This window comes from Fringilla coelebs (assembly GCF_963513975.1).
Source record: "Fringilla coelebs genome assembly, chromosome: 5".
Taxonomy (NCBI): Eukaryota; Metazoa; Chordata; class Aves; order Passeriformes; family Fringillidae; genus Fringilla; species Fringilla coelebs.
The window spans coordinates 54,528,403-54,650,298 of NC_140033.1; the positions used below are offsets into that span (position 1 = coordinate 54,528,403).

The following is a 121,896-nucleotide window of genomic DNA, read 5'->3' on the forward strand; positions in this document are numbered from 1 at the left end:
TGCCTCAAAACTATGCTGTTGTGTTTGACTCCAAAGTTTTCTCCTTCCCAGTTGATTTTTCTCCTTCCACAGTGTAATTGTGGTGCAACTGTGCCCATAAAATACAGTTACAATAGGTTTTCCTCATACTTCAATAAATTTTTAACTCTCTATACCAGTATCCATCTTCCATATCTGCTTTGAGTAGCAGGTGGTTGTCTTGTGGGGTTAGAAAAAATATAAAACTTGATGACTGATTGATGCATTCAAGAATGGCAGGACTGGTCACAAACCTGGATGCTTACAATATAATTTCTAAAGCCATCTTTTGGCCGTGCCTTTGTCTAAGCCCAGGTCCATGTTTTATTGTGTCCAAAGGTAAGAAGCAATTTTACCATGGGCTATTCTCTGTAAACAAATACAAGGTTTTGATTCCAGTTTTGAATGGCTTGCGTTTACCTTTGTAGCAGACTCAGTTTTCAGTACTGTTCTGCAGTGCTGTATAAAATTGGGACTGGCTGGACTGACAGTTTCTTTTTTTGGTTTGTTTGTTTGCTTGTTTTTTGTTTTAGACTCCTGAAAGAAGACATAAACCTAATTGTTTGAAGGAAAGAAAGGTTCCCTGATTTAATGTAAAGAAGGGGGATTTATTTTGCTGTAGTTGGTTCAAAAAGTCCTTTTCTTATTTTGAGGCTGCTGAATATAATTACACTATTGTGTTACAACCCTCTCTAGAATATTCCTTCAGAAACCACCTTGATATTGTGGATGAAATTATGGAAATGTTAAGTGACTGCAATTTTGTACAGTGGGATAGATAAACAACAAGAAAAAGGTTCTTACAAAGCTGTGCAGTTGTATTGTTTCAAGAAATGTAAAGCAAGAATAAGTCTTATGTTGATATTGAGCCAATCACTCCTTTTTCTGAGGAAAATCTGAAAAATGGAGATGCTGTGTGGAAAAAGTACCAGGCCTTTCAGGAGTGTAGTTCCTACCCTACACCTTTAGTAAATGCTGAAAGAGAGATTCTTTATTTACTCACAAAATATGTGGGTATTAATAGAGCAGAGCAGTGTTCTGACAGGTTCTTTGGAATGGGTGTACTGTGGAGTTAATGGCTGAGATGGTTACAGGCAGTTTTGATAGTAGCCAGAGGTGGCACCATGTAATGATTCATCGGCACAATAAGGAATGGTCTGAGTCATTATTTTAGGTGTGATAAGGTGTTCAGCAGTGATAGCTCAGAGGAGAGTTACAGCTGACTGGAGCTGGTGCTGTGCTCTAGCTGAGACAGTGTGCCCAAAACGACAGCATGACACTGTGCTGTCTCTTTGTCTTCAGTGGGTTCTTGTTCCCTGAACATAAGTAGCAGTAACTTGGAGAAGGTTGCACCTGTAGCAAGCAACATTGCTTTGGCCAAACACACGACACTCATTGGAAATATATTTTTCTGTCACTGCTATTATTTACACATGAAATAATGTTTTTTTGTCCACTTTTTCTGTTTTGAGGTGTAATGTGAATAGCTGTGCTCCCATTGCCGTATCACTCTGTGATGTGAAGTCATTCACCGTTTGTCAAAATCTGGCTGTGTGGGGTTGCAGCATCTAAGATGCCTTCTTCATCTCTTCAGGTGCTGGTGCTTTGAGCAGGGCTCTGGCCTGCAGGCAAGTGTATGTGCCGGGGTTCCGCACTGGAGAGTGCTGTCATGCTCTCTTAGGTACCATCCATCCTCTGGTGTGGTCAGAAGCTAAGTGGTCATTGTCTCTGGTGAGTGACTGCCAAACCCAGGGGCTCTGCCCACTCTGGCTGGGACCAGTAAACACAGGGGTGGGTTTGTGTGTCTTGTCAGGTGGGCACCTGGCTGCTCAGCCTAGAGCAGCATCTTGTGTTCAGCTGGGCTTCTGCGGAGAGGCAAAAGCAGTTTGGAGGTGGGATGAAGAACATGAGTGAGTTTTGCCTGTCCTTTTCTGCCTTTGTGGCAATCAGCAAGATCAGCTGCTGGTTTTCTGGAGTTAGGAAAGGAAAGAAAAGTAAAGGAGTCACTTCTTCTGCCAGTACCCTGTGAAGCTTCTGGGATGGTGGAAACAAGGACTGCCACAAATCCTTTCAAAACCAACTGCTTTTACCACCTGTCTCTGCTTATTGACTAACATGTGTTCTTGTTGGGCATTAGTTTTAAAAATCTTTCTCTGTAAGGACAGAAATGAATAGGTTTCTGCTCCAGTCCCATGCTTGAACTGTGGGTATATAATGGAGGAGTTTCAGAAGTGCTCTGTTGTGAGGGAGAGTGTGGGGGGGAGAGAGAGAAAAGGAGTTGCCTCCCTGACCTAAAGCACTTTCTCATGTAGTACGTGCTCACAGAGCTCTTTTATTTTTGGTGTCGGTTGGTCTGAAATTCATGGCATGACTCTGTTTAAACTTTATTTTAAGTACAATTTTGAGGGTGAAATTTTGTTACAGAAGGAGCCCTTAGCAAAACTATTGCGTTTACTGATATCAGCTTATTCATTGCTTCTAGCCTTAAGTCAAGGAGAACGTCGCAGTCCAGGACTGCTTCTAGATTGCCTTTGGCTATTGAATTAAATATCATTGCTGTAAAGGACTCAACTCCTTTGTTGGACAAAAAATTTTTGAAGAGGCTAGGGCTATTGCTTCCCATGCTATTAGTAAGACACTCAAACTCATATGAAATGTATTCACATTCCTAAATTGAATGTGACAGAATTACAGCCTTAGTTAACCCTCAGCTCCTATAACTGCATCCTTGCTGCTCTACTTACCACCCTGCAGACTGCAAAGAAACAACCTGCTTGCTTTTGTGATAAAAGATCTGTTTATGCAGCCTCGGAGCTCTGATAGCCATGCAGTGTGTGCAATAGAATCTTCTTTATTCCTGTGAGTGCAGCTGGAACTTCTCAGCCGAGCTCTTTACATCCCCTGTGATCCTTTCTCCAGTAATGTACATTATTGCTTTGATGTGGTTCTGCTTCTACTTCCCTGTGGAGCCCTGTTGCAGAAAGAAGTGGAATGCCAGGTCAAGATGTTAACAGACGTTGAATGACACTGGTTTCTACCAGTGACTCCTTTTGAGTCCTCATTGCTGATATCTTCATTAGACGCTCCAGAGCAATATATTCCTCGTATGTAACAAAATGTCAGTGATCCCCTCTGCATTTCTTTGTGCCTTTCTTTGCATCTGAAATAAAATTGAGGACACTTGCAGAGAGGAGAGGGCGAGGAGCCCAGGGGGTATCAGGGTGTTTATGCCATGCTCTGTTGTGTGTAGCAAAATAATCATCAAATCATGCACCTAGATGCAGTACTCAAAGCTGCCAGCTCAGTGGAAAAGCTTTGTGGTTCTGCAGATAACCAGTAACATTTGCCATAACAGTGTCTAGCTATGGTTTTAATTTTCCTTTATTCTTATATTTATGTTCATTGGCTACTGCCTTGGCCTCTGCATCCTCAAAGCAGCCAGTGGGTTTCTGCTGTACTTGAATTTAAGGTTTCAGGGTACCATAAACAGCGCAGTGATTTGATAGGAAATGCTGGATCCTTGATTCATTTCTCAGTTAATATTTTTTCATTTCCCCTGTTTCCTAGTCTCTGTGTCCTTTCCCAGGCATTTTGGTTTGTTCTTTCACCTAGTTCTGCTGCCACTTCAGTAAGCTGAGAGAGCTCAGGCTGTGACCACAAAGCCTCATTTCCTGCCGAGGTGTATCCCTTCACTTGTTTTGGCCTATTTCTGACCCCTCATTCCTCTGTAGTGTCAGGCAGACTGTTAGCTGTGTATTAATCTCTTTGACTAAGAGTAGAATTGAACTCATCTCGACCATGTTGTAAAGCTCTCTGTATTCACACTAAAATCGGTGCTTTACAGGGCACCTGTCTCAAATCGGCATTCTGCTGTTTGCTACAGGGTCCAAATCAGCTGATTTGTGGTGAAGTATCAGTTCCTGGTACTGGAATGTTCCATAAATGTGGCCTCAGGTGTTTTGGCCCAGCATTTTTTTCTGCTGGATGTTTGTATTGGCCCATATACAGCTCAGATTGTGTTTCTGCCATTGGGACCACTGAATATTCCATCAAGGGGAAAGCCTGTTGCTTTGGCTGGCTGAGGGTTTTTCAAGATCTGACTTTTCAAGGCATTGCTTACAGCTGATAAACTTGTCCACAAAGGGTTCCCAGCATGCAGATTGAGGAGAAGGTGGAACTGTGTGCTTCCAAGATGATGTGATGACACCCCACCCATATTTTAAAGATGAGATCTCTGGACTCTGCCGACACAGGAATACCGTTGAACCAACCACCTATGCAAAACTAAATTGTAATCTGACAGCAAATCAATCACAGCCTGCAGAGGCATTAGTTCCTCATACTGTTCCACCTGGACAGGGCATATGTGTATTAATTCTCAGTTTCCTCTTGGAAACTTTTGCCTGTCAGTGCTACATTTACAGCAGCATGGATTTTCAAGTAATGACTATTTGTGTTTTAACAGTCACCCCTCTGTTGGTGAATCATCAACAGGCTGAAGTTGCATTAATACTGAATACATTTGTCACATTTCTGGACGGCCAGAATTCCCCCAGCCCAGGATGCATGTACGCAGGAGGACAGGTTGCTTTGCTCTTGACATTCAATATGATTTTAAACTTCTAGTCTTAAAGGTTATAGGTTGGCACATTTAGCTGTTGGTATTTAACGTTAAAAATCAGCTAAGCACGTTGAAAAAAAGCAAAAATGTACACAATGCCAGAGATTCCATTGCTGACCACAGATTGCATCCTTGAAGATGGGGAAGTTCTTGCCTTCTGAAGTGACATAATCTGCATTTATCAAAACCCAACTTCTTTGCATGTCACTAACACTTAATTTCCCTGGCAGCCTAGGTAAGTCTCGTTCTGGGAGATGAAGTAAGGTGATCTGGAGCCCTTCATAGGAACTTGTTTCTGATCTGAGGTTCATGTGTTCGAAATGTTAAAACAGTCACAATGCTGTAAGTCTTTCATTAAATGACAGGTGATTTCAAAGAGAGTAGTTCTCTTAGTTTCTACATACACCTACACTGAGTGTGACTAATGTGACTGTGAGCCTTAAATAAAAAGTGGAATTCTAGAACTAGGTCTCATAGCATTCCTAGATGCAGAGCAGGAAACTTGTACTTTCTCTCCTGGGTAAGAAGAGTTAGCTAAATTTATTACATCTGATTAGAATTAATTAAGACAGTAGGATTTGGTTTTGTGAAATGCATGCAAGTCCTCATATGGATTTTTACTCTAAACATATAGTTTTCAGTGTGTTGACTATATTATCACTCTAGAGTAGCATTGGCAGCATTTGGTGCTCTTCTCCATGCAGCTCTGTAAAAATATCACCCAGTACTACTGACTCATTTATAAAATAAAATGGGCACTTCCTTGCTGTTATTTTTTCTTCTTTTTTCTGTCTTTTTGACTTCAAAAATCCTACCTGCTATATGCAACCTTATGTCCTTTCCATGTAAAGTATAGTGCCCAATATACTGTCAGAGATACTTTTTCTCTAAAGTGCTTATAATTGAGAGCTGCAGCTTCTTTTAAATCATTTACAGATTTTCACTGGAGTGTCCCGTAAGTAGTTTTATTCTGTTTTATTCTGTAAAGTGTTTTATTCTGTACAGTGCTGTGCAAAAATCTTAGCAAACAAGAAAGTTCCACTTGCACTAATAGAGGTATTGCATCTGTTTGATAATTGCTTTAAAAGTTCAGGATTTTGTTGCCTTAGCTTTTTAAAATGCCATATTTTTCATACTTTATGGAAATTTACCTTCATTCTCTTAAAGAGCAAATTCTGATCTGAGTGCATTGTTAGGGTAAAATATATAAATTTTCTCTTTTTGCTGTTCTCCTATTCATAAGTTGTAATCTTACAACTGTAGAACTCTTTGTGGGTGTTTTTTTGTTTGTCTGCTTGGGATTTTTGTTGTTTTGGCTTTTTGTTGTTTTGTTTTGGTTTTGGGGTTTTTTTTAGGTTTTTTTTTCTGAGTGTTTCTTCGTTGATTAAATAATTTCTTTAATGCAAATAAATATCTGGTGTATTGTTAGCAGAGGAACATGTCTTCTGATGTTTTAGCATAAGCATGAAAGTTCTACTAATATTTCGCCACCAGGACTGTGTACTACAAAAACAAGATATGCTGGGCCACAGGTAGTGTGGTCTCTATTCTCTTGAGAATGTTTTCTGCCAGAAAACATTGATTTTAGTGATCCTATTAATACTTAGTGTTTACTCACACACTCATTGGAGATGTGCGTTTTCTTTGCAAGAGTGTGGCATTAGTACTGGAAAGCAAAGAGAACATAGCAAAGCCCACAAGTGACAATAACTGGTACAAAGTATGTGAAAATTAGGTAAACATGGTAGATTTGAAATCAGATACAGAGGTCTGCTAGCATGACGTAGGCTGAATGAAGAGGAGCAAGGAAGTGTTTTGCATTTGTTTCCCACTTCACTGTTACAAAGAACATGAGATTAACTCTGCTTTGCCCTGTGAGGCACATCTGCAGTGCTGTGTCCAGCTCCGGGCTCCTCAGCACAGCAGGGACATGGAGCTCCTGGAGCGGGTTCAGTGGAGGCTGCAGAGATGATTCAGGGCCTGGAGCATCTCTGGCAGGGAAAGGCTGAGGGAGCTGGGGCTGTCCAGCCTGGAGAGGAGCCCCAGCTGAGAGGGGCCCTCAGCCCTGGGTGTCCCTGTCTGCAGGGAGGGCTCTGAGCAGGGCCCAGGCTCTGCTCCAGGGGCCCGGCAATGGCAGCAGAGGAACGGGCAGGGACTGAGCCCAGGAGGTTCCACCTGGGCAGGAGGCAGAACTTCTGTCCTGGGCAGTGACCGAGCCCTGAACAGATTGTCCAGAGAGGGTGTGGAGTCTCCTCACTGGGGATATTCCAGACCCCTCCTGTGCCCCGTGCCCTGGGATGGCCCTGCTGGAGCAGGGAGGTGGGACCAGCAGCCCCACTGTGGTCCCTTCCAGCCTGAGCCATCTTGGTTTCTGTAGCAGAGTGTATGTGTTGTCTAAACACATGGAATAGGGAGTAGTGTTCAAAAACTGCATACAGTGAAAACAGTTTCCCTTCTTTTGTTCTGAGTACTGAGAATTGGCACCTGCACAGAGGGCTTTGTCTGAAGACCTCTGGAAATGCTGCCGTTAGACAGTATTTGGGTCCTCCTGTTCTCAACTCAGAAACAAGTAGTGACGACTCTGCAGCGGATTGCAGGTGCTTGGTAAAGGCAAGGGAAAGGGTAGCAATCTTGCACTGAGCATTCAGGAAGTCAGCCTGGCAGATCTGTCAAGGCAGCAGTGAGATTCTTTAATGTCAGTGAAGGGGATGCTCACTGGGTCTCACCCCTGGAGTAACGACATCCTAGCAGAATCCATGTGGAATCTAGTAATTTTAGTCCTGTTAAGTAAGTTTAACATCATGTGTCAGAAAGGTGAGTTACTCTTTTTCTTCATTCCTTCAGTTACTTTGAAGGGAAGTAACTGGGTTGAGTTTTCTTTGTGCTGTGGTTATTTCTTGGCTCTCTGTTCTTCTCCCTCAGTATTTTGAGGCTAGTGTTCTGAATATTTGGGTTCTCTTCTCTTTAATGTCACCGGCTAGTTGTGAGAAGCACTTTTTGGTAGATAGCTGCTCATGGAGCTTGAGGGCAGAGCCCTCTCCAGTTTTATAAGGGTGGGGTGGGGATAAATGCTGTGTCCTCAGAGCCCAAGCAATGTGGGTTTGAGTGCATGGGCAAGAGGTGGCCTGTTTTGCAATTTGTCCCACCAGGCAAGAGTCATGATACGTTCGTGTTCCAAACACAGTTTTGTACAAAAGCAAAGCTTGCCTAGGAGAACTTAAATGAGCAGCGCAGCACAGGAAAAAGAATATTTTACTACTCAGAACTATTTTTAAAAGGTGGCTAAGTTCAGATCTGTCAGGCTGGATGGGATTTAGGCTAGGATGCTGAAAGACATAGATGTTGCAATTGCAATTCTGCAGTTGCAATTCTCCATGAAAATATATCAGAAAGGTTCCTGAAAACTAGGGAAAGGCTTTATTTATTACACCCATCTTTTTAAGGAGAGAAAGAAGGGTAGTTCAGGGCTAGTCAGCCTTCTGCAATCCCTAGAAATGTTATATATCATGTCTCCAGGGAATTTGCTTTCAAATGTGAGAAGAATGAGAAGATAATCAAGAATAGTTGACCCAATGTACCAGGGGCAATAAATATTTGATGAACCTGAATGCCTTTTGTGAGTAAATGACCAAATATGTAGATGTGGGCATATTGGTGGGTAAATTCTTTGCTGTGAGGGTGGTGAGTCACTGGCACAGGTTGCCCAGAGAAGTTGTGAATCCAGGGATTCCAATCCGGGGATGGAACTTTTAGCACCCTGGTCTAGTGGAAGGTGTCTTTGCCCATGGTAGGAGGGATGGAACTGGCTAGTCTTTCCAACCCAAACCATCCTGTTACTTTCTTGACTCCAGTTTTTATTATCATCTCTCACTGAGGAAGTATATAGATTGTTAGATTAATTGAAAATTGCATGGGTATTACAGTTCTAAGTGTAGTCTTCCGTGGCTTAGTGTCTCACTGGAGACAAATAACAAGTGGCCTGTGAGGGATTGGGCCAGTTATGTCACCTCTGTTAATTACTTAGATAGTGGGATGGAATGCAGAGAAAAGTTATCACATTAAATTGGCATGAGAGAGAGTTCGGTGCATGAAGTGGTAGAAATGCAATTCAGCTGGGTCTTAGGAAGCCTGAGATTTGGTTAACAGCTCTTGAAATTCAGTGAGAATAAACATGAATTTCTATGCCTGTACAGATCAACTCCTTGCAGCAATGTAGCCTGGAAGGCAGCTGGCTGAAGAGAACATTTGTGGGAATGCTATGGGATGTGATGATTGCTGCCTAGTTGGAAATGAGCTAGTGGTGCATTTTAATTGCAAATAAGGCAGACCGCATGGTGGTCTCCATGGCCAGCAGATCTGGAGAAGTAATTGTCCTTCTCAGCATTGCTGAGTCCTCTGGTTCTTCAGTCAGTTCCAATGTTCCTCAAATGCAAAGTATGATGTTTAGAAAAGGGAGAGAGGATTACCAAGGTGATTCTGAGCCATGGGGACCATAAGTAAATGAGGAGAGATTAGGGTCCTTGGGCTGTTTCATTTTGCCCAAAAGAAAAGGCCATCTTATAGAAGCCTATAGCTTCTTAAAGACAAGTTCTAATGACTATGGAAATGAATTCTTGTTTGTGGCAGATAGTTAAAACAAGGAACAACTGTCACAAATTGCAGCTCAGGCTGGCCATTAGGAGAAGTTCAGACTTCAGACTGGTCATTAGGAAAACATTTTTCACCACTGAGTAGCACAAGAGTTTTAACATGCCACCCAGAGAGGTGGTGGAGTCTTTCCTTGGGTGTTTTTGAGACTCAGCTGGACCAATGTGTGGCAGAACTCCTCTAGTACTGATGAGAGTCCTTCCCCAAGCAGAGAATCGAACTGCTGATCTGCAAGGAATTGCACCAGTGTTTTTTGTGTTTTTCTGTGATTCTGCCCACGACATCAGGGATGAGCAATGTAGAGGAAGAATTTTGTACAGCTGTGACATTCCTGTGTCCATGAGGGTAAGTCTGAAATGGTGGACAGTGTAAGTCCTTCTATAAAGATTTCCTCCTTACTGTCATCTTGAAATGTATCCAGGTACTAGGAGTCCTTAACTCTGTGTGAGATGTGGGTTTATATTGCCTAGCCATTTTCAAATTTTCTGCTCTTTTGACACGTCTTGGGAATAAACGCCACAATGTTCACAGGACCATTGGAAACCAGGTAATTTGTATTTCATCATAATTATTTAATTTGAATTATTTATTGAGCATTATGTGTACTGTAGTCATTGCATCTCTCTTTGTAGGTGTTCTAGAAACTAGAAATATACAGAAATCTGTTTTTGAAACTTAATTTGTCAAAAGTAAGAGAGAAAGAGATGTGAGAAAATCATCTGTCAGAATCATAATAGATCTGTTTTCACAGATCGGTGTTGATGATTGTTTTCAATTGAGTTGATCCTTGTTTTAAATCTGACTGTGATTGATTGCGAATGCTGCAAGATATAATTGAAGAGGCCCTGTCAGGAAAGGTGAAAAAGTAGTCAGCTAAAAGCCAGGATAATTGGAAGTATGATTTTATCAGTAATCCAGAACAGAATGGGGTCAACCTTTGACAAGCTAGAAAGAAACACCCAAAGTCCTGGTTCCCCAAACCCATTGCCAGAAACCTGTGGGTGGGAATTCCCTCCCTTGAGGCTGGCAAGGAAAAGGTGTTGCAATGGTATGTTGGTCATCCTTCGTGTTTTATCTGGCTCTCAGATAAACACTGATTCCAGCATCAGGCATAGGAACATGCAAATGTGCCTGTATTCGCTTCAGGGGTGATTCCAGTTCCCAACCAGTTTTATTTCTTTCACTTACTGCCTGAGCCAAGAAACCCTGCAGACCTAAGTCAAGCCAGTTTAAGGAGGATCAGATCTCGTTTAGGCTGCTTGGGATTATGTAGAGAACAGGGGGAAAGCACCCAGCCAACCCCTAAATATTTTGTTTTCTGAATCAACTTCTGAGAAGTTGGCTTAGGAAAACCTGGATTTAAATTCTTGACTTTAATTGGCATATACTGAATGAAAGTACTAAACTGAACAAAATCTTACTTGATGTGTGGTCATCATTTCCTTATTCAGGATATTTCTGTGAAATACTTGCCCAGACTATGTCTATGTGATGAAAACTGGTGTTACTCTTGATTTACTGCACTCTTCTGCGCTAAAGGGCTTTGCTATAAAAACAATGTAATGTAAAAATGATGCTCCGAGTAGAGGTGGATTTTCTTCTTATGGTTGGTATTGCTATAACAACATTTCCCTCTCTCCTTCCAAGCCATGACTGTGATTACAAAAGTTGCCATTGATCTTACATGTAGTAAATTATAGCTGTATTTAGCAATGAACTGCTAATGTCAAATGAAATAAATAATTGCTTTTCCTATTCATCCCCTACCAAGCCTCAATTTTCATTTCAACAGAATAATTTTATTTTTAAGAATTCAGATTTTCAGTGAATTGTTTTGGATGTGAACACAGTTTTTCAGTTTCTAGATTTAATACATTTTTTGTAGCTTCATTTAAGCATCAGTGTTCACTGTATCTGTTTTACTGGAAAGGTTCTTGTTAGGAATGTCTCTGCCTCTGCTGGATATATTGGGGGGTTAATTATGACCTAGTGTGAATTCCAGAAGAGGTATACAAAAAAAAGGGAAATTATTTACATGTGGAATATCTTGAAAATAGATTTAAAAGAGAAAATGTTCTGGCAGACATTTATTGTGTAAGTTAAATGATTCATGTATTAGTAATATGTGCGTGTTCATTTTTGTTTTCAGTCCAGAAGCAGGAGCAGCAGTCAGAAGTAAGGGTATGCTCAAAGGGTATCTGAGAAGACAGGATGGGAAGGTCAGTACCTGTCTTCTTGAGTATCCTTCCTGAAAGTGAACTGTGTGACTGCAGCCAGCAAATCTCATTGTTAGACTACATGCATAAACCCACAAGCACATAGGAATTAGAATATACAAAACTGATTCTGGTTAAACCCCATAGGTTATGCAAGAGCATTTATGAAATGAACATAAGAACTACAGAGTGACAGTAGCTAAGGTAAGAGTGCAATCAATCAAGTGTAATCACATTTTACTCAAGAAGCTGAGGGGTCATTGTTAAGAAAACAAAAGCATAAATCAGTTTTAGTTTCTTGGATATGATCTGCTCTTTCTTCTCTGAGCAGCCCAGCTGGGAATTCTGAGCTGAGTTTGCAGTCACATAGCTTTGAAATAAATTGTAGTGTTACCTGGATTTCTTGGTTCTGTTTGTCATGTAGTAAGTAGCTTGTAAATTTTAAATTCCGCTTTGTGCTTAGACTTTAGACTGGATTTTATTTGCAAGATTCAAGGCTCTTGAGGTGTGATATAAATACAGTTTACTGAAGGGCCTTTGTTTCCATAGAATAGGTGGGAAGTGGTTTTGGGCCCCTTGTACCAAAGTCATGGTGTTAACATGATCCCACCATTTCTGTTTATTTTTCATGGAGTTCTAAGAGCGGACTAGTCTCTACCTCAGATTGTAACTTAGTTGCCCCTCTCCTGAAATTGCCCCTGAAGAAGAGCCCTGCTAATACCTCTCTTAGGGTGCTTAGTGCCCTAAATCGAAAGGAATGAAGATGTTGTTATGCCATAAAAACGTGTAGGGTAGAGGTAAAATCACTTGTGTCACTGGAGAGGAGGAATGAAGCATGGCTTAAGCTTTATCGTCGGGGAGCGTCGCATTGCACAGATGATTTTTTGAACCCAAGCATGTTTAAAACAAAGCTGGTTGATGTATGACTAGTATCATTGCTATGAGGCCACCCAAGAGTTATTGGAAACACACCAGTGCCTCTAAATCTTGTAGTTAAGCTGGTTACGAGCTACTTAACCCAAGAGTCAGCAGCTTGAACTTCATACATATGACAATCTGTTCTGATTTTGGAATGCTGTTCCTAATGGAAATTTTATATGAGAACTAGCGTGAGATTACAAAGTAATCTTGCCACATGGCATTTGTGGCAAAACTTTTTATATGTGAATGTGGGTCCAAATGCTGTGAGCCACTTCTGACACAGGCCTGTTGAGTCTTATGCTTCAGTTCATTGGCTTCTCTTCTTTAATATTCTGTCTTTGTGGATGATTCCTCTCTGGTTCCAGGCTACTGTTGATGGTGAATTGGTAGAGTTGGAGAGGCAGGGTTATGTGGGACTGTGCTGCAAGCCAGGTTTTGCCTCCCAGCCAAACCTACCTGTAACACGTTGGGTAGGGAATGCTTACTTTCTTCATGACCTGAAAGCTTAACATGTGCCCTCAAAACCTTGATCTATCACTTCTTTCCACAATGCTAGTGCAGAGTTTGTCTTTCATGTTTGTGCTGGAATAACTTGGATGGTGTAGTTTAATATTTTGATGTTGTTTTTAGATGATTATTATTATTATGATTGATTTATTCTGCAATGGAATTCCAGCAGAATGAGTGATGTACATTGGTTATGGTCACTGAAGACTTTTGGTTTAGTTTTTTCATGGTTAAAAAAGGTGTTTAAATAAACTAGAATAGCAGAGAACTTGGTAACTAGCAGAAATCTTGTTTTTGTGCTTCAATGTGGAATAACTTAGGGGAACAAAAGTGTCAAGGTTTGTTCTGATTTTGTACTAGGCAATGCATTATTTGTAGCCTTAGTATCATGACTACAGCAACTTTCTTTTTAAGGCCTTAGCTGGTACTTCAGAAGGTAGGTTCTATATGTAAGTTTTGCTCTGCTTGCCACACTTCTTTGTCATGAATTCTGACCTTGTCAAGTGGTTTGTTTTCATAACTGCTAAGCAACAGCAAAAACCCAAACCACAAGGCAGTACCAGAGCAGCAGTCTGCATTTCTGTGGCCTCTTGCCATGGGATGGAGTCAGTCTGCATGCTGAAAGTTCTACGAACTGCAGAAACACAGTTTGGCCAAGTTTGAAGGCAAAGCTTTCTTTGGTTTTCTGTGTTATACTGTCTTAGTAAATCTCCTAATTGTGAAGGCATTCAGCATGTTTTTAGGAGCCAGAATAATTCAAAGGCTCAGTAAAGGAGTGTACTCTCCTACATGGTAGTTACTTGGGTAGATCTAATGTCTCAAAACTGCCTTGTGTATACTCCAAATGCCAGAGGGTATTAGTTCCTGTCTGCTGCACACTGAAAGGGAAATGCATTATCATGCTGAATGTAAGTTTATTTAATAACTCAAGTAAGTGGTTTTCATTCAGGTATGAGGCTTGTCAACTGTATTTGTTTAGGATTTTTTTACAGTTGTTGAAAATGCTTCATTTTCTTGCTAAAAAGTGTTATGAAATGCAGTGTAAATACAACTGTGAAGGACTGTCACTTTTTTTTCTAAATTTGCCCACTGTAAATTTAGTTTTGTTCAATGAAGCCTATAAACTGAGCAGATGAGTTGGGAGTGGGTAACCTTGGAACCATTTCTCTGTGCCTGACTCATAGACACTTTGATTTAGCTTCAGGGATGATTCTCCCTAGATTCTGTTATCCTCAAATGGCACTAGTTTTTCCTGAATAGCCAAGCTTGGCTATTCAGGAAACACAAATCATGTCCTCAAGAACCATGAGAAGGCACTGAATAAGAAAATAACAGGACAAATGAGGAAATCTGTTTGCATTCCTGAGCTTTAGTCTTCTCACTGCAGTAATTGAGGCTAGAAGAGCAAAAATCACATGTAATCAGATGGTCCAGGAGCTGGCTGTTCAAAAATATTACTGCAAGTATTGTTCTGGTATTGCTCAGAACGGTAGTACTGTAATATGGGCATAGTCTGTAAAAGATTTTAGTATAGCTAAAACAAATATATGACGTGTTGGATGATGTCTGCTGGTTCTTCTAGATTCAGCTTTCTCCATACATAAGCTGTCAATTCAATTTGCTTATGAGCAGGGCAGTGTTTCTCACTTTTAATTAGTTGAAGGAGGAAGGCACTAAAATCACATGGGGTTTACTTATTGCAAAAATTGTTGAGCTATGGGTACAAAACTTGCCAGAAAATGTAACTGTTTTAATTTTCTCTGTTTAATCTTTAATCTTGGTTCTTCTTGATGCAAAGTATAATCACAGCTCACACAAAAAGATCGTGACAAGGTCTGGCTGAACTCTGTAGTTTTCAATTTGATCTTTCTGGTTTGCTTGGTTGAGGAACATTTAAGCACCTTGTTTTCTTTGGGCACAGTGTGCTTTGTGTCCATGGTTGTCTGCTCAAAGCTTTTACTAGAATACGAAATTTTGGTGATATGCAGTCAAGTGCTCTTTTGCTCCCTAGACTTCAGGTGCTTGTATTTTAGAAGCGAAAAGGGGTTACAAAAGAACCAACTGGTTCATGCATGAGCAAGAATTTTAATTTATCAGTCATCTTACAACACCTTGTTTCCCTTAGTTTTAATTTTGAGCTTCTCTTTTGATATTGCTGAAGATGGAAATGGAAATAAAACAAGCTTTTCCCCAGCCTCATATGGCAATAATCTGTAAACTTCAGATTTTAGTAGTATATCTCCAAACACCTTTTAGCAAATTTGGTCTGGGTAGTTGCCATTTCAAACCCGATTAACTTTATGTGGCTTTATGTGTGGGACTGTGGGCATTGTGCAGTTTTATTATCTAATAAACACCATTTAGCTGCTGGTGATTTAATCTTATTTAATGTTAGAGCTCCTGGAATTATGTATCAATGCAGTCATACAGTGAACTTTAGCTTAAGATCTAGCAGTCCTATGCATAAGCATCTCCTAGGGGGTTTATTTTGTTGATTTTTGTTCTCTTGAGTAGGGAATGTTTATTGTCTCTGTTGCAAGGACTTCCACATCTAATATGTAGCATTTTGATTTACAAAACAATTCATTTGCATTTTAATTTTCATTAAAAGTATCATAGAGTGTAATGGTTTTTAGTTGCAAATTTGGGCGTGTAGTGCTGTGATCTTTCTTTTGATTATTTGCCACAGGCCAAGTGGAACATCTTCGTTTTGCTGTCTTACAAGTTTCCTCTAAGTGAAAGCATATGGGTGTTCATCAGCAGGAAGGGAAAGGAAATGTGGCATGCGTAACAACAATAACAGTCCAGTGAGTGTCCTTCTCATGCAGACTTGTGCAGGTACTTACAGTCTGCATCTGATAGTGAAGTGCAAAGATCTGAAGTTCACTTAAGGTGAATTATCATAAGAGTTAAAGACAGTGTTTTATTTTATTTCTTAATATTTTGCATTTAAGCATCTTGGGCTTTTGAATATTTTGTGTCATCTGTGATTCATATTCATCTAAAGTCCTATTATCTAAACAGGTACAGATAGTCCTAAATCTCTTTGAAGTGGTAACATTTTAGAATATTATCATTTGTGTCAAGTTGAAAAAAGTACTTCAGATGCTGTCCTGACCAGGAGGATTTTATGAACTCATGACTTAAGGAAGTCAGCCTGTTTTATTCTTTACTGTGTTATGGCATGCATAATGTTCTTGTAATTCTCTTACGAGCTCGTTCATTATAAAACTCTTTAACAGTGATTTTTCAGATGAGGCCAATAAAATCCATTTCTAATTTATGAAATGTAGTCAGGCAAGCAGAGTATATTCCAAAAATTAGTTTTATAAAATTTCTCTGTAATTGTTTTCAAGAGCTTTCCTGACAACAGACTGATTTCTGTAATGTTTTTTAAATAACCAGTTTATACTTATAGAAGGCTTAAAAAAATATGCTCTAGCATGAATTCTAGATATAAGAAATTCAGATTTACTGTTTCTTTTAAAATAAATGAATTCAGAAAATTGTACTTGAAGTGAAAAGCCATCCTGACAGTTAAGGAGCATTTACAGCAGCTGTGTATAACATCACCTGTCTTACAGATTATTGCAGTCTGTCCAGAAATAATTAAAGGACATGCACTCCTAGGAGAAAGAAGGTATGGCCAAGCTAGCTAAGGGATGCTGCAGTTTTGGTGAAACAGCTGTGGGAATTCAGTACGAGTCAGAACATAGACCACTGAGGGCTTTATCCCCATATGAATTGCCTTATTTCTTCATCTTCTACTTGTGTGAGCTTTTATTAGTGCTGAGCTTACAACTTCATGATGCACTTGGAAGACTCCAAAGCCTTCACCAGCTTTCCTGAGAGAAGCTTGCTCCTGTTCACCCTTTTGCTTCTGAGGGGATCTTCTAGTGGAAACAGAGTTATTTAACCTGATGACGAGATTTTTCTGGTTTGGTTTTACTCTAAGAAATGGTATGTTGTTATGTAGCTATGGCCTACAGCATGCTTGAATTACTTTACCAGACTTGATTTGGTAGTTGGAGATTTGAAAGACTTCTCAAAAAAACATTCACTTAGATAACATATAAATGCATAATTTCTTTTCCTCTAATTGTGGTCAACAGTGTGCTTAAATAAAACCACAAAACAAAACTTGTGTTTCACACCAGGAGGGGTGATACACGTTGTACCCTAAAGTACAGAAAACAGTGTTATTAATTACAAAATTACGTATCTTGGGGAATCCCTGGTGAACCATTGAATCTCCTCTCTTGATTTGTGCCTGCATTAAGTGTTCTCAATTGTCCTTGCTAATATACAATTAAATCTAGTTTTGGATGTGGTCAGCTTCTTGATCGCTTATAGGGTTTTTTCCCCCTTGCTAAGCAGTACATTAAAGTAAAACCTCTTTTATCCCAGTCATGCTAAATGTGCTTCAGTGTGATCTGAGTCAAATACCTGACAGCCAAGAGGAATTTCTGCTTTATGCTTGTAGAGCTGCTAAACTTCAGGTGCCGCAGACCACGTAGGGGAATGGTGTTAAAAGAAGCCAGCTTACAATGAGCATTTCCCTCCAAGGCAAAAGTTCTCACTGTGAGAAGACACCTTCCAGTTGTGCCCTAAAAATCTTGCCAGAGCACAAGTGGCTCTTCTCCTAAGCCACTGCAGATCTTTGCACCTATTTCTGGATACTGCTCTGAGATGAGAAGAATTAGGTGGGTTGAGAGCATCAGTTGTGCTCCTGTTGGTAGCATCCTCTGTGTCTGGGTGCTAGAAGCTAAGCCTCCACCCAAAGTGGTTGGCAGGAAGCAGAGCAGCTTGTGAGGAGCTGCCTATGCCAAGAAGTGATTCTTTTGAGGTTTGGCTGGGGATGCAGCTCCTGGAGGGCAGTACTACTGACATGATGAATCTCAAACTGCTATTCAAAGCTGAACAGCTGATAAAAATGAGGGCACTGCAAAATCCATGTGCTTAACTCTCAAAGCGTTTTTTGAGAAGATAAGGAAACAGACACTGAAGATGCCACTTCCACTAAGCTGTATGTCTGTAACTTTTAGAATTAAAGCTTCACTAGACTGTAAAAGGCCCACAAGACCTAATAAATATGCATTTGAAAATTGGAAAGGGCAGCACCATCTCCATAATTTCTAACTGGCTTTTGAGCCGAGCACTCCCGGTATAATTTCTTTGATTCATGATAACAGCTAAAACCTATTGTCATTATGGAACATAGTCATCTCCTAACAGGCTTACTTTCAGACTACTCCAAAGTTTTATTAAGCTGCTGTTCAAAATTCATTTCATAAGTCAGGCTCAGAATAGAGATGGAAAAGTTAGGAATTTGTATTTTGTAAATTCTGAGTGGAACTGTGCAGAAGGAAAAATTTCTTAAGAAAGTCAGTTTTCAGGCTGGCTTGAGAATTTATTAACTTGGTTTGTCATGCTGTCTTTCTGACTGTTTCTGAATTTATGAACATTGGACAATTTTTTTGTCATGCATTTCATTTGACCAAGACCTGCTCCCCCTAAGTGCCAGGAAGAATCAAAACAACCACCTTGTCACTGTTATTCAAAATTGTGCCTTTGAAACTGTTTTGACACTTGGCCAGACACTCAAGCACTGTCTTTTACAACTTCAGCCAGTCAATTTACATATATGGCAGAAGGGGATGTGATAATCAGATCTTGTTGGAAAAATTCCAATAAAACAACTTTTGCAAGTGTTGTGCTCTGTCACATTTCTGCCTGCCTCCAAAGGATCTGCATTTCCCGAACACTGGTGCTCTATGGGCAGCACCTGGCCCAGGACAATAAGGTGTTTGTCATGGAGAGGGAAAGGGATAAAAACTCTGGAAGCCTCAGCTCATGGGAGGCTGTGACCTCAGCCCTCAAGGCTCTCTGGAGCAGAGAGCTGTGAGGGTCATTCCTGATGATCTTTGGCCTGTGCATTAAAGATATTTGTGGGTTTCTCATGGGAAGGGCATGGTGTCAAAAGCTGAAATTAAAGGTTTTGGCATAATTTAAGATTTTTTTGCTGTTATTGATTGTTTTTCAAATATTTAAAAGGATTGTGGGGGTTGTTTTACTCCTGGAGCTGTGTTAGTCTTCCTGGAAGGACACTGCAGCCAAGGGCTGCTGGGTGTTTCTTGCATCTTGCTGTGAATATGAAATAGCATCTTTGAATGCTGATAAAAATAGTAATTACAAATAATTAAGGAAGTCTTTAGGAATTACTGACTATCCACCAACAGGAGCACAGTAGTGCTGCAAACTTGAATAGCGAATATGGGGTCCCCAACACAGGAATGATATGGACCTGTTAGTGCAAGTCCAGAGGAGGGACCATAGTGACCAGAAGGATGGCGCAGCTCTGCTGTGAGGAAAGGCTGAGGGAGTTGGGATTGTTCAGCCTGGAGAAGGCTTTGAGGTGACCTCATTGGGGCCTTCCAGTGCCTGAAGAGAGCCTGTAGGAGAGATGGACAGAGACTCTTGCCAAGGGCCTGGAGTGACAGGACAATGGCTTCGCGCTGGCAGAGAGCAGGTTTAGATTGGATATCAGGAAGAAAATCTTCCCTGTGAGCGTGCTGAGGCCCTGGCGCAGGTTGCCCAGAGAAACTGTGGCTGCCCCATCCCTGGAAGTGTCCAAGGCCAGGCTGGATGGGGCTCTGAGGACCTGGGCTAGTGAAAGGGGCTAGTCCCTGCCCATGGCAGGGGATTGAATGAGATGGGCTTTAAGGTCTCTTCCAACCCAAACCATTCTGTGAGTTTATGACCATACGTATGTGCCTTACATATAAGATCAGGACCTCTTTCCTGATTTGTCTAACATCTGTAAGATGATGGAAAGTGGGATTTTTTTACATCCCGGCCAGGGCACTAACCTTTTTTTAACTCTAAAGGTATTTGGCTCAGTTGAACAGTTTTTAAAATTAATGATCTTTGGAATTAGTGATAAATGTACCTCTTAACCACAGTACAATCACGACTCTCTGTTCAAGCTGACTTACTACTTTTGTCTTCTTTCATGCATACTGCTTTGTCTCTCTTTTTTAAAATCCGGATTAAACTTTAATTGTCCCATTATCTTCCCACATGTTCTGCCCTCTAGCAGATCTCAGGGATGGAAATGTACTTGCTGCAAAGTCAAAGGTGAATAAACTAGAAAAAGTGTATACACCTTTTTTCATTTTGTTTTGTTCAGTATTTTTTGTATGTCATATATTTCTTGAAACACTTTATTTATTTACTAAGGGATTTTCTTGTTTGTGCTGATAAGCATAAGGAAAGATGAGGAAGAATGCCTTCTTTTACCATCTTTTGAAGAATTTTCACCACAGAAAGGAAAAAAAAAGAAGGAATATTTTTTCTTTTTTTTCTTCTTTTTTTTTTTTTAACCCAGCATTATGTGGTAATAACTGCCTTGACTTCTAGCAGACATGGTATTTTACCTTTCTGGTGGAAAACAATAGTTCTTAATGTGTATGCAACATCCCAACATGACAGGCTCAAAGAGAAGTACACCCCTTCTGACAATAGGAACACCACAGGAACTTCATCTTGGGTCTCAGTGGTACCAATACATTACGGCTGTTGTGACCTCTCTCTCAGCCTAAAAATATGACTATGTTTATATTTAGTGGTAGCTATTTGTTTGGCTTTCTGGGAGTTTTTCTTTCGTCTTGAACTCTGTTTGATTTTATATCTTTCTTTAAGCTGTGTATCTACCAATATAGAAAAATTAAGAGTATTTTCTTTTTTTATTTATTGATAAATGCCGACATGAAAACTTCAAGGGGTGAGGCTAGGTTTAGATAAAGTATGTAGGAGTGGTAACCTGAGAGCAGTCTTGAATTATAGCATCAAACCTAAGGGCAAAGACGTGGAAAATTCAGATAAGTACCAAGACTTGTCATCTACTCAATTTACTGACTGTTTTATGTGTTTCATGCTGCCGCAAGCTAGGATGGCATGAAAAACAGGAGAAGGTACCAGCATCTGTAAAATCTTCAGGCTGGGCCCTGATGTTATGCTCCCTGCCTTCCAGTCTCAGGAAGGCAGGTGTGGTGCACAGTATGAACCCCTTCCTTTCCCAAGCAGTAAATTGGTAGAATTGGCATGAGCAGTGTTTCTGAACCTTTTCTGATTTGTGGAAATTACAGTATCTTTCTGGACATTACAATATATTACCTGTATTACAGTATATCTCTCTCTGTCTCTTCAACCTGCAGATTTTGACAGTGATTTATAGACCCCCACAGGAGTCTCTGTGGCCATAATCAGGGACCTGGATCAATGGCAGGAAACCAGAAGAGAGATGTCTGGAAAGAATAGTGTTTGTTGCCTGCTAATTTGATAGTGTCAGGCTGAGAACAACTTCATTGTAAACTATGCATAGAGTGATTTCTAGCAGAGAAAACTGAGCAGCTACTCCTTTCCTGGCTCTTCTTGCTTCAAAGCCACTGATTTTGCAGGTCAAATGCTACTAACTGGAGTTTTATTGTCATTCCCGTGTGGTATGCGCACCTAACAAATCTGTGAGTTGGAGATGGTAAGAATTTAACTGTTTCCATCACCTGTCCACGTGCAGGAAGGGAAAAGGAGTGAGGGTGTTTTAAACTTCAGTGGTAACCTAAGTTCCTTTTCCACAGGAGCTGATAAGATGGAAGCTGCAAAGCAGCCAGACAGGGATAGCTGGAGGCATTTGCTCAATGCTGTTTAAAGATGTTTCACAGAAACACCATGGAAGAGTAGGAATATTAGTTAGAAGTTTTTAACAAGTCGTAAATCTTTCTTAAAATAACTCTTAATGTGGCTTCCTGGAAGCATTTCAAGGTATCTGAGAAATAGAAGGAATTCTGCTGTGGTTGGCTTTTTATGTAATGCCTCATTTTCCATAAATGAGATCTACAGAAAGTTTTTCCTTTGCCTCCCCCTCCACTCCAATATCCTAAAATAAACAGAAGATGGTATGTTATAGATTGCTAGCTTATGCCTCTTTTTAAATTTTTAATAGCAAATATTGAAACGGATTTTTCATTTCCATGCATGTTTTCCTACCAGCAAAGGAAGATTATAAATACATGCATGATATTTAGAGATATGCCTTTTTTTTTTTCCCCCAGGTAGCTTATTATAGAAGTTCATGTGATGCTGTGTCACACTGGGTGTGTCACATAGGTAGACATAATTAATTACAAAACTGCTATACATAAATTATTGTTCCTGCCGTAATGTTTTAAGTAGAACTAATTGGAATATATTTTCTTGCAGATATGCATATATGCATACTTTCACTGTCAAAACTTCCTTCCAGGTCCTGCTTTTTAAACAGTTGGGCTTTTTTTGGTCAAGAACTATTTCATTGCTTTATGTTGATGCAGACTTAAATAATGAGTTCTGGGCTTATGGCTGCAATTTAGTGATGTGAATTGGAAACCAGGGTTTTCTGTAGCTTTCTCAACCAAGAAGGTAAACTTTCTGAAATAGATTGATAGATTTGAACGAAAACCACTGTTTCTCTGATAAAAACCAGGTTTTTGTTGTTTTCTGCCAGCCATGATGTGACCTCCTTGTTTTTTAGATTTGTATGGGTTCTTAGACTGAAACCTGCATCTTTTCACTCCTGGAAGGGATAGTTTCACTCCTATAAATGTACCTATAAAGAAATTGCAGTCTTAAATCACACAAAGGAAATAAGCTGGTTCACAGTTACTTCCATTTGTTAGGCACTGAAGCCCAAATGCCTACAGAATACCAAACTGTAGGAATACCAGGGGGAACTTCTTAAATCACTGAAAAAATTAGTAGCACAAGGTTGGAGCTGTACGTTCTGTTTCTTCTAAGAAAGACCTACAAGTTAAATGTCCTCATTTAGAAGCAGCACATTTATGTTTAATGAGCACTGTGCACTTAGTTGACATTTTTCCTGTTGTTTTCTCTGTCCTTTTTTCTTAAAACATCAGTAGATATGTGTTAGTATAAAAACCTCTGCCTGCCGACTCTTTTTCTTCTTCCTCTCCAATCTGATCAATCTAGTAGTAAGACTGTAATTAAAAATTAAGTTTGTTGGAGCTGTAGGGTGGGAAGTGTTTTGCATCTTGTATCAGATACCTGTAATATATTCTTCCACCCTTTTATTCCCTCTTGAGGTCAGGCAACAGCAATCACAAAGTGATAAACACTTTATCTCGTCATCCTCTGCCATTCCATAAGAATCATTGGTTGCTACACATGGTTTTAACACTCTTGCTTTATCAGCTGCTGTCATCACAGCCATTGTATTGGCATCAAAGTGGTAATATGCAGCTTTGATGTACTGGTTGCTTACATTTTCCATGCCACAGTGCCTTCCTTTTGCCAAGTGAATTCTGCAGTACAGAGGCCTGCTAGAGTAGGTGAGGGTAATAGCTGTTCCTTGAGGCAAGAACCCCAAGGCAGCTCTTGAATGGGAACTACAGTCCTTGTGTGATGCAGGGGTTTGTTATCCTTTTTTCATTTTTCCATGAAAAGAAAAGGTGATCTAGATATAGCTGTCAGAAAGAAACTGCTCATCCTTGCACACCAGCAAGACAATGATGTCTTCACTGGGCAGTGCGCTATAAACTACATAAAAAAGCCCACCTTGGGATTGCTTGGAAAAAAAATTGCCTTTCTGTCTATCCACATCCTGTGGGTGCAGCAGCACACACCCATGATAAGGCAAAGTTCCTAACATAATTTGGCACACCTGTGAAACACTGGAGGATGTAATAAAGATTGCAAGATATGGACAGACCAAACAAGTTACATGAACTCCAGGTGAGCTCTGGAGTACTCTGTGTGCCTCTCTGGAGCTTTTGAGGGCAGTGTCACAATCATTCCCTTGCTCATCTAATGTGGAGGGTTCAGCCAGGTTTGTGTCAAAGGTGTGATGGCATGGAGAAGCAATGCAGCCAGGGAACCTGCTTGCAGCAGCCCCTTCTTACTGCAGCCTCCTGGGGAAATGCTGCTCTTGTTACCAAATACAGGTTGTGGAATCCTGTAATGCTAAGTGAGGAGAACACTGTTGGGAGAACTGTTGTATTATTCTGAGTGTCTCTAGCCAGCCATCTGCTTTGCTCAGCAGATGCTTCCCAGATACTGGATATGGAATCAAAGAATCAGAGAATGGTTTTGGTTGGAAAAGACCTTAAAGATCATCTCTTGTTCCAATCTCCTGCCACGGGCAGGGACGCCTTCCACTAGGCCAGATTCTCCAAGCCCCACCACCCTGGCCTTGAACGTTTCCAGGGATGGGGCAGCCTCACCTTCTCTTTCAGGGCCTCATCACCCTCACAGGAAAGAATTTTTTCTCACTGTCTAATCTAAACCTATTTTCTGTCATTTTGAAGCCATTACCCCTTGTCCTGTCACTCCAGGCCCTTGTCAGTAGTCTCTCTCCATCTTTCCTGCCATCTCCTTAAGGTACCAGAAGGCTCCACTGAGGTCATCTCAAAGTCTTCTCTTCTCCAGGCTGAACAATCCCAATTCTCCTAGCCTTTTCTTGTAGGAAGCTAAAAGAATTTGAAGAATATAACAATTGGGAGCAGACAGTTCATCTTTCAGTAGCCCTGTCAGTGAAAGATACATGAAAAATGAGTTTATCCTGTGGTGTGTGTGCAGTCATGGGCTGCAGTGTAAAAGGCAAAATCAGTATCTCTAGATTGGTCCCTGTAACACTTCACCTTGTTCCAGTGGAGGGGAGTCTTGTCCTTCTTTTTTCGGGTTGTTTATGTCCAGCAGGAAATGTCACTGAGGCTGTGTTAATGATACTTAAGAAAAATATTCTTGGAATCAAGAGCATTTTTAAAATTAATTTTAAAATTGTTGCATCTTTGGAGTCTCTGCAGTCTTAAGCTAGCGTTGAAGGCACATATGTAATATAAGCTTGTTATTCCAATAAGCTAAAATAGCACAAGCAAGCAGTTGTATAGTTTCTAAATTTTCCATTGTTTAACAAAATGTTTCATTAACGCAGGAGATGCAGAAAGGGAGAGACTTGTTCTTGATAGCATTTTGTAAAGATTACAGATAATAGTGCATTTATTAAGCGTCCTCCACCTTGCTACACCGCAACACATGCACTGGCACGTTAGAAAAGCCTGGAGATAAACGAGGAGGCTGCATTCCTTTGTGGATTGGGAGAGAGAAGCTAGAACCCAAGCAGTTAGTTCACATTTTGTTTTTTCACACCCATCTGGCAAGGAAGGGAGGAGCACATTGCAACTCAGATGTGGATGGCTGGAAACATTTCTATCCCTCATTCTGGGCCAGCTTCCCCAGTTCTGCTCCTGAATTTTGTCTGCAGTGCAGGTGGGGGCTGGGCAGAACAAAAAGAAGCTCCTTCTATAAATTCTCTTTTTCTTTCCTGAGCAAGGACTAGTTGCTTTTCTACAGTATTTTGAAACATGAAAGAAAACAGATCATCTCTGAGCAGATTACACAGATGAAGGTGCAGTTGAGTTTTTGGATAAAGATTATTTGCCATTAGAATTCAGTGCTGTCTGAAAAATCAGAGAGGAAAAATTACTGGCCTGTGAATTTGAGGAGGAAAACTGTTCCAGTTAAACTGTCTAGGTTGTCAGCCCACCTCTCCCCAAGTGATAAACCAAAGTGGTGATACTTAAAGCAAAGCTGTTTCACTTTCTAAATTTTGAAATAAAAAGTTATGGTTCTCTATCCTTTTGAAAGTCTGCTCATCATCCTGAAGTACTAAACCTATGACATGTATCTGTTCATTTTACAGTGGCAACTTGTCTGTCTTGGATTTGCAAGTGAGATTGTGACTAAGATTTTCTCTGCTTTGCCTCTCAATTTCTGCTCGAGCAGCAGATATCAAGTCTTGTGGGAGCATTACGTGTTGGGCTGTCTTTCTTCCACACCAGGACAATACTGTGGCTGCTCTAGTAAATACATCACCCAGGTTTTGCATTAAATCAAAACTGTAGACCTGATTCTTCCCAGAAGGTAATAAGGAGCATCAGTTCTAGTCTTTGGTCAATCCTGGAAAAATTCTCCTCACCTTAGGAGAACTTCCTGTATTGCCAGCCAGCTGCTTTTGAAACAGTCCTAAGCCTCAGGGCTGGAAACACGTTTGTCAGCCAGCTGGAAATTGGAGCATATGTCTCACTTCCTGCACCTCAGTGATGTTTCATTACAGAGTGCATCACAGATGCCTTTCTGCTCCTACACCCTCTTTTTCTTGCAAAGGTTCATCTTCCTCTCACTTTTGCTTGGGATTCCTCCTGTTCTCTTGTCAGGAGAGCACTGGTTCCTGTTAAAGAAATCAAACTAGGAAGAAGCTCCTAGGTCAGTTTTGGTGAAGTATCAGTTTGCAGTGGGTACAAAGCACTTCAGTCTGTGTAGCAAAATCAGATTATATCCATCTAGATTAGGCACAGTAGCTGCCCAACTTGATTCCAGGTGGATCAAGTTGCAGACAACTCAGGATGAGTGCTGACCTGTAATGACAAGCTTTATTGCCTCTTGCCACCGTGCCATTGATAAGACAGTAGACATTATCTTAGGCTTAACATACTAACTTCTCACACTGCTGCCAACTGGAATGCAGCCTTTAGCATAGGAAAATTCCTCCTAAATGTATATTCCAGAAATGAAACAAGCCTTTTATCTTGCATTTTGTTATGAGAAAACCACCAAAATTCTAATAGATTTATCTAAAAATATCATAGGCTTTGAGAAAGGAAATGACATGTTTTTCAAAACCCTTTATGTACCAGCACTGAGTAAAACTCAGTTGTTTGGCAGTTTCTAATAATATTAATGCTATGGATTTGATCTTTTCTTCTGGTTGCATTTCCCCTAACCAAGCTGCATTTGTTCTCCTTGGGAGAATCTTAGGTTGCTGTCTCATTGCCATAGTACCCATGTGGAAGGACTTCTAGTAGGCAGAATTTACTCCTATAGTCACACACTCTTCCTCATCAGAACATTGATTCAAACTAAGTTGTGACAAAGCAAAAAGAAGTTTTGTGTTATTTAAGCTTTCTCTGAATTGCTGACAAAATATGTTCTGACAGTGGAAAGAGGAGGGAACATTCCCCCCCCCTCCCCTTATTGTCTTGACAAGTTCCTGACAGAAGCTGACAAGTTTTGGGGTGGTTTTGTTGTGTGTATTAATGGTTTTTTAAAGTTGTCTTTACAGAACTCTACTCTTTGGTGTTGCTGGTGAATAGGGGAAGCTGACAATCAACAGGTAGGCCCAGGAAATGGCCGAGGCATAAATTCTCATTTGAACCTTTCATACTGTAACAGCTTCATCTAGTCAAAATATGGTTGACTAATTAAAAATTTAAAAGTCTTCCTAGTGAGGAAGAGGAATTGTCTCCATGTTGCAAAGACCCATTTCCCTGAATGTAAAATGGTCAAAATAGGAAGTACTGCCCACAGCTCTAAGTCTTCTGCAGCCCTAAATGTTGCACATACTTGTATTTGTGTTCTCTCTCTTAAATCACATGTTTGCTTGCCACCTGGGGTTCTTCTTTGCGCAGATCCAAAATGCCTGCCCCAGCATTCAAATCCACTGCTCTGCTTGGCTTGGGGCAAGCAGCAGGATGAGTTTGCTCCAAGCCTGTTGCTTTGGCTGGTGCTGTCTTTCCCTTGTGCGAAGAGATTGCTGTTAGATAGAGGTGTTAAAAAAAAAAGAGCTAAGAGGTCAGGTAAGGGCACGTCTGTGAAGTACCTCAGTCTGGCAGCACAGCGGCATGGTGTGAGCTGAGAGCTTCAAAGGGACATCCAGAGTGTCAGCTGGCACGTGAGTTAAAGGAGCAGTGTTAATTCATTGAGGAGCAGTGCTGTCTGGAGGGGATTTTAGCACTCCTGGTGTTGGAAGCAGATTGATCACAGCTAGACGAGGTCATCCCTACAGTCCTCTGCTGCTTCAGGGTGATTTCAGGATGTTCTCCCCTTGGCTGGTAATTTGGATGCTACAGATGAACAGGTTTGGTAAACACATCTCTATCTGTTCTGCTTTGGTGAGTGTATCATGTCTTTAGAGTACTGACAATATTGGAATTGCCTTCGGGCATTTTTGTTTTGTTGTGGAAAGAAGAGACTTTTTGGGGGTTGGTTTGTTCTTTTCTTACACTGGTGTTTTGGTTTTTTATTAGTAAAAACAAAGGATCTCGTTATAGTGTGTGACAGAAAAGCATTGTGTGAAGAGTGCTGTTAAGAATGGTAGTTGCAGAATCATGTGTGCTTGTTGCATTTTATTGTTTTGAAAGCAAACATGCCCCTCCTCTCTAGCTGCAATCTGCTGATTCAGTTGAAGAAGCAAGGTCAGCTTTCATCTCTCTTTTTTCCTTTCTTCCTGTAATCTAGAAATATTTTAGAATATTCATTGTTAACTGCCAGAGAGCTTTGTGCTTTCCTTCTTAGTTCTGCAGTTATGCAGGACTCCTGGATGCTTCCTGCTACTTCTGCTCCATACCCCACCACATTTTGAGCTGAAACAGGTAAAAAAGGCCTAATAGTTGGGAGAGAAGGAGGAAGGTTACAGGTATGCAGTCAGAGGAGGCAGGGCTGCCAGCAGCAAGGGGACAGATGAATTCATTTGTGTGAATTGTATTTGTGTGAAAGATTTTAAAACTGGCCAGTGACACAATGGTCAACACGATGGTCACTCCCATGCAGTGACTTGGGACATGCCTTACCCTGCTCTGGGAGGGATCGCAGAGATTCATGGTAGAGAGTGGCAGTAATTCAGTCACTTTTGGTGACATCAGATTTCTGAAGAGTGCAGCTGGTGCTCGGCAAAACAAGTGCATCCTCTGACAGGAACAGTCAAAGATGTGTGTGGAGGGAAGGCCCCTGGACTAAGGGGGGAGATGAGGATGTTACCTCATTCTCTTGATGAAGAGAAGGGGGTAACACCTTCCATGACACATAAGATGTCTTGGGCAACAAAGATTTCAAGTCGTCTCCCAATTAGATAACTGTTGTAATTGAAAATAGGCAAATCCGCGCCTTTTTTTTCCAGGCTGTTGTGATAAAATGAGGAGGTGTCTCTGATGGTGACAGGATGGTCAGGTTGCTTGGAGTTAGGGCCTGGGCCCTCGCTTCTGTTGGAAAGAGCAGTCCTCTGCCTATGTCTGCATCAGAGCCAGGATTTTTTGGGTTTTGTGTCTTTTACCATCTGTGACTGGGAAAGAAAGCATTGCTAACATTTGCAGTTGCAGTTGAGAATTGTCCACGAGTGGCTGTACAAGAAGAACTACTTTCCCTCATGAGCTTCCTCGTCATTTGCAGCTTTCGTGGCAGGTGGTGAATGGCGGCGTAGCTGTTAGGGCAGCGAGACAGATGAGCAGATTTAGAAAGCTGCCCTGCCTGAACAGATGCTCCTTTGCACAAACAAGTTTGGAAAGCTCCTCTGAATGGAGAGCACATCAGATCACCGTTTTAATAGCTCTGACTTTTATGTCAGGGAAATCAATATCTTTTGAGAATGGAAAACTTCATAAAGTTACTTTTACTGTTCTAATTTAATCAATAAGAAATACAAAAAGCACCCAGCTATGAAATAATTAGAAGTGATAGGCAAGTCATAGTCTTTTATCCTAATTCTATCCCTTTCTAGACACAGCAAGAAGATTATTTTAATGAAGTAATGAGTATTTTACTTTGTAGTGATGTTTGGAGTAGAAAAATTCAATGAAAGATTGAGAATATATCCCCAGATGACATTGACATGGTAAATATTGCACCGTTATGAAACAAGTAAATTTTTTAACTTTCCAATATTTGAAGTATTTCTTTAAAAGCTGACTTTTTTTGTATGTCTGAAAGTAGTTGTAAAAGCAATACCTCACTGACTTAAACATGCTGCTGCCACCCAAACCTTTGCAGAGTTCTGACTCGTGCTCTCATTCCGAGTCCCATGAATGTGTGTGTGTGGGTGTAACCTCTGCTCATGTCAGTGTGTATTGCTGTCTTCAAATGTGCTTGCTAAACACCTGGCCTATGGAGGAGCTCCTTTGTTTTCTTAGGAATTAGAATAGAACTTTGTAATTTCTCTTACTGCCTTTGGTAGATTGGAAGCTTGAGAACAGAGGAGTAAGGTCCAATGTGTTTACTTAAGGATTAAATATTTCTGTTGTAGCAGGATTTTCAAAGAGCTCTCTACTTAACTGTTCCCATAATAAAACCATAAATGAACCGTGCCTTAAAGCAAAAATGTTCCCATAACAGTGCCAAAAGATTAAAACCAGTATTTTTAGTATTATATACTTGGTGACACAGAAAAAGCCTGGTTTCTCAGTGCTAGTGAAGACAGCCTGAGGCTTGTACAGGTTCTGCCAGTGGTTATCCAGCAAATTCTGTTTCTAACTAGATGCCTTTCTGATTTGTGAATTAGAAGAACTGTAAATCTAGACTTGGATTAGTTGGACTGATAGAATCAGAAGTGCTCCTAGACCTGCCTATAGCTTAGCTCTGGGAGGAGTTTAGTGCCTCCAGATCAGCTTCACTGGCAGTAAATGTCAGACTTTTAAAATCTAATTAATCTAGTTTCCAGGTGAATGCTATTAACCACTTACTTTCTGTCTGTTATGTGTCTCCCCAGCGTGTGTCCTGAGTTCCTCACCCTTCCATGCCTCCTGCCCCCTCCCTGTACTTAATGCAGTATCAGTGCTTAATTCTGCACAGCAAGCTTCCCTTCCCAACACTCAGCCAGATTCATCCCATCGTCTCTCGCTGGAGAGGCAGCCTGAGAACACATTTGATACTGTGTGAGGAATTTGAAGGAAACATCATTCTGATTTCAGTGTGCTTTAATATTTTTTTTAAGATATACAGACTTATTTTGCCACTCTTAAGTTAGATCTGTGTGTGTACAAGCTCTCTGTGTGAGTACCAAGAGCCTCTTGTGGTAGGAAGAGCTGCAGGTAAGGCTTTTTTAAGATGGCTTGAAGCGTAATTCTGTCTGTGGCACATTAACCAGAATAGGTGAGGAAATCCTGTTTCAGATGATAATGAAGTGTAGGTTGCACTTTCACAGTGATTTCTGTTGTTACCTGTCTAAACTAACTGGGGTTTTGGGGAAAGAATGGACAAACCAGTTCACACAGTGTGCAGCTGCACTGGCAATTTTGGCTCTTTCAGTTTTGGATTTGGAAGAAGGAAGTTATGTTAGTCTCAGCCTCTACAGCTACAGAATTGTCATAACTAATAGTGGAAAGTCATGAGTCATGCTATTACCCTGTTGTGTTTTCCTGCCTCCAGAGTGATCTAACATGCTTAGAAGCTGGGTTCTTAGTGATATCCTTTGAGGTTATTAACTTTGTAGGACCGGCTCTTTAACTGGTTATACTGGTACAGTTAGAAAATCAGTATTTCAAGTGCACAGAAAACAGCTTTTCTTTTCTGAAGACTCCTCAGAGGTCAGTGCCTTTACTTGTCCCAGCTTAACCCACGAGCTGCTTTTAGTCCTCAGCAAGCTCTGGCTGAACTCATAGTCACCCTCTCCTTTTCTCTCCTCTTGCCACGTGACCTTCTGCACACTGTTCACAGCTCCCTGGAGGACACAGCTGGTGTGTTAAACTGCTCCATTAACAATGCCTTGTCCTCTGCTTCTCACTTCAGGTTTGTTCCTCCTTCAGTTTTCTCTGGAATCCTCCCTTAGAACCTTAGAATTGTAGATTATCCAGAGTTGGAAGGAACTCACAAGGACCATCCAGTCCAACTCCTGGCCCTGCACAGACACCCCAACAATCCCACCCTGTGCCTGAGAGTGTTGTCCAAATGCTCCTGGAGCTCTGGCAGCCTTGTGGCCATGACCATTCCCTGAGGAGCCTGTTCAGTGCCTGACACCCTCTGGGGGAAGAAACTTTTCCTGATATCCAGCCTAAACCTCCCTGCCACAGCTCCAGACAGCAGGATGCAGTCTGATTTTGTCAATTGCCATAACAACTTCACTCAGCAATTTCTCAGCATCTTCAGCAACTCCAACAGCTGCTTTCAGTTTCTTTATTTGAGCCACTAAGAACAAGGTTTTTCTCATAACTGGGCAACAACTAAAGTTGTTTTGCATATGGTTTGTTAGAAGTTTCTTGCTTTACAGTGTTCCTATTATGTTAGAGGGAATGCACCCAAACCCAGGTGCATCCATATTCCAGCCTGAATTACTAGGCACTGAATGAACACTATAGAAGAATGAAATCCACCAGAGCAGATCTTTCCTGCTCCTTTTTTCCCCATGTGTTTTCTGTCTCCTTTGATCAAATTTCTTACTCTTTTTTTAGATTAAGAAATCTAAATTAAATACAGCACTATTTCTCCACCTTACCATGATGCAGTGAGCTGGAAACTGTGATGTATGGCTTGGATTAGAAAAGAATGATATGCGGGAGAAGTTAGTAAAAATCATAAAGCTTTTTTGGATTTGACTTTGTGAAAGGTTGTCCAGAAGCAATGCAATGACTAGAAATTAAGTTCAGTTGTTGTTTGGTCTAGTCTACCAGAGGCCATTCTTGAACCAAAAGCCCTATAATGAAGTTAAATTATTATTGCAGTGCATATTGGAATAAATACTACCAGCTGTCCTGAACCTTTAACAGTTCTGAAAGTAGATGGACATACCTTCCCTTATTCATTAACTGTCCTTTTATGTGAGAAAGTTAGAGGGTGAAAGTCAAAAGCTGCAGGGTTATATGAAATAACTCACTGAGCAGCAAAGATGCATTTCATACATTTTAAAGTAAATTAATTCAAATCTTCCATAGCTATTCAGGCAGTTATATTATGGTACCATTTCTCTGCAGTCTTCTACGAGAATCTAAGAATTCTAAGTTTTAGCCATGCAGGTTTCCCACTTTACAGGGCCTTTAAATATTATGTCTTTTCTGGTTTGACTTAATGAAGAATGGTAGAAAAGGCCAGGTCAGGTGGATGACCCAGGAAGCAGCATTCCATTGAAAGTCCTTTACAGCTGCCTCTGAGAATGCTCTAGGGAAGCAGCAGATCCTCTATATTTCTTTAAAAAATGAATTTCAGATCTAAGGGAAAAAGCACTCAAGGGAGAAGGAAAGAGATCTGCAGAAAAGGAGAAAAAGAGCAGCACAAGCATCATGGAAAGACAGAGAGTGATGAAGACAAGTATTAAATATTTCACAAAACAAAGACTAAATTTATTTATATTTTGGTGGTGAGGAAAATATTTTTCCTTAAAGAACTTCACCAGACATCCTCTCAAAAAACAACTTCCTGACCAATATCTTTTTGCTTTTATTTTGTTCACACACCAGAACATCTTCGATTAAACATTTTCTTTTATTTATATGATATCTGAAGCACTCATTCATCTCTAATAATTTCTCTGCTCTAGGTGCTGATTTCTTTCTTACTTTTTTTACTCTTTTCACTTTTTGGCCCTTTTTGGGGCTAGTATCAGTAACAGTGAAGTAGTATTATGTAGTCACTCTGCTCCTGCATCTGAGTCCTCAAAGTTAAGGGCCAAATACTTCTTGCTCCTCATATTTTCAGTGGGCAGAAAGAGGGGCATCCAACAAGGAGAGTCAGAGTCTCTTTCTGGTTTTTTTGCTTTTTTTTTTTTTAATTTGGGCTGTCCACATTACTGACCTGGAGTGACAGCAGCAGCCAGCAGGAAGAGCACTTGGCTGTGCATGGAACAGGGCCACTGTTCATCCCAGCTTCCCACAGAACGCTTCATGGAAATATCACTGGAGTAGTAAGATTATGTTTGGGGTTTTCATTCTGATAAAAGAATACTTCAGAAAGGTGTAAAAATCTGCTCCCAGGGTAAAAGGAGTAAAATAAGCCAGCTCACAGGCTGTGGCTTCCAGAAAGCAGAGACAAAGCCTTTTTTTGTGAATCAGTCTCCCTGCTTGGACACTCCCTGGTTTTAGTAATTCAGTAGCTATTTGGAGGCTTTCCCAATGTGGGAAAGATAAAAATATTTGGTTTTGGTTGTCATTAAGCAGACAGCATTTCCTCAATGAAAAGGAATTGTTTCCTGGGGAGCAGGTTGAGGCAGGAAACTTGAGACATCTCAGGAAAGCCTTTCTGGCCAAAATAATTATTGGGTTCCGTGGTAATCTATTGTTCAAAACCAGAAATTTTAATGCTCAGAATCCAGGTGTTTGATTAGTGCACACACACCAAAAAAAAAAACCATAGAGAAGTTGCATAACTCTGTGAAACTCAGTGGTTTTGTAAGTATTTTTATTTCTTTCTGTATAGAGGTCTTTATTTAGCTTGGAAAAATTAGCTACATGGAAAAATTATCTGTTTATGTCTGTCGATAATGTCTAAGTTGTTTTTGCCTAAGCTACAGGATTGTTTGTATTGAGTTTTATTTTTTTTCTCATCTTCATTGCTGCTAATGAAGGCTGTATTTGGAGATACTTGCCAGAGGCCAGCATACTGTTTACAGCTAGTAAAACGGATTGCCAGCTCTGGAACTTTCTTTCTCCTTGCCCATCCTGAAGATGGTCTTGACATATGCCTTTTATTGTCCTTGGGTCTGCTCTCAGTCTCCATGGCATTCCCAAAATACCAGATTGTTTACTTCCAATGACATAAACAAATTCATTCAGGTCCCTTGGATGCTTCACAACCAGTGCAATATTCCTGTACCAGGGTAACACTTTTCTCCATCAGATTCCTCTATGAGACACAGACACCTGAGCAGTCTAGAGTGCAGACTTACAAATTTATATTTTCTACACAGATGTAGCAGAAATTAAGATAATTTCCTCTACTGAAGTTACAGTTTCTATCCAAATACCTGTGAATGGACATCAGGATTTAGGTAATTTAGCAGCAAAAAAAGAACCAACTGATGGAACCCTGGTTTTCTGACATCCCATGCATCAGTGTTTGGCATTTTTGCAAATAATGACTTTTTCTCTTCTAAGTGGGCAAAACCAGCTGTTACTTCATCAGATTTTTTCAAAGGTTTAATTATACTGGAGTATAGGATGTGATTTGCCACAGTGCATAAACAAAGGGAAGGAGAAGGCAAAATGGAGAAAAAACAAAATAGTGATAATTAGAAAAAGACCTATTGAAGTATTTTCACATACTGTATAATAATACACTATTTTGTATTTTAAATATAGAGATTTCCATGTAGTTGTTCCAAAGCAGCTTGAACAATGGAGAGACTCATTTGACCTTCAAGTTGCAGGAAACCTGAAGTGGTTTTTTAAAAGCTTGTGAAGGTTTGGTTGGTTGGTTGTTTTTCTTTTTACTTCCAAGGTGAAGACTTCTACCTTAATCTCTTTGTGGTTCTGACTACTTTTCCTTCTGTGATTGTGCAGTGCCCAGAAGAGTGCAGTGCCTGGAGCATGTCGTGCCCTAAGATTCTCCAGTCTGTGTAACTGGTGATGTCCCACTCTGACAGAATGGGACAGAGCAGTCTAAGACAATTTTACTTTCTACACAGGCAGTCCCAAGAAATTAAAGATTCACAGAAGGTAATAAAATGAAGTCCACCTTTGTGGCATGATGGTGAGGAGCAGAGAGGGCTGAGAAAAGAGCAGATGTTGCTCTGTGGTGAACAATCAGGAGAGGCCCCTAAGCTGCTGAAATATGAAATGGAGATGAACCCAGTATAGTTTCATCTGTTTAGGCAAAGGCATTGTGATGCTTCCCTGTGAGGGAGTACTGTAATTCTGTGCCTCATCTCGCTCTGATAAAGTCAGCAAATGTGTGAGAGTTTTTAAAGAACAGCTTAAACAAAAAGATTTGACTGGGAAAGATAAATGAGAAACAGTTTAATGGTAGAAGACATAGCAAACTCTGATTGAGAAGAAATGAGGAGGAGGAATAACCAGAGCAGATTTAAAACCTGGTGTTTCCTTCCCTCAAGGAATTCTCCCTAACTTCAGCATTTATCTTTATGTTGGATAAGAATTTAAAAAAAAATTCTAATTTCTCTGCTGGAGTGGAGGGTTATGACAAATCTTGTTTTTCAAAAGGATGGTGTGGGGGTTTTTTTAAGGACCAGTTTTGACATTTTGTCTTCCCCCGCCACTTTGAATGAGTCCTGGGAATGGCAATTCAGAGATCTCTACATTGATCACTGTTGAGCTGGGGTCACTGACCAAGCGTTTTGCCCTCATGAGTGATACTGATGCACCTCCTGCTCTGCATCTTGAGGACACTGGCAGAGTGGAGGAACAGCACATGCCAGGATTTTGCATGAGGATGTCTCGATTGGGAGGTACAGCCTGTCAAGAGGCACAGCTGATAGTGATAATGGATTGTAGGTTGTGACAAAGGGGGAATGTTGTCATGTCGTGTAAGAAAAGGAGGAAGGTGGTGTGTGCTCTCAAAGGGAAACTATGACACGTGCTGTTCTGGGTAGAAAAGGGAAAGTAAAATATGTTGTTTCTGGAAGCCTGTTGAGATGATGAGTAGGTTCTATAATGAGAGAGAAAAGCGGGACATTCATGCAACCCTTTATAAAGTTCATGTTTAATTCATCTTTACCATGAAGATCTGCAGATCAGCAGGTGTTGCTTCATCCATTGGCTGTACAATAGCCATCAGCTATTATTCTGCAACAAATACTTCTGTTAAAGGGGTATTTATTCATGTGAAATAGGATTTAATTGGGATGCTCTTTATGTAATTTTTCAGGGAGAAAAGGCCTCCATAGGAGCTCACACAAATTTCTCTCTTCATTGAAAATCTCTAAAACATCTGCCCTAGTAGTCACAGTAATGGGGGGGAAACCTCCAATTAGTTCATTTGAGGTGTCATGCTACAAAAATAATCAAACTATTACTTGATTAGTTTTTAGCCTGTGGGCTAAAGTGACTCCAACAAGGGAAATGCAAGTTTTCAGTGGGTAGGGAATAATGAAGTGCAGGAAGCTCAGGGTTGGTCCCTCAATCCACAGCTGTGTTTGGGTGGTCCAGCATTCCAGCAGATCTCAGAAGCCTCCTTGGAAACAAGGGCCCTTTGCTGGGTCTCAGAGTGAGTAGGTTCCCTGCACTGATGCCAGCAGAGAAGAGACACAGGGTAGAGAAGATCTTTCTTTTCAAGGGGTTTCATGCCCTTCACTTCCACCTGTCCTGGGACTCAAAGGAGGCTGGTTTCGGTAGGAGGTGAAAAGCTGCTCAGTCTTTTTGCTTAGGATTTTGGTTTAAGGTCCTTACAGTAACAGTAGCAAGCTCTTCTTGTATATCTTGACTGTGTCAATATTGTCCTTTGTTAGTGGGAGGGCAAGTTGCATGAGTAAAACATCCTTTTTTCTACTTGGACTTTACAAGGCTTTTCAAGAAAATATGTTGGATACAGCTTAGATAAGTATATTCTCTATGGGGGGGAGAAAGGAATTTTTATTTTTATCCTGGGTTTTTTCTGCTTTCTTGCTGAAGTGAATGATTTTGCTCTAAGATAGAGCACAGGGAAGACTTACAGCCTGAGATCTGTTTGCTCTGATATGTGGAGAAGAACATGAAAGCATCATATTAGGCTATTTCAGTGAAAGCAGAGATAAAATAAACGCTGGAGTAAAGGGGCTGTTTTCCCTAGGCATTAAGAAAGGAGTGTCAAATTGTCTTGAAGATTATTTTGTGTGCACAGTAATTCTGCTCTCACAAGCTGAAACCTGAGCTATGCTGGAGTTGTTCTGTGATAAAGGGACTTTCAATTCAGCTGAAATTGAAAAATGCTAAACCTATTGTGGAAAGAGCCGGGTACGTCTTCTAGAAAGAGCTGTCAAACAAAAAGTTCACCTGGCCTGTAGTGTGAACTTGTCTGTAGATGTTGCAATTCTTTTTGTGTGTTTTGTGGTGCATCATGACTATATGGTGTGCCGTGATTGCATGTGTCCTTAGAGTGTTTTATTTCCTAATAAGTAATGGCTTTTACTGCAGACCTCCCAGTACCTCCCTTACAGCAAACAGAAAGGAGAGGCTAGCTGATCCTCACACTATGCAATAAATGTTTCCATGTTACCTGAGAGTTTTGCTGACTTTCTGGACTAAAGTAACTGCTTGCAGATAAAGTTTGGTGACAGCTGATTTTTTCAGGTGAGTCATGTTCCTAAATACTTGTCCTGTAAGTCATACTAGACCTCCTCTTCAATGTTGGGCTGGGATTTTCCCTTTTAAGTGAACCTTGGTCTTCACTTCTCCACTACCAGCTGTGACCCTCTCATAGAAGGGGTGGATTTAGGCTAATGATAGCTATCAGGGATTTCTTTATTGCTTCTTGGTTTGTGGCCATAGAGGATGTGTTCCTACCATGTTTCCCAGTTCAGAAGATGAAACTGCAGGTTGGACTTAAAGGTCTTTTCCATACTAAACAAAGTTACAATTCTATAAATAAGGGGAAGAATTTGAAGGAGTATTAGAGTATTGGCAAAACATCCACAAGGAGATGGAGAGATAGTCTGAAATTGTTTGAGGCATCATGCAAATCCTGGGGAAAGTTACTGTAACTATTATAATTGTCAAATAGTAACACTGGAGTACTTGCTGAAAAAAGGTGTAAGAAATGTTCCTGCTGGAAGGCCAGTGTTTCACTGTGGGAAAGCTTTGGTAGTGATACAGGACCTTTCCTGTCCCTGCCACTCATCCCACTGCTGCTTCACAACACCCTCAGCAGTGCTGACACAGTTCTTTCCCAAGCTGCATCATAAACCAGTCCAGTGTATTTGTTTAATTCTCAACATGATCCCACAAGATTTCTTCCTGCACATGTAAAGGGACGAGAAAAACATGGGCTGAATTGCTAAAGGTAAGAATTTCTAGAAAACCTTAAAGCTACTGCCAAACCTCTGTGTTTAAGTGTTATGGACTTGGTTCTGTTGGTTTTGGAAAGAAGGAGCGTTTGTTGTGGGTGGGGAGGAGGTCCAGGATTTGGTGGGGACGGGTGAGCGGACCAGGTTAAAGGGTGATTGGGCGGAGGCATCGTCCAATCATTCGATGCCCTGGGGAAACGATTGGCCCAGGATGAACCCTGTTAAGGGCCAATCAGGGCCGCGAAATTCCGCCAATCGGCGCAAGGATCCAAATCTCACCAATCCTGGGCCAAGGTATTGTTATAAAGGGAGGGGTTTCCGGTTGGGCGGGGTTCATTTCTGTTCTGTGGGAGGGGTATCGGCCGTGCGGGAAAGAACCCAGCGTGTTTCATTACACATTGATATTTTTGAGCTGTTGTGAAGGGGGGGGTCCAAGCTTATCTTGGACCCTCCATTCCGTCTGGTTTGTTTTTTAATTAAGCAAGAGCCTTTTTCATTTTCTTTCTGAAATCTGGCCTTGTTCATTTATAACATAAGCATAGTGCATTTTGGGTTTCATGAAAGAGAGCAGCAGAGGATTGGGATGAGTTTCCCCTGTGAATACACTGCATTGATTGTCTTAGGCTTGTTGTGAGACTTGAAGAATATTGAAAATAAGGCTTATAAATGTACCCATTTAATAAATTAATTGGCTCAGGCTCTGTCTTGGAGTTAAACTACAGGTAGTCTAAATCTGGAAGAATCAACTTGCTATAAGAAAATTATTTCTGTAGTGTAAAGATGATCTAAGAATTTCATTGTCACCTGTGGGCATCGCTGCTTGGTATCATGCTTAGAGCTGCTTTTATGGAGTGTTTGGCACCTGGCAAGCCTGATGTCCCACAGCCAGCTGGGAAGCCTGGCAGTGCAGAGGTGTCTATCACTCTTCCTTGAGTTCATTATTTGACTTCTAGATCATAGGTAATAGTTTTCATCTTCTGTCACTGTTTCTAAGATTATCTACTTGTTCTGTGAAATACTTACATTAAGTTCTTTCTGTCCTGCTAAATGCTGTGACTTTCTAACCTTGATTTGAATGCTGAAGTTTACTCAAGGGCTTGAAAATCTACAAAAATGGCTAACTTTAAATTGTAGGAAATGGATCATCCAGACTCCTTAGACTCAATCTCTTTATATTCTTTGAAGTTGGGGTACACAGGATCACTCTATTGCATTTATTTTTCAGCCCCTCAGTTTATATGTCTTGACAGCAACCATTTTATCCTGTGTTTCTAGGAGATGGCAGCTAGATCAAATAATTCCTGAGTAAGTATCATCTAAAGATTTTTTTTTCCCCCAGCACAAATCACCTACCATCTTCTTCCTGTATCTATGCTTAAACTTCCTTATGTCAAAAGGCTCACACTGCATTCCCAGACATTATTTCTTTCCCTTCTGGTCATTAAGGGCTGTCTTGCAGGATATCTCTGCCATTCAGTTGTTAAAAGCCAGGTTTCTTGGTGTGCATTCAGTAGCAAAAGCTACGATGGATGTGGTGGCAACCTCCCAAAACCTACACTGGCCTCCAGTGCAAATTAAGGCCACCTTGGTGCATTGTTTACTGTGGCTTCAAACACCTTTCAGATAAAACAGGCATATTTGGGTTCTACTGTTTCTGACTGACACCTTTTTTCTCTTCTCATCCTGTTGGAAAAGGTCAAGAAAGAGAACTGGCGACAATTTTAACAGAGGATCTCTGTAGGCTGTGAGTACTTAGCCAGGAAAAATCAAATAGGCTGAGTTTCAGGCTGTGTTGTACTGGCCGAGGGGGGCGGGGAGTGGGGAGAGGGAGGGAAGTAATGTTGTTTCTAAAAAAGCATTTTGTGCTGCAGAGATTTCAAGAACTAAAATTTTGGGCAGAGTAAAACACCTCTCCTGCTTTGTTTTTTCTTTGCTCTCATGACAACAGAGAAGTTGTTTTATGCTATTAAACTGTAGAAAAAATATTGTTGCTGCTACCATGTACTAACACCTACTACTTTCCTAAGAGGTGTAGTTGAGTGAGAGCTCTCATCTGTGTGCAGATTTTAGTTAATGTCTGTATTGCACCACTAATCCTGCCTTAAGGACTACTCTGTCAAAGTCATTGTATGTTTTGGCTATTAATAAAACTTTTTTCTTTCTTGTGACAAGCCTAGTGGGGTTACATGCTACTTTTTACGTCTTTGCCCAACTGAGCTGTGTATTTTGGCAGCAACTTTCCAGCGTGGCAATCTGTGTGTACCTCATGTCAGTCTTTCCTAATAGGACTATTATCTGGACCTAAGATTAGCAGGAAGAAACCCAAGATGAGGGATAGCCAACAAATGTCACAAGGCTTGGAGAATGCGGACAATAATTCAGTTGGTGACACCAGCACAAGCCTTTTGGCTGCTCTTCAGAGGAGCAGGGATTTATGGAAGTTAAAGTTGCTTCACCAAGTCACTTAATGTTTATTTTCACAGCATTTCTAGGATTTGAGCTGAGGACAGACTGATACTGTGATTGCAGAGGTCCAGGGAGTTAAGAGACCTTGCTTAAGATGCAGATCTTTTGTATTTTGTTTGGCACAAATTAGTTAAGAGAGGGAGATGTGGCTTCTCTGAATATCAAAGTTTAAAATACACAGATGAGAGAGGTTTAAGATAGAATGTATCTGCTTTGCACATCGTGATGGAGCTAGTGCTTCAGAACTAGTACCATTTGCTTGATATTTCTAGCTTTAGACTGTGGGCTTTGTCTCCAATATCAGGAGATCATTCAAAAGTTAAAGAGAGTGTCATTTCTTGGGGAAAAAAAATACTTAAAAAAATTGAGTAGTAAGTTATTTTTTCTCAAATGATATGGATAAATTGTTGCCTTTAGATGGGTCCTAAATACCTTCACTTTAACACATAGCAATTTTCTGTTCCTGCAAGAATAGAAAAGGCTTAAAAAAGAGAATAATCAGGAGGCATATTTGTTTTGGTACCTCTCTGTGGTCCATGAAGCTATGCTAATATACCAACTTTGTGTGGTCCTGTGAGTTTTCAGGGCATTCACATACTAGTCCCTCCAGAGGCACTACCACCAGACAGGCTGCAGGGATTGACATTGGATTGTTCCATGGGATTGGGCTTCCCGAGGCCTCTGAAGTCAGCACACATACCTCATTTTCAAGTTCAGAATTATCTCAAAATTTAAACTGAGTTGACTTTACTAGGCCCATGTGCGATTCTCTAGAAATAAGAAGGATTTCTTTATTTTATTTATCCTTTATTTTATAGGTCAGGCTAGGATAAGATTGAAGGGTGGGGGAGCCAGCAGCAAACTTTGTGGATATTTTTCTTTATCAGATAATTAGGATATTGTTAAATATATTAAAAAGTAATTTAAAAACTTTATTCTCTAGAAGAACATGGAAATTTTGAATACAGAGCTTCTTAAGGATGAGAAGGAAGTTTGTGATTAAGACAAACCTGTACACTAACTTGAATCTGATTACAACAGGATTATTCAAGTACTTTAAACTTAATTCAGACTTTTTTCAGATGTTTAGAACCAAATCATTGTTGAATTTCTTCTTTTGATTCCCTGCTTGAATTTCAGTGCACAGGGAATGTATTAGATGACACTGGTACAGTCTGACCATCCTTTTCTGATGCTGCACTTATGTTTTATTCAGTGCTGGTTTTTTTTGAACTTCTGTAAATGTGCCTTGTCATCTCTCATCAGATTGTCTTCTAAATATTGGAGCAGAGGGGAAGAAAAGAATTGGTCTCTTTATGTGCAAAAGGAGGAAAAGTTTGTACTGTGCCAGGCAAGAGGCATTTTCTGCTGACATTTTATTGTCTCTTCTTTCTGGAGAAGTGTGTTTCAAAGGCTCCCAGTGCTGCAGAGGTCTCTGCTGCCTCATTATTCAGAGCTGCTGATGTGAAGAGGAAAAGTTCCTTAATGCAGCTTTCACTAATTCCAGGGAATTCTCTTTAGTTTCTTCTTCCTGCACTTTTCCCTTTATCTGAAGAGTAAATGTTTGTGTTTCTTGGAGAACTTAGGGCAGAAAAATCTGCAGACTGTGCTGCCTGTTTTCCACAGAAACCGAGGAGATTTTAGAGGTATGTTTTCCTTGCAGTTTGTGAGAAAATCTTATTTGGAAGGATGTAATTTTGATCTTCTAGTTTGACTTCTTCCACCTATAGTTATCATTTCCCTCCTGAATCCACAGTTTTGTCTTTTTTGCTCGAGTGGGAGGAGTAACTGCATGGCAAAAAAAAAAAAAACTTGAGGCAAACCAGAACCCACCAAAAGTCAAAACAACAGCAATAAAATAGTTCTTAAAATTAATATATGTGGTTGATAATGATGAAATTGTAATACTGTAACAACAACTTTGATGAAATCAATGTATCTTACAGTATATATGGTCTTTCTTGCCGTTATGCTCTTTGGCTTGTGAAATGGATGTTGATTCTGATCCCTGTTGTAATGTGACCTAAACAATCTCAAGGAATTAAACACAACTCTCCAAAACACTAGGAAGATGTTTGGTTATTGTGAGCAGGTGAGGAGCAAGGGGTGGAGCTACCTGTGTTGCTGCTGAGTGGCTGATTATAAGGGGTCTCTGGGGAGCGTGGCGAACAGGAGCAGGCAAACAGGAGTGTGGTGAGTCTCTGAGCGAGTACAAGGCAGTTTGCGCGGCAGTTCGCGCAGGCAGGGCAAACAGGCAGGGTTGCCAACTTTCTTGCTAGTGAGGAGTCCTCTGTGTTGTTTGAGGTTTTCTGCTGCCTGGTTGTGTTTGAGGCAGCTGTTTGTAATGGTTTCTACACGGTCAAAAACTGTGGTTGGTATAAGTGTAAGTGGGCGAGTTGAGCCCTCCAAAAAGGATGTGTCTGTACAGACCCATCCGTGCCCGGAGTGTTTGAGCTTATCGGTGGCTTCAGGGAGTGTTGTGGAGGAGACCTGCCTGCGGTGTGAACAGGTGAATGACCTCCTTTCACTGGTGGCTGAGCTTAGGGAGGAAGTTGATAGGTTAAGGAGTATCAGGGAAAGTGAAAGGGAAATAGACTGGGGGAGTTCAGCCCTTCCATCTTTAAGGGAGGCCTCTGACCGAGAGACTGAAGACTTATATGCCTCCCACTCTCAGGCAATAGAAGGGCACCTGGTGGATGAAGAGGAGTGGAAATTGGTCCCCATTCGGGGAGATAATAACAAAAACTCCTCCCCACCCCCATCATCCAGCCAGGTACCACTACAGAATAGGTATGAGGTCCTGGAACTAGAGACCCAACTTGATGATTTAGAAGAAAACTGTCTGCCTAGTGAGCCCCCCCCAATTATGATTCATCTGTAAGATGGATCACTACCTCTAACATCAAGAAGAAAAGACGGGTAATGGTAGTAGGTGATTCCCTACTGAAGGGAACTGAGGGCCCCATTTGTCGGCCAGACCCATCCCACAGGGAGGTCTGTTGCCTCCCTGGGGCCCGGGTACAAAATATCACTGAGAGACTTCCTGGGCTGATTCAGCCCTCTGATTATTGCCCACTGCTGATACTCCAGGCTGGCAGTGATGAGATTGAAAAGAGGAGTGTCAAGGCAATTAGAAAGGACTTTAGGGTACTGGGTCAGGTAATTGAAAGGGCAGGAGCTCAGGTAGTGTTCTGCTCAGTCCCTTTGGTGGTGAAGGAAAATGATGAAAGAAACAGGAGAATCCGCATCTTCAACAAATGGCTTAAGGGTTGGTGTCACTGGCAAAATTTTGGATTCTTTGATCATGGGGAAACCTTTACAGCACCTGCTCTGCTGGAACCAGATGGGGTACATCTCTCTGTTAAGGGCAAAAGGTTTTTAGCTCATGAACTGGCAGACCTCATTGAGAGGGCTTTAAACTAGGTTTGAAGGGGGAAGGGGATGCAGCTGGGCTCTCTGGAAGCAGGCCCAAGGGTTGCAAGGCTAAGTTAGGGGTGAAGTCAGTAGCCCAGCTGAGGTGCATGTACACCAATGCACGCAGCTTGGGCAACAAACAAGAAGAGCTGGAGGCCATGGTGCAACTGCAGAGCTATGATTTAGTTGCCATCACGGAAACATGGTGGGATGACTCACATGGCTGGAGCGCTGTATTGGATGGCTACAAGCTGTTCCGAAGAGACAGGAAAGGAAGAAGAGGTGGAGGGGTGGCCCTTTATATTAAGCAGACTTTTGATGCCATAGAAATTGAAACTAAGGAAGATGGAGTTGAATGCCTATGGGTAAGAATTAAGGGGAAGGCCAACAAGGCTGACACCCTACTGGGAGTCTGTTATCGTCCACCCAACCAGGAAGAAGAAGTAGACGAATTATTCTATAAGCAGCTAGGTAATGTTTCAGGATCATCAGCCCTTGTTCTTGTGGGTGACTTCAACCTACCAGACATCTGTTGGGAACTTAATACAGCAGTAAAGAGGCAGTCCAGAAAATTCTTAGAGTGTATGGAGAACAACTTTTTGTCGCAACTGGTGGGTGAACCCACCAGGGGAGGGACTATGTTAGACCTGCTGTTTGCAAATAGAGATGGGCTGGTGGGAGATGTGGTGGTTGGAGGTCGCTTGGGGCAGAGTGATCATGAAATCATAGAGTTCTCAATATTTGGTAAAGTCAGGAGGAGCACCAGTAAGACACTTGCATTGGACTTCCGAAGGGCAGACTTTGGCCTGTTTAGGAGACTTATTCAGAGTGTCCCTTGGGAGGCAGCCCTTAAAAACAAAGGAGTTCAGGAAGGATGGGCATGCCTCAAAACAGAGATCTTGAGGGCATAGGAACAGACTGTCCCTGTGTGCCGAAAGACAAGCCAACGGGGCAAACGTCCAGCCTGGCTGGGCAAAGAGGCTTTGGAGGAACTCAGAAATAAAAAGAGGATGTATCAGCTTTGGAAGAAGGGACAGGTCTCTAAGGAAGTATTCAAGAGTGCTGCTAGAGCATGCAGGAAAAAAATTAGGGAGGCCAAAGCTCAGTTTGAACTTAGAATGGCGACTTCTGTAAAGGACAATAAAAAATGTTTTTACAAATACATTAATGGTAGAAGGAAGGGTAAGACCAGCCTTAGTTCTTTATTGGATAAGGGAGGGAACTTAGTATCTACAGATGAGGAGAAGGCAGAAGTGCTTAATGCCTACTTTGCCTCAGTTTTTAGTGGGAAGATGACTTGCCTTCAAGATACTTGTCTGTCTGGGTTGATTGATGGTGTCAGGGAGCAGAATGGTCCCCCAATTATCCAAGAGGAGACAGTCAAAGAACTATTGAAATGCTTGGATGTTCATAAATCTATGGGACCTGACGGGATCCACCCCAGGGTAATGAGAGAGCTGGCAGATGAGCTTGCAAAGCCACTCTCCATCATGTACCAACAGTCCTGGCTCCCTGGTGAGGTTCCGGATGACTGGAAGCTGGCCCACGTGACACCCATTCACAAAAAGGGTGCAAAGGAGGATCCTGGTAGTTATAGACCAGTCAGCCTGACCTCAGTACCTGGCAAGATAATGGAACAGTTTATATTAAGTGCCATCATGCAGAATTTACAGGATGGCCAGGGTATCAGACCCAGTCAACATGGGTTTAGGAGGGGTAGGTCATGTTTAACCAACCTGGTCACCTTTTATGACCAAGTAACCCGCCTAGTAGATGCAGGGAAGGCTGTAGATGTTGTTTATTTGGATTTCAGCAAGGCCTTTGACACTGTCTCCCACAGCATACTCCTAGATAAGCTGGCAGCCCGTGACTTAGATAGGAACACTCTGTGCTGGGTTAGGAACTGGCTGGATGGCCGGGCCCAGAGAGTGGTGGTGGATGGTGCTACATCCAGATGGCGGCCAGTCACCAGTGGTGTCCCTCAAGGGTCTGTGCTGGGACCAGTTCTGTTTAATATTTTTATTGATGATATGGACGAGGGTTTAGAATCTTTCATTAGCAAATTTACAGACGACACTAAGCTGGGAGCATGTGTCGAACTGTTAGAGGGACGGAGGGCTTTGCAGAGGGACTTGGAACGGTTGGATGGATGGGCAGAATCTAATGGGATGAAGTTCAATAAGTCCAAGTGCCGAGTCCTGCACTTTGGCCACAATAACCCCCTGCAACGTTATAGGCTGGGGACGGTGTGGCTGGACAGTGCTCAGGTGGAAAGGGACCTGGGGGTGCTAGTTGACAGTCGGCTGAACATGAGCCAACAGTGTGCCCAGGTGGCCAAGAAGGCCAATGGCATCCTGGCCAGTATCAGGAATAGTGTGGCCAGGAGGGGCAGGGAGGTCATTCTTCCCCTGTACTCGGCACTGGTGAGGCCACACCTTGAGTATTGTGTCCAATTCTGGGCCCCTCAGTTTAGGAGGGACATTTTGATGCTTGAGCGTGTCCAAAGGAGAGCAACAAGGCTGGTGAGGGGCTTGGAACACAAGCCGTATGAAGAGCGACTGAGAGAGCTGGGATTGTTTAGCCTGGAGAAAAGGAGACTCAGAGGTGACCTTATCACTCTCTTCAACTTCCTGAAGGGTGGCTGTGGTGAGCTGGGGGTCAGTCTCTTTCTCCGGGCAACAACAGAGAGAACAAGAGGACACAGTCTCAAGCTGTGCCAAGGGAGATACCGGCTAGAATTAAGGAGGAAGTTTTTCACAGAAAGAGTGATCAAATACTGGAATCATCTGCCCAGGGAGGTGGTGGAGTCACCATCCCTGGATGTGTTCAAAAAAAGACTGGATGTGGCACTTAGTGCCATGACCTAGTTGAACTGTTAGAACATGGGTTGGACTCGATGATCTTAAAGGTCCCTTCCAACCTAGAAATTCTGTGATTCTGTGATTCTGTGGTTGGCACTGTATCATTAATTCATTACCAGCCCCTTAAATGGCTGTGTTTCTGATAATGGGAGTAATAAAATACATGTTTACATTGTTTGTCTGGGGTATTTCAGAGATCATTAATTAAGGTGTATAAAACAAGGATTGCACAAATACAGTACTGCATTTAAAAAAGCATTTTTAGCAGCAGGAGGGAGGGATAAACATTGCTGTGTTACTGGTGAAAGATTTTATGAAAATGTCCTCAGTAGAATGAATTCTGTATACTCCTAGCTGAGTTTCAAATAAGGGAAGAGCTGATGGTTAGAAAAAGAAATTTTAATCCATTTAGAATTGCAAATAACACCATGGTTTCTGTGTTTTGTTGATATCTTCTTTAAAATCTGTCAAAAAATTTTTAAAATCTGTCATAAAGTATTGTGGCAGTGGCTGTCAGATGCCAAGAAATGAGAGGCTTTGGGTCCATTTCCTAGTGAACTATGTCCTGCTTGACCAAAGCCTGCTTTGATCAGCACCCGTGCTAGCAGACTGTGTTGCTGGCTATCCACAGCAGGCCAGTTGGCAAATTCCCTGAGAAAGGTGAATTTTCCAAAGCATGTGAAGAGACTCTTATAGGTGGTTTTTCATTTTTTTCATCTATTGGTTTCAGTGTTCAGGAAATTGTTTTCTGGAAGAGCTCATTTTCCACTTCATCCATGTTGCAGATTGCCAGGATATCTCCCAGGAGTGGTTTGGCTTTGTGTGTTTAGAGATCTCAGAACTACCTGAAGTTTGAAGCTGGTGTGGGTAATTCTGGGTGTAGCACGGTGAGGAGATCTCTTGGATTGACACTCCTACTTCCCTGTGAGGTGCCTCCTGGTAGAAGCTGAATGGAAAGTTCTTCCCAAACACCCTGACTCAGATACTAATCACAGAGTCCTACAAACTCTCCTCTTTGCTCGTCTCTTTGTTTTCTTTTTTTTTTTTCTTTTAAAGGTACATTTCAGAATCGCAGCATCCAAGACATCTTCACCCTGTCCATGCTCAGGGGGTTTCCTTCAGTTTTCCACTTTGATCAAACAGTTCTTTACTCTGGAAATCCTAGCAGTTAGCTTGGAGTTTTCCCTTAATAGCTGGCTTGCTTTCATATGGCCGCTGAAGGTCTGGCTTAGTTGGGATGCTTCTGTATTACCTGTCAGAGTTTCCAGAGAAGGCCTGCATGCTGTGCTTGAGAGCCCAATGAAAAACAAAACTTGCAAACTCTTAGGATAATGTTTGCTGTTGAAAGGCGCTGAGATGAAGCCAATAGTTTTGCTGGACATGTCATCTCTTAAGCTTTCATTCCCTGGCCCTGAGCTATCCCACATCCTCAGGAGGAGCAGCAGGGATCATCTGTGCATGGAACTCCATGGTTCTCTTGCTAGAAGCACTAGATCAAGGATTAAAGAGGTTGGGAGCGCATCCAGACAGGGGCAGTCAGACAAAGCAGTGGGAAAAGTCTACCCAGAGTGGTGAGGTTTAATGGGAGGTAGAAATATGCAAAATCTGGGATGTGCCTTGTATCTTACTGGCTCATATCTTAAGAACTTGTACACTTTCTAATTCTTCTACATTATACATATGAAGTCTAATTTTTTTGCTGCTGCCTTTTTCCTACTCTCTCTCCAGAAGCCCACAAGCCCTATACTGGTATCTCCATTGCCCCTTCCCAACACTCCAACTCTGGATCCTTGTAGGAGGAAGCAGCTTCCTAGATTCTCCTCGCTGTGATTTCTTGCTTTTCCAAAGGGGGAACAAGGTGTTTGTCAGTCCATCATATCTGCACAGTGAGAGTCATTACAAAGCAACAACAAGGCTGGACCTGCCTCAGGTCTGTTAGTGGAGCTGCCCTAGTCTGAGCTTTGTGCTGCCTCGTTATTCCAGTGCCAGGGGACTCCAACAGCAGATCTGTCAGTGTGTTGTGGTTCTGATCCAGTAGTGCCAGAAGTGTCTTCAACAAAACAGGGGATCCAGGGAATTACTGGAGAGCTGGTCACAGGTGCTGATTTCCCAGCTTGCTGTAGAAAAAGTCAGCTAGCAGTGTGCAATAACCAGTGTAATATTCCCTGTGGACTTCCTGGAATTAAATAGGCTATGGTCACGCTTCTTCCCCGCTCCTGAAGGGTTCAGTCCTGCTCTGGACAGAACAACTTTGCCACCGGGTGCCATCAAATGTTCAAAGCCTGAAAGATAGAGAAATGTGGAGAAAACAAAGCAAACTAACAAACAAACAAAAGCTTTTTGTTTGTATTTAGCCTAAGGTTGAAGTCAATGATGAGGGAAAAGGCAAAGCTGTGCTCTTTCCATTGATAATATTCTCTTTCAGGTCAATTAAAAAAACCCCAACATGCCGGTATCTTAAAATCTTTGGGTTTGAAAGTATATGTCTATATATATGCTTTGCTATGAAATTAATTGTATAGATTCTCACATTCATTTGGTCATCCTTGTATGACTCTTCTGATGGGAAATATTTCAAGCATTTTTGTCTTTCAGCTCCAAGACAAGAGTAGGTTTCTAGACTGTACTTCTTAATGAAACCCCAATATAAAACTACTCAGACTGCTGTGCTTGGCTTCCTAGTGGAAAGAAAAACAATTACAGTTACTTAGTTAAGTTTAAATCTGTGTCTGAACACAGCAAGTAATTTTTTCCATTCTGTTAGATCTGAGATCCAAGATGTGAAATGTCATTTTAGCTTGCTGTTACAGGACTTCTTAGTGGAGTCACCTGTCAGCAGCTGTCTTGCTTTCTTTCAGCTGATATTATTCAGCCAATTATTAATTATTTTACATTTGTCTTGAAGCTTAATACAAACAAAAATACACATTTATAGTGATAGATCTGCACCAGAATACAAAGCAACTTGCTTTTTCTGTTTACATCTTCCACTGGACATAGCTGTGGGAACAAATTGTAAAAGTAGAAAGGTTATGTCTTAGATAATTGTTTGGTTTTAAATGCATGATCAGTAGGAGGGTCATCATTTTGACTGCATTCCTGTACATTTTCCTCAGTTTCTTCTTTTGTTGGTTTCTGCAGGGGTTTTTTTTATGTTTTCTTATGAAAGCACAGAAATTCAGTTTCAATTGATTTCATTAAGACTTCGGAGCGTTGTGTTTGGATATTTACCTGACAGGAGTGCTGGATGGAGTGAGAGTAGAAAAAGTCTTAGGAAGGCAGTCTCTCTATCATTCCATGGCATAAATTACTAGATTACTTACTAGATAATGATCAGTGATATTGGTTTATTTGTATCAATATTGCTGGTGACTCTAAATCTTGCGTGAAGACCATTCTTCTTTATGTCATGACAGTGCCTTTGTGAAGAATGTGGTTGCTGTAATCACACAAGTATTTGCACTGCTGCTGTCAATCACCACTGCATTTCCATTTGTTACAGAAATGTAGGCAGTTTTTAGGCCCCCAGTCCTTTTTGGGGCCATTATGGGATAGTTTTCCATGAGTGCTGGAATGTGGAAATTGCTGGGAAGGTAGCAATCCTGCAGCTACTGTCCTTCAGAGCAGCTGTGCTAGTTGGACTTTTCCAAAAGTGGGGCTTGACAAAATACAACAAAACACCTCAGCCACTGGCTACCCTCAAATTGTATGTGAGTATTCTTAAATTGGCTCAGCCACAGAATCATTTAGGTTGAAAAAGACCTTAAAGATCACGGGAGAGAGAGACTGGAGGGTGTTGGTGGCTGCAGAGCTCAATGTGTCTCTGCAGTGTGTGAGTGGGCAGTGATCCCACCCCTGTGCTGGGCTGAGCCCCCAGTGTGGGCAGTAGGGGAAGGGGGGATTCTGCCCCTCTGCCCTGCTCAGGTGAGACCCGCCCCCTGCAGAGCTGCCTCCAGCCCCGGGCCCAGCAAAGGACTGCTGTAGCCAGTGCAGAACAGCCACCAAGATGATCAGAGGGATGGAGCAGCTCTGCTGTGAGGAAAGGCTGAGAGAATTGGGATTCTTCAGCCTGGAGAAGAGAAGGTTCTGGAGTGACCTTAAAGGTGCTTTTCAGTACATCAAGAGGGCCTATAAGAAGCCTGGAGGGTGACATTTCATATGGGTAAATAGTGACAAGGGGAAATGGCCTTAGGTTGACAGAGAGAGAGTAGGTTTAGATGGGATATTAGCAAGGAGCCCTTTGAGGGTGGTTGAGGTCCTGGCACAGGTTGGCCAGAGAAACTGTGGCTGCCACATCCCTGGAAGTGTCCAGGGCCAGGTTGCACGGGGCTCTGAGCAACCTGCGATAATGGAAGGTGTCCCTGCCCATGGCAGAAGGTTGGAATGACATGGTCTGTAAGGTCTCTTCCAACCCAAGCCATTCTGTGATTCTATGCTTCTAACACTGCCAAGTCCACCGCTTAACTATGTCCCCAAGTGCCCCATCTACACATCTTTAAATACATCCAGGGTTGGTGACTCCACCACTTCCCCAGGAAATTATTCCAGTGCTTGATAATCATTTCAGAGAAAAAAAGTCCCAAATGTCATAAATGCTGGTGCTGTTATTTTTGATGGGGGGCAAGGACGAGTAGAGGAAAAGGACAGAAAATCTTTGTTAATATGTTAGCTGCTGGATGCTCATAGGAAGTTATCAACTGAGATGTCTGAAATAAAATTAATTTGCCAGACAAGCCTGTTATCACACAGAGTTAATTCCTGACCTCACTGAGACCTCCCTTGTGCAGTGCTGGAGTGCAGAGTGATTGGTGTGCAGTGGGTATGGCAGGGGTTTAGATTTAGGGTTTTGGGACAGGACTGCTGATTGTAGAGATCCTAGAAGAAATAGCAAGAGGAAAACAGCTGTGAAGTGTGAATTGAGGAAATGATAAGATAAAGGATTGCCTGCAGAAAAGCTCTGATGTAGGATGTCTGCCTTTCATTATGCTGAGGCAAAGCAAAAACCCCCTTCTAGTTCTGATTTATGCTTTTACCCTGTAACCTGCTCAATGGCTTTGCGACAACTAGCTTTAAAAAAAAAAAGGGAGGAGAGTGGATACATATGCTGGACTATGTGATGCAGAAAGGAACCTGCAGAAGCTGCACCTTTGAAGTCTCTGGTAGCTGCTGTTCTTACCAGGTGGATAATTAAATAGGGTTGAGGCAGAATACATTAATATTTGGGCTACTGAAAAATATTTGTTCTTTAAAATCATACGTGACACATGCAGGTATGTCCTCAACATCATTGCCTCATCTCAGGTCTAAAATGTTTGGAGGCTTGTTTTCCTTAATTTTGGAGAAAAAACATAGTGAGACTGAGTGAGACTAAACAGGTTTCACTAAAAAATCAAGAGACTCCTCCTGCATTGTGTTCCATCAGTGGCCCTTCTCTTCTTTTTTTCTTTCTTCATGGTGGTCAAACACTTTGTACCACTTGGGAGGGTTAGAACATCTGTGAAGCTGTGTAGGTAATGCTTAAGCTGGAAGTTTCAGCTTTTGCCCGTATCTGTCCTGGAGGCAGGTCTTTTGCCCAGCAGCCACAATTCCCAGAAGTTTCCATGTCTGTCTGCCTGTCATGTAGCATTCAGCAGTTTGCAGGATCCGGCTGTGCATGCTGCTTGTTGTCTCCAGCTCTTAATTACGCTGTCACACTTCCGTGTCTCTTTAGATTTAACTGCTACAAACTACAATGGATTGCGAAACTGGTGTGGTTTTTCAAGGCATGAAGGGTTTCTGGGAGAAATGAGTTTTTCCTTGCATGTTGCTACTTGGGCATGCTGTTATGGATTTGAATTGCTACTGTTGGCAAACAAAAAATGATTTGAAATGTATTAGCTGGAAAAAAGTGATTTAACCTTCAGGCTTCTAACAACAACATTTATATTTGGTGTAAATTGCTTGAAGCAAAATCTCTTTTGCAAAGAGGATTATCATCAGGAGTTCAGTCTGGATGTAAATGTGCCCATCTTTGAATCGCAGGGTTTTATTTCTTTATACTGCGTTAGCTTCTATGGTGCCTGTACAAAGGGTGGATTATGACCTTCCTTTTAATTCTGTAGATAAATGAGAGGAGTTTAATCTTTGTTGTTGGTGTTAGGTGATGTTAAATAACTGTAGAAGTTAAACAAACCGTAAGGAACTTTTAATTTTTCTGTAGAATGGCCATTTTATCATCCTCTTTGCTTCATTTTCTGTCACCAGTAAAATCTCCCTGGCTTCATAGGCTACACAAATCTTTCTGTGCCTAAAGACCTTTGGAAATTCATTATGTAACGTCTTATGCCTCCTTGCTGCTACTTTCTGCTTGTGTCAGCAGTGCTGTTGTCACAAATGGTGTGCAGTGTTGAAATGCAGCCATTTTCTGCTCTGATTCACTGTTGCTTCATACTGAAAATGCAGGAAATATTTTAAATCCAAAGACTCAAATCTAAGTTAATTCATGTTAATCCTTGTTGAAACATTGGTCATTGCACTGGAACTTCTCTGGTTGTGAGTTTGGCCCAGAAAATGAAATCAAAGGAGCAGAGTGACCTTTTCCTGCTGTTACTGAGGAGCCAGGACTTAAGTCAGTACAATGAAAAACAAGTTACTATTTCAGCTATTTCTAGCATGCATGGTGTGTATTTATTTTCTGATGATTAAACAACCAATAAATGCTTTCAGGCAAAAAGCACGTATTGGAAATAATTGCTTTTATAATATATTATAATTACATGCCTACTTTGGAGAGTCTCTGTAATACATCCTGTGACAAAATGTAGAAGAGAAAATAATTTTATGAAGATGTATTATTCAGGCATCCCCAGTGTTCACTCCATTTAAAACTCATAAAATAATTAATAGACTGAAGAAGTAAATTGATGAGACCGAAATAGTCTGTGACCACTTTATATTGTTTTTTCTGACCTCAGCTATACAAGTTCCCTGACGCAACAGGAATTTTTCTTTCTCTGCATATTCCAGGTTGATTATAACTCTTCTAGAATCCTGATTAAAGAAAACTCTCTTATGTACGATTGGATATTTTCACCCAAGATGAAAAATTTATTTTCAGAAGGTAGCAAAAAAATATTTTGTCTTAAAGGACTCTTGCTGTCTGTAGTTTTTTTCCAAAACCTATTGCTTGTCATTAAGTGTACTTTTGGTTGAAGCTGGTTCATTACATTGAATATGATGTCTGAAAGACATGTTTGAAGAAGCTGATCCTCTTCTTTATGGAAATTACATCCCTGCATAAAATTGTGCAAGAAAAAGCTCATCAAAACTAGTCTAAGTACAAGGAGATGTCAGACAGACCATTTTTGAATCTGGATGTACATTTATAGGCATATGGTCCTTTGCTCTTGCACAAAGCTAATTTTTTTTTTTTCATTTTATGCAGTTGAGTTGAAAAGACAAATATCTCAACATATAAACTTCTGAAATGGCTGCTGTCCTGTTTGAACAGGGCAGTGATCCAAACCGTACTGAAATATTCACCTCTTCCAGTCCATCTGGATTGCTCATCCTCCCATTTGCTGCCCCTCCTTGATCCCCTACAGCTGTGGGGCTGCCGTGGGCAGTGGCAGCATTCATTGAGGTTCAGGTCCACATTCCCCTTCCCACCCCTCTGGCTCTGGTAGCAGCTGACTCTGCATCACACCATTGCAATCTGGATGCAGATTTGGCATCACCAAAATGCATGAAAGATAAGGGCATAGAATAGTTGTTCTGTTAAATATCAGCTCATTGTGCCTGTTCTTGGTGGGGGAAGTTCTCCTGTGCTATTCAGCTGATGATACAAGGGTTGTCTTTTGCAGGAGGGAAGTATTAGGTTGGTAGGATTAGGATTCCCACCTTTCCCTTTGCTTGTCCTTTGGCACAAGATCGTGGCTTTGTCTGTAACACAGCACTGTGGCTTATCCTTCTGTTTGATCCGGAGGAGACTGTGAGAAGTAGCAGTACCCTCAGAACAGCTTGTGCACTTCTGTCTGCAGAGGTGCTTATTGGGATTCCTGGCTCAGTGGGATTCCTGGCTTGTGGGTTTTTCATGCTCTGGCTGGAGATGAGTCAGCATCAGAGAGATTTGTGCTGCTGCAAAGATGCTATGCTCAGTAATTCAGGTGGCATCAGAGATTATTTTCCTGCTCCAATTAGTGCCTAAAGCATCTGAGTTGCCTGTATATACTCACCTGAACTAGACTTCAGGAAGCTTTTGCATGGGCTTTTCTCCACAATTTAGTGTCTTTCTCCCCTCCAGTCAGATTTGGAAGAGCCAGGAACATCAGCCTATGAAATACTTTTTCTCCTTCTTTACCTCACTAAGGGTTGCCTCTCTGCAACTTCTGACCGTAGTTGGAGTAGTTCTACCAGGCACTTAGTGCCTTGTAATTTAATTGACTGGAAAATAGTCAGTACTCAGTATTGGCTGTTTATTCCTTAAGATGAAAGGCCCAGTACAACCTTCTGCAGGAAACAATTTGAGTGTAAAAAGCCAAAAAGGCATGCATGTAGTTCTCCCGGGTTTGAAGTAGACCTCCAAAGGGTCAGGTTAGCAGGCATTATTTGGGTCACACCCTTTGACCTCAGAAATCCTCTGGTTCCTTAAAATCTTCATACTTCAGTAGTTTTTTTACAAAGGCCAAGCAAAATCAATAAAAACAGAAAAAAATCAATCACCCTCTTAAAAATATAAAAAAATCCCAAATAGTTGTGCAAAATAAAAAATTCAAGATTAAGTTGAAAGGAAAATAGTTTAGCAATCCTGAATGTAAACTGGAATCTGCCTATGAACCTGGAATGTAATAAAAGCCTCTTAAAATTTGCTTGACCAGTGGAGATTCAGGGATCTGTCTGAACATAACAAATTGCAGCATTCTGGCTTTTGTGTCATGATCTCAAAACATGAATTTGTTTGTGTGCATTAAACGAATCCACATTTTTTCTTTCCTGATAATTAACAATGGCATCAGATAGGTGCAAGTTTTTTATAATTTCTTCTGAAGCTTATTTAGGAAATAGAAAAATAAATGTACTGCAAAGAGACATGAATCTGCTCCCATAACAGGCAAACACTATCTCATCTCATCTCATCTCATCTCATCTCATCTCATCTCATCTCATCTCATCTCATCTCATCTCATCTCATCTCATCTCATCTCATCTCATCTCATCTCATCTCATTCTTCGTGGCTTTTTATTGTGGATGAGGCTGAGTAACTGGTTCCAACTCTGAAATTTGCCCTACTAACTCTAGGCTGCCTAGCTTGGACTGCTTTATTATGGAAAATAGAAAGGATGGGATTTTTCTTCCCTTTTCTTTTAACCCTAGAAGGATAAGCCAGTAATCAATAGTAACAGCAGATTGCCTTGAAAGTTTGTTTTTTCAGTGGCTATGTTTGGTACTTCCAGTTTCATCATACAAGAATGGCTTGGGAGATGAAATTTTTGGGTTTTTTTGGACTCAGACATTCAAAATGGTCTCAGACTAGATGGAGAAGAACCGTCAGTTATGTGCATGTAGTCCTTGTCAGAAATGCTTAGTGAAACGTGGCTGCATGGTTAATTATAGGGACACTTCAAAAGTTGTCTGATTTATTTACTTTACTATTCTAGCAGGCATTGAACATCTGGCCACAACAAATGAAGCCCTTTTTAGATAACTGAAGCAGGGAACCCAAATGAAACAACATAATAAATTGATGTCCACACATGGAAGTCTTTCACAATACTTTGTGCAGTAGTCTACTCTCAGAATCTCTGCTGGACAGAGTGACCCCAAGATACGCACAAGTCTCTTTTCCCAGCCTGGCACTCAAAGGAGTCAGAGCTCTTCAGTTCTCAGTCTCAAGGTTGTTTATTGTATCTTATCTGTAAAAGTTTTTCTCCTGTTCAGCCGAGGTCCACTCAGCAAGATAGTCCAAGGCACTCTGCCTGCCTCCAGGGTGGTGTTATCTTTTTATACTAAAAACGACAATATTTGCAATTACTTTCCAATACCTAACATCTATGTTAGACAGTGAGCTTCTACTCTAAACCAATCTAAAAGTGCCAACATTACCCAGAAGATGGAGGCTAGGAAGAAGAAGGAGAAAGGCTGGGCACGTCCAGATTCCTCCATCTTGCCCCCTGAACCCCCGTTCTAAAAACCTCAAAATCTACTTTTCCACCCCGTGATAAATTCACTATCATTCTACTTAAGCTGTTGTGGCTTCATATAAAGGTTGGTAGTTGTTTTTTCCAAAAGCTAAATCAAAGGCACAGGGGTCTTGGGCTCTGTGCCAAGGTCTCTGAGGCCCCTGGGCAAGGTCTTGAGCCCTCCAGGGCAGCTAGAGGAATTTCCTACGTTCCCACAGTCTACAGCTCTTAAGGCAAAGGAGCAGTACTTAGTGATGCAGGTTGGAAATACCCTCTACTTCTGAAGTGTGCGAAGGAGAGTAACTCCTCTGGTAATATCCAAGTTTGTGGTGTTAAGTACTCTATAATTGTACCATTGTTTGTGCAGATATGATCTTCTGGCTACGAATTCAGTTAGTAGCTGGATGTGGTCCTTATATTTTATCTTTTTGTTTCCTGTTTACTGGGATTGGTATGGCCTCTGAGTGACTAAGGACTTCTCTCCTTCGTTTTTCGGCATTGCAGAGCGCGTGTCATGCCAAGTTTCTGAGATCTTTTGCCTTCATCTGACTAAACTACAACCTTCCTCTGGCCCTACACACTTTTCACATGCTCCCATGGTCTGCAAGTTCCTGTCTTCCAATATGAGTCAGTTTTTCTGAACCGGAGCGAGACATGACATTTTGTTATAAATAAGTGAATTATCCAATAGTTTTAACCTGTTGATTTAACTTCCCAAGTGGCCAGCTCTTTAATAAGAACAGGTTTTTAATAGGTCTAGATGAGCCTTCTGTATTCATCTAAGTGAAAATCTTGATGACATTTGAAAGTAGGCTAATAATCAAATTCACTGAGCCAGAATACCCGCAGCTATTAGTTTGTAAAATAATGTCCCTGAGAGGTTATTCTGCTTGACCCACTTTCTAAACTGGGTTCTACACCTGATGATTTGTCATGGATAAAGAAATTTGGGGATTTTCATTTGTTTGATGCTGAGTGCTGTGGTCCCGGGCAGCACTGGGAAAGAAAAATAATATTTTGTTAGGCTTTACTCCGTAGTTTGTGTCTCTGGAGTTTCTACTGGAGGAATTTTTCTGGGATACTTGAAGATCATTGTTCTGGTTCTTGAATACGTGATTGGCAGGATTCTACTATTCTTGTTTCTTTTTGTTTCAAATTCAGTAGGCTTTTTTCAAAGCATTTACTGGTATTTTTCATGAGCCTTTTCCTTGCAGTGTGTGTTTTGTGCTTGTTGTGGTCTGCCCCACTTCAAAGATGGTTGTTTTGCCTCTGTTAGGCTAAGAGGGGAAGAAGGGCTTTTCTAAGAGGATTCAGTCCAGCTTTGTTTGCATTTAATCAACTTAAGAGTTTGAATCAGGATGGCTGGGAACATTCAGGCCTGAAACCATTGCATCCAATTAAAATTTTTAACTGGGACACATCATGTGGGAGCCTGGTCCATGTCAGTGGATCTCCAGAGGGAAGCCTATCGTGTCTACACTCCTTAGAGTGAACTGGGATGAATTCTGGCCATAACAGCTCATGAAGGGTTGTGACCTGTGCGTGGTGTTGCAGTTGTGGAGAGCAGTGTTACTGCACTGTCTTCCATGAAGAAGAGCTTTCTTCATTGTGTTATTCCAAGCCAGGGCAACAGGAAAAGACTGAGCATGTTGATGAGTGATGGCTGACAAGGAATGCTGTAGGCACAATGGAATTGAAGTAGAAAACACAGCAGTGTTTGTGAGGAAATTTCTTTCTCCTTTGTCTTATAGGAACAGCTGCATATCTTCATGGCTGCCACTTCACAGTAGCAGATAAACACTGTTCAGCCCTGCAGTGAGCATCTCCTGCTGGGAGCCTTGGACAGCACGAGCTGTGTTTGACCTCTGTGTGCAGCTATGGTGTCACATAGAGGATAAGGCTGAGCTTGATTTTTTTTAAACTTCTTAGATTTTTGTAGTTTATTTTCGCAATAAAGCCTCTTTTTAAAAAATCATTTTTAAAATTGCCACTGACTGAACTAATTTGAATTTACCTAGGTGACTAAAAAGGTAATCCCAAAAGCCTATAAATCTTTATTTCTGCATTTTCTCAGGTACCTGCTGCAAGAAGGGACAAAACAAGAAAGCACCATGTCTTCAGTCTCAGCTTATTACAATGGGAAGACTGTACTTATCACAGGAGCTACAGGTTTCATGGGCAAAGTACTGGTGGAAAAACTTCTGCGCTCCAGCCCTGAAGTGAAAGCAGTTTATATTCTTGTCAGGCCAAAGGCTGGACAGTCAATGCAAGAGAGAGTGGCCAACATGTTGAAATGTAAGGTAAGTTCATATGCTTTATTCTGGAATCTAATCTGAAATCCATTTAGCTGGGTGAAGCAAAGGGCTTCTGTTTTACTCAGTTCATGAGGAGCAAAATGCTGACTTCTGCTGTAACAGTTGTGTATTTTTCCTGTGTTTAAAACAGACAGCCAAAAGAATTGTACATGAACAAATCTGTATATGTCCGATTTTGATGGCTGCCACAGCATTTTACACTGTAATGATGTAATCTTTTTACTTCCCATTTTGCATGACCTATACCTGTGTGTCTTGATCCTGTTTAGTTTGCCATCCCAGTGAAAAAATCTGTAGTGACAAGAAGGGTGTCAAAACCCTTTGCTGTATTTAATGTAAACATTTGTAAGGAGACACTGACTTGGCCTGAGGCTCTCAAGATTCTCAAGATCCTCTGGATCTTAAGCCAGTGGTGAGGTTGTGAACTTGCTCAGACTCCTCCAGCTATGATAAATGCCAGAGTTCAAGCTCATGCCTAATGCTAGTGTGAATTTGTACATAGCTGATGTGAAATGAGAGGAAGGGACAGATCTGGCCCTAGCAGGCAAGGAATTACTAGGAATTAACCTGAGAAATGTCAACATATCTTTATGGAGTATTGGTCTAAATGTTTGAACAAGACTTGACTGGAAGAATCCTTCTCCTTCTGCAGAAGTTAGAAGTAAAATAGGTGACTTTGAGACAAGTAGGTCTGGCAGAAAACATGTTTTTTCCTTTTAGTGTTTTGAGGCATTAAGCTAGGAAAATCTTACGTATGTCCAAGAACAGAGTTAGTTTGGTTTTGGTGTGTTTTTAACAGAGGGTAGATTGTTTTCATATTCAGGAAAATTTGTGAGTAATATAAAAGGAAACAGTCACATTAGTTGCTTTTTGCAAGTCTGTCATGGAATAATTTAGGTTGGAAAAGATCCTCAAGGTCTTTGAGTCCAACCCTTAACCTCACACTGCCAAATCCACCCCCAGCTTTCATCACAGTGGATGGTGTGAAAAAATCCCAAGTGTGGTGTGGTTTTGCCTTTTGTGTTTTAAAACACTTGAGGAAATTATAAAGTAGGTATTTATCAAGACTTCTGTAAGGGCTGTTTGCATTTTATGTATAAATGCTGCTGGCTTATCTTTTCAGTTGGGCAGCACAACTCGGAGGTATTATTAGCTCTAGGTGGGGTTCCCTAGTAGCTGTTTTATTGTGGCAGCTGTATTAGATGTACCCATTTTTCTTCCTAGCATGTTTCAGCAGTTTTAGTTTTGCCAACAGCAAACAGGACATGATAACCTCTGCTTGAACCTTTGGCAGCCTGCTCCAATGAGTTTCAAATGAAGAAAAGGAGAATGCAGAGCTCTAAGTTAGGCTGCTGCCGCCTTGGAAAGAAAAAAACTTCCACAAGTCATCCAGGTCCTCTTAGGAAGAAGCTGTCTTTCTGATGCTGATCATTTTAAAATTACTTTTTAATTACATTTAAAAAATCCTTGCCTAAGGCAGAAACCCTACTCCTCAAAGGTGTTTGTCATGTACAAATGTTGACACCCTTGGAGATTTTTCTTTTTCTAAAAATGAAACTGTTAATTCCACTAGATGTTAATGGCCAACAAAGAGGGCAGGAAATATTTTTCGTAACATTTTTGCAGGTCTTTTCATGTTGATCACAATCTAGAGACTGCCCTTTCATTTACTGTTCTGGTTTCCATGCTCCAGTTTGGGAAATCCCTGAGGTAGATAACAAATAAAAATGCAGCAAAACTTTGTTCCAAATCTTCAGACAACATTCTCATTTGAAATTTCTGTTCACGGTCTCTGATAAGATATATTGGAGTGAGTACAGGAAGCTTCAGAATAAAGTGCTTTCTCTTATTTATGTGTGCTATTTACATGTACCTTTATAATTTGTAAACTCTAGTGAATAATTACTCCTTTTCCTCACAAACTACTGATTTAATGCAGAATAGTATTTGTGTCAGGGTTTAGGAGAACATACTTTATTTCTTCTTTTATATCCTACCCTGTGTAATCTTCTCTACTGTCCCATGAAACATTCCTTTTGCAAGTAACTCCTTCTTTTACATTTAGCTTTGACTTAGTATTGGCCTCTGGATTTTCCTGTTTGCACATCCAGAAAGTAAGCATTCCAGGAACCAAACGAACAGAGAAATACAGGTTGCCAACTTCTAAATATTCTAAGCAAAGAGATAAAAATAGGTATTTGGGATGAAGTAAGATCAGAGTGAAGCAGATGGTTAAAATTAGTTGCATAATGTTTAGGTTCTTCAGGAAATGTTCTCTGGGGACTCCTGATTTTTGGTAGTACTTAGAAATATTTTGAAAGAACTTGCCTAGAATTTTGATCCCTTTTCATATAGCTCTGTGAAATTTGTGTGGCTTTTATCATTATATCTACCGTGTTTTGAACACTGAGGTGTCACATTTGTGTCCTGTCTTCTTCACAGTGTACATGTGAATCTGCTGGAAGATGACTCCTGTTAAATAGAAGAGAAGCTGTGGGTTACAAAAGGGTGATACAGTGTAATCGGGCAAAATCACTTAATTTGTGCTTTTCAGCAGTTGGTTACTTAGAATTTTTCAACTTCTGAATCCAACATGGAAAGTAAAATACAGAATATAGTTTGGGCATCAGAATTCTTTGACTGCATTCTGTAGCTGAATAGGCATTGAAATTTAATATAAGGCTGCTTTCCTGAGTAAAATTACTTTTACATGCAGGTGCATTAGTTCATTAATAGTCAATGTATAATGATCAGATACTCAATTATCTCAGCATCAAATCCAAAACAAGCATGGTGACCTTGCCTGTTTATGAAAGGAGATGTTCTATTTTCCAGCAGCAAGTCCCTAAGGGAATCAAGCTACTACCCTGTGCTTAATGAAATGCCACGTCTGCCTTGCATAGAGCACATCTGTTCCACAAAAAGCCCTGGAATTTAGAATGGGATTTTAGTATGGCCTGCTGCCTGGATGTGGCCAGAGATGTGGATCATCAGGCAAAGGTTGACAAGGCTGTATAATTGTTAGTTGATGGGAGAGATGTCTTTATCAGAGGTAGGGAATTGCTTCAAGGAGCATTTTTTGCTGTCTGATCCCTCTGCGCACAGAAATAGGCAGGAATGCTTGAAGGGGTTGTCTTGGATTCCCTGGAGAGCAGTTACTGGGCTAATGCTGAGTCACTGATTGTAGCTTTCCTGTTGTCCCTGGGAGAGCAGAACATTTTCCATGCCCTGCATGCAATGAACCAAGGGTGCTTGCTGCTGCCAGGCTGTTTCTCAGATATGTTTGTTCAGTATTCCTAATTAGAAAGATCAGACAAAGTGGGGAGTGGAAAAGGCTCTTCTTAATGTCTCTGATAATTCAGAGAGAAAATGGGGAGGCTGTGGATGAGGCTGCTGAAAATGGGGAATTGGGTGTGACTGTAAAATGCTGCTGCTTTTTCCTATTGTCCAACCACAGTGAACCCTTCTAGTTAAAGTGGATGCTACAGACAGACCTTCTCTTCCCTGCAATGCTTTGTCTGGAGCTGCACATTGAGATGGGCAATGCTGTCAGACACCTTTGTGTCTTCAGTATTTCCTTGTGAAATGTGCTGTGTTTATCAGTAAATATCCAGCAAGATCCTGTAAATTTCAGTAGATCCTTCCAGATTTATCTTTCCCTATCTCCTATGACTTTGCCCCCTCACTCATCACCATAAGCAGTAAAGGCTCTCCATGCCAAACCGGTGCAGTATCACTCCATCTGGAACAGCATTCCTGAAATCTGCTGTGACCACTGTAGAGAGGCTTGTACTTGGATCAGGGTTAATGAAGTTTTTAGGCTGATGGAACACGGTGTTGTTAGGTCATAGGCTGGACTCAGTGATCTCAGAAATCTTTTCCAACCTAACTGATTCTCTGATTCTGTATGTGTCCTATCCCTTGAAGTGTTCAAGGCCAGGACTGAAATAATATTTTTTTTATCTTTGAGTGTTTGAAGAACAAATGAGTTATAGAATCATAGAGTCATATAGAATCAGTTATCTCAGCAAAAAAACTCTTATGATCAGTCCAGCTGTTAACCCAGAACTGCCAAGTCCACTGCTAAACAATGTTTTTAAGCATCACATCCTCACATCTTTTAAATACCTCCAGGAATGGTGACTCAACCACTCCCAGCCTGTTTCAATGTTTGATAACCCTTTGGTGAAATTTTTTTTCCTGATATCCAGTCTAACCCTTCCCTGACACAACTCGAGACCGTTGCCTTTCATTCTTATCTTATTCATCACTTATTACCTAGGAGAAGAGACTGGCCACTACTTTGTTAAAACCTCCTTTCAGGTAGTTGTAGAGAGTCATGAGGTACCCCCTGAGCCTTCTTTTTCCCAGGCTAAACAGCCCCAGCTCTCTAAGCCACTCCTCCTAAGACTTGTGCTCTAAACCCTCCCCAAAGGCATCTCCGACTGCAAGAAGCTGTCCCCTTTATATTGCATAGCTTCTCCTTGCACTCCCGCATGACTCTCTCCCTGAAACATCAGTCTCTGATCACTTAGAGATGCAGTTCTGGGGTGTTATCAGCATGGTTCCTGCTGATCTGGCCCCTTAAAAGCAGAACTTGCAGTACTGGAAGCTCTAGGAAGGATTATGACCTTATGGTGTCGTACATTGTCTTTTATTAAAAGAAACAATGCTGCTGAAACCCAGGCAAGCCTTGGGGATGCCATTTGTCTCCAGGTCACAAGCTCTGACAGATGGTACAGAATTCAAACCTGTTTTATTGCTGTCAAGGAGAGGTCACAGTGTAATGCTCCATCTTTGCAAACTGTCTTCAGTCCTTCTGCTCTTGCAGGTATTCACAGTAGTAAAGTCAATTCTTTTAAAATAGTCTGCAGTTCTCAGTTTCCTCCAGTTGTGCAAAGGTACACAGTAAATCACCAATTAAGAATTTTTAAATGACATAAGATTCTAAATGAAAAACAGTATGATATAAAACTGTAGAAATGAGGTAGATTCCTCTGAAATTAGTAATTCATTGAAAGCAAAAATGCTTCTCAATTGATTTCAAGTGTGTTCATCATTCTGTGAAGAAAAATGTTTTGGTGTCAAAACCTGACACATCGATTCCCCTGGAAAGGGAAACCCAGCATCAATCAGGGTAGTCCAACATCAACCAGGGGCCACCTGCCTGGCAGCAGCCGCCAGCTCAGCAGTGTCTTGATCCTTGCAAGGTGTGTGTACAGAAAATGTGCCTTTTATGAAGGGTAAAGCAAGATAATTTTGTACAGCTCAGCTTTCTCTGTGCCTGCTTGCTCAGCTGCAACGGCAAGGGGGTTAATGGTTTCTGTCTTCATGTCATTCTGCACACGTACCCACCACCTACAGAGCAATCTGTACAAGCTGCCCCTCACTTTTATCTTTACTTGGTTTCATGCAGCTTTTTTGTGGCCTGAACTGGCATCATAATAAATCAGTCAGATTTCAGAAGGGGTTTTTTGTTTTTCTGGGTTTTTTTCCCCTTAAAATCACTTTGTGATTTCAAGTAGATGGTGATCTAAACAGCAACACCTCCAGAAGAGGGCACAGAGCCTCAAATAGAAGCATTCCAGAAAAATCCCTATAGCCAACTGTAGGCTGACACGTGTGCTGCTCATGCAATAAAGTTTAAAAAATGCTGAAAACAAAGGAGAATTTTCTCAGTTTCACATAACATGTCTGACAAGAGACATGCTCGTGTTTAAATATTAATATTCAGTTATTCTGCTAAATCTGCAAAGATATGGTGGTTAATAGTATGCTGCTGTCTGACAATTCTTATGGTCAGAGACCTCATTTTGTCCAAGGAATGTTACGGACAAGCTTTTAGGCAGCCAGCACAAAAGCACTGTGCTCTGCAGCCCAATTAACGCATACACATTTATATAGACACAAATGCACACATATGCATAAAGGCACTGTCTTTCAAGCTAGCTATTTTTGTTTTATTTAGTGGTGGGTATCCCAAGGGAATTGTGTGTTAGTGAAGATTCTGCAGTGAAGATTCCCCCAGCTCATAAATGACAAAATAAAAGTTCAGCCCTTGAAGCAAATGAGCATGCAGTACCTTGAGAATGATGCAATTAAAAAAAAAATCAACAATAAGATTTTCTCTTGCCAGTAACAGCGTAGAGGTTATGGTTAAGCTGCATTTGCTGCCATCTGTAAAATGAAATGCATTTTAGGTGCTCCATAAGCAGTGATATTTTGAGACACTTAGAGCCTGTAGCTTCACAATATTTTTTCTTCAATGTACAAGGGTGTCATACAGAAGAAAGAAGGACTCTCATAAGGAAGTTAGCAAACTAAGATTGCAGTTGAGTCACAGCTTGAAACGATTTTCGTAACATTGCTTGAATTTGCATTTCTGCCTGCGTACTTTCTGGTTTGCAGCCAAGGCCCAGTTCCTAGAATCAGTGGAATTTCTCTTGGTAACTTCATTTATCTTTGGTTGAGTATCTCCTGAAACGTAGATTTCAAAGAGGTGATGGGCCCACATAAGTAGTTTACAAGCTGTCCTTTTAATTCTGTGGCATTCAGGTGATTTTCTTTTTGTTCTGGATAATTACATGTATGAGTTTTATTTCCCTGCCAGTATCTCAGCTTCAGATTATAGCAACTTAAACACAGGGAAAAGTTTTGGTACTGAGATGAAAATGCAGTTCATCACTCTTCTAAATCTGGGAAACCAATACTGTTTGATTCTAGCCTTGGAGCATAAGCAAGCTAGACAGTTTCTTGGTGTGCAAGCTACTAAACCCAAGACATAATTGTTTTATTAGTAGTGCTGACCATCTGCCTTTATTGGTACTGCTCTTATCCACCTCTTTTCCCATGTGATTGCATCTGAACTCAGCCTTGTGTGTCAAGTTGGAGATGGAAGTAGTATGCTAATGTTCAAATTTTTTTCATATGACTGAAGGGAAGCTTTAGATTCTCTAATGCACAAAATTTACTTTTATGCCAATTGGAGATCTCCCCTTCTGGAAAGTTTCATCTTTACAGGTGTCCCTGCCAGGAGAAAACTTCTAGCATTACCACCATTGCTGCCCACATATCCTAAAGGAAAAAGTCAAGGAAGTGGGAGAGTGTGCTGAGAGGGATGGAGGAGTTCAGCTTGGCATTTTCAAAGAGGAAGGGAAAAGAGCAAAGAGCATTGAAGAGAAAAGCTCTCCTTTGCAGGCTTGAGAGTTTTACATCAGCAGCAGAAATAAGAGCTGTTTCCCAGCAGCTTTTGCTGGCAGCAAGGCCATGGAGCAACATCATTAGAGAGGTCCTGTTGGGCATCCTTTGTAAGCTGCTGATTTCTCCTGCATCCTGGTTTTGCTCAGGCACAGAGGAGAGCTGAGCTTTTTGGCAGCTACACAGCATGCCTTGTGTTCACAGTTTTGCCAAGTGACCCGTTCACCAGCAAGGCCTTCAGCAAACATGTTTTTAAACAGTTTGTCATTTTGCTGGAGCCTGGGACTTGACTCTTGATGTGTGCAAGTTGACACAATTTCTTTTCGGACTGTTGCACTTCGGAACCACTGTGGACACCAGTGGATCTGCTTGTGTACCACGGCTCATCTGTGGGTGTGGGTTCTCTGCTTGGAATACGACCTGAATGAGGGCATGTGATCTCAGACACCCTCTGAGGGCTTGAAAATCATAGCTAAGAACACAGGCTCATCATCTTCTGCAGTGGGTTGGCAGTGGAGCCATCAGTCAGCACCCAAAGAGCAGAATTGGCTCTTTGGTCATTCAAAACAATGTAAAGTTAACTCAAATTAACTTAAATTTTATCCTTTGTGTCTGATTTTATTCCATTCTATCCTCAGCTGCTTCTTCCATTGTTTTTTTAAAGAAAGCTATTCTGTTTTCCTAAATTGTACTTTGGCCTTCCTTGCCAGTATTTTTTTCTTCTGTAGCAGCAGATTGTGACTGAATAATGAAACCTAGGACCAGTTTTGTCAGAAGACTCTATGTAGTGCGTTGAGTGAGACGCCCTGCAAAGAAATAAATTTTGTTGTCAACAAAACACAGCAGTTTAAGAACAAATCCTAAAGATAGTGGGGCAGAATCTTTAAACTTCTGTTTTTACTTCCCTTTCAAAACCTGATCCCTACCTAGTGCGCTGATAAACAAGTTGTTGAAATACTGGGGAAAAGTGGAGGGAGTACTCTGATCCTTTGGGCCTCTGAGAGAGCTCCTGCTTGTGACACAGGGTTGCATCTTGATACTCACAATCCAGAGCTTTTGATGTTCTGGATGTCCCACAATTGATCCTAAAATCCATCTTCCAGAGGATCACACAGCTTAAAAGTTGTCTGGAGGTCACCTTTGACTGCCGTTTACTGACAAATCCAACCTGCTGTTTTTATTACATTTACCAGAGCCATAAGACCTGCCAAGTATATTAGGGAGTTTGTTTCAAAAAACTGTGAGGTTCTGACTTGTGTCATTGCATACATAAAGCAAAATGTCTGAATTGTGCCAAGGAACCCAAGCCTGAAAATGGGCTTTGGTAATTTTCTGGAGGTTTGTATTAGGCCTTTTGTTTTCTTTTAAGGGAGCTGGGTGTGAGAGTGTTATTAGTGTTGTAAATTAATTTTGCTTCTTGAAATGAAACAGCTCTTCCATTAAATAGTTAAATGTGAATGATGGTGTGACTGTGAACAGCACAAACTGACTGCAGCCAGACTCCCAGAATGACCTAGTCTGACTCTGCAAAGGGGAACCCTATTAATTCTGGGAATAGGGATGATTTACTGCTGCACTCTGGACTGTGGTGGTGGTTGTCCAGAGCCTGCTGTTCTGGCCTGAGTTGTGTTTGATTTTGAGTTGGTGAAGGGAAAGGGTTGCTAGTCTAGCTAAATATTTTTAAAATCGAGGCATGCTTTATTCACTCTGTTGAAAATTATCACTAGACAGGTTTTTGACCCTATATATGTTCAGTTACTATAAGCTTTCACTTATTTTCTTTGAAGAAGGTCAGTGTGGCTTCAGTGGTGCATCAGTCTTGTGCTTATCCTAAATTCAAGGGGATTGTGTTGAAGTGGGTGCCACTGAAGAGTTAACAGAAACTTGCTTTGTGTTATTACAATCTGAATTGGGTAAGTTTTGCCAAGTCTTGTGGCTTATTATTTATATGATTTAGATGAGAGAGAAAACTTAGAGTGATCTCCTCATACATGAAGCTTTGGGATAGTCAGTGTCTGATTGCATGAAGATTTAAAAGCAGGGACTGTGCGTGGGATGTCTGGATGGGATTTCTGGGCACTGATGCAGTAGAAGTAGCAAATATGAATAACAAAAACAAGCCCTGACTGTGGCTTGTTTAAAAACCAAACAAACCTTTGATACTAACTAACTCTGTGTGTACTTTCGATCTCCATTCTTTTGTGTCTTCTTCTCTTCTTTCTTGTATATTCTGCCAGTTGTCTCCTTGTGTTGCCATCTCATCCTAAAAGTGGGATTTTACAGCTTAGTTTAGGAACAAGGGTCTCTTATTTTGGTTGTGTATCTGCCAAACACTAAAATGTGTTTTCAAGCCTTCGATCTACTGCTGAGCTCAGCAAAACAGGAGCCTGGATCTGGCTCCAAGCTGGGCATTACTGGGATTACAGTTGTGTATAATACTATGAGTACTTCATCTGTATAATAAAATGTTTACAATGAACAGTCAGTACCTTCCTAGTTGGGAGGGGGAAAAAATGCCTCCCATATGTTTTTTTGGCAAAGAAGATATGGGTAAGGACAAGCAAAATGGACTTTTTTCTTGAATTACCTTGACTGCTTTGGTAGAGCTCTAACCCCAGGGCCCTGAAAAGAGGGGAAAGAAATCCCCAAACCCCAAAATACTCTTCCAAAGTAACATTTTACTTTTTTAACTTCTTCAGTTTTTTAGTTTTATAATTGCAGAACTAGAGCTCTAAACTAGAGCTCTAAATTACAGTAAAAATTTCTAGTCAGTGGCCAGTTTTTTCCACGACATTGAAAATTTCCCCTTTGGATGAAGCAAGAATAAGTTATTTAGATACTCTTTTTTTTAGTGAATGCATCTTGAAAAGTTAGGCTGTCCAAAGAGCTCTGTACTTGTCTGAACTTTATATTAAGGTTTTATTTATTAAAGATGTATCCAAATCTGCTAAGACACACACACACTGTAAGTATGGGTAATTACACCTCCACTCAAAAGTTTCATTATACTTTCTGTAACAGCTCTCAGTCTGACCTCTTTAAACCTTTTTTAGAAGTACCTCACTCATAATTCAAGATGTTCAGGTATAAAGCAGGCTGTGAGAATGCAACAATAGGGATGCAGGAGGGTAAGAAAAGGGCTTATCATTCTTCAAGTGATAAGCTCATGTTTCAGAAGACCAAGTGAATACAACTGTGCGGCTTCTAGCATTGTATGCGTGCCCACACCCAAGGAATTAAGCACCTGAAGTATCCACCCACAGATAATTTCAGCACTGGGAAGGGCATTTCCGTACAAAGCGTGACAAAATTCTCAATGGTGGAGAAGGGAAAAACATTTTAATTGGTAGATTTCTGCTGGGGAAGGTTGCTTGCAGGAAGGCAATAACCTGTTCAGAAAGCTGATGTGCTCCTTAATGTACTGTATCCATGCCTAGAGGTACGCTGTCTCCCTGATGGTTGACTCCCCATTGGATGTGGGTAGTTCCCAAGCTGCTGCCCTTGCTTTGATCTCCAGGAAGCTGACTTGACGAGAACTCTGTGTGTGGGCAGCAAATTTCTTTGCCATGGGGGTAAAGAGAGCATGAATAACTATGTATTCCATTAATTTCAGAAGTCTTCAGGATTTCTACATTCTAGAGAACACTAATGGCTGAAAAAAGGGACAAATGCTTCACCTTTTGTCAGAAGGGGTAAGAGGGTCAATTCAGGCAGCTGCAGACCAGGCAGCTTCACTCCTGTCCCTGAAAAAGGAAATCATGGTGTGAATTTTCTTCAGACCTTTCTGGGTACATGAAGGAAAAGGAAGTGACTTGAAGGTCAGCATGGATTTGGAAAAGAGGTGACCTAATTGCAGCCTTCCAGTATCTGAAGGCAGCCTGCAAGAAAGATGGAGGGACTCTATTACAAGGACCTGGAGTGACAGGACAAGGGAGAATGGTTTCAAACTGAAATAGAACAGATTTAGATTGGATATTGGAAAGAAGTTCTTCCCTTTTAGGGTAGTGAGGCCCTGGCACAGGAAGTTCAGAGAAGCTATGGCTGCCCCTGGATCCCTGATCTTTAAAGTCACTTCCAACCTAAACCCTTCCATGATTTTATGATTTACCCTTGGTACACTTAGCTGGACCAGTCGGTCCTGGGATGAAATGACTGAATCTGTGGATGAAGGGAAAGCCATGGGCATCATATACCTGGTTAATGGCAAAGCTTTCAGCATTGTCTCCATCAGATTGCCAGCATGTAGATAAGGATGTTACAGTCAAGGTGGGGAAAAGAAACCCAACTGAACATTCAGACTGCAAGGGTTTAATGGTTCATGCTTTGCCTGGAGGTCACTTATAAGCAGAATTCCCTAAGAATTTGTCTGGGAATTTACCCTGTCTAGTACCTTAAAAAAGGAAAAAAAAATCTCCAGGTTGTAGTGCATCCTCTATGCCACAGGCTCTGCTGGTAACTGGCAGTGCTGTCAGAAGTCATATCTAACTTAGGAAGCTAGAGAAGGGAAACAGGATCTGGATCTCTGAGCTCCTGAGTGCTGGTAGCTTTCCTAGTCTTTTTATACATCCTTTGGCTTTTACTGTTCTGCCTCTGTTGGGCTGTGTTCATTACAAGGAAGTTTCTGTGTTCCAGAGGTCACTCCCTAAACAAACCTTAGTGAGATAAGTTTCTTCCAGCTGCTTCAGCATGTCCTGGCGGGGTGTTTTAAGTCACAGGAATTACTGCACTTGGAGATAGTGAAGCAAATGAGTGGCTGACAGCAAAGGGATTAAAACAGAGGCAGTGCCTTTAACAGCACTTAATATTCATGTTCTCAGTCCCTAGTCTTCGTGGGGGATTTCAACCACCCAGGGAGCAGGTTAGGAAGGACATAGCCCTTCCAGTGCCTAAAGGAGGCCCATGAGAAAGCTGAAGAAGCACTTGAGAATATATGAGATACATCAAAACTTCATATTCTTCCTTCAGGACAACTGTTTAAATATCTAGATTAATCAGTTACCCCTTCTGTTAAATAAATGAAAATTGTTTTCCCTCTTTTAAAGGGGAATAAACCAGATGTGCAGCTTACAGATACAGTGTGTCAGAAACTCATACAAAATTTGCAGTGAGTTCCCATTTCAACAAATGTGTTTTAAATAAAATACCTACTTAGGCATTTTCCTGGAGCAAGGTTTATTTCACCTGTATCAGCAGAAAGCAAGCAAGGAGCTTCTGTGAGTCCTGATTTTTTTTAATCCAAAGACCTGTAAGATCAGGGTTCATCTTCCCTAGCTAGAATACTGAGCTGTGAAATCTATTCCCATGCTGTGGGTAGAAGTTCTAACACAGCCACATTGCGCTGCCAGAGATGTGTTTGAGAGCTCATTCATGTGACTGCTTGTTCAAATATGCTCTTGTTGGCTGGTTTCTCTACCAAACTTCATGCCCAAGGTGCAACTCAGCTTTCCAGGTACACTGTCCGAGTTACCCAAGCTTTTAAGAACGTGGAGGCGGGGCTTGTAACTTCTTCTTATAAAATGTCATTATCACTTGACTACTTCCCATATCACAGTCTCTCCATATATGTGGTATTGGGAAAGTGATGCATCTTTTTGAGAGGTAAGGCCTAAACCCATGGCATGCCTTCTCTGAGACACCCAATGTGAAAATAGGTTTGCTATTTTACAGGTGTCAAGGTAGTAGAAAAGCTGAGATAGGTTTGGGGTTTTTTGTTTGGTTGGTTTGTTCAGGGCATTTTGTTTGGCTGGTTTGTTTTAGTGGGTATGGGTTTGTTTGTTTGGAGTTTTGTGTGGTTTTATTTTCCAGAAAGGGCAGAGAAGAATAAATAAATATACACTAAACTATTAATGTCATAATAAGTGTGGTGAAACATAGAAATAGCCTGCAGAGAAAACCTGTATTGTAGGTAAGAATTTGGAGCAGGAGATATAACATCACTGGCAGTTATGCAGAAAGATAAGCAAGGAAAATACAGGCTTGCTCAAAGGACTGAGAGATAAGACTCTCTTCTTCTTCTCCATCCTTTTTGATTCATCCATCTCCTTCATGTTGTCAATGTACGGATTCCTCAAGGATGGGATTTTCTCTGCATGGGGCTCTTGCTTTGTCCAATGAAGAAAGGACAATCGGGTTCTGATTTCTGTCTTTCCACCAATTTAAAGTTTTAATCCTTATCATTTCATATCAATTAGCAAAATATATTAATTAATTACCATCATTTTTTATATCTGTGTAGAATAAATAGAATATTTTAATCACTTCATAAACACCTGCCAAAATATTGCTTTAGCATCTCTTCCTAGCATCCAATACGTAGTTCTTTAAATCTAATCTATTTAAAGGATTTACACTAAGAAAGGATGCACAAGAGATCAAGGCATGGAATCTAGGGGGGGGGAAATTCTTGTATGTGAAGGCTTATATGTGCTAAAAATACATTGTGGCATGTAGATATGAGTCTCATTCTAATATTTTTAAGTCATTTAACCTGGTCCTTTAAAAGATTATTGTCTCCACAAATCCTGAGTTCTGATTTTGCTTGTTTCTCTTTCATGGTGAGAAGAAATACTGATCAAAGGCAATGGGCTGGGTTCTGTTGGGATGTCCAGAGGGCATCAGGATTCTGCACTGCAGCCTGAACAGGAAAGGAATACAGAATAAATCAAGTTTGCTGCAATTCAGAATTGGTCAGAATGTAGTGCTGGTATGTTTTTGGTGGAGTTTTATCAATGGAGAGTCTCTGAGCCTTTAGGGAATGGTAATTAGATTCTTCCCTATCAGATTTATTATGTGCATAGTACATTGAGTGAGGGACAGTAACCATCCTTAGCAGCGTGGAGGCCTTGAGCTTCCATAGGGCATGGAAGTAGTAATAATTTTGTCATCTTTCCAAAATTCTGCCCTTCCGCCCTTCCTTTTGAAGCTTGGAAGGTGATCATTCTTTCTGCCCTTCCCCTATCACTTCTGCCATTTCTTTCTGACAGACAGGATTTGCTGCCTTGGGGCCTAGCAGCCCATTTCCCCACTTTCCACTAAACCCAGAAATCTCCAGGGAAGGTTTTGGTCAGAACATCGCTCAATCAGCAGCAATTGTAGCTGCATCTTTTCCAAGTCAGCTCTGCCCCAAATCCAGTGTGCAGCTCTACTGCTCATATCAGATTAAGTGCAGCTCTACTGCTCATATGCAGATTAAGTGATCTGCAGATCCTTGAGCCGTGATCTGCTCAGTCTCATCTTCACATCATGGGATGATTTGGTTTGGAAGGGACTTCAAGATCACCTCATTCCAGCCCTCTGCCATGCTGAGATGCCTTTCACTAAACCAGGTGATCTTAAAGGCCATCTTCCTTTAGGAAGCAAAGTTCTTTATTCCATACCTCTCTGTATATCTTTGCTGCCTCTCAGCATAATACAAGCCTCTTTTTCCTGAGTGTCTGTCCTTTCCCTAAATGGAATTAACTATTTATTCTCCCTTTCCTTTCACAGCTGAAGTGCACTTCAGGAGTATTAGCGATGCAGCCCATGGATACCAACCAGGAAAATGCTCTGTGGTTTGGGATTTGTCTAGCTGGGAAGACTTCCCAACAGAACTTCCTCATATCAGTGTATTGATATGCTGAGCTAACCCCACATCTGTTTGTGTCTTACTGAAGTGGTTTAGTGGGGGTATCTGTAACTCCATGATGAGAAGTTGTAGTCATAAAGGTATTGATCAGTTATTGAGTTGTTTGATGGAGACAGTTCTCAGTTTTTACATCAGGCAGCTGATGTGTTTCAAAGGTTATCATTTTACTGGGAACCTCAAAAGGGAAGGTGTTGGCCTCAGATTGTTACCTAATCAAATAGGAATGTATATAATGTTTATTGCTATAAAATATTAACCATAAATAAGCAGTGGAATTTGTTGATGGACATACTCCATCTCCTGAGGTACAATGCAAATATGTTCACATCCTTGGATAAGAAGGTGTGTCATGCTGAGAACAGAGATGCATAAAATAGATTAACCTTTGTAATGTTCACTATCAGCTAGGCAAATTTTGCTGCAGGCTTTAAGTGAAATGATGGGTTTTTATTTCTCCAACAATTTCAGTGTTGATTAGTACCAAAAAATTATACTTCTCTTGTGCTACCCACAGTTTTTTCATAATGATGTATTATCTTCAGGTAGTTTAGCTGAGGAGAGAAAGGTGAGACCTTATGGTATTCTGGCATTCCTGTTTCAATGACATGATTGGAAAAGTTTCACCTTTATCCTTCTAGTCCTAAATTATGGATGTCTAAAGAGAAAATTCACGGAGTAAGTGTTGCTCTGTGGGAATCAAGGAGGCCATTTCACAAGGGCAGGTTCAGCTTGTAGCAGCATCGGTGTTTGTGCTCTCTACACAAGTAGGGCAGGTCTTGCTCCAGTTTTGAAGTTATTAGGCCTGGGTCATCACCAGTTATTAACATAAAGCACAGTCTTTAATCTCTCCTCTCTTCCTAATGATTACTGGGTTCATGAGCTGAAGGAGTCACTTAAAGTATGATGGAAAGACACTGAAAATGTTGTCTGTTAAGCAAAAAACCTCCATAAAACCAATATCTGCTTGTATGCCCATTTTTTATGACTTAAACAGCTGAGGAAGGAGACTGGGCATTCCATGGGCATAAAGGGAATAGCTCCTAGGAATTTTCTCTGGTATCTGAAGGATGTTATTAATAGCATCCTTAAAAAGAGCCATACCAGCATTCTCCCACTACAGTGGGTTTGGAACAGGTAGAGGAGCTGCAAAAATACTGCAGTCTGAGCTCATGTGAATGTCCTGGGAAGAAGGGAAGGATCCAATCTCCTTCCACCAGGGAAGAAGAAGGGAAGGGCCACAGTTGTCCATATTTTTCCCTGCCAAGACACAAACAAACAGCGAGCAGAAGCGTGAGTGACAACAAAAGCAGTGATACATCTTTGAGTCAGCATAATTTCATTAAGCACTGCAAGCAAGGCTTCATTTCTGCATGCTTGAAAATATCCAGCTGCCTTCTCTTTCTTTGGGGCAGTCACTTTTTTTGGTGAGAAACAAAGCCAGGAAGGTTCCAGACAAATGCACCATGCCCAGGTCAGTGCCTGTATGTGGAGCTGGGACCTGTTTTCTCTCCTGTACATACTCCAGGGTGTTTTGTCTTTTGTCTTCAAAGAGTAGTATCACTGGAGACAGATTTTCTGCAGCTCTTGTTGTCTGTAATACTTTAATTTTAGAAAATGCATGTGTTCTAAAGGGTTATAAAATCTCACCTAAGTAACGGCACATTTGTTTAAAAACCAGTGCACATATTCCTAAATTCTTCCTTGTCTCATTTTTGTTTTCAGAATTTGTTTATACTCTTGTAAATGGCAGTGCAGAAGCCCATCTGTTTCTTAGGGATAAATAGTAAAATTGTAGATTATATCTACCAGATATTTATCAACATATACAGATCTGGATGTCACATTTTAAATTAATGCAAATAACTTCATTTCGTTTATTCTTCTTTAATCACTTTGTGTCTCTCTTTTAGGGAGGCTGTTTGGGAAATACTGATTATTTTGCATGTATTTAGGAACCTTTCCCCCTGTATTAGATGTATTTCAGTAGGGAAGACCAAATGATAAAAGAAATCAAACTGATGGACTGGGAACAAAAGAAATTGTGGGCTTGACAGTCAACCTGTACCCTCCACGAATAGTAGATGAAATGTTTCCTAGGAAACCAGGCTGAATACCAAGATCTCTTGTGTTAAATTTTCCATTTAACTGAGAAGCCAGTTGTATGTGATATTAACTCTGTGCGTGTGCCATTGTGTATTTTAAATAGCAGGGCATAAACTGAAGTAGGTGCACATGGGATATGTTTCTGTGTTCTTGTGGATCTGTATACTGGTTTTGATTCAAAGGTGAACATTTCTCTAGTAAGAGTAGGAGAAAGCAAGTAATTCAGGTAGAAGTCCCAACTTTTGCACAAAAATACATGCTGTGAAATTACCCGTTGTGCTGGATAGAATCAGTTGCAGAAGAAATGCACTGGTATGTAATTTGTCAAAATTAAATGTAATGTTAATTTTCCTGGGAGGATCCAGATTTTAGAGAATGTGAATGATTGCTTGTTTGGAATAAGAACAGGGGATGACTGAACAACTCTTGTAAGACCAAACATTTTTGTGCTAGAGGCCCAAAGATGTGGCTAAACTGAAGCCTTGCTTATGTCTGTAATAAAAATTAACCTCCTGCTGAAGTGGACATGGAAAAACAAGCACCAGCAATCCTGAGGCATCACTCCTTGCTGCTGTTTATAGGAGTGGTATACATTTAACTTCATCCAGTTGTGTGTTACCCATCCATCTGCACAAAATGGACTCTGTGAAAAGCTCTGGAATAGATGCTTTTGAGATCTATGACTCTGTGTTTTTCATGTACCATTCCAGCACTGATTTGGGGCTTGTGCTGCATCCAACAAGAGCTGATTCAGCTTCCTCTGTGCTCATCTGTTTATTGCAGAGAAGATTACTTTGATTTTCTACTTAGTTGCTATCCATCAATTTTTTTCATTTACCAGTGTCTGCTTTGGTCACACATCACTCACTCCTTGATCCCTCTCAGATGTGTCCTCTGATGTTGATGATTGTGAGGGTCCCCAGGATGAGGTGAGAGATGAGAATTAACTCCAAGTTCTCAGAAGGCTGATTTATTATGATTTATTATGATATGATATGATATTATATTTATATACCAAAACTATACTAAAGAAAGAGAGAGGAGACATCAGAAGGCTAAAACAAGAATGAATAATAAAAACCCATGACTGACCAGAGTCCCTAAACAGCTGGAATGGGATTGGTCATTAATTAAAAACAATTCACATGCTGGGTAAACAATTCTCCAAATCACATTCCAGGCAATCAATAATTATTGTTTACGTTTCTTTTCTGAGGCTTTTCAGCTTCTCAGGACAAAAATCCTGGTGACACTCTGAGGACAGGTTTTACCGCTTTCCTTTGGTTTAGATGAAACCCCCAGATCACCAAATGGCAATTTCTTTGTTTCCTATCCATGTTAACTCCATGGACACATCAGGATTGCTACCTCTGGGCAGTTTACTCCAGATAAATGTTAGCCCCTGATTAGAACTGGTCAAAAGCAGTTTATGGTTGATAGGAAGGGCATGGAGAGCAAAGCAGTTATTTTTATCCTTTCTTAGTAAGCTTGAAGCTGGAAAGAGTGGTGTTCCCAGCCTGCTTGGAGGCAAGAGGCATTCTCTGGTTTACTTCATCTTTTCCCAGGGCTGGTGGGTACTCTCTCTGGGGCTGCCTCACCTGTGTGCTTCTCCCTTGCTTCTCCCTGGTGGCGTGTGCTATCTCACAGGACTGAAAAGCAATGAACAATGTCAGAGGAGGGCACATGAAACCTACTAAAAAGAGCAGATTTTTCCACAAGCCTGTTACCCAAGTTTTCTACTATTCATCCCAATGAATCTTGCCCTTCTTACACAAAATTTCTTATTGTTCAGTCACAGAGAGGTAATATTCCCAAGCCTAAACATGTGGTTTTGTTTTTTTTTTTTAAAGCATAGATCAGGCTTTGAGTTAGTGCCAAAATTTTGATGTTAATTTGACCCTCAAAAGGCAGCTCTCAGGAGAGAAGCACTTGGTTAAGGAAGGCATATTGTCTCTTAAAGGGCTTTAAAATAGCTAGGTTGTTCTACTTGTGTCGCCTTGGGTAAGTCACTTCGAATCTATGTGTCTCTTTCTTCCTGTGAAAAATTATGTGGCTCTTCTTTATAAAGAACTTACTGATGAAGAAGACTATGTAGTAGGTATTAATGGAATATTTGATTAAAAAAACCTGTTTGAACTCTAAAATACATGTCTGGAGACCTTTAGTTACCCTTCTCTCCCTTATGTCTAATATCTAATCTGGAGTTTGAGGAACATTTAATCAGTGTCATTCCCTGGTCACTTGATATAACTTTGAGACCATCCTTTTTCAGTTTGCTTTCTGTGTGCACCCATGGAAGCAGTGAGTTCCTTGGAGTGCGGGTGCTCTCTAGGAAAGCAGTCAGCTTTCTGTGCTTGTTTGCAGATTGTTCAGGTACTAATAGATGTTCAAATCCCTGGCATCAGCAGAATCAACAGAACATGAAACCAGACTAGTGAGAGACATCTGTGCTAAAAATAAATAAACCCAAAGTAAGATAAGCTCAGTGTCCAGGAAAGGCAACATTCAGTGAAAGTAATTCAGCACTGAAGAAGGAAAAAAGTATTTTACTAAATAATAGCTAGATTTTGAAATTAATTGTGTATGATATTTAGTCAATGAAATGAGGCTTTAAGCTGTACTCAACATTTGTATGGCTAAAAATACATATTTTAATATATATATATAAGATAATATTGTAAATTAAACACTTAAACCACTCCCTTCCTTCTATAAACCATGATGAGACCTGACTGGGAGGATGTAATTTGCTGAATTACATCTTTCATCAAAACATTTTTTGTAGCTGTTGTCAGATGGTGGCTCAAATCAAATGTATCTTTGCTTTGCTCCTGTGTGATAGTTTTCGTGCCCCTGTGTAATTTCTCTGCCTACACCTGCTTTTCTGCTCACATCATCTGACAGGAGCTGCATTTAATTAACTCACCAGTCCTTTTCCCTTCTTTTAATTAGCTTTTATTCTGCCAACAAGGATAGATGGATTCCAGCTCCAAAGGCACAGCCGAGCCCATGAACTGGGGAGGTGCCAGGACTTCTGAGCTGCAGCACTGAAAAAAGGAAGTAGCAAGGAATGATATTTCTGTTCTGAAAAATGTTAATGTTTTGTTAAAAGATATGAGATTTTCTCTGAGGCCAGCAGCACACCTCCAGGGAGTCAATTCAGCAGGTCACTTTAGGAACTGAGGGAAAATGTTGTATAGGTGCGAGGAAAGAGAAGTGCTGTCTTTAACCTGAAACCAGCAATTCCCTTTCTCAGTCCTTCCCAGGAGAGAGTCTTTCCTGTGGAAGGCAAGGCATGCATTTACTCACTCTCTCCTCCACTGCAATTTGGCAATTCGAGTGACAGACGCAAAGGTGACAGCTACCCAAGGGTGCACTTGATCCTGGTCTTGAAATGCCTGGCACAGGCTACAGTCCAGCTTCTGCCTGTCTGTGTCCTGCACTTGGGATGGGGCTCCTACTTCATTGCTGTTATTTGGCAGATGTCATGGATTTGATGTGAGGTGATGCCTTCATAATAGATGTGTTAGCTAGTTCAGTTTAATCTGATTAAACTCTCCCAGTCACCTACTTAGGTAAGGTAGATGGGATGAGTTGGAGTCAGAAAGATTAGGAGACTTCTGCATGATTGTGAAAAGGCTGGAGGCAGAGGAAGGAATTTGAGGAGCATCACCCCAACTCCCACATAAACATACTCCATGAAATTGGGGTCCAGGCTGTGGGAGGGGAAGAAGGGCTGCTGCAACATCACCCAGTCTTTCCCCATTGCCACTTCTTGGACAGGTCTTTACCTTTTGGCATTGTAGCAAGAGAGTGGGAGGAAGTGAGTTTCACAGGTTCACTTGTCCTCCAGAGTCAGTCCTTGAGCAATGTGTATTGCTTTATAATAATAATAATGAACAAAGTTACGAGTTTGTGTGTTGTCTCCCTGGGGACTCATGTCACCCAGCTTTTTACAGTAGTTTCTTTCCTAATAGAAGAAACTGTTTGTAGGCGTAATTCTGCCATGGTGTGTGGGAGGGAGATCTTGGGGAACAGATGGTTCTTGGTGAACAGGCTCCAGTGACTAAGACTGACTCTCAAAAAAGAATTAATCTATCAAGCTGATCTGCTGATGAACAGAAATAGGAAAAATGACCATAATACAAGTGCAAAAATGAACGATGAAGGAAGGTTGCCTGTTGTATGCTTGACAGCGGTATTTCTTTCTGATAAAGAAATTGCTTTTTAAAAGCTCTCTTATGGAAGGGATTCTGTAAGCTGTTTCTTTTTCAAATGCTAATGTATTTGTAATTGAGCACAAGAGGCCAGAAAACCAGACACTCAAAACTCAGAATGAAAAGAAAGAATTCTGCACTAGGAGAAACTTTGCATCCACACATTTGTGTCTGCCTGCTGGAAGGTGGAAACCATTAAGGATGGAAGATCCACCAATATGTACAGTTGGACAAATTCTTCACTTAAGCTCATTTCAGGTCACTAATGTTGATAAAAACACATTTATCCCTTAAAGGTCATGGTTTAATTATTGGCGCTGATAATGACTTTCAGGACCAATACTGAACAATGTCAGAGTGTGTGGATTAAAGTCTCTCCCTATGAAACAGGTTTTCCTCTTCAAAAGAAGTACCCAGGACTGTGGGCTCAGTTGTGAGTAGACTCTTTAAGAGCTCCTTGTTGGCCATTTGATATGCTGATGTTTCATTTTCAGGGTGTTTAACAATCCCACCAGCTAGGAGTTAGCATCTCAATTTAACCAGTGTGACATCTCAATGGAGTGGACCTTTGTTATATGGCAGTATTTTTTCAGGACTTCTTTGGTTGCTACGTTGATTGAAATGCAGTTTTAGGTCTGTTAGGCCTGCAGACCCAGCACAGCTCAGAGGAGATTATTTAGAAGTCCATATCTATGGCAAATTTTGCCATAGATAAGTTTTTAGGTTTAGGGCTGACTGCAATGTAGGAGAGAATTCCCTACCTCCCAGGTTAACCAGTTGTCCAAGATATTCTGCTGCTGCTACTAAAAATGTAGCAGACAAGGCAGAGTTTCACTTGGGTTTAATATAAGTAATGCTAAGCAGTCTGAGACTTAAATTCTCCTTCCCTTTGGCATTACAGTAAAAATGTCCATTTTTAAAATAAATGACTGTACACACTCTAAACCATTCTTAGCTACAATAACTGATATCAAACTACAGGGCTAAGGGCCATCCTTAAGTACAAAACAGCCAGCAATAATGTTTCAGAAATTGAATCTGTCCTGGTAAAATCATACCTAAGCTGGCAAGGTCTTTTGAGCTGCATGCAAGGAAATACAGATTTCCATGGCTGCAATGCTGAACATAGATTGGCGTCCTTCTGGAATCGGTCTTTGTTCTTGGAGATGATCTCCTGAGCTGCTGTTTTTTTGGTGGCACATCACTGATCTTCATACCCTATGGGAGACAGATGGCTCCAGCATTGTCAGTGTTGTATATTAGTTGTTATTTTTCTTGGTTGAGAGAGTGATGATCAGATATTATTATATAAATTGAGCCTTTTCAAGAGATGCTTTTAGGCATGTGGGAGGGAAGGAAACAGTGTTTTGGAGAGTCATCTCTTCCAGTGTAAAAGGGAAGAAGATATTCTTGGTTTAGTACATTTTTACTCTCTCTGAATTAGACAGAATTTAAATGCTCTGAGTGATGAATTGGGCAAATGATGGGGAGATAATAGCTGTGCTATTATCCCCAGAGAGAAGATGCCAAAACTGAATGCCTTTCATTTGAAAGGGGTGAGTTGCCATAAAATGTTCTACATAAGGAAAATGGCATGGAATAGGATTTTCCATGTCCTTTTGTCATAGTTCTGCTGACCTGGTGACTCAAAACCAATTTGCTGTGAAAATGAGTCTGAAATCAGCCTATATGTGCAGTCAGAGCACTGAGTTTGTGAGACACTTGGCCATTAACTCAGATACTGCTGGAGAATACAAAACACACATTCACCACTGGGGTGCATGCCACTTCAGAGGTCATTTTCTGCAGCTGCAGCACAGCAGTATTTCTCCTTTCTTGCTTGGGCATCCCATACAGCTGCTCAGGAGATCCTGACTTGTGGGGGGTACAAAGGGTCCCAGAGAGGTGGAGATTCAGTGCTATGGCAACACCAAAAATGAGTTCTGCAAAAGAAAAGCACAGAGGAAGGTGGAGGGCCAGTGGTGTATGAGATCATAATTATGATTTCAGTGGTGAAGGTGTGTTCGTGCTGTCTTGGTTCCCTCAGGGATGACACCACAAAAGAATTCCAGAATCTCTCTTCAATCAAAACATACCAGTGGGCTTGTCATTTTCCCGTACAAGTGTGAGAAGCAAAAATGTCATGAGCTGAGCACAAAAAATCTGAAAACACCGAGATTTGTGTTTTTTAATTCTGTTACAAGTGCTTTGGAATTACAGGTGTAATTTGGTGGGAGGATGAAGACTGAGACTGGCTGGGTGTGAGGCTGAGCATCCATCTGGAGGTGGGTTGAAGGCTGTCCCTGTTGATTGAAGGATAGAGCTGATTTTCAGCCTAGTGAGCCAAAGTAGGTAGCCATAGGTTACCTTATGAGCTTGGCGCTGTCCTTCAGGGTGCAGGCTTGAGACATAACCTGAATTAAGAGATTATGTTGATGTTAAATTAAGCAATACACCGCGAAGAGACCAATACAGCAATTAAATGATAACTAAGCTAGAAGCACACACAACTATAAAGCTACTAATTATCATTACAATTATTATGAATTACATCCAACTTCTGCTGAGTTATAACTCTATCTCCCTAACCACTTCAAGTCTACCGTTCCTTTCTCCACTGTCTCACACCAGCTCTTTTCAGATGAAGACATGATGGCAACTCCACCAGGTTAGCCAGTAGGGGTCTTTTCAACATCACTGTGGACTTGGATTCATCACCATTTGTAGGTGTCCATGTTCCAGAAAAAAAAAAAAAAAAAGAGCTCTGTCCTCTTTTATTTTGTACCTGATTTTATATCTTCCACATTTTCTCACATTTTCTATTTTTGGATGCTTGGTTTTTGGACCACACTTGCACTTCACTTTATCCAAACTCCTCTCAGACAGTGTGTCCCCAGTTACTTTTTCTCCTAGTTAGTCCTATTACTGCTGTATTCATACTCAAGTTTGGTGGATTTTTTCAGTGCTGTTCCTCAGGCAGTCTTGATTTGTATAGCTTTACTTACATGGTTGCCTGGGTACAGGTGACTTTGAAGACTTTGCTCCACAAAACTAGCCCTGCCAGCATCCAGTTCATGCTGGCATCATATTGTTTACCATATGCACTCACTAAGACAATTTTGTTTTATTCTTGACTCTTCTACCCAGTTCTAATTATACACAAGCCATTTCTCCTCTTGTGCATAGCCTGCATAACACAGCACCAGAGTAGCTCTTTTGTCACACTGGTTTTGTACTCCTGCAGCTTGTTGTCCTTGAGCTGTTTTAAACGCTTTTCTCATTCTTAGGGGAAGCATTTCTTGGTGCTCCATCAGGACCTTCTGTATACACCTTATCACACTGTGGTAGCTGTACTATATTCCCTAGAGATCCTAACTTTACAACCACATAGTTTGTGGCAGATCTTTAAGTCTTGGGTTGGTTTTTTTTCCCCCCAGGAATCTGGAAAACCAATAGGCTGCCCCTACTGACTGTAGCAAGACAGGTAGAAAAATGACCTGTACTTGCCTCAGTTAAATACATAGTTAGGATATATAGTATAGCCTCATGAAAGTAGTATTTGCAAACATTGTGTATTTCTTATTTGTGTGGGCTGAGAGGTGCATTTCAGTACCTGAGGATCGTTGGGGTATGTTCTGTTTGTTTCTCCTCCACTCCTTCTGTCACATATTTTTCACTGCTAGATTAAAGCATTAAAAGAATTTATAATCTTATGGGACCACAGCCAAGGACACAGGCTCATTACTGGTAATCTCTGCTCAGACAGATGGGGAGGCTTTTGTGTACAAGCAGCTTTTTGTTGTTCACAGAATCATAGAATTCCCTGAGTTGGAAAGGGCCCACAAGGATCATCAAGTCAAACTTCTGGCCCTGCACAGTTTAGCCTCATTGGAAACATTGCTCTTTCTGGTGACGCATGGTCAAGTGATTTGTTACACCTGAAGCATAATTAGCCCAAGGATTCACTTTTCTGCCTTGTATGGACTGGGTAACATAAAATCAGTTGGTGCAACCTAGAGCTGGAAGCTAAAGGCAGAGAGCATGAATTCCAGTTCAGTTTACATGGATTATCCTCTTTGGTCTCCCTTGGAAGCAGTATGAGTTGAAAATATACTTACAGAGAAAAGTAACTTTTCTCTTGATAGAAGCATTGAAAAATACATGTAAGTGTGAAAGATATGTTGAGCCACAAATCCTGTGCTCAGAAAGCTTTAATATTCTGGCTTTAGCTGGAAGAATTAGTAGAGTGCCAGAGGTGACAAGTTAGGCTTGTTGATTACCCTTCAGTAGTCTCTGAGGTGCCAAAGCAAGCTAAAACCTGGGCCTGGCTGAAAGACACTTGATATGGCTTTCTTGATCCTGTTTGAAATGTGTGTGTGTTTCTTTCCATACTAAAATAATTGGATTTCTCTCTTGTTTAAAAAAAAAAACCAAAAAACCAAGCCAGGAAAAAAAAAACACAAAAAACCCAAAAAACCACAGATAAAAGTCCTACCTGACTGCAGATAAAACTCATCCTCCTGTCTTAGAGAGGAGCAGTCTTGGCAGGTGTGTGAAATATCATCTGACTTATCTTTTACCATCAGGCCTGTCAGAACATTCTAGGGGAGTGCAACTGCAATGGCAGGAGAGGGAGAAACATTTCAGAGGGTGTAGCTGAGCCATCTGTGGCAACACGCTGATCTTTGTACAGGGAAGTGAGTGACATCTGCTCCTGGTAGACGTGTTACTATTGTAGACTGAGGGGAAATGGCCCTCCTGACAACAGGTATCTTTGTTGTGGAACAAGACAACACCTCCTGCTTGATGAGAGCCAAGCAACTGGAAAAGTGAGTCTGCATGCCAAGGAGCTGCTACAGACTTTCTGGGACAACTCTGCCTTTTCCTTACATCCAGATAATTTGACAAAATTCAGTGGAATTGGTTTTTTTAATAGCTTTGTTTTGTTTTGTTTTTACCATGGCCAGGAATTGGTGAATTTTAACAATGTTCATTATGGGCAGAACTAATTGAGCCAAGCATTCTTTAAAAAAGTCCATATTTTGAATAATGTGCAAAGAGGTTGGATTCAGAGAAAAGGTTTGAGCTGTGATTCTAGGGGGCTTTTGCAGCCATATCCAAAAGGTTTCTATGGATTCTTCTGAGAACTGGCCATAATTAGAGGCATTGGTTGCAGTTTGTCTCCAGTAGCAGGGGTACTTGCAGAGCTAGACTGTGCTGTAAGTAGCAGACTCTATTTGGACAGATGGTTCTATCTTCTTAAAGAAGTTTTAATTTCCCTAAGCTGAAGGCTCCTTGGATGAAAATCAAGGATTACTTGTAACTGCCTTACTTCCTTGCTTGCTTGGAATAGTGACACTCCAGAAAATCGGTTTACAATGATTAAGACATCCTTTCTTAGATATTTTCTTAGAATATCAACTGTTTTCTTCTTCACTGGGTTGGTCTCTTGTTCACAAGCCCCTCACTTCTAGTAGTGTCCCTGCTCTCCCTATCAGTTTTCTAAATTGCATTAGCTTCTGATAATCTCTTAGGGATTTTCCCATTTGTTTTCTCACTGGGTGTGCTGCCTGTAGCTTGACTGTGGGAATATGGTTCTACTTAAGGGATAGGAAGGAAAAAAGGCAGGTTTTTAAAAGGCTGGCATACCCCAACTAGGGCTTTACTTTTAAGCACCCCTCAAAAAATTACGTTGTCATGATGAAGATAACAAAAATATATGTGGGATGACATATCTGACAAAATACTTGTCAGATGTGAGCACAAAAGAAAAATGCTGAAATGAGAAATTGTCCTAGGTAAATCACAAAATCATTGAATGGTTTAGGTTGGAAGGGACCGTAAAAATCATCTAGTTTCACTCCCTTCCATGGACCTTCCACTATACCAGCTTGCTCCAAGCTCCGTCCAACCTGTGCCAAAACGTCACCACCCTCACAGGGAGGAATTTCCAAGAAAGTCCCATCTGAACCTGTTGATGAGAACAGCAGGTTGCTGAGAACAAGGTGCAACACAGCACCTTTCCTCATTGGCTCCTCTATCACCTAGAGAAGGAAGTTCTCATCAATGCATTCTAGGAACCTCTTGCAAAACTTCCATCTTTAATTGATTGTACTGTTTGACACATCCATAAATTCAATATTCTTAGCATGAATTTCAGTCACTGAGACCAGCTGGCAGGAAATGGCTCGCACTCATGCCAGAAAGCTTTCTTACCTTCCAAGACATCGTGGCCACAGGTAGGATATCTGTTGGGAAAAACTCTGGTTCCAGGCTAACTCCTCACTTGCGAGAGTGACTTGTTCTTTTATCTGGTAATCTTCTAGCACAGTTTATTCTAGAGGAGTGAATTATTATTCTGCTGTACTCATTTCCTAGATATTCAGTTCTCTACACTTGAGTGCCCTCTCACTGCAATATTTGAAGAATTTCTCTTTTATTTGAGTAGCTTTAAATATTTGATGCATCTTTCTTGATTTGTTCAGCTTCTGCTGTGTGTGACATTAAAGGATTTTTAATTCCCTTTACCCTTTTAATTAAGGTGCACTTTAGTGCCCACATTACCCGTGATTCTCTTAATGATGATGTTCTGTGCTTTTTGGCTCCTGAGGACAGAGTGAGGAAGTGCAGGACACCCGCCCTATGCTGCCATTCCTGTGGAGAAGCTCTTAAGAGGGACCCAAGTTGAGAAGACTACATCTCAACACTTGCCTAGGAGCTGAATGGCCCAGATGTTTTGTCCTTGAAGCAAAATTTGGAATTGCATCTCAGCACTCTGTTTCTGTGTGACAGCCATTATGCTCTCAAATTAGAAAGTAGATTTTGGTAATTTCTTTAAATATCTTTCCAAGTCTTTTTTGGTAATTTCTAACAACATCTCCAAAAAGTAGGAGTCTGTGTTTGACACAGTCCTTAGTCCTGTCTGGTTATCCTCAGGAATTCAACAAACACTCCTGAAGTTCCCAGGTGTCCAAGAAAATCTGGCAGTGAAACTTTGAAGATCTGTGATTAAAGGCAGTGGGTATGGAAAAGCAGATGAAGATCCTGTGTCTGAATAACTTTATACTTACTGATATTTCCAAGTCCATACAGTGATTCTCAAAACCAGTGGTAATAAATTCTGCAAGGCAGGAACTGAGCAAGGGCACAGGGATCTGATTCCAGTTGGGACTGCTGGTATGTATAATGGTCTGGGTTCTCGGGGTCTGTCTGACCCTGGCTGCTGTAAGTGTCCCAGGTGGTGAAGTACCGCTAAGTACAACCTGTCCAGGTGTCTCAGGCATGCTCCCAGCCACAGGCAAACTTAGCAGCTCAGCTGTTTAAGTGAGATCAGCTCTTTGGTGGATTCAGCTCTTTAGTGATTTCAGCTCTTTGCTTGCTAAGTGCCTTGGCGGACGCAGGGATGAGAGAGGAGAAAAGCTGTGAGCTGTGTGAAGTTCCACAGATGTGTCTTTATTGGCAGCCTCTGCGAAGGGTGACAGTGACAGCTCTTCTGCTGAACTGGGCAGAGGCAGGGGTTTATGTAGCGTATATGGGTTTTGGGAAACAGTCCAGTAGTAAGGGTCAAGGTAAATATGACCTATGGTCTTACAGAGAGATAACCAGGGTCCAAGGCGGAAGAGCGGTCTCTTGGTCCAGTCATCATGACTAGACATTTCTTATCTTAGGCAACTGACTGCCAGGGAGGCCTTGCAGGCCCTGTGGCTGCTACAGAAATGCTTTGGCAATTGACTCCTGTTGACCCATGGCCTCATTGGGGCATAGTTATGGAGAAGGGTGAGAAGGAAACTAGTCCTAGGAAATATGTGGGAAGAAACATTTTCAGTGGTTCCTGTCGGAAAATCTCCAAGTGTTGCTATTCTCCTTCCCTGCACTTACATTCTTCCCTGTCAAACACCAATGCTGATCTCCAAATACCACCCAGGGGGACCAGGAACCTCTGTGATAAACATCAGAAAACTCCTTGTTCTATACATAATTCATCCACCCATGTGGTACTGGAGACCATGGAAAACTTTTCCATGTCTCTCAAATCCCTCATGCTCCTGCCCACTTGGAAAGTGTTCCAGATTCACTGCTGTGTAATTGAAGTATTCTTGCTAGGAAACAGCAGGTTTGGTCAGCAGCCAATTTTCAAGGAAGCTGGCTATTCAAAACCACATCCCAAATAGCTGGGAGATACATATTAGTCTTATCTGACCTTTATTGAAACTTTCTGTCCCTCTCTTTGTTTCTCTAGTCTTCATCTTTAAGTAATCAGCTGTTTGTTTACTAGGTGTTGGTGGTGGGTTCTGTTTTCCACTACATTAACTCTACTCAGGGGAAAGTAATAGCTCTGGATTGAAGCATAAGCCGTTAGTTTTTCTGTAATGAGGAACGCTCTGCTGCCTGCTTTCCCACTGATGAGATGAGTTATGCTTTATTTGCCTTGAGAAGAACTGTACTTAAAAGCAATTTTCTGAAGAGGAAATGAGGCAGAGAGTGCAAAAAGGGGGGAAGAGAAGGCTCTGTCCCAGTTAAAGCTCCCTGATCTGCATTTTCACACATTGCTTGACTGAATAATCCTGGTGTTTATTGCTAGAAATCTACCAGGCTAAAGATTAATTGCTTACTAATTACTTTGAAGCTGCCCCGTTACATCTCAAATTTGCTACAATGGCAATTCTAAAATAGTTGTGTGCCTTCCTTCCTTTAATGTATTGGCGGATTTTATCAATGGCAAACACAAGTCTGATAAACCCTTTTAGCAGGACTAAACTGCAGAAATCAGGTGGTTTTTTTAAGAGTTGTTTGCATGACTTTGGTGTCTTCAGTAGTTTAAATTTGTGATGATCACTTGTATATTTATGATGCTGATTGAAGGTATGGATGCACACCCTGGGGGGTATTATTTTGTGTATTTATATATAGGCTGCTCCCCAGTATTTGTACACCAATGCTCTTTTCAGAAGAGGGATTTCAAATACCCTGGGTTTAAAATGGCTCTACACAGCCAGCGAACACCTTTTTCTTTGAAGAAATTTTTGCCCTGATATTTTATCCCTTCACCTGTGTCTCTATTAGGATAAATTATATATTTCCTTCACAAGGAACAATTCTTGCCTATATTCTCCTGAATCATGGTAAGCAATCCCTTCCATTTTTTTATATGAGAGGTGGAAGCTTTTGGTGCGGGCTTTTTTGCCTTTTTTTTAAATTGAGCTCTATCAACTTTAATGTTCTCATTGGTTCGCCATTTATGAGTTACATTTTGTGAAAGTTCTCTGGATTCTTTCCACTTTAAAGTTTGTCATACAGTAATGCCTTGAAATGTTCCTGTTGTAATGTAAATTACCAATCCTCCTAGAGAAGCCTGAGTTCCTGGCACCTATTAAACGCACCCAAGGAAAGAAGGTTGCCTATCTTGGCCACACTTGAAAAGTTGACACTTTCTGGGTCAGTCACCGATCGCCACTGCCCACCAGTGCAGTGGGATAGAGGGAGATCCAGGAATACTGTCCAAAAGGGAAGGACTACCCAGGCCTTTGAGAAGGCTTTGACAAGACTAAACTCGTGCAAGCTCTTTTTTTAAAGTGGACCATGGCTTAGGCACTCTACTTTCCATTACTTTGTATTTGCTTCACTGAAAATGCCTCCTGAGGAAGATGCAAAGCCTTTGGCATTTTGCACAGTGGTGCCTTTATGTTTCAGCTGTGCTGTTCCATAGATGTGCAATTTGCCCTTTTTTTGAGGTTTTTGTATCTTTGTGGCATAGAAAAAATTTTGATTGAAGGATTGGTAGGCAGAAATCTCTCTGAATTATTACATTCTTTAAGTTAAGAGCAGGGAACACCAAGAGCTGCAGATGTCCTTTAGAAAGGGAGGTCAGAGCTTAGGAGGGTAGGAATAGGGAAAGTGTTTCCATCAGACACACTCAGCTAGATTGTTGGGAGAAATTCCAGATGTCCTGTTTTCCCATTTTTGACAATGTATAGTGAAAACACAGAGATTTGATTAGTATTATAAATGGGAATTGCCTGATTATAAAATGAGAAATAAGAAATTCTCCCCTCTGTTGAGGGGCAGCTGTTTTGAGGTTAAAAATGGGAATAGCGGCATGAGTATGCTCAAAAAGACACTGAAATCAGAGTAATGTTATTAGTGATTTCCCTTTGTTTCATAAATGTTGGACAACTTAAAGTCAAAGGCCTGTCCTTTCTCTTCACTGATTTTGTAGCAATTCCTGTATCCCTTCAGAAGTGCTGCTGACCTGGCCAGTCTTTACATGTAATTTCAACAGTACATCACGCCATCACGCCAGTCCACTAACTGTGTTTTATATTGGTAGATGGCTTCTAAAAAGAAAAGATAGAACAATCCTTAGGCCTCACACAGTTACTGGGGATTTATTATTTATGCTCCTGGTGAGTTCGTCAGAATTCAGAGATGCAATTACAATTTACCTTCAGACTAACCATAATCTTTCTATTAAGTACTCTTTGAATTGCAGGAAGCAGTATAAAATAAGCTGCATTTATTTTGCCTTTAAATCTTGCATCATTTCCCTGTAAAGCATTGACAAGTCTGAACCCTTCAGCTTCCATAAAAGAAGCAGCAGACTTTGATTAAACAGCTGCTCCCATTATCTGATTTAATGGTGACAATATACTGAATGTTCCCGTGGTGCAGAAGGTTTCCAAAGCAGTGTGCTGACTTGTGTGCTTGCATTTGGAAATTGCCTTCATCCTTCAGAGGAATGCAGTGAATCATTGAAGGGGATGAAAAGCTGCAGCAGCTGAGTGGCACATGGTAGCAGCAGGCACAGAAGCTGAAGGGATATTATCTGCAGTGGGAATATCAGGAGGAGATGTAGGAAGAATCTAGCTGTCCAAGGCTGGTACTGCAGAAATATTACTCTTACTTTATATGCCGTGATGGAAATGGACAAAGGACTGATTAATTCTTTCTCTGCCTTTGCATTATTTATGCTAAACAAGTAGAAAATAACTCTCATTTTGTGGCATTTTGCACTCTCTTTGCAACAGAATGAATGCAACTGAATATTTTGAGAGTCCCACAAGATAGCTTTGGTTTCATGTTTGTTCTCTGAGAAACCTTCCCATTTTGTGTCCCATTAGAGTTTGCTGTCATCTCTCAGGAGATGATGCATGTTTGGAGAGCCAGTGTAGCATCTTGTTAGAAAACAAGCTTTTTGCAGACATTAGGGCTGTTAGTGCCTGGGAATTCAGTTCCTACAGTCCAGCCAGCTCTCACCAACACCTTTGCCTGTTAATAACTCTCTCTAGAGATCTATTTTCTGGCCTAGCCACACTGATGAAAGATGTGTGCACTCAGGTGCAGCTGAGAACAGTGAAATGGCTTTGTCTTGTCCTAATTTGGGCTGAAGTTTCATGTTTATGAAGGATATGCAGCTGTGTGGCAATTTAAAATAAGTGTAAGATGTGGTGCATAATGGAGAAGGCTAATGATTCCTTTAAAGCCTCTTTATCCCTAAGAACCTCAAGTTTATCTAGATTTGCTTGTCAGATAAGCGGAAAGATGATAATCCTTAGTCAAACAAAAAAAGTACTGCTATTAGGAAAAATTTAGTCTTTCATGTGTCTCTTACTATGTTTTATTTATTTCACACAATTTCTGTTTGTAAGTAGGCACTGAGCACATCAAAGGCAGAAGAAACTCTAAGAAAACAAGTGGCCATGGTAGTAAAGATATTTCCAAACTCAGTGTTACTGGTGTATAGGCTACAGAAGAGGGGAAACAGCCCAAAAACATAGAGCTACTGAAAAGTCAGCTGGTCCATCCTCCTTCTCCAATGTCCAGCTGTTCCCTGTCTTTCCTGGCACTGCTTATCTAGACAGGTCTTAAAGGTGTCCAAAGGTGGTGTGATTCGTCCTTTGTATCCCTCAGTAAAATCTCTCAGTATTAGGTGTTCCTGACAGTAGACTTGTTACCTTTGAGGTGTGATTATCCTTTGAAATCTAGATAATACCTCTTCAGATCCCACAGCCATTCTATTCTATTGATTCTTTCTACCTTTCATGATGTCACTTTGCTCCACACCCCCTCCAAAAAAAAAAAAAAAAGAAAAGAAAAAAAAGGGAAGGATTGTTGTATTGCACTAAATAATTATTTAGTTATTTGCACTGGGTGTTTGGTTATTTGTACTGTTCACATTATTTGTATCCTATCATTACATGGTCTTCCCCTTTCCCCCCCTAAGTATCAGTGTTGATGGTCTCTTCCTGGTTTGCCCCTCCCATCACCCCTCCGCACTTGTATCCCATTGCCTGTAGCCCCCTTCCTCCGCCCCCTTCCCCTCAGCTTAAAGTCGTCCCCCCCGCACCGGGAGAAGGTGTCTTCTATTAATAAAACAGGACTTTGTTCCCGAGAGGAGAACAGCACCTTTTGTCTTTTGCCTTTTGTCCTATGTAAGATTGTGAGCGCTAGGGTCCATAGCTGGCCAGATTGTACCCGAACAGTCCACCAGACACAAATTCTTACAGAGGATCCTGTTGTACTTAATAGTTTCTATTAATTCAGTTGGAATGGCTCAAATTGCAGAAATTGGAGAGAGCTATGGATCATACCTGTAGGAAGAAAAGGGCTGGAAGATGTCTTGAGAGGCCAACCAGCTCCACACATGTTCAGTTATGCAGAACTGCTGGTGGCACTCAGCAGCTTCAGCAGTGAGGATTATTGGGATGCTCCAACCTTCCATCCCAAAACCAGGTCCTCACTGACTCCTCTGATGTGAACAAAGAGTGACAGTAGACAAGGAGCAGCAAAGGAAGAGGAGGAGGAGCAACACTGTTTTGTTCCCCTCCTCTCTCCAAGTCCTTTGTAGAACCGTCTAGCCAGGGTAAAGCTGCACAGGCTTTCCCACTCCATACTCTGCCCTCTTGCTCTTTAGCTCCTGTTTTGGTCCTACAGGCAGCCCTCAAGGTCAAGTAGCAAGTAGGTGCAGGAGATGTGGACGCAGAGGAATTTTGGTGGCTCTCTGAGGAAATGAGTGGTGGCGGAGAAGATTCATTAATCTCTTCAGAGCAATGCTTTACGACCTATATTTTTGTTCTGTTTCCCTTAGGAGGAAACAAGTGAATGGACTATTTTATCATCTCACCTGTGTCATTCCCCAGACAGGAATTCTCTTTTGTGCCAGTTGCATTGATTGATGTGATCAGACTGGCTGTTAATCAAAGCGATCTCAGCAACCTAATTCGGTACCTGATCTCTCTCTGTTTGTGCTTCAAGGTCTTTGACAGAGTCCGAGAAGATTGCCCTAATTTCCACGAGAAGATTAAGCCTATTAATGCTGAACTCACTCAGCCCAAGCTGGCCATCAGTGCTGAAGACGAGGAGGAGCTTCTGACCCGGGTCAATGTTGTCTTCCACTGTGCAGCCACAGTTCGCTTTGATGAACCCCTCAAGTACGTCCTGCTTTTCTGTGTTTGCTGAGCGGGATCAGAGTGCACCATGGCACTGCCCAGAGCATCCCTTGCATAGCTGCAGTGCTGATTCCCCCGTCCACGTTCGTGCTCCCCGTGCGTGCGTGCGTGTGTGTGTGCGTGCATGCGTGCGTGCATGTCAAAAGGGAGTGTCTTGGCACAGTCCCACGGGAGCAAAAGGAAGAAGTGCAGGATTGGGTTGTAATACTGTAAGGGAGTTAAGTATGACCTAAAACTGGGGTGAGGAAAAGTGTGGTTTAGGTCGTCAGGGAGCTGTTTTGGCAGAGCTGCAGACAGAGAAACTGTGTTGTGTCTGTCTCTAAAGCTGGTGTTGTTAATGGCCTTTCTTTGTCACTGAGTAGCTAGAGAGGGAAATGCGCTGTGGTTTGAGAAAACAGCCCGTCAACTTTTAAATCACCCAACTCTCACTGTAATTAACGTTTACAATAAGTGCTCGGTTTCTGGAGTTCCCTTGGGAGTGCCTGTCAAGGGAGGCTTTTCCATTAAGAAAAAACAGCAGAAATACGCCACTGAAACAAGATTAGATGTGTAGATGCTTCTGTGCAGATTATCCATTTCAACAAACTGAGGTAGATGATCTGCATTGCCAGATCCTCATAGTCTTCTGAAAAAACACTAAAGCTGTCATAGTAGAAAACACAGTTCATAATATCAATCTTTATTTGGTCATAGGCTAAAGAGATATCCACTATGTCCACCATAATTATTTGCTTTTTAGAACAACTAATTAGAGAAACACCAGAAAGAAAGCAGCTCTTGATGTGATCTTGAGCCAATATGTAAGTAGGCACAAATGTTGTTAAATCAATGCACAAATAAACACACATTAAAAATAAGTCTCAGTGGCATGAAAACTTCAAAGGGAAACCACATTTTTAATATGGAGGATAACTAGAAAGAAGCTAAAAGTTTAAGAGGTAGTGGAGAAACTAAAGACTGATTGTAAGTGATCTGTCAAAATCTCTCTAACAGAACAAGGAAAATTATGATTAGAAGGCAAAATATGAGAAGTTCTTCAACTCAAATTATTCCTGACTGAATAATAAAATATATCAGATGGATAAAAGTTTTAGCAAGTTAAATGTGAAAGCACAATGTTGCTACTTAGTTATGAATTTTGAGCAGAGACTTGATGATGGCGCAAATAAAATTATTTTTTCAACGTGCAGAAGCTCAAAGATTACAACAGAATATGTAAAGCAAATAGATAAGGAGGGGGGCAAAAGCATTGCTGTGAAGATACTGGAGAAGCAGCAGTGGAGACACTAAATGAATTATTGGCATCAACATGCAGTACGTTTAGGGAACTCTCCAGATGGAACTCTTGAGGGCAGAAATCTCAGAAATTGTGTTATATTGAAATATTAATAGATGCTGGTTTAATAGAAATAGAAAAAAAATAAAGAATGATAAAGCAAACAACAAACTGCCAGCATTAGAGGTACTCCCTTTGAAGGCTAAAGAACTCTGAGCAACTCAGTGGAAATCCATGCTAGGCCCATATTATGAGCACAGTTCTGTTCATCACTTCTCAGAAGGGATGGAAACGGAAATGTGCATGGAAAAGTAATTTTTAAATGAAGGGTAGCTTAGGTAGAAGTATTCATCATGATAGAAGGACAGGAGAAAATAGAAATCTAGTGCAAATGCTTCACTTTAATAGCACCATGTGAAAAGAAAAGTATCTCTAGCTTTAGATATGTGATCCAAATATTGACTGTACTCTTCAGCTGATGTTTTCATTCCTTTGGACTATTTACATTTTCTCTTCAATGTAATTAAGTTTTTTTAGTGTACACTGTGCTTGATGGCATAATTCCTAATATTGTACACATCTTTGGAAGCTTCTACTCCTGGGCTGAGCAGATTGCATATTCCTAAGTCTTCTCCCTTCTGTGCAGGAAAGTGTCGCTATTCCAATGCAAAGCATTGCAACAGAGTCTGCTGGCTGAGATGTGTTGCAGATTGTCTCTAGGACAATTTCTAGCAATGCTGAGTGCTTGAAGGCCAGCCTTGCTAACCAGGACGTTCTTTCTCTTATGCTTATCATCCTAGGGAACTTAAGCTGTTATCTTCATCTCCATTCCTTGGGAACTTAAGCTGTTATCTCTTATGGTGTCTTCTTTGATTATGAGTAGCTTCAAACTGAATGAGAGTAGGTTTAGAGTAGATATTAGGAGAAATTCCTTACTGTAAGGGTCCTGAGGCCCTGGCAAAGGTTTCCTGGAGCAGCTGTGGCTCCCCCATCCCTGGAAGTGTTCAAGGCCAGGTTGGATGGGGCTCTGAGCAACCTGGGACAGTGGAAGGTATTCCTGCCCATGGCAAGGGAGTGGAACTAGATGATATTTAAGGTCCCTTCCAAGCCAGGCCATTCTATGAGTCTATGAATCTGTTTTTCTGGGCCCAATGACCCTTTCCTGCTTTCTGAAATCATATGTTCTTCTGTTTTAGCAGTGGTCCCTCCAGAGAACACTGAATGTGTGCTGTAGGAACCACAGTGCATCAAGGCTTAGAAATACATGTTCCAGGGAAGGGTGACCAACATGTCACATTTAGAGATGGTAGTGAAGTCTTACTTGTGACCCTTCAAATTGAGTAAAAATATTTGAGAGACATTCAGTGTCCAGAACAGCAAATCCAACAGCGTTGCTTTCAAAGCTGGTTTCACACTTGTATTTCAATGACACTTTCTGCTCCACTGTGCCCCCTGCTCTCCCTGACTTTCCTTTTCATGATGAGGTTTGGCTAAAGCTCAGCCTTTATACGTTCTTCCCAGTGAAATGCCTTTTGCTTATTCCCCCTACATTCCTTAGACATGCCCTGCAGCTGAACGTGATGGGCACGCAGCGTCTCCTTGAGCTGGCCCAGCAGATGCGGAACCTTGAAGCCTTCATCCACATCTCCACTGCCTATGCAAACTGCGTCCGGAAATGCATCGAGGAGATCATCTACCCACCCCCAGCCGAGCCCCAGAAGCTCTTCGATTTAGTAGAGTAAGTAGGAACCACATTGCCCCTTCCAGTGCTGGCTTCCCTTCATCCTGCGGCAGACCTGGGAGCTGTTCACAGAATCGGGTGGTCCGAGGTGCTGTTACTGCTGTTTCTTTGTGGTTTTTTAAAGACTCTGATTTCATGAGACTCCAGTATTAATTTCTGCAGGAGTGTATTTTCTGCCAGGAATGGAGTTGCTGCTTTCTGTAATGCTCAGCTCTGCTGCTGCCTTAGTAAGAATTGATTTTTTTTCCATACACCCTTTTTCTTTTATCTTTTCAGCTTCCCAATGTTGTTTCCATTTCTTTCAGAAATCCTGTGGTATTTAACTGGAGTTATATGGGGATGAGTAAGAAACAGGCTTTTTTACACAGTTCAGTGTGAATCATTTAGGTTGGAAAAGACCTCTAGTATCATTAAGTCCAAGCTTTGACTGATCACCACCTTGTCAAATAAACCAGAGCACAGAGTGCCACATATTGTTGGGTTTTGAACACTTACAGAATTGGTGACTCCACCACATCCTTGGGCAGCCCCTTCCAATGCCTGGCCACCTTTTCAGTGAAAATCTTCCTGATTTCCACCTGAACCTCTCCTGGCACAGCACAAGGCAATGTCCTCTCAACCCACACAGGAATACAGGGCTTTGATGAAACACCAAAAAAAGCTTGGTTAACTGAATTTACTAAAATAAATAATAATTAGAAAGAAAAACAAAATCAGCTGATAAGGGTCCTAGAAGACATTCTCCTTAAAAGAATTTTCCCACAACTGTTAAAGTGTTTTCATTAATTTTCTAATTTTCATTAATAATCTAATTATATCTGTGGGTGATATAAGCAACTGATCTGTGATCTATTAACACAAAGAGCTTGTATAAAATCTTTTTTTTTCTTGATTTAGGGTAATGGAAGATGAAATTAATGCCCACTAAGAAAACTACTGATTTTTTTTTAATAAAATAAGTTTGTCTTAAGAAATAATTTAACTGCCTAAGCACTACTCCAGAAAAGTTAGTACAAACTACTTTTTCTGTTTTAATTTCTCTAGTAGCCCATTTTCTTGGATATGTTTACTTCCACCTAGTAGTCATCAATCATTTATCTTTTATTCAGTAAATGGAATATGATAAGAAACTTGAGAAATTTCTTAGTGTATTAGAGCAGTGGGCTCCCTGGTCCAGTATCTCGCCCTCAAGAGTGTCACTGAGAGATGTTATTTAGGGTAACTACACCAGCCTGGATACTCCTTTCTGTTCCCCTCACAGAAACCTGAAGAGTCTCAGCCTTTTTACTGTCTTCTCATGTGCTGATGGATCTGTCTTGGTGCTGATGTTAGTTGTCCTTCCTCTCTACCTGTTCTTTAACTCTACTTCCTCTTTGAGGTATGGGGGTCAGACAGAACTTTGTGCAGTACTCCAGTTGCGGTCACTCAAAGTTTTATTTAAATAGCTTCAAAATTACACCACTGGCCTCATTCTCAGTACCTGATGATGGCCAGCATTTCATTCTTTTTTTTTTTTTTTTGCCTGCTGCTACTCACTGACATGGAGGTTTCAGAACTGTGATTCAAGAGCTTTTTCTGAGCTACAGTTGCCAGTTCTAAGCTCAGCAACCTCTAACACCAGTTCTGATAGACTCCTTCACCCTAAAAATGAAGCTGCTGTGTCATCTTTATGCCCACTGACTCAGTTTTATGTCCTTTGGTGTTCATCACTGTCAAGACTTCATTTCACTGTCCCACAAAGCTTACCATCACTTGCAACTCTGGAAACAATTAGTGTTGGTGGCTCAGATTTAAAAAAAGACTGCAGTACAGGTCTGATTGCTAGTCAGAAGTGTGGAGAAGGGCTTGGCTACCTCAGAGGTTGTTACTTTAGCTGCTTTATATAAAACACTAAGAATTTATGTATCATAGCTTGAAAATGCAGCAGAAAGAATGATCTTTGAGATGGACCTTTAATATTTGCCATGTAAGTGAAAGAAATAGTGTGTGGTATAAGGGTACAGAAGGTTTCAGAGAGAGGGGAGTGACAGGTACCAGAATTTTACCTTCGAAGGGCAGGGAGGGGAAGACAAGGAAATATAAACTGCCTTCAAAAATGGGGAGAAATACAGATTATGATTTGCATCAGCCAGCTGTGGATGATTCCCTTCACAGCCAACACTTGTCTTAAGGTGCTGCTCTGCAAGTGCTTTAAGAGGGATAATCAAACAACTGGATGCAATAACGAATCCATTTAACAGTGATTTTGGCCATGCACTTGATATATGCTTATGATTTCTTATTCACTTGAAATCTCAAGGAGGATTCCCAGCTGTTTCTTTTTTGCACTTATCCTCCTGTTACGTCTTGCTGTTTCAGTATTCTGATATTTAACCTGCAAGTAAACCCTGAGGCTTAAGCTGTGTAAAGCAAAAGTCACACTTCTAAGGGCTGCCAGGCCAATAGGGGAAACATATAATCTGCTCCATCAAGCATGGTTTGCCTTAATCTAAAGCTGAAGGAAATCAGCTTTGAAGGGTGTGCTGAGGTAAGGAGCACAGCACACAGCAAAGTCTTGGCTGAAGCTGTGAGTTAGTTATTGCAGAAAATACAGATCCATCATTGCTTACTAGAAAGAGTCTTACTAATGCAAAGACATTAACACAGAAAGTTTTGCTTCCCTGTGGCAGAGTAATTTGGTGTATATAATGGAGAAGTTATTAATTGTTTAATTTACCTTGTTTGCTTGGAAGTGGCAGATGCAGAACTGAGCAGAAGCAGTAGCTTTTGTGTGTTACCGTTCCAGAATCTTCCAAGTAGGTCACAGAGCAGTTCTTGCTGAAGTGTCATCTCTGCCTCCCTGATGGGAATGTTGGTCCATCAAATCACCTGGCAGGCTGCTGCCCTTAGGACAGGTCCTCAGGTAATGCAGAGACCTCTCTGGAAGGATGAGGGCAAGGGGAAATTACCTCTGCTTGTACTTTTACACCTGTCTTTGCTTTGTGAGAATGCAAACCTGCAACCCCCTATTATGAAAATTTAAAAAAAAAGGGAAGGGGAAAAAGACTTTCACGCAGCTTAACCTGAGTTCCCAAAGTAACTTAGTCTTCCTCCAGGCTCTACAGAAAAAGGCATCTCCTCTTGGTAGGCTGGTAATTAGCTACTCTCCACAGATTCAAACTGTGCAGTTTACTGAGACCCTGAGGTTCAGTGGCTGCCTAAGTGGCTTTACAAATTATGTCAATATTATATGCTGCTTGTAACTTCTATGTAGTTAATATTTTATGCTTAAATGCTTTCTTCTGCCTTGTTTCTGCTGCACGAGAGCAGGCTTGCAAAGGAAGGTGTTTGTGCCTCCATAGGGCTTTCTTATGTAAAGAAAAAATTCCAATATACTACAAATTGTCAGATTTTAATGCATTCCAAAACTGAGAGATTTGGTGCATCCAGCCCTCCCCTGTGAATCAGTGCTTTCTCGTACAACAACTTCCCATCTGTGCCCAGTGAGAGTCATCTGAAAAGTGCTGTGCCACCTGAGCCACCATGTGTTTGAAGTGTTGACAGGATCAAGCAGTTTTTCAGGTGTGACAGTCAGCATCATATTTCTCTCTCCTTGACTTCTGCCTTTTTCTGAAATTCAAGCCAAGGAGGGGTGAAGTGAGGATCTGCAGGAAGCAGTATCCTTGCAGTGCCCCTGGGAAGAGTCCATGCCTTCAGACTGAACTGTAAGTCCGTTGACTTAATTACAAATTGGATTATAGGAGCTAATCTTTGATTCTGTGGTGTAACACCAGGCTACTGGGTGCCTGTCAGGGACTCGCAGCGAGGGCTCTGGAAGCACAGGCAGTTCTTGTGCTTTGCACCCAGGTGTTGGCAGGACCTGTGAGGTCCTGGTGCTGTGCCAGGGAAGAGCCTTTGGTTGTTAGGCCCTTCATGCAGCTCCATTGTGGTCAGGATGCTTTTTAAAAGCTATCTGCATAACTGCTTTTGATGGATTAGGTACTTGAATACCGTCAAAAAATAAAAAACAACTTCGCAGAGTTTTTTGGGGGTTTTTTGGTGGTTTGGTTTTGGTTGGTCTTTTTTAAGCACAAGCTGTGCTTAAAACTGATGGTAAGCGTGCTAGAAGGAACATCTAACCCTACAAATGATGGAAATCCACTGTTGGAATAATACCCCTGTAGGACATTTTTCCAGCTTTTGAGACATTTGTGTTGTTACGTGACTTGCTAATTCAAGGTTACCTGGAATATCCTGAAACATACTTGGGAGTATACAGGGACTGTGTTGGCTGAGGATGAGAACTGCCTAGTGGGATTCCTGGCTGGGAGAGCTCCATCAGGCTGTAGAACATGGCAATATTTATGTTACAGATTGCAGTGAAGCATTACCCATGCAAGAGATTTCTCTGAAGTGAGTTTGTAGGGGTACCTGAATTGTAGCATGAAGCTCAGCAGGGTTTATTTTGCACCTTGAAGAAAAAAGTAACTTTATCCCACAGAGCAGTTTTAAATCCAAACCTTAAATATCTTTGACTGGCTTATCCTCTGTTTCAGGTGAGGATTCCTGTCTCACTGGTCTGTTTTGCCTGAATCTTTTTCTCTCCCTGCGCAGTGGATGATGATGTTCTCCTTGTTTCCTGTAGGTGGTTGGATGAATCCATCATTCAAGACATCACACCCAAGCTGCTTGGGGAGTGGCCCAACACTTACACCTACACCAAAGCCTTGTCAGAGTACCTGATTCAGCAAGAGAAAGGAAACTTGAACATTGCTATCATCAGGCCATCCATCGTGGGAGCCAGCTGGCATGAACCCTTCCCAGTAAGCATGAATACACAATTCCCTACTGAGAGCATTTGGATGCAGCTGGAGCTGTGGTGCTGTCAGGAATCTCTCCCTCCTTGTAGCAGTGTCTTCAGAAACAGGTGTCTACAGTTCATAGGGAGATGTGTGGAAGAGGTGGAGGTCCCGTAGATCAGCAGCCTTCTTCAGCACCTTAGAACTCCTGTGAAAAGACCACATTTAAGCAATAATAACAAGAGCTGGGGTAGTTATAGTGCAGAATGCTGGGCTTGCAATTGATTGTCCATTCAGGCACACCAGGGGAGTTTCTGTGCTCAAAACATGGGATCTGAGGGTCAGTCGTACTTCTGGTGCATTGTGGTTGAGGTACGAATGTCAGGGACTCAGTAATTAAATGCAGCTGTACTTTGGAATGAGATAATTAATTAATCTAAATATACCGATAGGAATAACGTGCCCTACCATTGCAGCCAAATTGGAAAGGCAGCACAAAGTCACCTTTGGCTTTCATGCAGCCTGAAATGTGCCAGAGATGGCTGCGATACAGCCAAGGCTCTGGGCCAAGCTCCCCATCTTGCAAAGACAAAGTGCTCTGTTTCGTGTCACAACCTGTTCCAGGTCAAGCAGCGCATCACTGCTCTGAACTCCAGCTCCCACAAGTGGCAGCTTCCCTGACCTGAAGTAGGATGGGATTCAAAAGGAGTGTTGTGGTTTGGTTTTGGCGTTTTATTCTTCCTTACTTTAGAAATTAGCTGGAGGGACCAAATCACTCTTGGTGACAGCTGCATGTTGTCTGTCAAGGATAAATATTAGTCTCAAGGATAAATATTAGTCTAGCTGTTTTCAGCAAGTTTATTCCTGAGGCCAGGTAATAGGAAAGAAGTGGTTTCTAAGAACAAACCTAGATTCTTTTGTTGATGAGTGAATTGCAGGCAATGCTACTGGCAGCTATCCCAGCTGGGCTGGCATCCATCGAAACTGGTGTCTCCTTCCTTCTTTGTCTACACCACACTACTGTCATAATTTAGAAGCCTGTGTAAGCAATGCATCATTGAAAGGATCACTAATCATTCTTCTTTACCACAGGGTTGGATTGACAACTTCAATGGGACCAGCGGAATATTTATTGCGGTACGTCTGGTTACTATTTAAGCTCCCCTTAAAGCAGAGTTTGAGTTACTAAAATAGCAATTCTGATAATTCTAATCTTACTCTACAGTCCCACTTAGAAACTGTGTGCAGTAAAGGGCCAGAGGAATTTTCTGAGTCTGGGAGAAAGATGTCACCCACTTGACACACGTCTGTCTAGGTGGGACCTAGAAGATGGTCTTTTTGTGTTGAGCTCAAAAAAGGACATTGAGAGAGTATTCCTGTTGCTGGTTTGCTAAAACGTTAATTGCACTTCCTAAAAGCTCTAAAAAAACTAAAGGTTTGGACACATTTGGCCAAATTTTCAAAGAAAAGGCAGAAGATGTCTCCTTGAAATTAGGGTAATTCATGAGTGTCACAGCTCGACTCTTTTAACACAACTTTATTTTCCAGGCCAGGTTACCACAACTGTCAATACAAGCAGCAGTATTTATCGGTTCATTTGTCTCTGTGTGTATTGTTTCAAAATCTACTGCTATAACTTGTCATACTTCCACAATACCAAAGATTCTGGCTTCCACTTGCCACTGCTTTGTACAGAATTTCTCCCTCTACAGACTACACCTAAGTAATGTGTATGATTGATTCAGACTCTGCCAGTCACATGGATAATTCACTATATTTTTTCTTAACTTGATAAAATATTCCTGTAAGATGAAAATGACTGCAATTAGTATATGAGGGGAGTAAAGTTGCATACCTTTTTTCCTGCCTTATAATTTTTTTTTTTTAACTAAAATCACTTCCTTAGGCCTCTCTGTCAATCCATAATGCTGTATAGCTCTGGGCAGATATTTATGTTCCATGTATGTCCAACTTCATTGCTTTGTCAAAATTGTGTTCTAATCAGCCTGGTGCAGTGTATAAAAGGATTAGTGGTCTGCAATCATAGGAGGGCAGAATAAAATCCAAATATGATCTCATTGAAAAAGTTCATTTATATCTGAAGTAGAGTATAAATAGAAACTTAAAGTTATGGAATGCACAGGACAAATAATGCTTTCATGTGAACCCCATCTATACATTTCAGAGGCATTCAATTTTTGTTCACAAATTATTGACTTCTAATCATGTCAGTTTCTTTAAAAGAAAGAAATTTTTCTATTCCTTGGTGACAACTCAAGAAGCTTGTACTGCCTCTGCTCTAGTCCCAGGATCTTGTACTGGTTTCTGGGTTCTTTTATGATGTTATCAAGATCAAGGAATGCTTTGCAATTCTTTAATTTTGCAGATGCACTTCTTACATCTTCATGTGTCAGGTTCTATCTTCTGTAATGACATGAATTTTATCTTGGACTTTTTTTTCATTTTGTGGTTTGTTTTTTTTTTTAATCATAATTTTCAATGATGTCTGTCACACCATTTTTCCAGAACTGGTTTGCAAGAAACCTTGGGCCAAGTTCTGTATGTAGATGCAGCCTGTATCTTTAGATCCAAGTTAGCTCCATGGAGACCAAAGATTATGAGATTCTAGGGTCACTATGGGAAATAGCTTCTTTTTTTATATAAAAAGATTAGACTTGCACTGAGATTTGAAAAAGAGGTGGTATTTTTTGGTCCAGGTTTGCAGCTCTGAGATTTTTCAGTATAGTAGAAGAGACCATGAAATTTGTGTCATCTACACTGAGCTCTTGGGTGATGAAATATGGTCTGTAACTACATTGAGAGTGGGTCAACAAAAAGACAAAAAACAATGACAAGGATGCAGGGTGTAGAGACAAACTTGTTCAGAATGTTTTCTGGAAGGGAAAAGTGTTTATTATTAGAGACCCAAGAGACTTTTTTCTTCCGAAGGGGGGGAATTAATAAATACATGAATTAATGTTCTTGAATGTGGGGAGTTGTTTGAAAATGAACCCTTAAACATCTGAGTGATGCATCAGTTTGATTACCTGAAAGTTGTGTCAGTACAACCAGCTCTCCTGGCCAAATGTATTTTAAACTGTGATTATTAGATGAGTAGCTTTATTTGCTTGAATTAAGTGTTGAAAAAATCAAAAGAAAAGTGGTTTTGTTTTGTGGTTTGGTTTTGTGCATTTGAAGTGTCCCTCCATACCAAAATACGCACTTTCAACTTCTAACCAAGCTCATCCTCCAGGGAGAACATCCCCCAGGTTCAGATTTGGTTCAGATGATTTTTGATGTCATTTGGGCAGAATCTGGACTCCAAATCTTGCAAAGACATTTTTCCTCAGTTGCAGTGTTTGAGTCTGATCATTCCATTCCATAAATAGACATATTTCTTTTAAATATTAATGAAATATGGGAGTCCAAGTTGGTCTTGATAGTCTAATTATGTTTCTTTCTCCTACAGTTGCTCCAGCTGCTGTGGGGAGCCATGTTTGTTGATTGAGGAACAAAATGAAATTAATTACATTTCCGCTGGAGTGTAATTAATGCATTTTGTCTTGCTGTTTCCTGTTACTTGCAAAGACCTTCCTCCTTGCAAGGTAGTGAAGCTGTAGGGCGCACCTGGTTTAATTTGTGATCTGGACAGTGGCTGTCTAAAGCACCTCAGCTGAGAGGCTATCCAGAAACATCAGACTCTGGCCAGGAAGTTATTTTGGAGGCTTCACTTTGCCGTAGCTTCTATTTCACTAAAGAGAAAAATGTTGGTATCTATAAATAGAAACCAAGCCATACCTGATGGAAATACCACTGAACCATTTTTGATGTAAAAAGTAGCCTAAAAAACTTAAACGTCAAGCCTTTGTTACATGCAAAACATAGGAAATCTTGAAACCATTAATGTGTGTATGACCATCACATGCTGCTCTGAACACATTTTGCAGCAGATCCATCAAACATCCTCATTTGGAAGACCTCAGAAAGGTTTTTAATGTGAAAATGTGATAGTTAATCACACAGCAGTCTCTTGTTAGCATATGATCATAGAAGTGGAAAATTCAGAGCTGAGCTTGGTTGCTTCCTTTCTTTCCTTCTGCCTTTTTTTTCCCCCTTGAAAAAAAACAGTAGTAAGAACACAAAGAAAATCACAGTGATGTTGCAAGTTGAAGCTTTAGTGTCTGAGCCTAATCATAGTTCAGCTTAGGGCAGCAGAATTCAATGCATGACACAGGTTTGAGGAGGATGGAGTGAGCCATGTAGGGAATCTCACACTGTTTGTGTCAGTGTCTGTGATCCCTTTGACTGATGCACCAAGGATGAGATGGGACTGCTCAGAAATCCTAGTTCCTAAAAATTAAATCAGTCAGAAGTGTTATTCCCTTTCTTGCAAGCTGTGAAATGCAACAAACACATCTGATTGCAGACGAGGAAAGGAGGAGAACAACAGCTGCCAAAAGACCCCAAAAGATAAACACCTTCCAAAGAGGGGATACAGTGTCCCTTAAAATTCACCAATGACCACTAGACAGTAGAATGTGCTTTACAAGTTAATAGCAATCTTAAATGCTTTTTAATGACTTTTTTTTCCTCCTCAGACTTGAGGCAAGGGGTTTTCCACAACTAGGCGCTTCCTGTTTAGTTGCTGTAGAAAAATTTAATCTATTTTATAATGAAATTCGAATTTCAGATTGCATGAAAATAATTTAAGAAAAGCTGTAACATTTCCTTTCCCCTACCATTTAAATATTGATGGATCCGTAGCAAATGTTCATTTGCTCCTTCATTCAGTCCTTCCCTCTGTTTTTGCATAGATCTAAATTACAAGAGCTTTTATCCTTCCTTGCTTCATCAGGACTTATATCCTCTCAGCTTTTTCCCTTGTTCCTCAGCTTCACTGCATTGTTTCCCACACAAGAAAGAACTTGATTGCAACTATGACTCTGCCATTTTGGGTTTCTTCTCTTATGTGCTCTGTTGAGCCCTCATCCATGACACACCAAGTAAAGTTCTTTACCCCATTTCACCCCCACTTTTCTCTATTTTTCTTTGTCCTCTTTGATCCAGTCTGCCATGCTGTTGCCATATCTCTCCTGTGGAACCTCCAAAGCCTCATTGGTCATCATGAAAACCCCCTGATAAGCATTCAGGTTAAATGTACATATTTTGGGGAGCCTGGTCCCCTGAAAAATGCACTACCTACTGAAAGGTGAAAATTTTTTGTTCTTGCCTCTTTCTTCTTTTTGGTTGTCAGTGCTTTGTATTTGTACTGATTCCTTTTACTGAGTTTTGGTGGGTGATGTGCTCTTCAAGGCAGGGGCCATCCTTTGTATCTTTGTGCTTAACAGACAGCTTTGGAAAAGAGGAGAGTGTGAATACATCCAAAGGAAACGTAGTCAACTTTTCAAAAAACCTACAGGTGTCATTTCCAAAGTGACTGTAGTCTCTGAGGTATGCTCAGACATCTGTCTGCCTGTGTCATTTAAGAAAATGTAACTTTCAGGCATTCACTTCACAACTTTACAGTAGCAAATTCAGATACATTTCTCTCCTTGGGTATTTTCTTTCATATTGAGTTAAATTCAGAGTCCCAGCTTTTCCTGTTGTACACAGCACAGACATCATCATGTTTCCAGGTGTCCTCTGGAAATGCAGGACAGCAGGATCCATGGGAGATCCATCTTTGTTGTCACAGAAACCAAATAATCTGCAACAGAAAAAAACTTGCTACAGTGCTGGCCTGTGCCCAGTACACGCTGCTGGAGTCCTGCCAGTTAAATCTCAGCCCAGCCTGAAGTGGGTGACTGTTTCCCTGTCTCCCTGTCCCACAGGCAGGCAAAGGGATCCTGCGGACCGTCATCGCCAACAACGAAGCAGTGGCAGACATGATTCCCGTCGATGTCGCCATCAACCTGACTCTAGCAGCTGGGTGGTACACGGCTGTGCACAGGTGGGAGGGCATCCCTCTTCGTAGCATTCCTCTTTGGCCACACACCTGGAATATTCACTCCCTGCACCAGCACTTTAAAGGGAGCCAGGAACTGATTAAAAATCAGTGCAAGAGGCTGGTTGATTGATTTTCTGGTGTTTTTTTCTCCCAGTGGGTGGGCAAGGACTGAGAGCGTAGGAGACGCAATAAAGGCAGGGTTTAGAGTTAGGAAATCTTTACAGCTACGGGTAAGACCTGTTTCTTGCCTCTCAGAAGTCCCTATTCTGAAGGCCAAGAGTTTTGCAGCAGTGGATTTTGGGCCTCCTTTTCATTGACTTGCTTCTCAAGTGTCTTCTGGAGTTTTCTTGGTAAAAAAGCTCTGTGTGTTTTCCTTGGGAAACACTGCACAATGTAAATATATTATGGGCTTATAGGTTATATGGTCTAAAAAAAAATCTCCCTTCTTTGCATTGTTGAGAAGAGTATGTAGAAATGATATTAAGGATTTAAGTCTTCCTGTGAACCTTTGGCCTGGCCTTTAATCATTAGGTAGGACTACAGAGAATAAACCACATGAATTATTCTGGAGGTTTATGCAACTCTGAGAAATCAAACCCAGGCAAATAAAAGGCAGAAGTGTTTTACTTTGAAAGACAGAGTAAGCCCTCTGAGCTAAGGGTAGAGCTACATCAGTAAGTTAAATAAGGATCCTAAAAGGACCTTGAAGAGCAGCTCACCAGTTTTCCTCTCAAAGCATTATTAAGAAATCCACCAAATTAAAACTGTGCAGTTTTCAAGTATACAGTAAGAAAAATGCTGTATTGATTTCATCACTTGACACCCTTGGCAAAGCATGCTTAGATGAAGAAAACCGTTTGATTAATTCTTGACTTATTTTGAAGGAAGAAATAAAACAAGTGTGGTCCATGTTTAGTTCCACACAAAAAAATGCAAGCTTTGTTTGGTATTAAACTGGGAATTTACTTGAAATTGATTGTTTTTGTAATCCCATCCATAAAACACAGAGAGTTTCTTCATATCTCAAAATAATACTTCTTTCTGTTTTCCAGACCAAAAAACCTGTTGGTATACAACTGCACAACAGGGGGAATCAACCCTTTCTTCTGGGGAGAAATGGGTAAGGTCTTATTTAAATGGAGAGCATCCATAGTGTTCCTTACACTTTGAAGAATTGGTTTCCACAATTTAGGTGGCATTCGATGTCTGCCATTCAAACTGTATTTTGGGTGAGGGTCCTGTGAGGTGAAGGGTACTTCCAAACCAAACTATTCTAGGATTCTGTGATATTGTGGAAGTGAAGTGATCTTTCTTGTCCATCAGAAAATTCTGAACAGAAATAAGAGGTGTGCACTTCAGGAGGAAAACATTGAGATGACATGTGGGCTTCAAGAACAGTTTGTATTTTGATCATGAGTTTTGTTGGAAAAAAAATCAAATTATTTTCATGGCTGACTTTTCTTCAAGTGGATGTACTTCCAAGGCAGGGGTGAAAGAAAGGGAGACACATCCTGATACCCTTGAAGGGAAAAACTCATGCTGAAGCCAAGCAGCAGAATTTGTCTCAGCTGTGTACTGTGAAATACTGTGTACAGTTAGTACATTCATGGATTTACTGGGCCTGGTTTACTTTCAGTTACCCCTGCATTTATATCTTTGTGCTTTAAATACAGGAGTCTGTCTATTCCATCTCTTAGCCTTTGTTTTGCTTTTCCCCTTGCTTTGTTTACATGGCAAACTAAGTCAGCATAGAATGAGACCATAATTGCATTTACAGAATAAATGTCTTAACCATGTTATTTGATCTCATGGTCTAGCAGGGAAGATGTTTCAGCAATTAGATGAGTGCTGAAGACATCACATCCAGCTCCTGGCTTGCTTTTTTTTTTTTTTTTAGTCAAGATCTTCTGTGGCTTTTTCACTAGAGTGAATGCAAAGCTCTTCACATGCTGATGCTTCAGCAAAAGCCACCATAGCTCCACTTTCTGAGGTTTGCCTTTGTTAACCCTTTTTCAGTGTAAATTTGCTGATGAGAACAGCAATGTATTTAGTGCAGTCTTCGACTTTATTCTGTTCCTCTGCTCATAACTGTGGAATTAGCCAGTAAGTCATCTGGGTGCAGCAGCAGCTTCCATGAGCAGCTGAGCTGTGTGGTGGAACTGAAGGCAAAATTTTCTCCTTGGGTGACACTATGAAGCTCTTTCTACTCCATGTTGTAGCCACAGTTTTCCTGAGAGCAGCATGCTGCAGAGAATTAGGATGGAGTATTAAAGTGCAAAATTTTGCCTTTAAAGATGTTGCATGGCTGAAGAAATGAGTTTGGAAAAAATTTACTGCATCACAATGTTATGACTGCAGGCATCCAGTCTGAATCCTTATTCAGACTCCTACCAATTTCTTTTTGGGAAATACACATAAGTCTGTTCAAGGAGTCAGGGTGTGTGACTGGTCATCAGGATGGAGGGTTCTGAGTGTCTGGAAGCTGCTGAGAAACCAGGGAAGGGAATGGGAGTCACCTGGCCTGGGACTGAGCATTTTAGTGCAAAGCAAAAATGGGTTTTGCAGAGGGATGGGCCTGGGCTATCTTGTTTGGCCAGGTGACACCAGGACCTGCTGTAGGAGTGGCAGGTGTACACAAGGGAGTAGGGATTTTTCAAGGGGAGAAAAATCAGAGAAGTTGAGGCTGAATTAAACTTAGGATACCAAGGGTTGGGAACCGAAGTGGTGGAGATGGTGATGCTTTGAGTAGACTTTGAGTAATGAGCTGGGAGGGAAGGAGGGAGGAAACATCCATTGCCAGGCAGTTCATTCTAAAGTTCCTCTGACACAGATAAAAACTCTTAGTGTTAAAAGGGGCCTTAACTGGTTTATTTATTTTCAAATAATGCTATGCCTTGGGGTTTTTCTTTTCCTTTACTTTCTCAGTACTTTGCCTACTTTTACAAAGATGTGGTCAAGCAACTAAATTTTTATCTGAAGAAGCATATTCTGCTTTGCTGCAATGTGAATCTGGTTAGTCTGACTTTGTGAAGTACATTTTGCAGTTTCTCCTCAAAACAAAACCGTAAAACAGGCTGGAGATGATGTTCAGTGTGGCAAAAATTAAATTCAGTTTATTCTTGTTAGTCTACCTGGGTGAGACCTGTGTCAAATTCTCTCCCTGCAGAACCTGCCTTTGTGTTGTAGGATTTGCTGCTGCATTTTTTTGTTGAGGTTGGAGGGGAAGGACCACCCACCCACTAAGTCGTTGCAGTAGCTCCTAGAGGTGACAAATTTCTGGTTTGGTGTTCTTAGTAGAAGTACAGCAAAAGTCACTACTTGAAGTGCAGTAATGAGCTGAGCACAGACACTGGAGGGTCCTGTCTGAATGTTACGATTAGTATCTGGTTATCTGAGGATGATCTGGTTTCTTGTGGCTTGCAGATTCTCATCTGATTTTCTATTTGTAACATAAGCTTAGAGACTAAACGATAATATGAGCACAGATTGATGTCATTAGCTCTCAAATTTTTTAGAAAGTGAAGAAAGCCCACATGTTCTTCTTTCTGGAGCTTGCTGGTACTCAGGAGTAGGAGCACCATCTGTTTATCAGTCCCTAGGATGATAGTCTTACACTCAATTACTGCAGTTCTGTTAAGCCTCTGCAATATGCAAATGTCCTAGATATGCACATCTAGATACCACTTTGTGGCACTGTGCCATTGCCAGAGCTCAGAATCAGACCCTGCATATTTTGTGCCTTAACATGCAGAGGGAAGATTCCCACCCTATCAATTGTTTTTGCAACAGTTTGCTGCCTTAGAGCATCCAGAGGTCTTCTGAAAACACGCAAACATTTGGTGGTGTGGGTCAGATGTGGTTTGAAAGGACATAATGAAATCTTTTTAAAGCTATCACCCATCTATAAGTGATAGACTAACTCAAACATCAGCCCATTGGAAAATCTGACTGAAAATTGGGAATGTCATTTTTATTTTTGGGTAGCAGATCAAAGTTTGCTTTCAGTGATCTAATGAAATGTTAGCACTTACCCATTTCTTTTACATCTGCTGCAGGTGAAAGCAGAACTGCAGCTCCTTGAAGCTTTTAAAGCTGCCTGCTTTTCCTCCTTTATGGTTAGGTGCTTTGACAAGGAGGTTTTTGTCTGCCAGTGTTAAGTGTGGAGCAGGATTGGGTTTCAAATAGACAATAGATGTAGTCGTCAATTTTCATGGCAGAAGAGACAACCTGGTTCAAGCTCTGGTGACACAATTCAGAGAGCTGTGGGCTGGAGGTGTGAAGCACAACAACTTGGGCTGTGCTGCACTGTGCTTCCAGCCCATCTGGAAGTGAGTGATTGCCAGTGAAAAATGCCTGTTCCCTTGCAGGGCAGTACGTCATGTCCACATTCAAAAGGAACCCCCTGGAGCAGGCCTTCCGAACACCCAACGCTCATATGACCTCCAGCTACTTGATTAACCAGTACTGGATCACTGTCAGCCACAAGGCACCCGCCATCCTGTACGACCTGTACATGAGGCTCACGGGGAGAAAGCCCAGGTAAGGAATGGTACCCTCAGCCTCCTGCATGCCTGCCACTTCTGTGGAGAGCAGAGCTTGAACCAGTGATGAGGAATAGAGTCCTTCAGCTTCTTCTCAGCTCCTTCTCTTGAGGAAAATGAGGAAATGCATGGCTGTAGTTAAACACAGCCTAGGGTTTGCACCCTTCCCACCACCTGGAGAACAGCACATCTTTTGAACTCGGTTTTACAGACTTCAGAGGTTCCCAAGGCAGACAAAGTCTGGTAGTCTTCTGTCTTCTCTATATCCAGATCTCTACCACTTCAGCTTTCCAATGGGATCACCCTTATCTGGCATGAGTGTGCATATGGACTTGAGCCTGGCAAGGTTTAGAACATACCAGCTAATATTTTTTTTTCCATAAATCAGATGCCTAAGTAGCTGTTTCCAGCACTGGTCTGAAATCTAGGAAGCAATTGTTTCTGAGTATGATTAAATTCTAATTGTATTTAGGAGGGCAGAGTTCACCATTATGGGTGGAATTTGAGCCCTGGCAGTGGTATGGCTTGGAGGAACAGCAATATCTATGTCCCATGTGGAAGGAATCCTCTTGTAATTAATGTTACTCCAGACATTGCCCTCTTTTACCTGACACCACGGAGAAAGATTTGTTGTGCAGTGTGAGAACAGGATGCAAGTGCTGTGTTGGTGTCAGCTGCTCTGATTTATGCCTGACATTCTGCTTTGGAGGCAGATTGGTCCATAAAAAGACTTCCAGTTATCCAGGAGGAAAGAATTACCCTAGAAATAGAGATAAACTGAAAATTAGGCTGGAATCTTCAATCTTTGTTGAAAGGGGCAGCAGTAAGATCTTGGCACTGCCATTGCAATTGACATTTCTTTTCGTGAAGCTGATTGGCATAATTAACCAGTGGACACTGCCTGCAAAAAAATGCTGTAGTTAAATGTCAAACAAAACTCAGCATGATGATCTGAACTTTAAGATTTGCAGCCTCAGCAAAGATGGCTTAGTAATGAAGTTGGGAGTTCTCCAAGTCTTCTCTTTTTTTAATATAGTTCTCCTTTTCTTTTTACGCACTACTTCGGCTCATCCAGGTATTGCTGCAACATGGAAGAAAGCACAGTAGCAGCTCATCATTTCTTCTTTTCCCAGATACCTGAATATCAGACCTTTATGGTCTAAGGGCAGTAAACCACATGAAATAAAAAAAAGAAGCCCTTTTAGATGTAAGCTCATTTCACATAAATTTCCAGCTATCAAGCAAACCCACCCTAAGTGGTTTCCTGTGAGTGCTGCACATCCATCTATGACTTGGAGCATAATGTGGTTTTATACACTTAGTAGTCCCTTGGGGCAGTCCTGTCTTACCTGAGGATCTCCTTGTGCAAGGCTCTGTATGGGAGCAAATAAAGAAATAATTGCTGTAAACAGTTTTCTAGAAGCCAAAATGCATATCTGAACTGTGGCCACAGTGAGAGTTAATACTCAATTTATTCCTCTCAATTCCTCTATAGTGGAGAATGAGATTTCCTGTAAGAAATCTTTGCCATATTTCTACTCAGTTGATGTTTTGCAGAAGACCTTTCATTCATAAAAATTATTAGTCAATGTTTTGAATGTGGTCACATCAACTGAGCTCAGACAGTTGACATGAAATGCAGTTTTCACACATACCTCTTCAGATCATAGAATCACATACTGGTTTGGGTTGGAAGAAAGCTTTAAGATCATCCAGTTCCAACCCCTGCCATGGGCAGGGACATCTTCCACTATCCCAGGTTGCTCAGAGGCCCATCCAACCTGGTCTTGGACACTTCCAGGGATGGGGCGGCCACAGCTTCTCTGGGAAACCTTTGCCAGGGACACTCCACCTTCACAAGGAAGCTTTTTTCCCACATACTAAAGATTTGGTTCTGTCTCCCTTTCTTTTTTTCTGTCAGTTTCCATTAGTCCTAAGCTCTTTAAAGATTTCAGGGAGTCCGCTTGAGGGGCAGCTTCAGATCTTTCCAATCTAGCTGCATTTCTTCTTCCCAAGTTCCTAAAATGTATTAAAATATTCACAAAGCTTTGCCCCATGGTGCTTGCCCTACACAGGAGGATTATTCTGAAATAATTTTAAAGCATTTCAGTTAAACTGCATTCAGTCGACCTGCACATAATTACTGAGAATGAAGGTTCCTTTCGCTGATGGTCTGCTTTGCTTCTAAAATTAGCACTCTTTCCAGTTGCTTTGGGTGGGCTGCACAGTTCTGCTCTAAACTGACGGACTCATTGTGTCTTGCTGTGCTGTGCTGAGTGCTTATCACAGTGGCAGTCACATTTGCGTGGGGAGAGGCCAGCCTAGCACCATTCTCCCACAGACTGCCAGCTTTTATTTGTCACAGCAACTGTGTTACCCCCTGGGCAGCTCAATATTTTGCATGCAAACAGCTCTTTTTTTCCACAAAAATCAGCCTTTTAATGCTTTCTCTTGCCCTTACCCAGTCTGAGAGGACATGGTGTCCTCTCAGAATTGACCGAGCCCTGTACATCACACTTTAAAACAACTGCCTTTTTTACTCATGACCACTGGGACAACTAAAATAATACTGCAGGGTAGGACAGGATTTCTGTCATACACTTTTGTATAAAAAATTAGTAAGAAAAGGCCAAGACACAACAGAGGACCTAAAGCTACATTTCCCAAGTCCTTAAGCAGTTATGCCTCTGGAGCAAGACAGCAGAGACATGAAGCTGTTGGAGGGGGTCCAGAGGAGGACCATAAAGATGGTCAGAGGGCTGGAGCATCTTTCCTATGAGGACAGGTTGGGAGAGCCAGGACTGTTGAGGCTGGAGAAAAAAAAGGCACATGGGAGACCTGGCAACAGTTTTTCAGTACTTAAGAGGCAGGTGGGAAAGAAGAGGAGGGACTCTTATCATGGAGCGTAATCATAGGATAGGGGGGAATGGTTTCAAAGTGAAAAAAAAGTACATTTAGATTATATAGGAGGAAATTCTTCCCTGTGAGGATGGTGATGCCCTGACACAGGTTTCCCAGAGAAGCTGTGGCTGCCCCATCACTGGAAGTGTTCCAGGCCAGGTTGAATGGGGCTCTGAGCAACCTGGGATAGTGGAACGTGTCCCTGTCCATGGCAGGGGTTGGAACTGAGGTGATCTTAAAGCTTCCTTCCAACCCAAACCAGTCTGTGATTCTTTGGTTCTGTCTGAAAACTGAAGTTGAGCAAATGACTTCTGAGCTCAGTGTCCATACTACAGATGTGGTCACCAAATATTGGCGCTAATGCAGAGCCTTGCTTCAGTACACAACTCAGGCTTGGGAGCAGAGGAAAATTCCTGTGACAGAAGTACACACCTTGGGAACAGCAGCACTGTACCCTTGTGGTGTAGACTTCATAACAGCCCAGATGGGCTCTTTGCTCCATAGTGGTGGAACATGAGGTAGATGCAGCTTCCAGCCCTTGCTTAGGTCAGACCAGTGAGGTGGACATCAGTGGCAATGATGTTGGAGCAAACAATAAAAGCTGGGTAGCTCTAGGCTCAAGCTCAGCTGGAGCAGTTGGGATTTGCTGGGCAAGTTCTCAGCCTAGCAAGTAGCAGGCAGTTCTCAGGAGGTATTGGAATGTTTATTCACCTGGATTGGTGGAAACACAAACCAGCAGCTTCTACATACATAAGGTCAGACTTCCTGCTTATCTCTGATGTCCCCCCTTTGTTTCAGAATGATGAAGATTATCAATCGGCTGCACAAGTCTATGACACTCCTGCAGTATTTCTCCACCCAGTCCTGGAACTGGTCTTCAGATAATATGAATATGTTAATGAGTCACCTTAACACAGAGGACAGAAAGGTAAATATGTCTTGAATATGGGCTGCTAATCTCAGATTCTGTTCATCCACAGCAATTATTTTTGGTGTATTCTGGAGCATTTAAATGATATCTAGATGATTGGAACTGATTTTAATCTGAAATTATTTATTTCAGGAGCTTTCCATTTATTACAGGAGAATGTTTTCAGGTCACTGACAACCCAACCTATTTTATGAAAACTTCTTCCTCTCCACAAAGCCTTTCTTTGCTCTAAGAGACAGCTGCCTGAGAATTTGCTAACAGTTTGTCCAATATAAGTGCCCAAAATAAACTGGGGTAGTTGGCTCCACAACGAGATTTTGTTTATGCCAAGCACCAAAGTGATCAATTTCCTGGACTTCTGTAGATCTAGCTGCCAAAAGAGAATGCAGCACAGCTAGGAATAACACTGATGCAGAGGCACCTGTTGACTCAATGTCCAGTTAATTTATTTAAACATAATTTTAGTGATATGTTAAAACTGCATCAAGGTTTTCATTAGAATCTGTTTGCCTGTGTGGATATGCCATTTTTCTTCCATGATTCTCTGTGTGTGTGTGTGTGTGTGTGTGTGTGTGTGTACAAATACAAGTATTTATGGAAACGTTGCCACCTGAAATATAAACACCTTTATTTTTTGCCAGCTAGCACTCCATTTCTGCTTGCCTTGCCCAGATTCCCAGCTGGGTGGGACATTAATCAGTAGCTGTGAAACACAGTCTGCCAGTGCTTGAAGCTCAGCGACTTTGAGGATTTCAGAGAGAGGGCCTTGTCAGGAACAGAGATCAATGAAGAATTGATGCTTCAAGTGAACTGGTTTTGAACTCTGGTGTTCAGCTTTCGTTGTTTGTCTTTAAATCCCAGTTATACAACTTTGATGTTCGCCAGCTGCACTGGTCAGAGTACATTGAGAGCTACTGCATAGGTGCTAAGAAGTACTTGCTAAATGAGGACATGGCTGGAATTCCAGCAGCAAAGCAACATCTACGGAAGTAAGTCACACCCAGGGACAAAGAGAAGAGCTCCTGGCTAATTTTGGGGAAAATAAGTCTAACTACATTGCAAAATTATTATTATTATTATTGATTAAAATGTAGATAAATAACTTACTTCTTATCACAGCAATTTGTCAGTATTTACAAACATAGAATAAGGATATAGTTTGCCATAGCAAGGAATCCTAAATAAGTTCATCATTCATGGATCATTTTTAGGAAGTTTATAGGGACCTCAGGAATGGACTGCTGACTGCCTCAGACTGTGGACTGTGGTGCAGTGATAAAGTTTACCTTAAAAGGGCTCTTACAAAACTGAAACAAGTCTTGAGGTCTTTAGGTGTCTTTTTTCCCTTGGTCAAGCACTGGGAAAATAAGAATTAGATAACTGTAGAAACTTTTGCTTGACAGAAAGAAGACAGGATCCTTGCAATCTGAAAAATTCAGTAACACCACTGAAATTGATGCTGTAAACTAACCAACTCCCCTCAAAAAATAAAATATCCCAGTGCTGCAGTATTGCAACAGTGAAGACCATTTATGATCATTGTATAATTTCACAATTCTAAAGACAGGGTCACCCAAATAAGAGAACCTTGCTTGTCAACTCCTGTGAGGTTCTCTAGGCTGCTCCAAATACTGCAAAGTGAGAGATAGCAAATATATGAAACCAAAGCAGAAAGTATTGGACACAGACTGTCCTAACGAAAAACGTCACCATATGACTTCACTCTGGTTTGAAATGAGAGGAGAACAGGAGTGAACTCCAGTACAGCTATTCCACCTACACCATGAACTATTCACTGTGCTCCAGCTTCAGTACAGTCCTTGGCAAGACCAAGGACTCCAGCACAGCATCTCCACTAAAATATGAATAGCAGAAAGCCTAAGGGCCACTTGTATATAGGATTTATTCCTGAATTACCTGTAGGAAATGCAGGGGGCTGGTGAGCTTCTCATTGTTTGTGTGTTTCTTGATAAGATGCCTCTTTCCCAGGCTGAGAAACATCCGATACGCGTTCAACACCACCCTCCTTGTGATCATCTGGCGCATCTTCATCGCAAGGTCGCAGATGGCTCGAAACATCTGGTACTTTGTGGTGAGCCTTTGCTACAAGTTCCTGTCCTACTTCAGGGCATCCAGCACCCTCAGGCACTGAAGCCATCCATTAGCAACCAGCCTCTTCAAAAGGACCTCCATCTCCTCTAATCAGCGACTGTGGGCATCGGGGTCTGAAAGTAGCAGAAAAATCCACTCCCTCCAACAGCAGCTGGCACTTATTGTACACTGTTACATGCTCACCTTTTTAATTTTAACTAATGCTTTAATATATGGTCTTTCTTCCATAGGACCAGGCCAATTTTTAAAGCCATAACTGAAGCTTTAGGAACAGGTCAAGCTGGGACCCCTCATCTAAAGTCTGATGTGCAAGAGTAAGGATTAACCAAAGTCATTGTCTTCCCATGTACTACTGCTTAGGCTATCTTAATCCCATTTTCTTCCTCAAAAGAGGCAAATCTAAAGCACGACCTTGGAAGACAAGGATGCCACCAGAGAAGACCCAGCTGAGGAAATTAACCTGTAAGAGGTCTTCCTAAAGCAGCTGTTTGTTCATTCTCATTCAGTGAAATGGTACCTACTAAAAAAATATTACACCTTCTCAGTTTTTCAAAACTTAGGAGGGGGAAACAAGTCACATGAGGCCAGTGAACATACAGAACAGTTTTCAGATCTTGTCTTGTATTGCTGCTGAGGACTGATGCTTTCAAGCCATACCTGAAGACACACACAGAATTCGTGCACCTGTGTTAACTCTGCTCACTCACAAGCTGCTTTCTTACAGAGAGGTCTTCTTTTCTTCCTGTGGTTAAGGTTTCAGACTATTAAAAAATTCCTGGTCTTGCATTTATCACATTTGCTTGGGACATTTTGGGGCTTCTTGAAAAATGCTGTATTAACAATGAGAATGAAGAGAAGACTTCATAAAAATCAGAAGAAGAAGAATACAGAAATCTGTCATTATTTTTGAAGTATAGGTCTTTTTTTTTCCCTGCAGAAAATCTCTCTCCCTGTAGCTCGAACCAGCCTGATACTGGGCTTTCATTACAGCTAAATCACTTTACAGTTGATCATTTCCAGTGGCAAAGAAAGTGTAGAGACACACATGGAGGAAACATCATTGGGCCTGTTCTGCTGCCATTCCTGTCAGGAGGCATTAAAAAGTCTGAAATTTGTTTTTCTTGAGAATAGGTTACATGTTGAATTTAATGGTCTTAAAGGTCTTTTCTGACTTAAGCAGCTCTGTGACTCTTTGACTTCTCTGTAAGAACAGTCATGCAACTGTGAAAGTAATGCACTTTGTCCTGCAGTTTCAAATTTTCAGAATTTGATTGTTCAGAGTTTTAGAATTAAATTGCAGTTTAGAAAGGAAGTCAAGGACCTTCCCAGTGCTCATGGCTGTTGGAGATCCTTGTTTCTTGTAGTGAATTGTAAATTCCCGTGGGGGCAGAGAGAGCCTTCTTGAAAGTAGCTGGTGCAACAACAGCAACAAATTTACTGCGCTGTCAGATTTTCAGACTCAAATCCTACACCAAAATGTTATTTATTCAGATAACACTGAATAAGCACTTTTAAGATGATCAGTCTTCAATGCAGCACCCAGTTTCTCTAATCTTGTGTCATGCCAGCTGTCTGAAAAAGCAATGCTACACAAAAAACACAACAAAGTGACACAGTTACTCTTTTGTGAGCTGAGAAGAGCAGAGAATTTACAAACCTGGAATTCCTCAGAAATTATACTTGGTTTTGGTAGTGAAGGTAAGAGCAAATTATGACAGTGCACTTATATCTGAGCACTTCAAGCTGGTTCAGAAATCTTTATAGAGGTTCAAGGAAGCAATCTTGCCCCCTATGCCCCAGAGGTCTGATTCCAAGCAATTGCCAAAGAGTGCCTGCTGCAGAACCTGGCCAGAAATGTGGTGTCCAGGATGGCAGAGCTCTGGCATTGCCTGCCACAGACCTCTGTATTTGTCACACACTGCTTTTGATCTGTGCTTAAATAGGTCAAGCACCCAGTTTACAAAGATGCAAATTTCTGAAGCTCTTGCCTTGGAAATGTGTATGAAACTGGTTGTTGGGCGTGTGTTTTCCAGCTTCAGGGCATGCTGTGCAAGGTGTCACCACCTGGGAAACCTGGAGCTGTGTGTTCGGGGCTGGGGACCAACGTTCCCTGTTCAGTGCTGCCACAGCAATTTTTTGGGGAACGTTGTGGCATTGTACTTTGCTACCTTGGTGGGGCTGAGGCAGGTTGCTGCAGGGATTCCTCCGGGAAGAGTGCATTCCCTCAGTTACATCATCTGGTCATCAGGCAGCTTGCAGTCCTCATAGGAAAGGCTAAAACACAAAGCAAACCAAAACTGTAGATCACTTTGAAACAAACTTCCACTCAAACATCAGGAAATAATTTCAACACTTATCCTGAAAGTCCTTTTAAGTACCTGCCTTAGGGACAAAGAGAAGCAACACTAAAGGGGATCATAAGTCTTGAGTTGGGCACATGATATACAAAAGCTTGGGTCTCAGAAAAGTCGAAGGTGCAGAGCTGCTACAACATCAGTCAGCTCTCCTGAGAGTTAAGTGCCCCACCTTTTCTTCCCCTTCCCTACTCATTCCAGGAATTCCTCACAATATGCCTGTAGGCATTCATAGTTGTGTGCACCGGCTGTATTGTCCCCACAAGTCTGAGGTTTATTTTTTGCTCCCCTGAGAATATCCAGACCTGGTTTTCTGAACACACAAAAAAGTGCTGCATTCAGAACAGTAGTGGTGTGACATTTTAAGGCTCTTCAGCATTTTGCTGAAGGAAACAGCTGCAGAAAAGCTACTCAGCCACGAAAAAACAGCAGGAGTTGTTTGGGTTGGAAAAACAGAGCTGTTGCAGATGGTGTCTGCTCTTCTGGAGACCTTTCATAGCCCACACAGCATTGCCAGCAGCTGGCTCCAGAGCTCTGGCCTTGCCTGGGGCGGATCAAGCTGTTAGTTTGTTTTAACACACATGTAACATGAAGGGGAACTTGAATCTTTAATTCTTTTTTTTTTTTTTTTTTGTGGCCTGAGATGTTTCCAGCTGATTGTCTGGAGCACAGGCATATTTCAGAAAGCCTCAGTGCAGGGGCTGATGTGTGGCAGTGGCCCTTGAGTGCCAGTTGTGACTGTCATCATGGGGAGCTGGGCATAAGAACTTGTTTTCACCTCAAGCAGTGGCTGATGTTCAGTAGTTTACTTTGTGCTCCTCAGTGGATTTGTTTGTGCTCTGAAGAA

At 41.3% G+C, this 121,896-nt stretch overlaps 1 protein-coding gene across 1 annotated transcript; it reads left to right on the forward strand.

Moving 5' to 3' along the window:
- Positions 1–59,678: 59,678 nt before the first annotated feature.
- LOC311154095 (fatty acyl-CoA reductase 1-like) lies at positions 59,679–118,872 on the forward strand (the record flags this gene model as incomplete). The annotated part of the gene is made up of 11 exons (XM_084206301.1): positions 59,679–59,867; positions 94,275–94,450; positions 97,303–97,482; positions 102,110–102,287; positions 103,356–103,400; positions 108,095–108,213; positions 109,263–109,330; positions 112,578–112,749; positions 116,451–116,580; positions 117,445–117,572; positions 118,573–118,872. The coding sequence occupies 11 exons, from the start codon at positions 59,679–59,681 to the stop codon at positions 118,733–118,735; spliced, it is 1,548 nt and encodes a 515-aa protein (XP_084062427.1). The 3' UTR covers positions 118,736–118,872.
- Between the last annotated feature and the right edge of the window lie 3,024 nt (positions 118,873–121,896).